The following is a 144,179-nucleotide window of genomic DNA, read 5'->3' on the forward strand; positions in this document are numbered from 1 at the left end:
GCAAGATGAGATTATTTCTATAGCTCCACTCCACCCTGTTATTGGACAGTTGAATGCAACAACTGGACATTCATTTTAATAGTGATTTTTGCCATGCTGCATAACCTTTTTTTCCATCTACAGGTTACAGAAGCACTTTTTAAAACAGTGCATGAAATATCAAAAACTTGTAGTGTTTAGGTCTTCCTGGCATGTTACATGTTAGGTGGGGCTCAAATAAAGAGTATTGAAAACCAGAGGAAAGGAATTTATTAATAAAAATAGGCTGATTTAGGCAACCACAGTTAATTCACTCCCATTTATTGCAGTGATCCCTCCCCAATACAGAGTAGTAACTGCAATACTCAAGTTGTTAAAACATTAGAAAACCCATTGTGTGTGACAGTTACAGTACAATATTATCAAAATATGACATGACATTTTCAAACTGTGGAATAGTACCAACCAAGCTCAATCCTTAAATTAAGACCATAGTTCATTTTTAAATAAACAGAAAAGCATATAAAACAAATTATGTAAAAAGGAAAGCCTAATACAAATGTAACAAATAAATAATTGATTTTTTTCAGCTACTTTCTAAACACTTCCTAATTTCATAAAATAAAGTTTCTGCTACAGAAATGGTATTGCTGAGTGTCAATGGAAAACAATTATTTCAAGTCATTACTGATTGGAACTTAAGAAAACATGGCGCCAAAAAGAAAAGATCAATTCATACTAACTAGAAATTGGAATGGCTATGTATCATAAAATTGCCTCTTGCTAACAAGGTGCAATTATGTTTATTGGAGTGTTAGAATAAATTGTACAATTGTTGTCTTGGTGTCTAGTGTGGTATGTGTGTGTGAAGTACTGAGAATTCTCATGTATGAAGTAACCTTTATTAATTTACAGACTACATTTTGCTCCCATCCATATATGCATATTTAGATAAATTTGATTTTTTTACACAGCACACAGAGAGACTTTTCATTTGGTTCCTTTTACAGATAACAAGCAATGGTTTTCCTGAATAGCAAAATTTTGAATAAGTGTACCAGTGCACTTTTTCACGATAGCAGCACTAAGTTCATGCCCTACTGTCTGTACATAAACAATGGGAACAAAAGTTCAGATTAAATGAATAATTTTATGCCCCTCATCACACCAATAAGCACTGCAAACTTGTAATTATCAATGCTATTACACATTGGGAATGCTTTTTAGGAAAAAAAAATCCTGTTCTTATTATAAGACTTTAAATTTTCTTTGAAAACTAGGTACTGGCATTGATTTACTCTACCTGGCTGCCAACTTGTATTGCACTTCTGAAAAGGGGAGAACACAAACAACATTGGTAAGACAATGAGAGTCGTAATTTACTAGAATGCTAATCACTATCTGCAAGAATCACCTTGTCTCAGTAACTGGGACTACCAAAATAAATTTGTTCGTTTATTCTGATCTTACACAGTAAAAAATATTGTGTATTCATATTCTCTATCTTCAATATCCAAATTACAGGTGTTCATTCTAGCCCACATTACCCCGTATTAATGCCAAGAGACTGGGAAAGGGTTTGAGGCAACTCTTAACAGATAATAGGCATAAGCACTATTACAAACTAGTGAATAAAACCTCAAGTGATTCTTCAGTAAGCAATTCATCGAGTAAAAAAATATAAAGCAGTCAAACCACACACACACACAAATTGAGGGCACACAAATTGGCAGTTCTTGAATACACAAGGTCATCACATACAAATTAAAACATAAGGTCAAGAGGATCAAACCTGAGTATTTAACAAGACTAAACATAGATTCTGACAACTGAATAAATTGCCCTTGGGACACCTCTAATAAAAATGTGGTCCATTTAAGCAGGTGAACAAACTGTTAACTTTATTTAGATGGTCCTTGAAAAATTGAAGTATCCTATTAGATGGCATATCATAAACGCGCCTGACATTTACATCATCATGTAACATAACTGCAGCTTCACAGTGGAGCTACAGAGTGAGGACTGGTCCACTAACCTTCAGCCAAAGTAGCCCAATAGGATATATATATATATGATGAAATCTAAGAGGACCCTCTGTCAATACACTTTAGCTTTATTCAGTGGTACAAATTGAAAAGTACAAAGTCCTAGATATCAATGTAACAAATTTGGTTGTTGTTGTTTTTTTTATTACAGCCAACTTGCTCCACTTTTTAGCTTTGTCTCAGATCCAACAGAGATCTTTAAAAACAAAACACACCATTCCAAACAATAGGAAACATACAACAATAAAACTAATACCTTTATGGAAGACCAGAACGCAGCATTTTTATTAAAATGGAAGTCTAAACTAAAAGAAGTTTGATCTAAAGTTTTAGCCAATGGCAGACTGACATTCTTTATAAATTTACAAAATAGAGTATATGGATGAAATTTGGTTAACTTCAGAAGGCACCTCAAGGCTAAAAGGCTTTTATAAATCTATAATCCTTTCACTGATCAAAAATAAACACTTTTATTGCTGCCGCTCAAGTAGCAAAGAAAAACCTGTTTATTCATTCTTCAGTCCAGCAAGAAATCTTCCCCATTAAGCAAGATTAAATTACAGAAGAATTAGAAGAAAACTGAAGCTTTCACAACTTTAGGAGTATAGTGACTTTCCTTGTGTGCTTTCAAGTCAGTGGAACAGTGAAAAAGAGTAGTCACTTTTTGCCTGTGTGTGATGTTAATATTTTAATCAAACATCTCAGTCTCTCCCACTTTAGGCACTAAAGTACCATTTCTTCACAGCTACATGCTGCGCAGTAGTGCTTAGGAATAGAAGGTAAGAACACTCTGATGATTCCCACGGACAAGGAGAATTGGTGGCAGGTCCTTTGAAAGAGCTTCGATCCACGCCATGTATAGTGCACTTGATACTGCACTTTTCCGTGCTACTGGCAAGCTCCTATAACCAAAAGAGGAATTAAACGGGGCATTTTGTCAGGTAAACAGCACAACCGGATCAGTTAATGCAAAATGTCTCAAAATTACCGAGATTGACAGCCAGCATTTGTATTTTATTACAGAAGATAATTTTAAAACGATCTGTTACCCAAAAGATTTTTGCTGCTAAATGATGCTTATTAGAAGCAGAAGTAGTATTAACAAACAGTACTCGTCGTTTGGAGAATTATCTTCCAAATTTGTCAGATATGCTACTTTGCTACCATTGAAGGCAAGGCTGTAATCCTGGATGGAGTTATCTGAGAGTAAGACACACGCGTACAGACAAACATGCACAGAATTAGATCGTTTCATTATTATTTTAAGAATTCTATCCCACCATTCAGTGCTACTAACCCCAAGGTAGGTTACAAGCATGTCAAAATCCTAAATACCATAACCCCCAAAAACTACCATGATTCTATTATCTACTACTGTAGCTGAAGCAATATGCTATCTCTTTCCAATGCTTGTTTCCCTCTCCCTCTTTCCAGCCTACTCTGCCTCCAAAAATATATTCCAGAGGTTTGGGCACCTTCTGGAACAGTGTAGATCAGGCATAGCCAAACATGGCCCTCCAGATGTTTTGGGACTACAATTCCCATCATCCCTGGCCACCGGTCCTATTAGCTAGGGATGATGGGAGTTGTAGTCCCAAAACATCTGGAGAGCCAGGTTTGGCCATGCCTGGTACAGATGGTTACTCTGTAAACTGCAGGGGGAAAGGAAATAAAAACATCTAGGTTTGCAGAACAGGAGTCTCTGCTCAATCCAACATTATGCTCTCAAACACAACAGGTGACATCCAACTAAGTCATACTCAATCCACTACTGATGAGTCCATCAGTTTCAATGGGTCTGCGCTAAGGTTAACAATGGTTATCACTGGCTACATCAGCATGGCTGCCACTTATTTCTGCTGCACCAACGACCCTTTAACTCCAAAGTCAGAGGCATTCATAAATGTTTTCAAGCATCTCTTGTTTATCTACCATGTAACTACTTTTTAGGGGGAAACCTAGAGATTCAGGGTCTTCATATGTATGTTTATTGAGAGAACTTTGTGGTGTCTAACTTATCATGATTACAGCAGAATTACTGTCACGGGGACATTTTTGTGAAAACCTAGCTAGGTATTTGCCTCACAGAAAGTCTGTTGCTATGCTCTAATCAGGCAGCACAACCACTGCATCATAACTTGGAGAATTGTCCCGTTTGTGAAATTCCATTCTGCGCAATCCTCAAGCCAACCCAATTATCTTTCCGTAGCCACCAAAATTATTAACAACCTTTCCCAAATAGTGGTGTTGATGCCAAGAACCACAGAAAGCAGTACTTACATAACAATTAGATTAGCTGTGCTTGAATGTTCTTTCAGTAATTCGTTTAACCTAATCTGGCGTTGGCTCTGCAATTAAAATGAGAACATTTTAAACAGCCCAAACAGCAATTTTTAAAGATCAGCAAGTAGTAGATTTACCAATGTAGCAACTCAAAATCAATACTATAGGAATGAATACTCAAAATGAATACTATAGGCCGTTTAAATATTCCTATGTGGAAAGAGAGTTACAAAAAATACCTTTGTTTTGTATAGCTCAATTTCATTATCCGTGATTCTCCAAGGTTCATCTTCTTTCATTTTATCTGCAACATCTTGCTCTTTATCATCTTCATGAAGTCGGAATGGCTCAATCATTTCTTCAAAAGCTGCAATGCTAAAGATTATTTTAACATACAGCTGGAGTTAATCAGTCCTCAGACTCCTAACTGAAATATTTGTACAATGAGACTTGCAACTAAGATGCTACATTAATTGAACAAGATAAATGTGACTTCTCTATTCCAAGCTAGACTGCACAATACAGACTTAAAGGCTGCACAACAGAACCACCGACTGGGATCCACGTTTGCTTTATGCAAACACCAAGGCTGCTTGCGCATTCCAATGGATTTTAAATTTTTGATAAACTCTCCCCACCTTTGGACAGCAGGTCCCCCTCTGGTATCATAAAATGCTGTGACAACTCCGCTCAGTTTCAAGAGAATGAATTTTCCCATGCAGAACAGGTGACTGTTTGAAAAACAAAAACTTAAGCCTGTGTAAGGCGACAAAATTGCCATACACACAATTAACAAGGATAATAGCTTTTTTGCTTTTAATGAGAAAGCGGCCAAAATCCTCCAGTTATTTGGGAAGGACGACACAACAAGGGGGAAAAAATGCCCTCCCTCCTCTTCCATTACTAGGTGATGCCACTGAATCCAAAGCCATCTCACTTATGCAACAGCCATATTATGCCTTTATGTTAGCAAAGCAATCTCCTAGATAGTGAAAGATTCCTTTGTGAATTTTTAAAAAACCAATACAATGAGTTCCTACGAAGCTGCATTTTTACCACCACAACTCAATTCATATGAGTAGGATAGACAGACCAGCATATTGCAAAACTTTCATTCACTTTTTCGCTCCATCGTAAATGCAAGCTGCTTTTTAAATTCTCGAGTTTCCAGCTGAATAAAAGCAGTCTGAGTTGCGGTGTGGTGAGGCGCTATTTGAAAAGAGGAATAGGAACATTTTCTTCAGATTTATAAAATGGGTACTTTATTGGGGCTTTCATAAATTGTAGAGTTGGAAGGGACCCTTTCCAATCCCATGCGGGAATCTTTTGCCCAGCCTGTGACTTGAACCCACAACCCAAAGATTAAGAGTCTCATGCTCAGTAAAACTGCAGAGAATGGATGCTGAATTGGGAAGTGCTGAAAGGCTGCTTTATCAACTCTTACAAAGAAGGTAGGAATATCAATATGTCAGCCCCAAGGTTGGTATCCCTTTTTTGCTGTTCTAGGGACACGTACAGGCAACCAAGACATGCTGCTTTGCTTCTCCACTGCACCAATAATGCTGAAGAAGGAACTGCAACAAGGAGGCTGCTCCTGTAGAGGGGGAAATCCGCAAAATTCTGTGGCCCCTGGGACAATCACTTCACACTAATGAATGGAATGAATAAATGTTCTGCTTGTGCAGAAACCTGCACTTCACACTTCACACTAATGAATGGAATGAATAAATGTTCTGCTTGTGCAGAAACATTTTAACTATTGCTCAAGCCATTTAATTTGCAAAAGAAAAATCTTAGTATTTATATTGCTGTGGGTTTGAGGAAAGGAGAGTATCAGGCAAGAGTTCCATCTGAATCTTAAAAAGTCTGGTGAGCATGAATGCTGTACAACTCTTAATTATGCTCATTATTTATAAAGGCTTCTTCATTTCTATTTCATCACCTGCATTTTTGCTTTCTTTACTATTTATGTTTCTTTCTGCAAATTACAGCACAAGAAAAACGCAGCTCTTTAAACCAAACATCTGAATACATGTTTAAATATTATAAAACTTTTCATGGCAACACATAAAATCACATACAGAGATCAGAAAAGATGCACAGACAAAAAAAAAAGGGCCCCGGAAAAAAAAAAACTGGAGGCAAAAAACAAGGGTAGAACTCCAAGCTCAAAGGAAACATGCCACTTAAATCGTCAAAAGTTAATGTGTTGTGTTTTTTTAATGATAAGCTATCCTAGTGCATAAACAATAGAAGGGTAGGGTGGAAATACCTAAGAATACAATAAATGAGTGAACAAAGTGTTGTGGCTTTTACTTTTATAAACTTAATTATGTTTCACACACTAGCTGCTGGTGGCAGCTAACTGCTAGTGTAAATTGTCAATAATATTTTGTGAAAAATATAGGAAATGAATGCGCTCTCTCTCACACACACATACAGAGAGAGAGAAACTTACTTTTCTTTCTTTGGCTTTGTATTGATATCACCAAGAACCATGATATCCGAGAAATCTATCCGAAATTTGCTGAGCAGTGTAGCCATTCTAAAAGCAATTTTTAAAACACAGTTAAATGTATATATTAAAACTGTACAGTCAAGATAGCTAAAATGGTTTGCATGCTTACAGAGGTTATCAGCTGGTTCTAAATTCTGACCACCAGATTATTTAAAAAGTTTGGATGCAATCCTACGGTTAGGAGTAAATGCCACTCTCTAAGTAGAGAGGCATATGACTGCACAGTAAACTTTTATAAACAAGTAGAAAATATTTGCCTCAAGAACCTTTAGTATTTAATAAGTTTCACAACAGAAACACAGGAGGAAAAAAGAAAAAAAACCCTAATATTTTAAAGTGGAATAATAAAATAAGCTGTATAGCTAAATATAAGACTGAGTTTTTGTATCAATGCTAATTATTAGGTCTGGTAAGTAAGAGTACTGATTTCTCCTAACTAACAATCAACAAATCCAAATGATTTGTTGCCAAATGATAAAAGAATTGTACTTAATGAAACTCACGCTCTTCTGTCGTGATCTATTCTGTTTATTTTTCCACCAATGAACACTCTGATCCTGCAGTCTTTCCACTTTTTTTTGGTTGTCAGAAGATACGGAATCAACAGCGTCAAGCCTACATGAATAAAGAATTCTCACTTTTGGTACTGTGTTAAGATTTGGCAGTATCAGAAATTATACACTACTTAGTTGCAGTATTATTATTTTTTAAAAAAGAACTTCCATCTTACCCCCATCATCAAAAAGCCACCATACGTCAATATTATTTTTCCCTTGTTTCTTCTGAAACTGAGAACTTGCATCAAGCAATTTTTGATCAGCCATGTTCAAGGCCAGACCTTTGGGATCTGTAGAATAGAGAAGTGGCATTTAAAAGGAAGCAAAGAAAGGCAAAACTTTATTCCTGTCTCAAATGCAGAATATGGGTTACTTCTGCTTCCAATGTTGTGGGAGCGTCATTCTGCTTGTGCAACAGGACACCCCTTTCTTCTCCCCTCCGGCCCTCGCAACCTTTTGGAGCAAGTTTTGAAGAGGCATGTGAGGCTGCAAAGGAGAAGAGAGGCGGGGAAGATCCACTATGCAAGCAATGCTAGCGTATGAGAAAACAACTATGAATTTGTAGAGCCATCAAGTAACACAACTGGAGATGGGATAGGACGCTCCCTACCTTTAACCAAGGGTGGCTAAGCTGGGGCATTTCAGATGTTAGTACATCAACTCCTACCAGTCCCAGCCAGCATGGCCAACAGGCAGGGAAGATTAGAAAAGTCCAGCAACACCTGGAAGGCCACAGGTTAGCCACGCCTGCCTTAAATCAAACCTCATGAAACCTGACGCAGGAGCTGTCCTAGGAAGGGCAGAAAACACATGGCATCCCTGCCTAAACACCCAAATAAAAGTTATCACAGCTTTGCTCCTGTACATTGATTTGTCTCCTTTTAGAAAAAGTCTAGAGTGACAGATTTTCCATCCGCACCAGCTTAACTCCCAAACCGCTATATTCAGCAGTGAATATAATCATTTCTCTCAATAGTGGTTCATTGTCAAAGGGGCTGGAGCCACTGAGAAACAAGGAGGTGTCACCATGCTCGTTATACCGGAGGTATAAAGAAGTACAAACTGGTTTTTTTAAAAATAAAAAAAAATTAAGAGGTACCTGCCTACCAAAAATTAAAATAGCCCAATGAACATGCTCAGTAGCTTCCAAGAATCACACAATATTATGTGTCGGTTGGGAAAATAGGGAAGGAAGATTAAGGTGGTCTTGGAGAGTAGTTTGGCCTTTTTCAGCCCCTCCAAACTATTGGTATCCCAGGAGGAAGACACTATTGTCTGGCAGGAACCTTGAAAAGGAGCTCTCCATTAAGAGAGTGAGGATACCTTGCAATATTTAACTGAAGGTATCACATTATATATATGCACCAGAAGTCATCTATGGGCACTCTCTCACCTGGCTGTAGCTGAAGACAACTCTAATATTTAAGACAGCATTACGTTCCAATTCTTTCCCCATCCCAAAAACTTATCTTGTCCAAGAAACCCACCCACCCAACCAGCAAGGTTCCCATGAGCCCAGCAAGTACAAACTATTATCTTCTTCCGAAGACATGTAAAATGTTATGATACATGAAACAAAGAGAAATTATAAACTGATGTTTACAGCATGAAAAAAAAATTGATTGAAAACAAAATATGGAAAAATGGCCTGCCTTTTTTCAAAAGTGGCTGCGTTGGAGTCTTGCCATCGTCGTCGTCTTCTGGATAAGGTTTAAAAGGGGGGAGGATTAAAAGGTTATTTTGCAGTATTAATAAAAATGTGGACTTTTCTTTCTTTTTAGGATGCAGCATGAAAAGCCAAACGATGAATGAATTCAAAGCAACTGTGTTCATGAATGTAAGTGATTAGCATGTTAACATACCACTTTATTTAAGACACACACAAAGTTCTACCACATATTAAAAGTAGCTACACTATTAGCATTTTTTTCCATTTAAGATCCCTTTTCACTCTCAAAAGGGTTTGGGCTAGAAAATAGAGATGCTTGCTGCAATTGAAACATTATTTTCCTAGCAAATATTTGGGGTGGGGGAAGAGATGGGAATGATATCAATAGTTAGTCCCATAGTTTCTCCTCAAGACAAGATGCACGACTTGTGAACTGCTTAAAGCATCTATAAGAGCAATTATTTAACAAAAGCTTTGCAACACTTGATGGTAAAAAGAAGTTCTAAGAAGTTTAGAAAAATAAAAGTCAAACACATAACATTGTTCAAATACCATGACCAAAATTTCTGTACACGTTTACTACTAAAGGACTAATCTCTGATCCTGTGGCTATCAGCTTAGTAAAGACATGTATGCTGTTGTGCCTCAATGCTCCAAGATGCTGTCTTACACACTGGGGTTCAAAAAATGGCTTGCCTAAAAGATGTAGTAGTAAGATAGTCTTTCAATGGGCCATCCTTGTTGTGTGGCAATATTCTTGCTAGTGACCGAAACACCAAAAAAAAGTTGGACCCCTAAAGTAAGGCTCCCACAAGCTTAAAATATCTTGCGGTGACACATGATGAAGACTTTGGATTGCAAATCTGACTTTGAAGTTTATAAAGGAGGACTATTATGATTTTTGCACTGATGCCAACAAAAATTCATTAAGTAAAATGTTACCTTTATGAATAGGAGCTTTTTCACTCACAGGCTTGGACGTTACTGTCTCAGTCTTCTTGCTATAGTCCACATTTACTATAATGTCTTTGGTTACTGGTGATTTCTCTTGGGACGACAATAATTCTTCTGTGAATATGAAAAAGATACTATTCAGTATTTTTGCAAATTAGTTTACAAGCTGGGAGACAACTCATAAGGAGAAATGGTCGGGAATAAGTTCAAGCAAGGACAAGGGAAAATATACTATAGTTTTGCAAAACTTTAGACACCATATGTCACAAGACCTCCACCACGTTGACAAACCTAAAGCTGTGCTTTGGCTCAGCCAAGTTCATGTAACAGGATTTAAGTATATTTTGTTCTTGCATGTAAATGGGGAAAAGAATGATGTTCACCCGGCGACTAGAAATTATTTAATAACACCTCCCCCCAGACACTTTAATGGAGCATTTACTGAAGTAATCAGTTGTTACTTCATCAGGCACTTAACACAAAACTAGGCTGGAATCAGAAGGAATGGGACACTCAATATACTTTTGTCCCAGGTATAATTTGCTAATTTCTCCCAAAGACCATAGATTAATTCATGATGGACAGTGTTAAGTAAGGGTTACCTTGCCCTTGAAGGTGAGAAATATCCAGACCTTCCCTCAGACGGATAACTACTACTCCATACTGAATGTCAAAGGCATCGCTGTAATAGAATAAACACATTTTGGGGAAATATATAAGCTTCCAAATATCAAGTGATTAACTTCAGCTGTAAGGACAAGTACTCTGATCAGCAAAACCAGGCAGAAAGAGTCTCAAAAGGTAATTCCAGCTCCTGAAATGACCACGCTGTTCCTACAAAGTGATTAATGAACCAATTTAAGCTAAGGTGCCATGTGAATAATTCTGGCAGGCATGCAGCCCTTTTAGAGTAACCCCCCAACTTCCGTCTCTTCCTTTATTCATGGGCTGCCCATTGCCAAAATCAACATCTCTTTTGGCACCATTTTGCTTTGATGGCAATGTGATCCCAGCTGGAATAAGAATGTTACGGTATTGTAACATATCCAGATTTGGGCTGTAAAAGGTGGTCATGAAAATGGGTGCATGCTTCTGTCCTTGCTGAAATGGAATAGCTGCTTACAATTTTTCCTGAAAATAGTGCTAAACTGGGCACTATCAAGTGGTGGGTCAGGACTCACTAGTGAGTAGTGGCCTGATTCAACCTGGGTTGCAACAAGAGCACTACTACCAGGCAAATATATATTAAAAGATTAAAGAAATGAGTCCCCAAATGCATGTTTGGGTTAAAAGTGGGTTCTGGGTCTGAAAAGGTTGATGATACATGAATCAGGACAACTGGTATATGCACTGGACTATGAAAGCTGCATCTTCGCAGTCGGGCATATCGTTAACCTTCTTCTACTCACTGTAATAAGTTGATGTAGGTTTCAACATCGTTCATGTCAGCCGATTGCCAATCTTTCTTAAATCCAAGAACAAGCGTGTTTGGTTTCATTCGTCCCAAACCTGCAGCCTAACAACAAAAAAACTCTACTTAAATCTTAGGGAGGTTATATCTATATGTCTGTAAAAAAAAAAAAAGTAGGCTACATGAAAAATGGGAATTTCCTTTCTAGTCTAGTGATGAAAGTGGTGGGGGGAGATGAGTAGGAGAGAACATCATTTTCCTGCCCTATCTAGTAATATAAATAATATAGTAATAATCTAGACCTGTTGGAGATCCTATGACATGCTGTGGCAACATCTGAATGTAGTCTTTACCATTAGATAAATGGCTCAGGATGGGGTAAGAAAACTGGCCTTGCGAGCGAATATAGTCCTCTTCTTTTCTTCGGGTGACAGTTCCCTTCTTCCCTATAGGGCACTAACTCAAAACCTGCGTGCCTTCGTGAATATTACAAACCCTCACTGTTGGCGATTTTTCCTGACTGGCAGCACCCACACCATAAGGATCTGGGCCATCAAACTGTCTAGCTATCAACCCAGTATTCCCATCTCCTTGGACAGGACATGTGCCTGCTACTGATGTGAAAGCCATCATGTTGCTTTCCAATAGAGAACTGCATTTATGTTGCAAACCAACAGCAAGGAGTGGGGAATTGAAGGTGGTTTAACCGCTTTACCCGAAGCCCTGCTGAACTCATTAGCCAGGAGGAAGTAAAGTGAGAGCAGCATTCTCCCCCAATCAATTTCTTTTAAAAAAGAAGTTCCCCTCTCATTTTTTCCCAACGGGGAAGAAATGAATGCCAACAATTAATATGTCTTCTTGGTCCCCAAGGCAGTGGGAGGATGAAAGACCTCTACCCCATGAACTGTGAGGGTCAGAAACCTTTAGAATTATCTCCAATGAAACATGAATAAGGTTAACAGAGAACTGGGTTGCAAGAGCCCTGCTTTTCTATGGGGATTAGAGAGGGCAGGGTCTCCACTTTTTTAAAAAAACAACAACTTCCCAATGCCTGGAATGTTATAGCCTTGCTTTCAAACCTAGAATCCCAGGACCTGATCAATTTCTGACCACCTTTCTCCACTGGACAAGTTTGTTACTTTGCAAAACTGAAATATATATTTATAAAATTGCGGTGTGTACAATGCAGCTAAAAATACAGTGCTCAGAGCAGATCACGAAGCAGCACAGAACTCCACACTTTATATGACCACTTACCTGCATTAGGTATTGCGCACCATCTCTCAAATCTTCTGCATGTACTGGAGCATAAAAGGCTTTCATTTTATTTTTAATAAGCCACCGCTGGTACCTGGCCAGGTCTGTTGACAATTCCTTCATGGCCTGCCTGCGAGGGCCCTATGAAAAAAGGGGGGGGGGGAGCACACAATTACAAAGACACAGAAGCACGTTTTGGATGACATCTTTAAGTGAGGATTTCTTACAGAGAAAAATAATGGGCTCTTTTAGTGTGGCCAATTCAAATGAAATGTTATTGCTTAGACCAGTTGCCAGATAACGTATCAGAATCAGTACCCTGACAATGAACCAAAACTTTTAAAATATTCAATTCTGCTACTTTCAAATTAGAGGGTACACTTTTATTTTAAATCTTCATGCTGCTTGCTGCAGAAAAGACCCCATTTAGCACTTTAAAGTTTTGGTATTTGTAGGGCACTACCAATTTACTTCTTATCAATTATTTGTGCAATTCACCCACCACTTTCCACAGATACATATATACATTTACATACCGTATTGGCCCAACTATAAGCTGCACCCGCAAATAAGCCGCACCTTTAAAATTCAAGGCTTATTTGCAGGTGTGGCCTGTCTTCCGGCACTACCGCCCTGAATGGGGAGCGCTTGCCACCCCACTCCCCAAGCCGGTGCCTGGCTCCGAGCACACTGTGCGCCCATCTCCTGACCCTACTGCGCTGAACAGGGGGCACCGGCGCTCGGCTCTGAATATAAGCCACACTTGAACTTTTCCGTCAGAATTATTTTTGGGAGGGGGAGTGTGGCTTATATTCGAGCCAATACAGTACATGCAGGCAATACATTATCAACAACATCCCAACCTAATACTTCTACGTTTCAAGTATTTTCTTGTATTATGGTATTTTTATGAATCCAGCGCTCTTCTATAGGCACAGCTTTCCCCAAAGCGTACCCCAATAACCTAGCAAATCTCAGCTTTTCCTCTTGACACATCATTTTATCTGTATGCTTGCATACTACTTATTACACAGATATAGATTGTTTTCCAAGTGCTATGGTGTAAGAGGAAAATAATTATTCACAGACTTACCATATGTATGTGACCGCAGATCATCAATCCTACATTCTTGGTGAAGGCATGTACTAGATGAAGCAAAGCCGGACGTGAGCTTGGAGCACCACTCATTACAAGGCATTGTGGCCTAGTTTTAGATGAAAGAGAAAAATTGGTGCGTACATTCATTTCTCACAGGAACCCAATCACAAATGTTAATAAGCTAGATACTTAAATACCAATGTTGTTTCTTTTGTTTCTGTTTCTATCATATGTGGGCTTTTTGCATTTTTTTGTCGTAAATTGCCTTGTGATCCTTGGATGAAGGGCGGTAGACAAATGAAATGGGGGGGGGGGGGAGAGATAAATGTTGGCTGCATAGAATATCGGGGAATTAGCTCATGATGCCATGATGTTGATGCTGAATAACATTAGCTCAAAGGAACAAACATTACAGACAAGCTTCTTTCTGCCCTATTACTACTCCAAAGAATGCCTCCAGAAAAGTTGTTGCAACAGTGCAAGCACATTAAAGGTAAAGGGACCCCTGACCATTAGGTCCAGTCATGGCCGACTCTGGGGTTGTGGCGCTCATCTTGCTTTATTGGCCGAGGGAGCCAGTGTACAGCTTCCGAGTCATGTGGCCAGCATGACTAAGCTGCTTCTGGCAAACCAGAGCAGCACACAGGAACACTGTTTACCTCCCTGCCGGAGCAGTACCTATTTAACTACTTGCACTTTGAGGTGCTTTCGAACTGCTAGGTTGGCAGGAGCAGGGACTGAGCAACAGGAGCTCACCCCGTTGTGGGGATTCGAACTGCCGACCTTCTGATCGGCAAGTCCTAGGCTCTGTGGTTTAACCCACAGCGCCACCCACGTCACTTTGCAAGCAGATTAGAATACACTAAATGCTGTGTGAAACCACTTTCTGTGCTTACTAGACAAGAGCTATAAATTGGTCCTCACTTTCAGAACATTCTATTTCAACAGTCTGCACTGATTCACTGATAGTTATACTCTATCTCAAAAGTTCAGCCATATTGTCAAACATATATTGATTTTACCTGAAGTTTTTCACGTGGTCTTCCACACCAGTAAGGCGAACAGCATGCTGCAATGCATTTAGGTAAGTCAAGGCTTGAGTTGAAGACCCCCAATTTACATCTGTAAAAAGAATGGTTTTTCGTTAAGACAGAAGAGGTCTTATTTCAGAATGAACACAAAATGTGATATTTTAGTCACACTATTTGTACTGCTACCTTGGCAACTGAGCTAAAATCACAAGCAGTTTGGAAGGGAGCATCCAAGTTATCTAGATTAAGTCTAGTTGTTTCAGTGTTGGGAGTGTTTAGGAGGAAATATTATTCCCTAAAATGGGAGAGGGTAGCTAAAGCCCCCTAAAGTATTTTGTTAGCAATTAGTGACAATGTGTTTTTAGAGTCAAATATAATGTATTATGAACATTTGGCAAACTTCATTAGGCTTGCTTGAAGTCACCAAATTTAAGACCCAAGATCTTAATATAGAACCTTTTGAGATCATGAAAATTATCAATCAATTTTGTACACTCTCTCACACTACTTCTGGTCACAGCTGTGTCTCTTGCCTTAGAAAAGGGAACGGATTAATAACCTGACAAATGTTAATTATTACTGAAGCACTTGTTGGTATCCGTCTGTCTTGGGAGACAATGGAGCAGTGCACCTTCGGGGGGTAAAGTCAAAACGTTGTACAGTTACAGCAAAGCCCTGAGATTCATAATGTAAGAGCTTTCATAAAATCCATACATAATTAACTTTTAACACTGAAGTTCGCTGTTCCTATATATGTTTGAGATGTACAATAATTTTTGTGCCCCCCCATAGAAGCAATGGCAGGTCACCATCCAATTATAAAAGTTTTTAAAAAACTGCAATTAAGTTTATGAAGTCACACAAAGACATCAAGCAATATTTGAAAATAAACCCTATTGAGGAAATTTGTTAGCCTTGGGAAATATGGGCTACTTTAAAGGAACTGTTTGTATTCTGAATTTGTAATAAGCCTTCAACTTATTCAAGTTGTCTATTTTTTATTACTTGCCTGGGGGCCAATTCAGATGTAATATTCAGCATTCACATGACAACTTTTTGAAGTGACCCTATAGCTTTAACCATATAAAATGTTTATCTCAGAATGGGCTAACCACCTTTTTTGTGGTCAAATTCTGAGAGCAACACTAATTCATCTAAAAACCCCTAGACATGCAGAGTTGCCTATGGGGGGTTGCATAAGAAGTACAGACTTGTAATTCCAGAAACCTCCAATATTGTCTAGCGCTTCATGTTAGCTTCTTCTCTTATTTTAATGATGAGAATAACCTTTGGAAAGATCTTATTCCTTTTTTAATTTTAAAGATGCAAGCCAATTGGGGAAATAAAACTTTTTTCTTTTCTTTTTGTAAAGCACTCAATGTATCTCTTGTTCTAGAGATAGCCATCATTGGTGGACACATGCAATAGCACTGTGGATTTGTCTGCCCCTCCCTTGCTCCCAGTGTTCCCATTACACATGAAAACCTCCCCTTACAAACAGAGACAGACACACAGCGAAGAACACCACACACTCCTTGGACAGAGCGGTGCACTTTAAGGGCTAAATTCATCATAAGCTGAACTTGGAAAGCGCATTCTATGCGCTGTAACTTCAGAACAACCCTAAATAAACTGTTAAATGAATATAGTGGGATTCATATGAGGGTGGTTTTTTCCTCTTTTGTTCCATACCTCCCTTGCTGACATGCAATGGCAATGAAAAAGTAGGTGAGTTGGTAGAGTCCTGACTGCTCACTTCAGAGAAGGCCTTCTCACCAGCTCAATCCTAACCACCAATACTGTCTTTCATGTCAGAATCCACAGATCAAAGACTAAGCTATCAAAATAGGTTTCTTAATACTATTCCTTTTCTAGTTTGTCAAAGTGTTTCTTTCAAGGACACTGCACTTTCCCACTTTTGCCACACAAATATTTAGGGTTTCCTAAGGAAAATGGCCACCAAGCTCAAACACTTTCTGAATATCTACCACTTTCCCTGTCACCTTTTAAACATGGTTAATACAATTTACAGAGCCTAGTCAATTTTATTTTGCTAAATAGCACTGAAGGGAAACAGAGGGGAATCATGTACTGTATATGAAGTAGACTGAATATGTTTAAAAACAGCATTGAATCAAACCATAAATCCAGTCATTGGCCTAATGTCTCCTAGACATGCACCCACCTGGCTTCTTGTAAGTTACATAAATGTAGAGTCCTAGAACGATGACATATGTGAGGAGTGCTGCCCACCAGTTAATGACAAACATCACTATACAGCAAAGTATTGCTCCAACTAGAGACACCCACATGTTGTAGTACTTAAAAGCAGGACGCCAGCCTATTCAAAAAGCAAACACAGAAATTAAGAGTACAAACAGAAAGCTTCCCCTTCAGTGTGGGTCCACAACCCCCACGTCCCCCAGCATTTTAATAGCAAAAACACATGTAAGTTCCCAACATTCTGGTTATGTGTATGATATGCACATGATTAAATACCAACAAAATAGAGCAACGGATGAAAAGGGGTACATTGCCTTGGTCTGCACATTACACTAAGCTAAACCATGGCTTAAATCTGTGTCTTCGAAGAGGAGATCACAGCTGCTGAGCTCCACCTCTGGGTCTTCCCACTGCTACACTTTCAGGACAGCATTCAAAACTCCCTTTGTTCCAGGCAGATTTTGCAACAGGGAATTTCATTAGAGCAGTGTGCCTAACATTTAATATTAAAACTGCAGTGTGGAAGGAAGGGAGGACCTTTTTCTGCCTCCCCACTTCCAGCCACTCTCTTAAGACCCTCTTAAAAATATTAGCGGGGCAGACAGGGAAAGCGTGGCTTTGTTTGTTTTTTCAGTCTTCAGATGAGGCCTAGACCATGTGAAAAAAGATTTTTGCTGAAGTTCATTTTCAGCTTTATATTTTTGTTATAAAAAAAGCGTGCCTAGACATTCCATTGCTGCGGCCATAACCTAGCTTGAAGGTGCCATTTAGCTCCTAGCTTTCATATCTCAGTTTCTAGCACTGTTTCATGAGCTAAGTGATAGCTTGACAGCATATTGTCTGAACCTGACCTCATAGTTTGTCTTGCTCCAGACAAACCATGAGCAGCTACCAAAATTTGTCCTGGGGCTTACCGCTTGTGGTTTGTCTGCAGGGAACAACCAAAGGAAAAGTTTCACTACCCTTAGCAAAAACACAAGTTGAAAGGAACAGAGTTAAGGGAAAACACTCAATTATAGATGGTATAAATACAGATAATATTCCGTAAGAGAAAATGAACAGTTCAAAGGAATGTAAGGAAAGCACTTCTTTATCCGGTATAGGCCACTGCCAATGAAAACATAACTAAATTCAATTGAATTAAAACTAAAAATGTACACTAATTGTATTCAACTACAGTAATTGAATTAAAACTAAAATGTAATGGTCAGATATGGTTCAATATTTAGTCTTCTTCAGTGGCCTGCTACTATCCTTATTCTCCTATTATTTACCTGGAACATGCAATCACTTTCAAAGATCAGTTAATTTCAGTTCAGACATCCACTTTGAATCAGACAAACCACAGACCCAGGGACACAGCAGTGGAAGGAGGATCAGAGGAGGAGCACAGCAGCCACAATCTCCTCTCCAGGAACCTTCGTTCTCATGTCTTTGCACTAAGCAATAGTTTGGCTTAGCATTGCAGGTAAACCAACCCAGAGTGCATATCGTAAAATTTCAAGTTGCTTTCATGCAGATTTGCTATCCACAATCTAGTTAGTTGAACAGTTACACTTTTAAAAAAAAAATCAAGTTCAACATGTTGTGCAATTACTTAAATTATAAATTAAAGGCATTTTAAAAAGATGCCTTTGCCGTCACTGATTTCAAATGATCAAGAGAAGCAATATAAAATTCATACCTGGAGACTTTGCAAGAGAAGCATGGAATACAGAGAAATTAATTAAGGCATAGGAAGCCAAGAAGAAATTGGAAATAATGGGAGCGATTACATTCAGTTCAGCTGTAAAAAAAAAAGAAAGAAAAGAAATGGAGAATTATATTAAATTTTACAATAAATAGCTGTGATAAGAACAGAATTGCTGCTTGGAGTGTGGGCTCTCTGCAGTCCCTCTCCAAGATTATGCGATGACTTAAACGATGGAAATTCATTTCCAGAAAATATGGCAATGGCCGCTATTGGGAGGGATTAGAAAATATTCATTTAAGATAAGGCTACTAATGGCTACTATTAATGATGCCTATATATTACTTGCAGAATCAGAGGCACCTATGCCTCTGATCACCAGTTGCTGGGGAAGAACAGCAGGACAGGGCTAACTGCCTTCATGCTTTACTTGTAGCCTTTCATAGCAGCTTGTTGGCCACTCTAGGAAACAATGGTGGACAATAGGGATAATTCAGCAGGGCTCCTATGTTCTTAGTTTCCCCAAACAGAAGCCACCAACATTAGTGGTTTGGGGTACATTCCCTCTCCATGAAACAGGCTATGTATCCTCTATTCATACTGAACCAGATAATTATTACATGGGATTAGACAACAGAGACTGTATTAGATGCTCCAGATAAACTTATACCACAGAGAAATATCCCTCTTTTTAAAATGGTGTAATAACCAACCAATTAATATGAATCCAAGAGCAATCAAGAAGGTCAGCAGATATCCTCGTAAAGGCTCGTTATTCTTCCCATAGCCTTTAGCAAACATCAGGAAACCCGGATAAATATTGTCTTTACACAAAGCCTAGAAGAAGAAGAAAAAGAAGATGATGTTAATTAAACTATGGTCACATAGATATAAATCGATGCATCAAATCTGAATAATGCAATGGCATGTGAAGAATGTAATTACCAAAAACTGTAGTAACTGCAGACATCACTAACTCAGTGAGGTCTTGGGTACCATGGGAAAAGTTAGATGGTGAACAGCGGAAGTCAGCTTTACTACAATTTAGTTACCTTTATGCAAGCCTAAATCAAATTGGTTTCAATATGGAAACTGAGTGCCTACACATCTTAAGATCCGAAAAACAGTCAGCGATTTGGGGGAAATAACTGAAAAAGTGTGTTAATAGAATACATTTGAAAGCCTTGATTTCTTAGTTTAGCTATGGGACCAATCCAACAGTATATTGAGAAACAGTGAATAAACATCACGTCCTTAGGATTTAGAAAAGTAATGTTTGAAAATATATCCAAAATTCAAGTTTGATCAGGCTTGCCACAAACAACTCAAGATTCTTACCTGGAAGATTTTAGGTGCGCTGACGAGAGATGCTAATGCTGAAGAAAGGGTGGCGGAAAATATACCAGCTGATATCAGAGGTGCAAATCCTGATACCATGCTCATTACCTGGAATAAGAATGTAACTTTAACAAGGGCAGTTTAAAAAAAAAACCAAAAACCAAAAACAAGGCCAGTTCAAACACTTTAACACATTTGTTGCAACGTTGTGTTAATATGAAACAGCATGCACAATTTTCAAACGCTATGACAACTATTAGAGCATTCAGAGAAAGAAAGACTCTCCTCCCTGAAAGAGAGGGGAGTGGTTGTGGGCGGGAGCCCGAGCACCGCCCAGCAGGGGGGCATTTGCCCCCTGCCTCCAGCTCACCTGGCTGGTGCTCACGCCCCCTCCTGTGGCCATCCAACCAGGTGCCACAGAGGGGGCGTGTTCAGCAGCCTTTTGCTGCAGCACTAGCCTCTCCCTGGCCTCATTCCTCATCGTCGTCCCGTGGCGAGTCATCTCATCAGGATCTCCTCTTCCACGTGCCCAGCTGAGCGACCACGTGGAGCCTGTACTTTGAAGAGGACTTTTTTAAAAGGGAGTTTTCGCCATGTGGTTGCTGTTGTCCAAGCTAACCCCCCTTGCCTGTACCTTGCATTTCCCTAATGCTTCCCCCTCATTCTTCCTTATTTTCTCATTTAGATTTCCAAAGCCTATTCTCATTGTTTCCGTCTGCTGAGCTTATTTAGTTCCGGAAATTCTACGTTACCCTTTAAGACTTTACTTCTAGTGTTCTCTGCCTCCCGACTATACTGCCTAAAGTCCTCCTTTTCTTTTGGGTTTCGGCTCGGGTGGCAGTTAGGCATTGGAATAATGTGTTGTGGTGTGTCGAAGTGCTAGGTGTGGCCATCGCCTATGCCTTCAATGTTTAGGGGTATTCCGTTAAAGGAATCTGGCGGTCGTGTATTCTGTCCGATGCCTGCTTGGCGGGAGGCCATGGCACGACCCTCGGTGACAGCAGGAGGTGAGCCTATAGTTGGATCAGCATCAACTGGCTCCACCTACCGGTGAATAAACCCACTTGTTTCGATCCAATGCCTAAGCCAATACCTTTTCATTGCTGTAATCAATAAAGTTGTGGCCTTTTCTAGCCCATTAACCTTATATCACGTGTCCTTGTGTCTTCATTTCACTTCGCGGGGTCGGGTCCTCGAACCACAAAGACTCTCCTCCCTGAAAGAGAGGGGAGTGGTTGTGGGCGGGAGCCCGAGCACCGCCCAGCAGGGGGGCATTTGCCCCCTGCCTCCAGCTCACCTGGCTGGTGCTCACGCCCCCTTCCTGTGGCCATCCAACCAGGTGCCACAGAGGGGGCGTGTTCAGCAGCCTTTTGCTGCAGCACTAGCCTCTCCCTGGCCTCATTCCTCATCGTCGTCCCGTGGCGAGTCACCCACCCTCCACTCCCTTTTAGTTAGGGCCTAGGTCATTGGCCTTGCTATGGACCTTAGGTTGGTCGCCCTGGTTGTCCGGGGGGCCTGGTAGGAGTTTTTCCATTTGGCATTAGGCTTTTTGGTTTTTTCGCCTACCTCGTAGCAATCGTCACAACTTTTTGTGGTATTGGTGGGTAGGTTAGGCATTGGAATAATGTGTTGTGGTGTGTCGAAGTGCTAGGTGTGGCCATCGCCTATGCCTTCAATGTTTAGGGGTATTCCGTTAAAGGAATCTGGCGGTTGTGTATTCTGTCCGATGCCTGCTTGGCGGGAGGCCATGGCACGACCCTCGGTGACAGCAGGAGGTGAGCCTATAGTTGGATCAGCATCAACTGGCTCCACCTACTGGTGAATAAACCCACTGTTTCGATCCAATGCCTAAGCCAATACCTTTTCATTGCTGTAATCAATAAAGTTGTGGCCTTTTCTAGCCCATTAACCTTATATCACGTGTCCTTGTGTCTTCATTTCACTTCGCGGGGTCGGGTCCTCGAACCACAACTAATATTGCTTTACGAATAGTTAAGTGTCTGAATTTCCTCATTTCTTGTTCCTTTCTCATCTTTTATTGTTCTATATTCTAATCCTTAAGGCAGGGACCATGTTGCTTTTAAATCTTTGGACAGCAACCAGAAACCATAGATGCTTTAAAATAAAAGCAAGCAACAATGATTTGAATGATTTGGCTTTGAAGAATAAATCTCTTCTGCCAATGAGTTATTTGGGGGGAAATATGATCAATAATCAGAGCAACTGCATAACTTCCTCCCTTTCAAAGAAGTTTCTGCACAAGCCTCACATTAAAGGGGTGGGTGGAACTGCATAGCAGCCATGCTTTGTAGGTTATGTACATTACTCTGAACTGGAGTGCTTTTACAGAACTATCATGCTGCAAGTTTGGGGGTTATTTTCCAACGAAACTCTGTATTTTCAAGATACTGATAATACCAGTACTGCTGTTCTGCACACAACTGACAACTTTGAAGAAAGCCAACTTCTGTTTTAAAAATACTGAAAATCTGATTGGCACGTTCCAGCTATGCAGCTAACCCAGATTTGTGACTTTTAAACAAATACCAGTTTTTAAATAAAGTCTGGCAGGACTACTCCTGAATAAATTGCCTCTTTCTTTGCAGTATCTTTCTGTCAAAGCACCCACTAATGTTTTAGAGTAGTCACTGATAACTGCTTCAGCTGCTTTTGATTTAAAGTGACATAATCTCAGAAGGTAAACTCGTTACCTAATTCAGCCAAGTAAGTAGATGAAAGCCCTTTAAGGCCTAAGTACTTTATCTTAACTGAGCTATTATACTTAAGTATATGAAAGACTATCATGGCTATGACTTTCACTGATCTTAGGAGAAGTCAAATTCAGACTATCTAGAACAGAGGTGAAGTAGTCAATATGACCAGATGCAATCTGACAACAAAGTAAATTAAAGGGAATTTAAAAGAGTGATTATCTCTCCTACTTTTGCCTTTGTCAAACTTATTTTTGCAATTTTTAATATGTTTCAAAAGCCTGCATCTCTGGTCTCTGTTTGACCAGAAATGACAGTGGGAACATGTGCTTACACTAAGTGTTTACACTAAGCATTCTAAAATATTCCAAAAGCCTGTTGTCCAGCCACAATGGTTCTAAATATACAAAATAGTTTGCACTTTGAAAAAAGAAGGAGGAATCCTAGAGTTGTAGAGCAAGGATCATCTAGTCCAACCCCAGCAATGGAGGAATCTCAACCCACTCCATTTTGAAACCATACTAGACCCTACTTAGCAGTTTTATCTAGAGATTATGAACTTTACACATGTGAAATTCATATTCTTGTAGACAGATTGCAACTTCAGACTTCTATTTAGAGGGGGGAAATGCGCTATTTCAAACTTTTGACCACTAGTCACACATTCTCTTTCTCATATGCACATAAACACAAAGTGGAGTGAGGGAGAATCACTATTTTTAATCTATTTCATGTGCTCTGCAAATGATTTAGTTTGCACACCTTGAACTAATTCACAGACTGGAATGTAATTATCTTGATATTGCACTTCTCCAGTTGTTGTGATGCCGTTATCAGCTCAAAATGCATGAAAATACCTATTTTAAGATTAAATGTACTCCAATAAAATATGTACTTAAATACCAATCTTTATACAGGTGCTTTGGAAAAACCCTCACAGTTTAATGTGAACAGGATGGAAAAGGGTATTATGAACATGGTTGGCACCAACTAGAAATAAAACTGATACATCCCTCCCTAATTTACAGTATATTAAGATTTATCTACATGTATTTTGTAAGTCATGCACAAAGTGCATAAAACATTTTAAGCAATTGCAGTTGAACATCTCAGGGTTAGAAATCACCGCTCACCTGGAAGTTGTTCATTAGCCCATAAGGACACGCTTCTTTTTCACATGAGGAGAAATCAAAGTTAAGCTTACAAGCTGCAGTGGTACAGTTTGTCAGCTCACCGACAAATGTGTCATTAAGGCTCCCAGTGGCATCTCGAACAACACAAGCACCTAGAGCAGAGGGAAACAGAAGCAGTGACTTTCCAAGCAATTAAAGCAAACTGCATTATATTTCTCCTTGGTATATTCCAATGGAAATTGAAATTTCAATCAAGTTACTTCTTCCCTCCAAAGTTATTGCAAAAATAAGTATGGCTAGTCACAAAATGAATTTTAGAGCTATAGCACTGTTGACAAAGAGGTGAACAATAAAGGCATTAATTCTTTTTGGATTATAAATGTTGGTGCTGCAGTCCTGTATCTACTTTCCCTCAAAGTAAGCCTACAAGGGGACTTTTTGCCATGCGTTCACCTATAGTGTTGTGTTGTTAGAGAAGAGCCGAAAAGCACAGGGGTAATAAATATCTGACTCAGCCCACAAACTCTTGAGAATCACAACTTTCATCATAATTTGAGTCCCCATAAGTTTATACCAAAAGACACGACAGAAATATGTACACAAGATAGCTCCTATTGCTTGAAATGTAACAAATTCAAAGCCAGTCTCAGGAATTTAAGCTGATTCTCTCTTTTTCTTTCAGATCTTAAGATTGTCATCTTTGCTTGCTGAAGACTTCCCACACTTTGTAAAATGCTAGAAGTTGTATTCTCAAAATAGATTCTCCCATACTAAGAAACCCTGGAACACAAGTCCTCTTTACATTTGAAGGCAGACAATATATACATTTGCCATGATGCCATGAGTAGAAAGAATTAATTGGACTTTTACAATGTTTTAAGTCCATTGATATACCACTTTTCGAAAAAGCTTTAGGTAGCCTGCACCAACAAGATGACAGCAAAAGAAGTTAAAAGTGAAAATGCTGGAATTCAACCAGTCTTTGGGTATAGTAATCTCTGAACTCTGAACGTCTGTCTATGCTCAATTTGCAGTTATTGTTGATCACTTCAAGTAACAAAAGAACAACACTACTGGATAAAATGACATTCCACATTTTCCTCACTGCCTCACCTTTGGACTGGCTTTCTTATACTTTCAATATTTCATTTTAAAAATCTAAAATCCATTTTTATAATGCTGTCACTAAATGCCTGGTTGCTGGTTTACCTGCCCAGTCACCGGAATTCTGGTTAGCTCTTGTTCCCCTTTTCAGGTGTGAGTGAATGCACAGGCAACAGATCTTGCCAAGCCCTCTTTCCCCTTCCCCATCCATATTTATACACAAACACTTATGCTCACCAATCTGTGATGCCAACTGCACTCTGGGTAAGAAACAATAATTGATGATGGATTGACCTGAACATACAGGCACTGTAAATTAACTGTATTGCTAAGTGGTTGTTTCTGTAACATGGTAGAAGAGAAGAGCTCAAACCATTGCGATTTTGGCATGTTTTGATGTTGCTTTAATATGAAAATGCTATAAAATCATTAATCCAGCCCCCTGTAACAATTCAAAGAATAAAAGCCAAACAATGGAAGGTGCTATTAAATCAGCTCTAAAGCTCTAAACATCAATTCCAACATAGAACTACAGCAGTATACAAAACATCAAGTTGTCTACAAAGAATGAATGAGTAAAAATTAGTTATTTACCTACAGATACTGCAATTCCCATGTATACCACTGTAGTAATTAAGATGGCCAACAAGGTCCCTTTAGGAATGGCTAATTGAGGATCCTGGGAGGGGGAAAAACATCAACATTATGAATCTATGGAACAGTTCAAATTAGCTGAACAAGCAACAAAACTAAAAACCACTCACCGCAAGATCACCTGAGATATTTGCACCCGCTAGAATGCCTGTTGCAGCTGGGAAAAATATAGCAAATACTGAAAAGAAAGTTTCTTCTTCTCGGAAATCTGGTCCAAAATTCTCATAAAAGATTTCAGCTGTTAGGGAGGAACGTTACAAAAAGTTTATTATAGTAACCTGTGTTTGTATAATGTCCATAATATTTAGTCTTCCACCTAATCAGCTGCAAGTAAAATGACAAGAAGTCACCTCAGATTAGAGGTGTTACATGTAAACTGAACTCTGAGAATTTGTTTCATTAGCTGTTTGTGGAAATGTTTGTTTTCCAAGCACACGCAAATTTGCTACACGGCAATGTAAAAACTGAAATATAGGCACCCCTATATCCAACAAACAAACAAATAAAGTGCCTAAACTTGTCCTTCCCCACAACATGAAGGCTGGGCCTTATTTAATTTACCTTCCTTCACACCATTAAGAGATATTACATTATCCAATTCAATAAAATTATATAGCAAGCAGCATTATCCAAAAATAATCATAACATTATATTCTTATAAAAGGTAGATATTTACACAACCACTAAAAAAATCTGCTATGAAATCTTAAGAATCAGGGCACAATCTCTCAAATGTTTAGAGAAGGCCTAAGAGAGATGACTGACTTTCTAGTTTAAATGATGGAAGAAAATTGTACTTATTTTATACAGTAGCTACCACTAGGGGGCTCAGCAGGTGCCACTCTTAACTTCCTTAGGCTAACTCCACAAATCCTGCAACCTCTTTCCAATACTCCAGTATCTCACAATTTATTTTTTAAAATAGCTTTTAAATTAATAAATGTCCAGCTTCCAGCAGCTAGCTACTGCCAGCCCTTGCATGTTGTGCTGTTTGGCTTCACCTGTTTTTCAGCTTACGGGAAAGTCAGGCTCAACTTTAAACACACAGTGCAGCAGGCTGCTCTCCTCAGTTCTTACTAAAATTGGCTGCCTGTCAGGGGCATGGAAGATTTGGTGGAAACACTAGGAACAAGCAAAGAAAGATCTCCGTGCATGAACTCATAGTCTCTATGATGTGTTTACTGCTTAAGCAGCATGTACCAGTTAAGGCAGAGGTCTTAACTTCCTCTTAAATCCCCAAAGGAGGAAATCTGTAAAAAACAACAACTTTAGCTCTTCTTGTAAGCCAAAACATTTTGTTTTATTAACCACATTTCTGTTCCATTTTTCCTCCTAGAAGGTCAGAGCGACAAAGAACGTTTTCTTTTGTGTTATTCCTCACAAATAAATATTTGAGGTAAATTAGGCCGAGAGGCAGTGAGTGGACCAGGTGAGTTTGATTCTAGAATACAGGAAAAAGTACATAGAGAAAGTACATAGGTGTTGTGTTGACTTAAATAGCTCAGTCTTCTTGGAAAATATAAAATAGAAGTTAATGCTTTTGGGTGTGATTCCTTTAGCCAGGGGTGGCTAACCCACAGCTCAGATCCAGTTACCACAAAAGGTTTTTTCTTACCAAATATTATCCTAGTACACACACACACACCCCCCAGACCCCCCAAAATTCAGTTTTCTTTTTTGAAATTTCTGCTGATGTATCCCTTGCTGCAGAGGGCTTGCCAGCCATCCAAAAACCAGGCACCTCTGCCTCTACTTACCTTACAAAGGAAGCCCTTGTCTCTGTGGTGCAACATCACTGCATGAACGTCTTAGGAAACAGGAAGGAATGTTCCTTCCTGTTTCGTAAGCCTTAAGACCTTCTTGCAATGGTGTTAACCAGAGGGAGAGCAGTCTCCTTTGCAAGGTAAGTGGGTAGATTTCTTCCTCATTGCAGATCCTCTCCTCCTAAGCTCAGCACTGCCATGGGGGAGAAAGCCCACCCCTCTTCAGCTACTTAACTGAGTTTTGGGGGTAGGCAGCAGTCTGAATGAATTTGAACATGTGTTTGGCTCTGTAACATGTGTGCATTATCTGTGGTGGTGAGTGTGCACCTACAAGGGAGTGTGCATTGGCCACATCCAATGCTGCAAGTGGCCCTTGGAGGATCAGCCAATCCTCAGAGCAGCCCTCAGGCCAAGAAAGGTAATTGCCGCTTGCTTGCCTAAGCACTATTGATGTGCAGCCTTTATTGAGTCCAACACAATCCAACAAGAGGAAATTGTGCATCAACTGTTATGAGCATGTTGAGTTGCATGATGAAATATCACAGGGAACCCAAATCCCTGCTCTCTCAATAGACCAGGCATAGGCAACCTTGGCCCTCCAGATGTTTTGGAACTACAATTCCCATCATCCCTGACCACTGGTCCTGTTAGCTAGGAATCATGGGAGTTGTAGTTCCAAAACATCTGGAGGGCAGAGGTTGCCTATGCCTGCAACAGACGTACGAACCAAGGCATTCTTTTTTCAGATAGAGTATAGTCTTATAGCTTTGGCTAAAGCAAACATTTCCACTAGCAACATAATTGAAATATCAATGTGTTTCAGATATCCATTGCAGCTACGTTTCCAGCAAATTAATATTTGGTCATTCTCCCTTACCTTGGTAGCCAAAAAATCCTTTAGGCTTCTTGCTTTCAAATGAAATAAATGTTCCTATGATGAAGTCAACAATAGCAACTAGCAGGATCACAAGCAGAACAATTTGTGCCTGTAATTTTAGAAGTCATCAACATAATTAAAATACATTTTTATCCAAGCTAAATCCATGTGCAACTGGACGTAAACAGTAGGCTTGGGCAATTAACTGGTCAACTAAGATCACATGTTCCAAGAAGACCATGGAGTAGATGGCAGCTTACATTACAGCCCCATTTGTTAAGCAATGGCAGCAGTGAAATCACCTTGCCTCCTAGTCCTGTAGTGTATAGCCTGGCGCAGACTGGGCAGCACAGCAAACCTTCTCAGGTTAGGACTGGGAATGCTCTGATTCAAATCCTCAGCCAGCCATGAAGCTGGGCCAGTCATACACACTAAATCTAACATACCCCCACAGAGTTGTTAAGGTAAAATAGAGAATGAGAATGCCTTCCCAGGTTTTTTGGGGAAAGGAGAGAATCAAAATGTAACTTTCAGTACATCTACAACATAGGCAATACTTACCTCTTTATAGAATGTAACCCAGGCATAGGCAAACTTGGCCATCCAGATCTTTTGGGACACTACAACTCCCATCATCCCTAGCTAACAGGACCAGTGGTCAGGGATGATGGGAATTGTAGTCTCAAAAAAGATTTGGAGGGCCGAGTTTGCCTATGCCTGATGTAACCATTAAAGTATTTACAGAATGTGACTTTTATGTGGAGTCTGAGTATTAAATGTTATGTTTCAATATGTGTATTAAGTATTTTTTTCTAAAATGGTAATGAATTTATTTAAGATAATGTGATAACAGTTGTAAAGATATCTAACTTGTTTTTGTAATTAGATGAAGTATCAAACTGATTGGTGATTAGCTTGTTTCATGTCAATGCTTTAAAAATACGTGACCATGATTTGATTCAAGGAGGTGGAATCCTCAGTCCACAATCAAATACTCATTTACTTGTAAGATTCTTCAACTTAAGTGAGGTTCATGAATATGCATATAGGACCTCTGTTGTTGTTTTTAAACACCTCTCCCTCACTTCACAATCCCAATTATATTTTTCTTATGCAACTAGAATGATAATACATTAAAACTTTTCATTAAGCTTCACTTGAAGCTTGCTTTTCATATTCCCAATTTATGTATCATCTAAAGTATTGAAACGCAGGTTAGGGGTGCTTTTACCAATGCAGACACCACATTGGGGCCACTTAAAAACTGTCTCTGCATGAGTACTTTGATCTGTTTGAATGCATCACCTATACAAGCAGAGTAACCTTTCAGTATTGTACTAAGTTTTTGGGTGGTCTCTCTATTTTGCAGTATACTTGTTGCTTTCCCCTTCTGATGCCGCAAAGGGAACACTTGACTGCATGAGGGAAACCCACATAATGGGACTAATGCACATCATGAACCAGACTGACCAAGGATAAGTCCACCTCCTTGAACAATATACTTAATCTGCAAAATTCTACTAATATAAGATTTCAGTTTCTAAATAGTTACTGTGCATGTAGCACTAAAGTCTCACACAACTGGCTCAACTATATGCATTCAACAGCACCAGCCTGCCTTCATTCATGCCCAAGTGCAAAATTTATGAACTGGTTTATTTTCCTGGTTTGTTAATCAACAATATAATGAACATAAATAAGTTCATTTCCTGCAACAATATTCTGCAGCCAGAAATCTGATTCCAAATTCTAATTCCAATGTAAGTTCAAGTCAAGGTTTACTTCCCTTGCTTTGCAGATTTCAAAAGGTGTTCAGCTTTTCAGGGCAGTAGATGTTTCAAATCACTGTTACTTACTTTAGCTTCCCACTCCATTCCTGCCACAGAGATGCCCAATAAAATAACAATTGTGATGGCTCCTATTATTCTGATGTCATTCATTTGATCCAACATAATTAAATTATGTTCCTACAGAAAGAAAAGAGAGACAATTATGACAAGGTTGACACCATATGTTCGCTTTCCTCTTATGAAATAATTCTGCCCTAACAGTGATCAAATATGATTTTGAGTCCTAGCAAATATGGTATTAAGTGCTAGCAGTTTTTCTTAAGAATTTATTATATTCTTTTTGTAGGGTTCGTTTTTCATACAAATCAAGTCAAACATTCACGACTTCAAAAAAAAAATACAGATTTTTTAAAACAGAAATACTAATAAACATGAACCAGAACTAAACACCACGTTTTAATGGTTCAACTCTGTTAATGGCCCTATGTTTTACCTTACTAACTTAAGTCAATTTATTTTAAAAATCAAACACCTTAGATGAAGGTGCAGACCAGGATCTAAACATGTTCATAGGCTCTTGCAGGCATAATAGACACCCCCCAATAAACTCCAATTCCTTTCAAACAACTGAACATGTTTCCTCTAAGTTTTATACTTTGCTCTGCATTAGAGGGGGGGGAAAGAACGCTATTAAGCTTAGCGATAGGACTAAACCCTCCATAGGCTTACAGAAGTATTTTCAAGTGTTGAATCCTGCATATATTTTTACTGCAACTAAGTCACAATCATTTGGTCTAAGGCTGATCCCAACAAGTATTTTGCCTGTCATCCAGAACTCTGGGGGCACCAAATCCAAGGTTGTTTACATGTCTGTGTAAAAACGAGTCATTCAATATTATAGATTTTACGTCACATGTGTAGTGGATTTGACAACGATTACAGATCAATCCGATCCATAGTTATATTGTAGGAAAGGGATGGTAAAATTCAGACTGTTTCTATCATTGTGAAAAACAAAACTGGGGAAAAATTGTTTACCTTAAGCAGTTCTACAACGGTCTCTGCGAAACCAACAACATACATGGCTACAGCAACAGCATTAGCAAATGCAAATATCAAGCCTATTGCACCACCAAATTCTGGACCCAGGCTTCTGGAAATTAGATAATATGCTCCCCCTGCAGAGAGAATAAAGAAGAATTAGAGCAAGATTCAAGGCTATGTGAAACCAAGCTCTGGTATGTACTATGTTTTTATACACACACAGCTAAAAGCTCTACGTTTGTAGAATGTAGATATGCCCCTAGCTACTACTTCAGCTGGTAATCAGGTTGCCCTCAGCTACATGTGTAACAGCTTTCAGTAAGATAACAGAATTAAAGTTATCCAACTGTCAGAAAATTCTTCCTGATGTTTAGTCAGAATCTCCTTTCTTGTAATTTGAATCAATTGGTTTGGGTCCTACACTCCAGAAAATTACTCCATCCATGACACAGCCCTTTAGATATTTGAAGATGGCTATCATATCCATCTCCTCTTTACCAGGCTTAACATACCCATTTCGCTCAACCATTCCTCATAAGACTTGGTTTCCAGACCCTCCTCTGCACATGTTCTAGCTTGTCAATATCCTTCTTATATTGTGGTGCCCAGAACCCAGTACTCCAGGTGGTGTCTGACTAAGTCAGAATAGAATGGTACTTGACTGAGATATTATACTTCTGTTGATGCAGCCTAGAACAGCATTAGTTTATTACTTTGTTTTGCTGCTGCATCACATTGTTGACTCATGTAAAGCTTGTGCTCAACTAAGACCCCTAAATTCTTTTCACATTTACTACTGGCAAACCAGGTGTCCCCCCTGTCTTATATTTGTGCAGCTTATCATTCCTGCCTAAGTGTAGAACTGTACATTTGCCCCTATCGAAATTCATTTTGTTAATTTTGGCCCCAGTTCTTCAATATGTTCAGATCATCTTGAATCCAGATTCTGTCTTCTGCGGCATTAGCTACCCCTTCCAGTTTGCTGTCATCTGAAAATTTGATGAGGATTCCCTGATTCCCTCAATTCCTTCATCCAAGTCATTATAAAGATAATATAAAGATGTTGGGCAACAATGGGCCCAGGACAGAACCCTGCAGCATGGCACCCCACTTGTCACTGTTTTTCAATCAGTTACAAAACCACCTAACAGTTACCTGGTCCAGCCCACATTTTAGCAGCTTCTCTGTAAGACTATTTGTTATTATCAAAAACATTACTGAAATTGAGATACACTACATCCACAGCATTCCTCTTATCCACCAAGCTTGTAAGTCTATCAAAGTGTATTATTTATTTCTTGCAGAGTCATTAAAAAGATAGAAAACCTGTTTTTAAAAAATCAGATTATGCAGCTGAAGATTGCTAACATTCACTTTGAAGTAGAGAAAAAGGAAGAGAAGAAACACAAATAGCAACCCCCCAAAAAATAAGACCAGTGAAGAAAATTCACTTCAGAATTACTCATGAATTGTATTTTCTGTTCCACTGGACACTCTATACAAGAAGCAAGCTTCTCAAATAAAGCCATCATATTTCTACCTTTATGCTGCATAAATTATTCTTATATGACTGGTGAAGTTAAGCTATGGCCCTCCAGAAATGGTGGGACTCTAATTCCCATCATCCCTACCACTGGGTCATGCTGGTTGCAATTAATGGGAGTCACTTGAGAATCCAACAAGATCTGGAGGGCCACAAGTTAACCACTCCTGCCACAGGAGATATAAAGAGCAATGCTAAAGCTGTCAAAGGCTAGCCAAGGAGTTGTTAAAAGCACCACTTTGCCAGGGGAAAAGGCCCACTGATATGAAAGCACTCAAACCCCATTAGAAGTCCCTCAGTATATCTATAGAAAGCTCCACTACTGCCTTAAGACTGCACTGTTCATATGCCCAATTGTGTGGAAAAGCACGCCCAGGTGAAAATTGTCCAATTGTGTAAGTCATGATTAACATGTTGCATCAACAGAGCATCCGACTGCAGACAGTAACAAACATATAAACCAGACTTGCTGTACCTAAGACAATCACATTTCCATAGCATCACTGAAATTGCTCAGCATCCGGGAAGAAGGCCAAGCTGATTTTCAAGATACAAATCTGCAATTAGCCTCTTAAGAAAGGCAAGCTCAGTGTTTAAGTTTTCTTAACATCTTTTAATTACTTGGACTACAACCCTTAATGTAATTAGCTGGAAGTAAATCTCACTACAATAAATGGTACCTCTTTCTCAAAACAAAGCTTGGATCGCATTGTTTGCCTCTTAACTTGTGAATGCGTAGCTGGTTCTAGGTCAGGGAAGAGGAACCTGTAGCCCACCAAACGTTGGATTATAATTGTCATTATCTCCAGACCATGTTGGGTGGGGCAATGGGAGTACAAATATGTTTGGAGGGCCACAGGTTACACATTACTGATCTAGTTACTCTCCATTTCTAATGCATTACTCACCATTTGTCTGATTTCAAATTATTTTATCTAAGTCTTAACAGCTGTACTCTCCATCCCTACTTGTGACCTACCTATCTCTCCTCACCTTCATGACCCCAAGTCACTTTTTCAAAGTTCACTATTGCGAGCTGACAGTTTAAAAAGACAGTAGCACAATCACATTGTTTTTTGAAGAAAACCTTGCCACTTATGATGTACTTCCACAACTATATAATATATTTGATGCATATATGCAAAGTAAATATCACATGATTTGGCTCCCTTTGAAGAAAACTAAACAGGAAAGTACATGTATAACATTGTTTTACCTCCTCTCACAAAGCCGTTGGTAGCTATTGCTGATGTAGACAAGCCTGTGATTGTAGTTACCACAGTCGCCATTGCAATGACCAAGACTGCAAGTCCTGTAAGAAGATTCCTAAGATTATTTACCGGAAATTATCATTTTCCCCAAAACAAATGTACAATATTGTTTAACAAACACTGGCTGTTGGTTTCAATAAATCAATACAACAAAAAATGTCTTAAACCTAAGGCATGCATGAGCTGGTTTTAAACAAGCTTGTTTTAACATGTGCCTACAATATGCAAGACATCACCTGTTCACATCAAGAACAAGCATGTCTACCACCTCTCCTGCCCTCAGGAGTACCTTTTCAGGTAGAGTATGCTTCACCTTTTGAAGACACACAGAAACTAGCAACTACTAACGAGGAATATGAAAAACTATTTGTTGCCTACGTAATGCTCTGAGCAGGACTAATCCTTCAAATATGTATTACCTCCTAATCAGTGTATTGTACTGTAATAACAAAGAAAAGAACATTGCTCTGGAGACACACTGAGCCTCTTAGTGAAACTGATAAGAAGCATATATTTCATGTTAAGAATATCACAATGGTAATCAGCAGCATTCCATCAATCATATTCTCATCCAATGCTGTAAGTTACAAGTCACCGATCTTTAACAGTTGATCAAGATTAACACAGTACACAGAGATGTTTTATTTGGTGGGCACACTTACCTATGCCAGCCTGTCCTACAATCCAGGACAGTCGAATGAACAGCATCACACCCCAGATATTCAACATGCATCGTACCTAGAACACCGTAAAAGCAAAGAATTTTCATGCTATGCTGTCCCAATATTTATTATAGAGGTATCATTTTGAATAAGCTACAACAGAGTTTTAAGAATCGAGTTCACAGGGTCAACTTCAAAAGTCTGCTGTCATGCAGGCAACCAAGCACCTCAACTTTTCAAGAATTCTTTCCAGGAGGCACACACAACTTGTGATTCAAGCCGAACAGCACACCAAACATGCTTTGTGGCAATTTATTATCTTCAATTCTTCCAGTCCTGGATCAGTAGCAGTAGTAGGGGTTTATCAATCTCTTCTCTGGGCCATCATATGGTGGGCCCATTTGACTTGTGATGTCTTGCAAGTTGTGCTTTAACAGACCATTTTTAAAAGCGAAGTGACTGAAGTCACTACATTATGAAAATTATACTTCTCCTTAACATAAAACAAATATTATTAATGTTTAAGCAGAAGTGTTTATGACCCAAACCCTGCAGCAGCAGCAGAATCTGAGGCCCTTCTTCAAGTGCTCCCTTCCACAAGAGGTTTGGAGGGTGGAAACACAAGAATTGGACTTTTCGATGGCGATTGTGGAGTCCTCTCCCCAGGAAGGCACACATGGTGCCATCTTTATATTTAGGCACCAGGCAAATACTTTTCTCTTTTGGCCCTTAGTTTGAAAGGCAGTGTTGTGGCATCTTTTGGTGGAGTGGGATCCATTAGTCCTCCCTTCTACTTGTATAGCTGTGTTTTTAGGAATTTTACTTGGTTGTTTTTAAAAAGTTTTTAAAGTAAGTGGTTTTGGGTTACTCAGTGACAAAAGTGACTAACAATTATAATAACCAACAATAATAAAGAAATAGGTAATTAATACTCTGTATAATTGTAAACTGGAAAACAATACAAAAACTCCAATTCTTTAAAGTAAATACTTTTTTTTGCCATGTCAAGATAAAATATACTACAGACATGCCAAGATTCCTCCAGAAGACAGGGGATTTTGTCCATGTAAGGTTGCTTTGTTTATACAAACTGAACTGTGTTCATTTCCACCATCCAGTCACAGTTATAACAAGAGAGCTGGAATCATGTCATTTGCAGTTTTATAACACTAAGTTAAGAAGGATAGAAATTCTTCTAGTATTCACTGTGTCCTTAGCAGACTAGCAGAACTTTGAAACAACTAAATTAAAGTTAAAATTTGCAATTTGCTTGAACCACCATAGTAAGAGAAATCGTGATCTTACAAATCTTATTGTTTCTCCATTGAGTTATTTTCAAACAACTATAACGTCTGATAAACCTGTGAATGATATTTTTTTTATTGGAAAAGGTTGGGTTCAGTTAATTCACTGACTTCTTACAAAAAACAAAAACACACTTAAAATTCTAGGGACAGGATTCAACTAATAAGCCCTGTCAGTGGAAGTCCTAAAGAAGGGATTCGGCTTTCATGGGAAATTGGGCTTCTATACCTTGCAATATAAACCTGCAGGTATAGGGTGGTATACAAATTTAATAAATAACAATAATAACAATAACAATAGGCTGGGGGAGCAGGGAGCAGGAGGAAGATCAGAGTAGCATGGGGAGGAAGGAACAGGAATCCCTCTGTCGGGCAAGCCAAAATGCTCAACCTGCCCAAATCACCTTAGCACAACACTAAATTCCTTCCTAGACTTCCAATAAGTCAAAGAAAAATTACTAGCTGAGATGAATGTCTCGTTAAGTGAACACTGCAGGGAAGCCAATTTATAGATGAAATCCTTTTGTTTACTTATTTTAGCCAGGATACTGCTCTCTCCTCACCCATATTTGGGCCAAAGGACTGCTCTCCCCAGGCACTCCACCAGAAGAAACAAAATCTAAGTTAATGTTATAAGCTGTGCAAGTTACTGTATCCTTATGACATCATGGCATTGGTCCAATAGTTATCGGACGGAGGATGAAATTTGAGCCACCATGTTCCCTCCCTTGTGTTTCCTGCGTTAACTGTGCAAAGTGACTTGTGTCTGCATTTCCATGCTGGCTACAGATGGAGGAGAGTCATCCCTCCCCTGCTAGTCCATTTGCAATAAAGTTACCAGGCAAACTGTATACACACAGGTCCTGCTATCCGCCCACTTATTATGCAAAAATTCACTTATCCAAACACAAAGAAATAAGCCCAAACCTCACTATGCACACAGCTAATTCAGATAAGCCAGAGTTTGCCCACTTCCGTTCATGTTTGTGGTTTGCTGGACAGCGCCAGCCATTTTCAGGCAGAAACCATGGAGGGGGCAGAGGAGAGATATAAGACAAGTCACGGATTAGAAAGGTTCCCATGGGAAATGATAGAAATCTTCGGTTCCTTATGCAAACGCCCATTTAACAAACAATTTCCTGGGAATGCATTGTGTTTGGTAAGTGGGACCTGCATGCAATACAAGGCTGCCTTAAGTAACATGAATGCCTTTTCATTATTCTTCACCTTACAGCCAGTCCTAATAAGATTTTCTCAGAAGCAAGATCCACCAAGTTAAATGGGATTTGCCTCTTAGTAAAGTGTCTGAAGGAATGAAATTTAATTTGGTAGACACTCAAAGATGAACCAGAGTTTATCTTTGAGTTAAGGAACAGCAGGAAGAGAGAAAGTGTTTGGCCATTCATGAATGTCCTAAATCATTTTAGGGCACAGTAATAAAAAGAGTTGGGGGAGACAAAGGCAAATGTACCTTGATACATATTTCTTTTTTAAAAACAACAAGAGTAGCAGATACAGAAAACAGAAACTACTACACGTTAATCAATTATTTTGTTCTTTCTTTTTTAAAAAATCTGCAATATAATAATCTTGAAAGTAGACATATTCAATTGTTGCTTCATCAGTTGCTAAGAAAATAGAACAGATGGGTTTATCATTACCAAAGTTATACTTACCAATACACCTTTAATCCAACCAAACTTGACAATCCCTTTACTTTCAGCAGTATAAGTAGCAGTGGCATCTCCTGTAGGAGTTCCTTCTTCTCCATTTGCATATCCATCCTCAAATGGTTCCTGTAGTAAAGCAACAATCAGAAGGAGTGGGTTGGATGAAACGGAAACCTATTGAGCCTCTGTTTAAAGTTGCAATCCTAAGTACATTTAGATCCTACTGATCTAAATATTACCTATGTTTCAGAATTGCATTTGCATGCAAGCTGAAGGAACAAGTTAATGAAAAAGGCTATTTTCATCCACAATCTTGGTAACTGTCAAGTTGGTTAATTAAACGTAAAGGTTTGAAGTACATACAAGATGAATTAAGATGCCTTCATACCATCACATTTTTCAAAAGCACTGGCATATAAAAACCTAGCTGTGCTTGTGTATTTTGTGGACTTTATCAGATTCTAGATTTGGAGGAATAACACTTCAACAAGAGGGTAAAAGTGAAGTGAACCAGAAGCAATGTCTGCTTTTGAGGATCATTGGATCCCACGGGAGAGTTGCTCAGGGAATACTGTGTAATTTTCCTCCACATAAGGTTAAATTTAAAGCTTGGCCAGCAAAAAGTAATACCAAACATGGCATAAAGCTAATTAATATGTATTAATGGAAAAAAATGAAAGCAACTGATCAGCCAAACATAATTTCTATCCAGTATGGAAAGTTACTGCATTAATACAACAGCATACCATAATGTTAAAATGGCTGAATTCCCCCTCATTAGGCTATGTTCCATAAGTGTAGAAAAAGGCATCTGTTCTGGACTCAGATACTTCAGCAAGATACCAAAGAAAAAAATTCCAATTGATGCTATCATTCAAAAAGGCAGAAAATGATCTTTATACCCTCACTGCAAGGGCTTGTAAGTCTAGGAAAAAATCTTTGTAAGTCTTGAAAGAACTGGCCTAGGATAGAAAATTCCTCTTCCCCAAATTTTAACTAGTTGTGCAGTCAGTTAAAATTGATGGCATGACATTTAAAAAGAACTATTTATGACAATACACAAAATCAGGATGTCATAGGTCACTCACTAGTGCCACAGCACAGATGATATAATACTTACTAGCTTCTAACAGAGCAAAATGGAATCTAGATAGAACAAATTAAAATTTAGGAGCGATGGGAAGATTTGGACTACTTGGTGAAATGAAATTATGCAAAAATAAAATGCCAGAACATTTTAATTTTATAGAACTAGAAAATATTCAGGCTTTTAGCAAAAAAAAAAAAAACTGCTTATGTTTGGCAACATGTGTTCTAATCATTCTAGTATCAGACCTGGTTAGCACATAACACTAAACCATTGTTTAGTAAACCATGACTTAGTGCTCTAAGTAGACTCTACCATGATATTAACCATGGTTTGTTGTTGGCTTACAACGCTTGGGTTTCAAACCTGTGGCTTGCTCTTCTTTGTGAGTCCAACATCTTTCCTTAACCATGATTTTTTTTACCCCTCCACCACAGATGCTTACCAAACTACAAAGGCATGGTGCAAGAGCAACTAGAAAACAAAACAAATCAGTTTGTTGATCATCTACAGGGCAACTCATGCTTAACTCATGGTTTGAGGGGGGGGACCCATGGCTTACCATTTTGTGAAACTAGATATGCATAGGATTGTGCTGTAATTTAGTAAACTCTTGATATGTTAACATAAAAAAAAATTCTTGTTGTAACTGATGTACAATTATGCACAGTACCCTGACCCAAGTATTAGACTTTCATGGAACAATTATATAGACATAGTAAAAGAATTATCACCTATAAAATCAGCATAGTATTATTGTTATATGAATAAAAGACAACATTGCATTATGTATGTGTTACCTATGTAAATATAAATCCATAGAATACTGAAGTAAGTGGATACCTTTTAATAGAACAGTACTCAGAATGAAAACACTGAGGCATTATGCACGTATGTGGCGGTGTGACAAATACCTTGTATGATGTATTACCGACAATGGTTGGCATTCAACTATGTTTTACTTAAGGTTAGAGTCATTATTTTTAATCGGCCTACTCTGAGTAAAATTTAATTTAATACCACCCCTAGTTTCTGCATTATTATCTTGTAAATGGAATATTTTTCTTGGTTATTATATGTTCAGAACTTTTTTAGCAGGTTCTTCATGTTATTTACTGCCAGAGTGCTCTTTTTGGGGGGAGATGGAGGGGAGGGTTGCCTCCCACAGATCAAGTGACATTTAAAAACAACAACACCTTAAGTGTTAAAATTACGAAATGCAACCACTTACTTTTCTGTCCTATTTATGTATAATACAAACACAGTGAATCAAAACATATTGCTGTGCTGGTGACGTGTAAGAGGGGGCCCAAAATAGTGGCTAAGTGAGTTAAGTTGCAGAGGCTCTTATCACTTAGCCTCCTCCATACCTGTCCTATAATAGTAATAATTTTTGACTAATTTAGAGTATTGTAAGAATGCATGCGAGGGACGCAGGTGGCGCTGTGGGTTAAACCACAGAGCCTAGGACTTGCCAATCAGAAGGTTGGCGGTACGAATCCCTGCGATGGGGTGAGCTCCTGTTGCTCAGTCCCTGCTTCTGCCAACCTAGCAGTTCGAAAGCACGTCAAAGCGCAAGTAGATAAATAGGTACCACTCTGGCAGAAAGGTAAACGGTGTTTCCGTACACTGCTCTGGTTCGCCAGAAGTAGCTTAGTCATTCTGGCCACATGAACCCGGAAGCTGTACGCCAGCTCCCTCGGCCAATAAAGCGAGATGAACGCCACAACCCCAGAGTCGGCCACGACTGGACCTAATGGTCAGGGGTCCCTTTACCTTTAAGAATGCATGCATTGAACATAAAAATGCTATTTGGTTGCTCATTATTTAAGGCAAAGAGATAAGAGGATGAGTAGCCACATCCAAGTTCTGTTCCTCTAAATGCAGCTCTTCTATGCACGAGTATTTCTAATAAAACGTCAAGTAAGCACCACAATAGAATCTTCTCTGCTGCCACACAATGGTTAGAGCCCCATTCAATACAGGAAAACAGAAAATTCAAGTCTACTGATGGATCTCCTGCCGCCAGGAACAAAAGGCTGCTAAGTATAGTAAAGGTAAAGGTACCCCTGCCCGTACGGGCCAGTCTTGACAGACTCTGGGGTTGTGCGCCCCTCTCACTTAAGAGGCCAGGGGCCAGCGCTGTCCGGAGACACTTCCGGGTCACGTGGCCAGCGTGACATCGCTGCTCTGGCGAGCCAGAGCCGCACACGGAAACACCGTTTACCTTCCCGCTGGTAAGCGGTCCCTATTTATCTACTTGCACCCGGAGGTGCTTTCGAACTGCTAGGTTGGCAGGCGCTGGGACCGAGCAACGGGAGCGCACCCCGCCGCAGGGATTCGAACCGCCGACCTTTCGATCGGCAAGTCCTAGGCGCTGAGGCTAAGTATAGTACTGTGAGAGAAAAAGCTGCAGATAAGTTTATCCACCAACTGAGCTATCCAGCACTCAGGACCTTTGAAAATGCTCCTTACGAAGTATCCTGGGCATAAGTCAGTTTCCAAGGATCATGGTCAATCACACTGGAATATATTTATTTCTGAAAGAGTTGTTAAGTTCTGTTCACACTTTTAGCCATAGGTGTAGAAAGGGCTCTTGTTCTAATTTATGGCACTACATAGGTAAAGGTACCCCTGCCCGTACGGGCCAGTTGTGTCCGACTCTAGGGTTGTGCGCCCATCTCACTTAAGAGGCCGGGGGCCAGCGCTGTCCGGAGACACTTCCGGGTCATGTGGCCAGCGTGGCGAAGCTGCTCTGGCAAGCCAGCACCAGCGCAGCACATGGAAACGCCGTTTACCTTCCCGCTATAAAGCAGTACCTATTTATCTACTTGCACTTAAGGGTGCTGTCGAACTGCTAGGTGGGCAGGAGCTGGGACCGAACGACGGGAGCTCACCCCGCCGCGGGGATTCGAACCTCTGACCATGCGATCGGCAAGTCCTAGGCGCTGAGGTTTTACCCACAGCGCCACCCGTGTCCCTCCTATGGCACTACATGCCCCCCCCCCCAGTTCTAGTTCAAACTTGAACTCTATCTCACGCAAGAATAGTACTTTTACAGACTTTCCTCCCTGAGCAAGCAGCTTGACAAATCAAACTGTGCCGTTTACTGTACTCAGGGCTTCATTAGCTATAATTTGCTAAGTAATACAGCCCCTTAAACAGATTTCCCACTTGTTAATTCTAGGACATTAGTTACTGGAAAACTTTGTAGTCAGTTGTAAGACTTTATGAGCCATCAAGTTAATATTTCAGTTCTTGGCCTTGCATTAATCCTCAACACCTCCTCATTTGCACATAGTTCTGCAGGCCAATCTTCCTCTTCTCAACCAGGTTATCATGACAACATTCGCCCTAAGTGCAGATCAAACATTTTTCTCCTATCCTCAAACTGAAAGTTTTTCTCTGCATTCCCAGACAGAAGGACAGATTTCATGTTGTTCCTATTATTCCACTTTCCACCTCCACCCTAATCTTCTCTTTTATCATGTAAAGCAGCTGAGGAAGAAAAAGCAGCATGTGATGAAAAGTATCTGGAAGGAGGGGTTACTCTGAGCAGACAAAACAGCAATGAAGGAATGGGTTAAACAGCCAGTTACATTTACACACAACACACCATTCAAAGTCATTTAATATGATAAGAGGTGCAGGGTGGGAAGAGAAGAGAATCATATAACTAAAGAGAACACACATAAATTCCTATGAGTGTGGTTGGAATATGCCACCTTTGTGATTGTTTTACTCCATTTGTTTTATGACCTAGCTGCTTTAGGAGCATCTATTGCAGTACTTTTGAAAAGTCTGTTGTGCTTAGACACTCACATTGTACAAATTTGAAGATACATCTAGGATCTTCTTTACACAAGGATTGTTGCCATACATCTGCTCTACAAACACCACTCAAGAATACACTGGGAGACAGCCTGTGAATGTCTCAACAGAATGAAAGTTTAAAGGATCCTAATGGCAACTACTTTTAGCCATAACAGTTAAGGTTTGATGTCTTATGGTGCTTTCCAACTTTTCATTCAAAAGCATTACTTCAAACGCACCAATACAGAAAACCTACAATATGGTACATATCCTCCATACAAATAAATAATTTTCAGACATGGGAATAGCTACTCATAAAACCAATTCTATTCATCCAGAGCTTAATTCCAAACTGTGCCTGGGGAATAAATCTCCATTCCCAAGTTGGATTTTTTTTTGGTAGCACTATTGACCACCTCCTCTGTCTCATCACATAGGTTATGAATAAATTTCAAAAATATCAGCCAACTTCACCCAGCAATTCATTTTTATATCAATAAAAGATCCATTCTCCTCCACCATCTCCCTTGCCATAAGAACACAGCGCCTTAAAACCAGTAGAGAAGTTTATTTGAAAATGACCCCCATGGCCCAAAGATTCTTACTCTAAGATTTGAATCTTAAGGTCAAGGAGATCTCACATTCATAAACATTAAAAGGTAAAATGAATAAATAGTGGGGGAAAGTAAAGTAAACATTGCTCCTAATCTGGCTGTTTGTAAAGGGTGGGTGGGAGGGAGATTAAGAGTCCCCTGAAAAGGCCATTATTAGATAAGATCCACAGAATTATATAGTTTGGCTGTTTATCATGCAGTTAAAGATGCCTCTCTCTCAATCAATTTATTGAAAATGCTTTTGAAGGCATTTACATGCCCAGCTCAATCCTACACATGCCTACCCAGTGGTAAGGCCACCAGAGTTCAATGGGACTTACTTCCATGTCAGTGCATACTGGGCTGCAGCCTCAAGAGACAGCAGACAACACTAATGAAATATAGGTCTCATACCACAACTTGACATAATTGCCTTTTATGTCTCTAGCTGAACAGTGAAATTACTTCTACCATGTTCTAGCATTATAATGGAGCCAACAGCAACGTTAGCAAAATACTGTAAGTACATTTTGTTACACTTTCCATCCATCTAATCAATCAACTTTAGGATTAAGTGTGGAACTTTTGTGTCCAAAAGACTGTGATAATATGTGTTTTACTTACTATCCCAAACTCAACAATATGAAAATATACGATCATAAAGTGTTTATTAGTTAGGGGATCAATGCAAATGTATATTATATGTACTGAATGTTACTATCAACATTCAGCCCAACTATGATTGCACAAGTTGATTGGAATTAACTATGGAACTACATAAAGCCCCATTTGCACCATTATGGCAGCCATGCAGTTTGCGATATATTCACTAAGAAGCAGTTACCCCCAGGTGAGCAGCCAAAGTGTCAAATTGTGCCTCTTAATTTGCAGTCATCCAGCATCTTTGTCCTCACCTGCAAGAGCTGGGAATGGTAGGCAAAGCATTACCAGAATAAGAACATTAAAATCTGCCACATTCACAATCAGACCATTGGTCCATATACCCTCAGTATTATCTACACATTGACTGGCACCAGGGATCTTTCCCAGTCCTACACAACTGATTGAACTTAGGAACTTCTACAAGCAAAGCTTGCCATTCTGCCATTGAGCTTAGTCCCTCCCCTCGTGACAACTGAAGGCACAGCAATCATTCACTGTAGAGCTGCAGCATCTCTTCTAACCACGGTAGGAATGTGCTGTTGGTACTAACTAGATTGGGCAGGCACATTCCCTACACTACTTTCCACTGCTTTAAAAGGTACGAACAAGATTCTAGCAGGGTTAAACACATTAGAAGTGGGATCAGTTCTCAGTGTTTCCCACTGAATTCAATTGAAGCAATTAAATAGGGTGCAATATGGGACAAGAGGGGGGGAGGCAAAAACTCCTTCCTGTCCTAGATGGTTAAGTGTTCAACATAGCAGTGAACAGCAGTCATAACATAACATTGCACTTCCAATGCAAGTTCCAATAATTTGCAGGGGATTATATATATATTAAGTAATTAAGGAACAAAAGAAGAAAAGGCACACTAGCCTGGGAACTTCCTCTCTGCCCAGAACATTGGAGGCTAGACACCACACCCCCTCTACAGTATTTATAGGAACTCAAACATTGAGATCCCGCTCTGTTCCAGTAACAAGAAGCCGAAAGCACCAGCCTGAAGATGACGAGTGAGACCTCGTCGAAACGTCGCCTAGACACCCCAACTTTTACACGGGAAGACACCCGAGGACACCAAAACCTGCATTCCTGTACCCGTGAAAATCTACGAAAGCAAATATATATATATATATATATATATATGTGTGTGTGTGTGTGTGTGAGAGAGAGAGAGAGAGAGAGAGAGAGAGAGAGAGAGAGAATTTTCTGACGCCCTAGAGAGTGATCTAATTTAGCATGCTTGTTTGTTGGTCAACAAAGGGTAAAATACTTGAACTGTCAAACATGTCTATTAGTTATTTGCAGTTGACATCCATTCACTGTTATTAATGAACTTATAAAACAGAAAATTTTCCACATTAGAAAGCATTTTTTTTAATTATTTTTTTGTAAAATATAAATTTTCCCACGCATATCATGGATGACACTATCATTGTGATGAGTCAAGCCAGCCTCTTTCATCAGCACTGTGAATTAATGTTTTACTTTCTGGTGTCTTACTACTGCTCCATTTTAATGATGGTAAGGCACTTTATTCCCATATTAGAAAATTGAGATAAAAATGAACTATGCCCCTATGGAAGGAATGCATAGGTACAGGCCAAGGTCTTTGTTTTCATGAAAGCCCCCAAGTTATTCCAAACTGCCAAAATTATACTGGCACATATAGTTAGTGGCTCCTCAGGATTGCTATATCTTCTTGCTCACCTTCCACCCCTTGAAATGATGGAAAAGGAAGCAAAGACTAGCCTGGTTCACATATAAGAGTAAGTCACAGAACAAGCAAGTACGCTGGTGCACGCTACTCAACTAAAACCCATCCCCTTACTCCCGGAGTTCTTGGCTTGTTTTCATGGCTTGGAGAGAAATAATCCACAAGACCTACTTTACACCTATCCCTGGTTTCCTCTGGGTGTGGCAAAAGCAGGGAGGGGGTTGGTGCACCAGCTCCCAGTAAGCCATCATTTCTTTTGACCCTGATTTACTGTTACAGGTGAACCAGGCCACAATGGGAAAGGTTACAATGGCTATTGCCTCAAGAGGTCTCCAACATGTGCCATGCAGCTTCCTTTTGCAAATACCTCATTTGCGGCACAGAAAAATACCTCATTTGCGGCACAGAAAAAACTCAATATGGAGGCCAAATGGCCGAAATATTGGGAAATTTTGGAACAAGTAAAACTGCAGAGCTTTGAAAAATTAAAAAATAAAGTGCGAGATTGGCTCCATTATTATCAAATAATGGAGGTATATAATTTGGACAAAAAAGTTGGCTTCCAGGTGGAAAAATCAAAATTGGAAACAGAATTGTTAGATCCCAAAATTAAGAATTTGTCAAGAATGTATAACTTGCTGTTGAAATGGAACACTCAAGATGAAACGGTGAAATCTGCTATGATTAAATGGGCACAAGATGTTGGACATAACATTATGATGGCTGACTGGGAACAGTTATGGACTACAGGTATGAAATTTACGGCATGTAATGCTTTAAGAGAAAATTTAATGAAAATGATTTACAGGTGGTACATGACACCAGTCAAGCTTGCAAAAATTTACCATTTGCCCGAAAATAAATGCTGGAAATGTAATGAGACTGAAGGTACATTCTTTCACCTTTGGTGGACATGCCCAAGGATTAAGACATTCTGGGAGATGATTTACAATGAAATGAAAAAGGTATTTAAATATACCTTTCTGAAGAAACCAGAGGCCTATCTCCTGGGCATGGTCGGCCAATTGGTGCCAAAGAAAGATAGAACTTTCTTTATGTACACAATAACAGCAGCAAGAATACTCATCGCGAAATATTGGAAGACACAAGATTTACCCACCCGGGAAGAATGGCAGATGAACTATATGGAACTGGCAGAAATGACTGGCAGAATCCGAGATCAGGGAGAAGAGTCGGTGGAAGAAGATTGGAAAAAAATTAAAGATTATTTACAGAAATATTGTAAAATTAATGAATGTTAGAAAAATGATGGAATGAAGTTATATGGCTTTAGCAGAAATGTTATAAGGAAATAGGTACAGATAGATTGTTAATGTATTAAAGGGGGAAAAAAACAAGGTTAGAATATGTTAAGACAAATTACAGGACAGAAGATAGAGAAAGATGGAAAGGAATTGCTGAAATAGGTAATTGAAGTGGAATACAAAAAGGGAGGTGAGAGGAGGTCGCTGAAACAAGTGATTGAAAGACAAGATTTTGAAATTATTGGATGTATTTTAATTGTCTTGTTTTGTTTTGTTAATTTAATGTTTTACGTAGTGTTTTTGTTTTTGTAATGTATTGTATTGTTTAATTCTTTTCCTTTTCTATTTTTTCTTTTTGTAACTTTTAAACTGTAAATAAATATTTTAAAAAAGCAAATACCTCATTTGCCAGTTTTCAGAGTCATCACAGGGTGTTTGTGGGTTAGATACAAACTGACCACCAACTATACTTAAGGTATGCTATAATGAACCTACATTTCTGAACTTCCTCAAAGTTGTGAAAGGATGTACAGTGGTACCTCGGGTTAAGTACTTAATTTGTTCCGGAGGTCCGTACTTACGGTAACTTGAAACTGTTCTTAACCTGAAGCACCACTTTAGCTAATGGGGCCTCTCACTGCTGCCGCGCCGCCGGAGCACAATTTCTGTTCTCCTCCTGAAGCAAAGTTCTTAACCCGAGGTACTATTTCTGGGTTAGCGGAGTCTGTAACCTGAAGCGTATGTAACCCAAGGTACCACTGTATTTGCTAAGGGTCCTGCCTCGTTGTGCTTTGCAAAGACTCTTCTACTTACACACAACACTAATTCTTTTCATTCTTCACAACCTAGTCAATGGTTACCTACTATACATGGGGCCATATGCCAGGTTGAATATGGCTTCAGGTACTTCAATCACTACTGAAAACATAACTGAGGCAGCTGCTAGGTCTTGCAGCATGCAGCATTTTAAACTGGTTTTAAACAAGCCATCCAAATTTTTAAAAAACATTTCAATTATTTTTTTTAATCTACATACACTAAACATACAACATATTGTAAACAGTCAGGAGTAAATACCTGGTATTTACAATATATTGCTAAGTTACTGCACTATTGTTTATTCACTGAAATTTAAAGGAGTGAATTGGATGTATCAGAAACATCTTCCCATCTTTAAATTATTGTTGTTTAAAATTTTCAATAAGTGGTCAAGTCAGGTAGTGAATGGTTGAAGCCCATACTTTAGCATGCTTTCATATGTTTATAATTCATCCTATTAGTCAGTGAAGGTTTCCAACAGAACATTTGAATATGCAACTTACTCTACTGGGAAAAGTGAACACATTACTGGGGTTAAAAATATCACAATCTTCTCTTTGTGGGATTTTCATCATAATATAGGAAACTTCTTGCAGATAAGTGACAGATGAAGGTATGTATGCCTCTAAGAAATAGAAGTCCCATTTTAAAGAGTGTTGTCACCATGTACCTGCAGGTAGGTATAGGTATATGTAGTACATAACAGATGTACCATTTAAAATGAAACATGTGATAGGGATTTAGTTAATTATATTCAAATGTTTATTTGTTTATTTATGTAAGATGCTTCTTTAAAATGTACTAACCATTTCTACCATGTGAGAAAATTGGGTTGTTTTCTATCTAAAGGACATAGGTCTGAAGAAATCAAAACAAAAACAAAAATCTTATTGTTGGATTTCCTAATAAATGTATTTCACACTTAAGAAAACTTTTTAAAAAAAGTTTCTCATGTTAAGTTACCTTTTCCCACAGCATGACAAAAAAAAATGAAGAGGGTATTTAATTCTGATCTACTATTAAAAGTCAGGAAATTAACATGGCACCTTCAGTTGTCTTGTGTGAGAATCAGTAACAAATACCCTTTAAAACAAAGCCTAGTCCCTACTTTTAAAAACCAGGTTGTGAACACCACAGGGAGCATTAGGGTTCTAGGAACAGTTAATAAAGCACTAATACTAAACGGATGAAGACAGTTAAAAAGAAGCTGAAATCATTCCTGAGGATACCGAGGAGGCAATCACACATGCAAGTGTATGCAGAATGCAACAGCCCATAAAGAGAAGCATGATGTAAACAAGTGCCTTTACAAGAGAACAAAAAATAAAGTTGAATTATTTTAAGCCTAATCTATGCAATATGGCAAACAGTTTGTGTCACTGAATAATTCCAGTACTTAGATAAGGGGTGATGGTGGTACCCAGATGCTATGTTTATAAAAGCAGAGACAAATTAATTTCCTTTGGCCTATCTCAAGGTGACCTTTGATTGATCCCTAGTTGGGGCTTGCTTCACGTTCTCCCCAGCTGACCCTGTGCAAGAAACTTCTGCTGAAAATAAACAGGAAAGAAAGAGGGATGGCATTCACAAGAGGTAAATACTCATCTTCGTTGGTGTTATCACCGCTTAGGAAATTAACAGCAAGTAGTTTGCCATGTTTTTTCATTTGCAGTTATTCAGCTGCAAATGCTCCAGTTACTTTTGTAGATATATACGCACATGTTGTTTCATGCTCCCATGTGCACTTGGGACAGCAGACAACACATACACAAAAGCAGATGGAAGAATTAGATAAAGTACAGTATTTTCCACGTGTACCTGAGAAGGCCAAGTTCATGTGCAAAGAATTAACGAAGGACAATGACATAAGGTTAGCACTCCTTACTTAAGCTCAGCTAGTTTTGGCAGCCCATAGGGGTGTTTAGTCTATACCAGCACCAGAGCATTGCACCAGCCTGTATGTAGCCCCTTTACCCTATGCATAGCAAGGTCTACCAGACGTCTCTTGCTTTAAAGAAATATAAAAATAAAGCACGTGTGCCTAATCGCAGCAGGCTGCAACTCCAGAGCGTGTAGCATAGCAAAATAGCAAACTGGTAAAGCGCAAGGCAGTTTCTTCCTCCCACATGCTCTTTAACTACAGCTCCCATCCTCCCCAACCACCGGCTATGCTGGCTGGGGATGATGGGAACTGTAGTCCAACAACATCTCAGGAACCAAAGGCTGGCATAGACCGAAACCCGCCTGTCAAATATCTTTTCGACCCGGGGATAAAGTTAGCCCGCGGGTTACTGTCGCATCTACGACTCCTGAAAGTGATGATGCCTCTGCTCACTGTCAAAACCCTGTTTATGGAAGACAATCTTACTCGGCTACGAAGGATCGCCAAAGAAGGAGGAGGTGATGCCTCTGCAGTTCTGCACGGCGCCGCAACCCAGGCTTGCGAGACCTGCTTTTGGCGTTTCTGCAAAAAGCACCCTCTTGCCCCCACCCCTCTTGCGCCTGCCCCGCGATCCTCTGCCAAACGCAGCCGCGCACGGAGCTCGCCCGCTGGCTGCGCATCCCTCTCACCTTGTCCAGCTCGTCGTGCAGCTCCGCCAGGCTGGGCCGGATGAGCTTCTCCCCGAGTCCGGAGGCCGTGTGGCGGTAATAGTCTATCCTGGGCACGGCGTCGATGGTGTTGTGTCCGAAGGTGCGCAGGTAGTAGGTGTTGGTGTGGGTGTCGTAGTAGTAGTGGTGGTGGCCCCCGGAGCCGCCGCCGGAATGCAGGCTCCCCTCGCTCAGCACCGTGTCCCCCCCGTTCTGGAAGCTCACGTTGCAGCCTTCGCCGCCGGGCTCCCCCGAGCTGTCGTCGCCGGCCGAAGGGTCCACGAAGTTCACCCGGAACCGGCCTTTGGCTTCCTCGCCGCCTTTCCCGTCTCCGGGGGGTTTGGGGGCCGCCGCCGCCTCTTCTTCCCCCACGGCGGCCGCTCGCCCCGCATTCTCGGCCACCAGGTCCACCTGGAAGCGGCTCTGGCTCGGCGTCGGACCCAGCGGTCGGAGAGCCAGCCCGTCGCCGGCAGCCGAAGCGGGAACCGGCGCGGTGCCGGGCTCCGCAGGGGCGCTCGTTCCGCCGGCATCCCCGTCGCTGGCCGGGAAGCGAGGCTCTTCGTCGGCGTCGTCTTTCAGTAGAGGAGAGCCGGCGCTGGGCGGCGGAGGCGGCGTGTGAGGCGGCTGCTGCTTCCCTTTCATGGCTGCTGCTGCGGCGGCTGCTGCTCCTCCTCACGCGGAGCCGGGAAGCGAGGAGCGGCTTGGAAGGCGGCTGGTTCTGCTGCTACTCCTGAGGGCGCTTTAAACTACCGAGCGGCGCCGCGCCGCTGCTGGGCGACACTATATGCCGCACTCCGGAGGCAACGCCACACGCCGCGCCTCCTCGGCGAGGCAACCGCCCCGCGGCCCCTCCCCGCCCGCGCACCGCCCTCCGCGCCAGGTGATGATGAGGCCGGTGATGCTCTTGGCCGGCAGCGGCTCCCGCCTGCCTCACGCTTCCCCCGACAAGATGCGGCCCCTCGAGCCGAGGCTTCCACACAGCCTCGCTTCAGCCTTCCGGGAAGAAGAAGCGCCAGCCAGCGCCGCCGCCGCCGCCGCCGTCCCCTCACGACTCCTCCCTCCCGCCCGCCGCTGCCTGAGGGAGCCGCCGACGTCACAAGCCTCGAAAACGGGCGGCCGCTGAGGGGGAAAGGCGGGAGGGGGCGCCGCCGCCCTCGTTTCCCACACGCAGGTTCGCGCGGCGTCTGAAGGGGCGAGCGCGGGGGCGCTCCGTGTAGAGGTAGGCGGGTGTCGCCTCCTCCGAGGTGCTCCGAGGCGCAGCCCAGCCGCCAGGCGACACCAACGGGCCCCTCGGCCGCCGCCGCGCGAGAGGAAAGAGCGGGCCGCGCTCAGCCAATCGCCTCGCGGCTCTGAGGGCGGTGGTGGGGGAACTCGGCTTTTAAAGGAGCCGCCGGCGGCCGCCTCGAGGCTGCCGGGGCCGCGCGCTCTTCTCCCCGGCTGTCACTGACAGGCGCCGCCGCCGCTCGGAGGACGAGGGGAGGCGCCGCCCTCCTTTCGCACTGCAGCGGCCGCCGCCGCCGCCTCACTGCATTGCAGGGGGTTGGACTAGATGACCCTCGGGTCCCCTTCGAGCTCTAGGGTTTACAACGCGAGGCCCGCCGCGCCGGAGGCTGACTGGAGCGGCGTCTGGGTACTCTTGCCGCGCAATGAGAGGCTATGACAGTTTTTCGGACCCGGGAGGGTTTCCCTTTAGCGCGCGGGGAAAGGCCGGCCAAAATCTCGCGAGGAGATGTGAAGGCGGCGGCGGCTGCAGTCGCGGAGCAGGGCGGGTTCGTGTGTCGAGGAAGCGCGCGTAGCATCCGGCTGCAGTGGAGTCTTGCAAGTGCTGCGCTGCCCGGCAAGGGGTTCTCACGTTGCAGCGAGCCCAAAGGGCTGCCGACGTGGTTCCAGAGAATAGCTGGTTTAGAAGGTTTACGCTTTGCATCTGTTTAAAATTATATCTGCTTTCTGAAGTTCTCACACACACAAAAGTTTATTTAAGGTATTATTTATATTCCGCTTAGTTACACAAGTCAAGTTAATAATAATAATTATTCTACGAGGCTACTATCCTCAATTTAAGGCCTATTGACCGCATTGAGATTGACATATTCCATAGAATTTATATACCAAATGATTGTAGAAAAACTTCTTAAGTAAACATGGGTTGGAATTATTATTATTATTATTATTATTATTATTATTATTATACAAGGCTGCTATCCTCATCTTAAGGCCCATTGACCACTTTGAGATTTACTTATTCTATAGAATGTATATACCAGTTGAATGTAGAAAACCTCAAAGTAAATGTGAGTTGGATTAATAATGATGATAATAATAATAATAATTTTATTTGCACCCCCTTATCTGGCTGGGTTGCCCCAGACACTGAACAAGGCAGATACTATTTTTCGCCAAAACAAATGAAAGAGCATCAGCACTTCTAATTCTCATCAGCCAAATAGCTTGCCTTTTGCTTCTGATCATCACCCAGCAATAAAGCAGCCTCTGGATAGTTGGATCTGTTTTTAGGGTGAATTCCCTGACAGGGCAGCGGTGTAGTCAAACAGGCCTGGGCAGTGCCGCCTTTGTACTGAAAGTGCATCATAGAACATGTCCTAGAATCCCTACAATGTGCAGGGATTGCTTGGCAGACAAATAGGATGTGGAAAATGCTCCCTGAAGGCACAAAATTTGGCCTACAGCAAAATTTGCTCCTTCAAGAAAAGGCAAGAGGTATTTTCTTGGCTGGATGAGCTTACCAGTAGACTTCGCCACTTTATATATAATGTCTATATTTAGGTCCGTTTCTCATGTTGGTTTTCATTTGTCCAACCATTTCCTTAGGTTCAATTCTGACTCCTGTCCCACTCCACCCTCTCAATTTTAGAGCATATCTATGCAGGGATTCTTATCTATTTAACTAAGGCTCCAGTGTGCTTATTTAAAGTGCATTGTCTCTGCAAGCTTTATGACCTCATGCCCATTCCCTTCTTCTCTAATACAGTGGTGCCTCGCAAGACGAACGCCTTGCAAAACAAAAAACCTGCAAGACGAAAGAGTTTTCCGTTTTTGAGTCGTTCCGCAAGACGAATTTCCCTATGGGCTTGCTTCGCAAGAAGGAAGCCCATAGGGAAATCTCCGGGGACCTCTTTTAAAATGCTGGCCGTCGGGATCAAAGACTTTCGCCCACCGCCGGCCTTCAGAAGAGGTCCTTTGCTCCCCCCCCCCGCCTGCCTTCCCGGACGGCTTTTGAAGGCAGGCGGGGGGGGGGAGCAAAGACTTTTGCCCACCGCCTGCCTTCAGAAGACCTCCGCTGTCCCAGGGGATTTTAAAATGCTGGGGGTCGGCAGCGAAGCCCTCCTGTCCCCGGAGCTTGCGGGGCGGGAGGTGGCTTAGTAGCACCTGCAAAGCGCGCCATTAAAGACAGGAAATTCAGCATGGGAAGAATCTGTCTTGTAAAGGGCATGATCTGACGATCGTTTTTCAAAATAAGTTCTGAGGAAAGATGATTAATAGTTAAAAAGTTGAACAGAGGTACATGTATAAATTACTAATGGGGGTAAAGCAGAGGGGTGGTTTTGCCATGCCGAACCTCAAGTTGTACTTTGAAGCTGCATGTCTGTGCTGGATTAAAGAATGGATGGTACTAAATTATACAGATATACTTGATCTTGAAGGATGGGACAACTGTTACAGTTGGCACTTGTATCTATGTTATAATAAGGTAAAAGTCCACAGAAGATTCTTAAATCATATAATCTGAAAACCCTTATACAAGGTATGGGAAAGATATAAAAGCCTCTTGGAACCCGAAACACCGTGGTCGTTCTCACCATTAGAGGCCATCCTGGTAAAGAAAAAGAACATAGAGGGGAAATGGGCAACCTATAAAGAGTTATTGAAAGAAGAACAGGGTCCACTTAAATCTAAAAAGGTTTGAGGACATAGGTAAAAAGTTGAACAGAGGTACATGTGCCCGACGCCAGCAACCATTTTTGTGTCTCTCCTACCCACCCTAGCATATCTTATGCTTTGTCCTATTGGTGGTTCAGATTCGGTCAGCGTTTAAAGGAGTTTACACGGGTGTCCCTTCAGCTTGTTTTATGAAGACCTGTTATTTTGTGCGGCATTTCAGACTTCCCATTTAAAACAAGCCATTTGATTGAAGTTGTGGAAACCGTGTCTAGTTTGGCAGGCTGCGGCTTCTGAGGTGGAGCTTGTTTCCCCAAATTAAAATGGCCACCCCCAGAGCGAGGAGATGTCTTGCTGCATGCTTTCATATCATTTCTTTGCCCATTGCGTGCTCCTGGGGTTTCCTTTGTGATGTGGTGTTGCATATCTCCACCCCCATCGTTCTGCCCGGACGCTGAGGTCCAGCGCGAAGGGCCTTCTGGCGGTTCCCTCATTGCGAGAAGCAAAGCTATAGGGAATCAGGCAGAGGGCCTTCCCGGTAGTGGCGTCTGCCCTGTGGAACGCCCTCCCATCAGATGTCAAAGAGATAAACAACTACCTGACATTCAGAAGACATCTGAAGGCAGCCCTGTTCAGGGAAGTTTTTAATGTGTGACATCTTAGTGTATTTTTGGTCTTTGTGGAAGCTGCCCAGAGTGGCTGGGGAAACCCAGCCAGATGGGCAGGGTACAAATAATAAATTATTATTATTATTATTATTATTATTAGCGCAGTTTTGTGTGACATGCCTCTGCATTTGTTTGCACGTGTCGTGCTGCTGTGGGTGTTTGCGTATATTGTTCTGGCTTCATGGGTTGCTGCACTTATTTTTTTTATGTCGTGGACAAACTGGCTTGAGTTAATTATTCATCTGGTAATTATTCAGCCAGGTAATATAAATAACAATCACATATAATATTCTATTAGTAGTTATTCTCGTGTCAAAGCTTTTCAATAGCTTTCTCCGACTCCATTACCAAATAAAGCTTGGTAATGTATGGGGATCTCTTTTCAGCCTGGCAGCCCTGAGCAATCTGCTGTGGCCCGCAGGCCAGGGCCAGAGGCGAAAGCAGATGTGGTCATGCAAAATGAGCAGAACAGTGGGTAGGACTCTTACCTCTGTACAGTAGATTGCATTCCAGCTGCGCAACGCCAGATGTTTCTGCCCAAATGCACTCCACACTTTTCTTCCCTTCATCCAGGCAAGCGAGAGGCATTGTCACAGTTTGACTCTTAATCTCTGGGTTCTGGGTTCGAGTCCCATGTTGGAGGGAAAGATTCCTGCGTTGCAGGTGGTTGGACTAGATGACCCTCCTGGTCACTTCCAACTCTACAATTCTATGAGCAATGATTTCAATTTACAAGAAAGGAGATTCGGAGAAACCTTCTGACAGTAAGAGCTGTTTGGGAGTGGAACAGACTCCCACGAGAGGAGGTGGACTCTCCTTCCTTGGAGGTTTTTAAGCAGAGGTTGGATGGCCATCTGACATAGATGTTTTAGCTGAGATTCCTGCATTGCAGGGGGTTGGACTAGATGACCCTTAGGTCCCTTCCAACTCTCTATGATTCATTCAAGGAGGGTGTAAAGCCTAGGGATGTGTGATGCCTAGGGAGAATCCCAGGGACCAGACAGAGAGTTATGGAGGGCTGCATTTGGCCCCTACGCCTGAGGTCTCCCCTTCCTAGTTTAGGTTTTAATGTAGACGGTAAGGTTCAATCATACATAAGGACTAGGCTGCTGCCTGGGGTATCATAATTGAAATAATTACTGCCACTCCAAAAGCAGCAAGACTCAGCCAGCGCTCAAAATCAGCCAGGCACACTTTATGACTAGGAATTGTCTGATTTGAGAAATCTTGGTGCCATCACGGTGACTTGAGATTCAGGATTAAAATTTCCACAGAGGGCACAGGAGGAGAACCAACTCTAAAGTAAGATAGCTGTGATATTTGTTTTATTATGTAAAACCTTAATAAACATTTTTTAAAAAATAAAAATAAAGTAAGATCGCTGGCTGCTGCCTTCCAACTCCTAAGTGCTACTTTGCCTCCCCTCCCCACCCCAAACATGTAAGTTTAAATCTAGTCAAATATTTTACATAACACACACACACACATACAGGTATTTGAAAATATTACTTATTCATATGACTTGCGGTTTGGGCCACTATTGCAGGGGCTGTGCCTCATTTATGTTTGTGGTGTCTAATTAAGAATTGCTATTAAAAATGTGACGTTAACACTGTGTCACTGGTGTGAATTGTGTATTAGTTCATGTGTTAAAATAATTAATAATAATAATAATAATAATAGAAAGTGCCGCTAAACTGAGGGGGAGATAACTAGCCATTCTCTTTTAGTGCTCATAACCTCGGTTCCAGGAGCCATGTAGCTGATAGCTTTTCTATCCCTGTTTCTAACATTGGAGTTGTTTGACTGATTCTTGCACAGCTATGCTCCCTATAGAAACTGTGAATGTGCCCAAATCCTTTCTGCCATCATGGCTTCCCAACCACTCCCATTATCTTTCAGCACAATAGCCCAAACCGTTATGCTGTTGTTTTAGTTTTAGTAAGATTTAGCTCTTAACACTGCAGGGTGATCAAATTACTATCTTCATGCTATGTGTAATCAGGCACATTGTGTTGGGGAAAGGTATCCCTGAAAGTGAAATGGAGCATTCATTTAGCTGTACATAAAAAATAGCCTGTAACAATTAGTCATAATATTTTGATGCATAATGTATCTAACTGAAACTGTTTATTAAATACTTTTCCTAATAGAGCACGGGTGATATTTTATGGTAATAAATTATGGATTTCATCGTGTAAATAAAGAATAACACAAGTAATGACATGCAATATAAATATAAATGGGAATGGAACAATGGAGAATTGTAGAAGGTGGAACATATTATTTTATAGGGTCTGAAATATAAAGCAGTCTTATCTTCTCCTGCCCAAGAGATACACTAAATAATTCTATTCAGAGTTAGGAACTGCTTTGCAGTAAAGCCAGAGGGTGATATCCAACATTAGTCAAGCTCAGATTTGATCTAGTGATTTCATAGGGTATCCTTTTAAGTAGGACTTAGTTGGATAGCTCCCAGAGCGTTTGGCCTCGATCCAAAAAGGGACATGTGCGAATGTGCGTGAACTGCACATATAGCCAGAGTTTCACATGGCAGTTTTTATGGGTGCCACTTCAGGTTTTGGTAAAAAGATGCCAAAAAGCACTCACAACAAGGGTATGCTCACAACAAGATTCAATGGCCTTTCTGTTATCCCCCAACTCCTTATTTCCTTTAATATGCTCTTTTGGAAGAAACCGGAAATTCAACATCTCCCACCACCCCAAACTAAAGTTGATTAAATAAGGGACAAGTAAAGAAGAATTTATTTCTAAACCCTCAAGTAGGAAAGCAGTAATCTTGACTGGACCTGCAATCAGGAAGGTTTTCCTTACCATTAAGAAGGGGCTTGTGAATAGACATTGGAGACATCCTTGGCATAGGAAGGGAATTGCTGGATAACCTTGTGCTTTAGTAATTGCTTGCCTGCTGATTGAGGAGAAATTCAGCATCACTAGACAACCTAGCTAGAGAGTATTTGTGATAAGAATGAGAGACTGAGGTGTAAAGAATGTCTCAACTGATAGCCTGTTTCTATGCGGGAATAATACTTAATACAGATAATGGATTAATGAGATAATGTCTCAGAATGGTGTCATTTATACCAGTCCTTTGTAAAACCATAAAATTTAGTAGCAGGAATGCTATTAACGCCACATAAGTGATGCAATTAGGAGAAGGTAAATATCAGGAAAGCAAAGAAATGCAGAATTCCTGCTGCTGTCATTAAGCGGCATAGAAGTCTTACCTCTGCTGCAACATGAGACAGTAAAACAATGAATTATAAAATTTACAACACCTGTATAATGGCCATGAGAATGGTGGAAGCAAGACATGATTTAGCCTAAATTTATGCATTTAATATTTTGTAGAGAGGAAATGGCAAAGAACTGGAAGACCTGTACACTATAATTTTGAATAACCACTTTAGAACTGTAGGTGTGGTGTCTAATGAATGGTTTAAGGAAATGACTGGTGTTTTCTGATTTATTTGATTATCTTATGTCATACTGAAGATATAGGACTTGTCTGCTTGTCACAGGGTAGGTAGGTGGGTAACTATACAATTATTATAAAGCTAGGTGTGTCTATATCTTGGTTATTTTAATTATTGCTTATGTACAGCTTAAACATAATTGAAGCACTGAATATCCAACACACACACACATACACACACATATGCATACATAAAACTCTGTGTGTGTGTGTGTGTGTGTGTGTGTGTGTGTGTAACACACAATTGTATAAGTTATAGGTTTAATTCAGATGACTATTCGAATCATAGTTTGGAGGATTGGGAATGTATTGCAGACTTGCCCTACTCTCCCTCTTCCGCCAACCTCACTTCCATTTTCAGCTTTTTACAAATTCACAGCATGTCGGTGGGCCCTGATGTGGATCATAACTCCAGGTTGAGTGGGGTGTTTGGGGTTGTAGAAGGTTTTAAGCCTTTGCTCTCTGCTGTGGTCCCATATGACTCAGGACCTGCATTCTGCAGCTTGCATTGGGGGAGGGGACAGGCCCCTTTTTATTGGGCAGAATTGGACTCCCTGATCTGGACTTGGACCACAGTGAGAGTTTAAAAACTCCTACCCCTGTGCCAGGCTCCTGATCCAAATTGCCCCACCAACACCCTGCTGGCAATTTGTGAAAGAAAAAATCTGTGCTCAAGGGCAAGCTGTAGGATTGAAATCAGCATGGCCATGAACCTGGCGGTTTTCGTTAGCACTCTTCTCTGAAGCATGACTTGCATGCTTTCAGATAAAGGTTTTTAAGTTTATGTTAAGCATAATTTGCAGACATCATGGTAACGTGGGTAAAAGAAACCTGGAGATGAAGAATAAGGCAGACAATGAAAGGTATCCCAAGCTAGGATTGCAATGTGACATCTGAACTGTGCCATAGGATAAAACATTTTTCATTCACAGGATTGTAGTCATAATCCAGTTCACTTATGAGCACTTAGTTCTAATTGAAATCAATGACTCTGCCAGATTGTGATCTTTATATCTTGAAATCAGTGAGCACTTTTCAGTCTGATGTATGTCAGTGGAGCAGTTAAGCATGTACAGTACTTAAATCGCCCTCATTTAAATAAGTTGTACTGACAGTCAAACTGTGTGTATGATTACTTTGAGCTAAGTTTCATGTGACTCCCCCTTGTACAGTGGTACCTCAGGTTACATATGCTTCAGGTTACATACACTTCAGGTTACATACTCCGCTAATCCAAAAATATTGCTTCAGGTTAAGAACTTTGCTTCAGGATGAGAACAGAAATTGTGCGCCGGCGGCGTGGCAGCAGCAAGAGGCCCCATTAGCTAAAGTGGTGCTTCAGGTTAAGAACAGTTTCAGGTTAAGTACGGACCTCCGGAACGAATTAAGTACTTAACCTGAGGTACCACTTCATTGTGCCATTTTATTTATTTATTTTTTGCTTTATGCATACATCGCTACTCCAGATAACACTGATCTTTTTTGAGGGCTCATTTGAAATTCAGATTTCCCTGCATGGATTTTTTCTATTAACTCCAGGAAGGTTGCTATTGAGCACAATTATTCCCTCTATTTCCAATGGTCAGAGTGCGAGCGCCATTTTTTATGTAACCAAACTGCCACTGGCCACATGCAAGAAGGAGATATCGGCAGGTTTAGGAAGAATCTAAAGGTTTGCAGATGGAAGAAACAATGTTTCTTGGGGGGGGGAGACCCTAAGGGAGGTTTTTTTAAAAAAAACAAAAACAAAACCCACCAATCTCCAAACAAGCAAATGAGTACAGAGTGACTTATTAGGGATATGGGGAAGAGAAAGTCAAGTTTGATGGGAAATGGAATGGAATATTTTGGCAAAGGGTATGGCTCAGTGAATGGAATGATGAACAGGAGCATCTTGTTTCAGGCCTACCCTTCTATAATTATTTTATAAGGAATAATTCGCAGACTCATTTCCATTCGAAATGTTTGCTCTCTTTTGATGTCTTATTTTTCATTTTTGTGCACCATAAATATACATAGGCACTGTATTGTGATGGTGTGAAGGAAAGGCTTATCTTATAACCTGTTACTGGTGTTACCTTTCCCCCTGGATATTGGACAAATTGCTAAACAAATATTGTATAACCATGAGGCATCTTATGTATATTTGTGTATTAAAACAGACCAACACTTGCTTTTCTTTTTCTTGTTTAATGGTACCATATTTCTGAAAGTTTGCCAGGCACATTCCATAATTAAGCTCTTCTGGCTGAAACACTTCTAAGCGATTTTCATTGCTGGCCGGATGCAGGGATGAGAAAGCTCATTTCAGCAAGTTAGTATGATTTTTATACTTGCTACTAGGGATTCTGCCTTCCAGCTCGGGTTACCGTTGGTTTTTCCTTACATGCAGCAGTCTAAAATCAAGACCACCATTAACAGTAAGAAAAAGTTAATCTTCAAAAAGGGCTACGTTTTTAGAACTTGATGTTTGCAGCTGACATTTTCACAATCTTCATTGTATCTTTTGAATGCTTAGTTAAACATGCTTAGATGGATCCACGAAGTACCATTTGTCTTGAATCAGAAAACCTAAATAGTAGTACTGGCTTTCTTCTCCCTGTTCTGGTCTTGGCTAGAGAAGGGACCGACGGGCATATCAAGTTAGATTTCTCCCACTGCAGTCTAGAATCCAGTCCTGGGGTATCAGGTAACTTTCAGCAACCAAGGATTCTAAGCTGCTGATGGATGCAAAATTCACTCTCTCCTTGTGGGCAACTTGTTCCCTAGAAAGGTCACCTCTGCGCTGTATCCCCCAGACTAGTTGTCAGTCCTTGGCCAGATCACCCAACAAAACGAGATTCATAAGTGTGTTGGCTGAGCTTAAGAAAAGGGTATAAACGAGACGCCAAAAGCCCCCGAGACAATAGGATCAGCTTGACTAAATCTATGTGAGGATGGCACAAAATACTAGTGATAGCCTCCCAAGTGTTCTCTGAACAAGGAGGAAGCGTAACATACCTATCTTAGACTGCGTTGCTCTGCCGAGGGTAAAATACAGTCCAAATTGTGGGTGGAACAGCTGCTGCTAACAGTCCCGGTTGATGCCACATGGTTATTACTCCTGCTTTGTTCAGTATGTCTGAAGAAGGGCGTACCAACATTCCCCATGTCAATATTTATATCAGATGGGATATGCTATCCCTCTGCAAATGCTACTGTTGTCTTAAGCTCCAGTTACAGAATTAGTCTTGTCAAGTCCATTTATGTCCTGCCTCAAGTACTTAGCCATTGATTCAGTGAATGTGTGGAATCTTTCTGCAGCCATCATTGGTATGAGAACCATGGCATCCCTGATGAACAGTGTGGCTTCTTCATTGCATGCTTTGAACCCCATGGATTCTTTCAGTTCTTTGTGCTGGTTTTCCTACCTTATCTTCAGATGGCAAGGAGGCAGCTTATAGGCAGGGCTTTTTTTTCCATCTGGAACTCACCGGAACTCGGTTCCAGAACGTCTCAGGTGGGGGCCATTGCCATTATAAGAGAACAAGGGAGTTGTTCATGGTCCATTCTGGCACCTCTTTTTCTAGAAAAATAGCACTGGTTATAGATACAGATGTGTCAGCCGAGAACAGCTAAGCCACACAATAACTTCTGCACATTCCTTCAAAAGAACTCTGTAATTAAAAAATATATATCTTGACCAAAATTTCTGGAATTAATGCCAAAATTTGATTTGGTTTTAGTCATAGCACCAAATGCTACGCCAGGATTTTTGACTGAGCAAAAGGTTCCATCTTAATCAAGTTTGCTTTGCTGGCCACAAATCTTTTTATTTGTCGTACATTAGCATTCATTTCGCCAGATGCTGTTGACATCTGGTGTTACATGCTGCCCAGGAAATATGTTAAGCATTTTATATGTGATATAAGACTAAACGTGCTTGTGATATCCCCATGAGAAATGAGCATGTTCGCCTAACACAAGGGTTGTCAACCCGGTCCCTACTGCTCACTAGTGGGCGTTTCACAATTCTAGGTGGGTGGTAGGGGGTTCTACGGCACAAGTAGAATCCTCCTTCCATCAAGCACTGGTGGGTGGTAAGGAAATTTTACCAGCAAGAAAGATGCATTAGTGGGCGGTAGGTATAAAAGGGTTGACTACCCCTGACCTAACATCTAGCAGTAAGACTCCTATCAGGAGCGAATCGTAAATATGACACAACACGTGTCTTGAAGGAAGTGAGTGTTTTATAAGCCCGATCTGATGTCTTTATATTGACCCTTAAAGCTCTAAAATTCTTAGGCCATGGATACCTAAAACAGCAACTTTCTCCATATATCCCCCATTGTTTTCAGAAGAGTAATTGTCCCCTGTGAGATCTATAGGGCTTGTCCAGCCAAACACAGAGTGGGGAGGCTATACTGTGTCATTCCCTAGTGGCAGGTGTGCTGTTGTCACCTGCCTTATGTGCCAGTTCATGCAGCCTCCCTGTCCCCCCTGCTGTGCATCATTCTCATCCCCAGCCATCGATACGCTCCTGTGTGAATTGTAGCTCAGGTTGGTGACTGGATTGCATTGCACTGGTGATGTGGGCCAGGCTTGAGTTGTCCTTTTACCATTTTTGTTCCTCTCTGGCTTCCCGTCTCTCTGCCAGTTGGGAGATGGAGCATGCATCGCCTTCACAGCTCTGGCCGACACGAGCTGTCCTTAAGACTTTTATATATCCTTCCCACTTCTGGCTTCCGGTCTCCTCCCCCCATTGGTTATGGGATAATTCATTCCGTAGAATTCCCAGTCCACTAGGCACTTAGTGAAGATGCTTCCGTTTGATGGCTGTGCTCTTAATCCATTTCTCTTGCACACACCTGCTCCCCACCCACCTGATACTTTCATGGCAATATCAGGCATTTTCTTCTCGATGGCATTTGTGCCAATTGCAACAGTGTGAGCATTCATTTGTGTGTCCCTCCGACTCTGCTAGCCATTCTCCAGTCTTGCTTACGCCCTTGCAGGCTTTTGAGTGAACAATGGCTGATGTGGACCAGGAGGGTGTTCTCCCTGTGTAGATTTGAAAGATGGGATTTTGTGAACGTGTGTGTTTATGCTTTTTTGCATTAGAGTAGGAGGTAAACTTCTGTCTTGTCTGGGGGAGGGGGGGGGAAATCAAACCAGCCACCCTAGGGGTGAATGCTTGCTTGTGCTTTGTTATAGCACACTAAGGAGTTTGCTTGGCTGTGGCCACAGTTTCTTTTGGGCCTCATGAAAGGCTTAATAAATCTGCCAGCGGGTGTGTGTGTGTGTGTGTGTGTGTGTGGAGTTTGCTGTCTGCCTAACTCTGCAAAAGTGGAAAAATCTAAAGCATTTTACAAACCATAGAACATGGCTGGTGCTTTATAAGCCTTTTGAAAACGAGGTATTTGGTCTTTGTGTTTTTCGGCCCTCCTACAAGTTGCTTTGAGGAGTTTTCTCCCGGTCTTCATTCAGGTATTGGATCTTGACTGACAGCTAACTTTCAGAATATCCTCCGATAAAAAGTCTCTCATGCTTTCACTTTTCCCACTCTCAGTCTACTGTCTCAAGGGAATCTGTGGCATTTTTATCAGATTTTATTTATTTAGCAAGCCTTTTGTCCCATTTAATCAACAAAAACTTCTAAGTGGTTTGCACAGAACATTATAAAATCATAATTAAAAATACAGATGATTACCTCCCCAGCTTGTTGGTTTCAGCAATGCTCTGGTTAAGTGTCTGGTTCTTCCCAGATCTTTTCGGAAGTCCACGGCCAGGGGTTAAGCTTCAGCTCTACAGCAACGAAGCTACGCTGTTGTTCTGCAGAGTGGGAACGCTTACCCATTGCACAAGCTTTTCTTTCTTTTCTTTTTTTAAGGTTCTTGTTGCTAGTTTGATCTCGCCTTCATTTGTTACCTTTTCCAGCATCACTCCCACTAATGGTGAACTCAGGCGATGAGTTCCAGCAGGACTCTAGCCAAAACAACAGAAACTGGAAAATAGGGAGGAAGGGATTGGCATGCTCAGAGGAGACCCAAGGTTCGCAGGAACACCTGTGCACACTTTCTAAGGGGGCAACCTCCCCGCTAAAAAAGGACTGAGCCTCCTCAGTGGCCACATAATATTGAGTGTCTGTTGTGTAAAACATAATATTAGTAAATAAAGGGAGAATGTAGTGTCCTGGCGGATGATGGAACTTTGCCCAGGCACATCACACTGCAATATTGTGTTGTAAGTCCTATGCGTTCTTTCCTAATGAGTTACCAGGCAGTCTCAGGGCTGCCTCATGTGTGCTTGAAGCTGTTGTGTGCAAAAGCTCCCTCCTCCATTTGTTGAGTGCAGTGATACTAGCACTGCATATAAGGAATCATTGGCCCCCTAAAAACTGTTGAGCCTTTCTGGGTAAAGAAGGCTTTCTTTCACTTGTGGGTTCTACTTGCAAACATCTCCCCATCCACTGGTAAAAAGAAAAAAAGGTAAAGGACCCCTGGATGGTTAAGTCCAGTCAAAGGCGACTATAGGGCACGGGTGGCGCTCTGGTCTAAACCACTGAGCCTCTTGGGTTTGCCAATCAGAAGGTCAGTGGTTCGAATCCCTGCAACGGGGTGAGCTCCTGTTGCTCGGTCCCAGCTCCTGCCAACCTAGCAGTTCGAAAGCATGCCAAAAGTGCAAGTAGATAAATAGGTACCACTGTGGCGGGAAGGTAAATGGTGTTTCCGTGCACTCTGGTTTCTGTTATGGTGTTCCGTTGCGCAAGAATTGGTTTAGTTATTCTGGCCACATGACCCGGAAAGCTGTCTGTGGACTAACACCAACTCCCTCAGCCTGAAATCTATTTCTGCTTGGGATGCTGTGGGATTTGAACCAGTGGCTCAGGAAAGCCCTTTTCCTGTTGCTATCAGGGTCAGTTTTCTGTCCTCCAAACTGCTTCGGTTGTGGCATTAAGTGCGAGATGAGATGCTATGTACTGTATCACCATCTGTCTATTGGAGAGACACAGCACCTTGGGAGATTCGGAGAAGTCATAATACTATTGTCTCAATGTCCAAGTCTTGATGTTACAGAAATGACATTTAGGGCTACATAGGGATTTTTCTTCCTTCATGCTTGGGAGTTTCTGTGCAAATAAGAAAAATGTCAACAACACCAAGTTATTATCATTTGAGAGGAAAACATTTCAGCACCACTGCAGTATATTTTCAGTGTTTTCCTTGAAATCTAATGTTTGTTTGTTTTAAGAAACAGGTATTTACTAAAGCCAGCTTCTTAGCTGACTCAGCTGGAACGCTCCAGCATTCCCTAAAATTGCTTGACTAGGAAGTGGGAACAGAGTGTTCTCAGTTTTAGGTCACCAAGGCTGTGGATCTCTTTTCATTTCAGCACAACAGTCAAAAGGTTTTTCACATCCAGGTACAACACAGAGAATCTATCTGGAGTTGAAATGAGGTTTATTTGTTTGGTAAATGGGGCTTTTTCATAACCATCAGCTAATAAAAGATTTCTTTTGCAGCATTGTGGAATTTTTTTTTTTGGTAAAATAAATTGTACTTGCCTCTGCCAGAGGGACAAAGTCTGTGCTCCTCAAATCGTTCCTTCAGCAGCAATCCCATTGACACAAGAGTTTGTAGTATGACCCATTATTTTATTCTTAAAGAGACCCAGTTTGTTACACAACTGGATGATAAAAAATAAGACTAGAATTTGTTTTTCATCAGTGGAGGCCTTCTCCTAATAACAGACTGCTTTATTTTTGTTGTTGGACCATTTTACATCTCTAAAGAACGGGGGCAATTACAGCCTTCAGGCCCTTTGGTTTGCTGCTACACATAGCTATTGTATTCATTACACAAATCGTACCTTCTTAAATTAAATTAAGCCAGCAACTGTTGTGCACTTATTAGGTACCTATTATAAGTGCTCCCGTTGCTTTTTAAATATTTGGCTGCCACCGTAGCCAGCTTTTGAAAACCCTTAACGCATAATGAGATCTAAGGAACACCAGCTGTTTCTTGAAAATGAGAACATCATAGCTGCCATTACAGGTCAAATATCTTGCTTCGTATCCAGCAATCTGCAGTGACCAGTCTCATAAGCTTTATAGGCAGCAGGGTTTGTGATGATTTGTGCTCATAGTGCTATTGGGCCACCCACATGCGATCCCACTTTCAATAATGCTTGTTCCTTCAAAGATTTTGAGGTGGTTGCACTGTTACATTTCCAATCGGTGAATATCCCTGCCAAAATCCTATAACTTTCTGCACCAGTAATGTTCTGGTTGGTTTTTGTCCCACTTTTGTTGTGCTGTAGCCCCTCCCGACAGCAGCAATGTGATAGCTCTGAGGAAGCATTGCAGAATGAACTAAAGCAGAATAAAGCTAGCGCTGACCATAAAATTGTAGAGTTGGAAGGGACCATGATGATTATTTAGTCCAACCCCCTGCAATGCAGGAATATACAGTTGCCCCATATAGGGATCAAACTTGCAACCTTCACATTATCAGCACCACACTCTAACCAATTGAGCTATCCAGGCTTTAATGGACTGTTATTGTATAAAAAGTGCATTTCAGAATACACCCATAATAAAATAATAGTGTGGATGGGCCCAAAGGATAAACACACGTAGGGCTTATCCACATTTACCTTTCCTTTGCATTTTCCAGCCCGAAACTGCCTCGGCCCAGTATACCTGAAGGAGCGTCTCCACCCCCATCGTTCAGCCCGTACACTGAGGTCCAGCTCCAAGGGCCTTCTGGCAATTCCCTCACTGTGAGAAGTGAGGTTACAGGGAACCAGGCAAAGGGCCTTCTCTGTAGTGGCACCCGCCCTGTGGAATACCCTCCCATCAGATGTCAAGGAAATAAACTCTCTGACTTTTAGAAGACATCTGATGGCAACCTTGTTTAGGAAAGTTTTTATTGTTTGATGTTTTATCACATTTTTAATATTCTGTTGGGAGCTGTCTACAGTGGCTGGGGAAACCCAGCTAGATGGGTGGGGTATAAATAAATTTATTATTATTATTATTATTATTATCCATGTCCGAATACCACTGCTTTTGTTTCTGTTTGCTCTGGAGCTTTCCCCATGAAAACCTGCTCTTTAAAGCTGCATCAGAGCAAATGGCAGTCCACAGAAATCCCCAAATTGCCATTTGCTCCAATTGAGTGCTGAAGAGTAGGTTTTTGCTCAGAAAGCTCAGGACACGGGGGTTTAAAGTATGGACCTGTGTATGTGGATAAGCCCATAGTGCAGAACCAGTTTAAGAGAAGTTAACATAATTCATGTATAAGATTCTGGTTTGCCCTTGAGTCCAAAATCAAATTTCTGTTGAGTGTCCAGGCGCTACCTTTTATTTAGTTGGTTGCTGGTGACTTGCTTTGAGAAGGCCCACTTCTTACCTTTGTTTTCACGTTTGTAAACAGACTGTCCACACACCAGAGACCTTTTCATCCCATCTTTGCTTTGTGTTCTCTAGCATCCTACCCGTAGCATCACCAAGAATCAGAATCCAGGGCAGGGCTGCACATGCTGGAGTAGACCCGATTCACAAAGGTTCTCATTATGTTTTATGGGGCGATGTTGTAAACAGGTTTCAATCAGCAAGACTACTGGGAGAGTGGTGAAAACCTCCACCCCCCCCCAAAGATGAGGTCATCAGGAGCTGGAGGCAAACATAGCATTCACCTCCCTGAGTTTGGTAAAACACTGAACCTAGAGATATCATTGCACCGGATGATGGCCTCCTCTGAGAAGCTAGAGACTCATTTTAGGTATAAGGAATACTGTAATATAATACCTTGGTGCACAGTGTGGCCTTTTGCACCAAGATATTCATTCAACTATGATGTCCTGAATTTTTTTCCAAAGTGTGCATGATACTTATATTTTGTATGACATGTATAGTGGTACCTCAGGTTATATATGCTTCAGGTTATAGACTCTGCTAACCCAGAAATAATACCTCGGGTTAAGAACTTTGCTTCAGGATGAGAACAGAAATCGTGCTCCAGCATTGCAGCGGCAGCAGGAGGCCCCATTAGCTAAAGTGGTGCTTCAGGTTAAGAACAGTTTCAGATTAAGAACGGACCTCCGGAACGAATTAAGTAGATAACCCGAGGTACCACTGTAGAGGTTCAAATGACAAAGAAAATGTTGGTGATTTTTAAAAAAAGTTTTGAAACTTTGCTGCAAGTAACATCTATGTTTATGCAATATTCATGTATATCGAAAAGTTTTCTTGAATTTTCTGTTTTACAATTTAAAGTACAGTGGTACCTCTAGATGCGAACAGGGTGTGTTCCGGAGCCCCGTTCGCATCTAGAAGCGAACGTAACAGCGACGGCACGTCTGTGCACACACGCGTTGCGTTTCGCCGCTTCTGCGCGCGACATCATTTTGAGCATCTGCGCATGCGCAAGCGGCGAAACCCAGAAGTAACACGCTCCATTACTTCCGGGTTGCCGCGGAGCGCAACTCGAACGCGCTCATCCCGAAGCACATTCAACCCGAGGTGTAACTGTACTCATTTTTTACATCCTTAAGATATCAGTGATTTCCCTTCTCTTTCCATGGTTCATTTTACATATTATAAATCCCAGCATATTTTACCAAAACTATACCATTCAGTGTTCCATTATTACATCCACCCTAACTTATTTACATTGTTGAATTTATCTTAACGCTGCAAGCTATTTCCCATATATTCAATAAACATTTTCCATTCTTCTCTAAACGTATGTTTTTCTTGTTCTCTTATTCTTATGTTAAGTCTGCAAGCTGCACATATTCTGTCAACTTAAGTTGTCACTCTTTGGTTGGGACCTTGGTTTATGCAATATTCAGATGAACAAGATAGTGTGTGTTTTTAGTCTGCCACATGTCAAGTTTTTCATTAAACGTGTCTTGATTTCATCACCTCTTTTCTTGGCTTGTCAATGAGTCACTCTTCTGGGCTGTGTTTATTAACCCAGCCATGCTCTAGCTATTAGGAACAGCACAGTACTGAGAAAATAGTTCCAGCCTCCAGGTTTTTCTACCTTTAGTGTTCGCAGTGAGAGTTGTAGAATGTGCAGCACTTCTGACCAGTTTTACATGTTGGCACTGGGCTGCCTTATTTTTCTTGAAGATGTAAATTGGCCAATACTTATGTGTATAAAAAGTCCTCAGTACCAAATGTTCCAGTTTTAAAAAAATAAAAAATCCAGCATTTAAAAAATGATTTATGTGAAATATACTATTAATATTCAAAAAGCATTCACACTATAAGAAAGGGGAATGTTGATTGCCTTCATATTCTGCTTATGAGCTCCTAGACCTATCTGGCACACTGTTCTAAACAGAATAGTACATAGACCTTGTTCACCAAGGTTATTAAAATATATATCTTACATTGATTAATGTTTTTCTTTTATTGAGGTTCACCATGCAGTTATGTATGCAAATGGTGCTTCAGAGGCATTTCAGATATTTCATTCCACATTCTGCTCATGTGGACTTTTCATCTCATGAATTTCAGGATGCCAGTTTTAATTTTGTTTTTAAAAATTGAGCCCATCGTGTTCATCAAGCCTGAAGCTGTGCGTGATACATGTCAGTGGAGGAGGAGGAACTAGCCTCTGGGGGCACGCCAAATTTGTCTCTATGCTTTGGGGACATCAGGTGGCCCCAGCCCCTACCCAAAAATATATGGTGGCCAAAAGGGCTTGGCTCCTGCTACATATTAGGAAGTACCTCTTCCTCAACTTCCTACAACAACTGGAAAAAGCTGTCATCTCTGGGTCCACATTTAAGATTAACTTCAAACAGATTAGTTACTTATAAAACTTTTTAACCACCCTTTTTATATTTACACTCGAGACAAAAAAAGGGGATTTTATTTTTGTCCCCACCTTCTAATGTTTTATTACAGCTGAAGTGGAAGTTCCAGTTTCCATTAGGGACTTTTATGAGATCATTAACAAACAAAGGGTAGAATAATTAACATGGAGCATAAAGGGGAAAGTTTTGTATGTGGGACTGAAATCGAGACCCAAGCTTGCCAGCTACTTTGGAATGAAGCGCCGAGATTATAAACAGAAACAATGATTGCTCACTCTCATCAAAAGAGTTTGCTTACCCTTCCCCCTGAGCTACTTCCCTGACCAAGTGTTATTTCTCCCAGTAAAATAGAGTTTTAGAGTCTCAGACAAGATGAAACTAGAATACTTCTGTTCAGTCACACAATGGCTACAAGGAGGTGAAAGACCCATTTAACCTTTGCACTTGCTTCTCTCATTCTCCTACATCAATGGACCGTAAACATGCTGAAAGTTGGCTAGGTAGCACCCTAGCAAACGTCTTGTAAGAAATCCCATTCTTACGTTATTTGCAGCCTAATCTTTTAATCTTAGGAAGTGTAGGTAGTTGAGATAAGCATGTATCAGATTATATGGGATTGTTATTTATAAATCCAGCCTCCTTTCGTTCTAAATCACAATTTCCTCAATTAAATCCTGATCCTGCTTCTTAGTTATGCTACTGAACTCTCCACAAATTACCAAGATGTTTTTTAAGGTTGGCACATGCAAAAATTAATCTTCTCACACTTCCTTGAAGGGTGTTCGATTTTTTTATTTATTTGCCAACCTTCTCAGGCTCTGCTGTGTGACAGACGTTTGCAAGGAAATCAGAAGTACAGTGGTACCTCAGGTTAAGTACTTAATTCGTTCCAGAGGTCCGTACTTAACCTGAAACCGTTCTCAAACTGAAGCACCACTTTAGCTAATGGGGCCTCCTGCTGCCACCGCGCCACCGGAGCATAATTTCTGTTCTCATCCTGAAACAAAGTTCTTAACCTGAAGCACTATTTCTGGGTTAGCGGAGTCTGTATCCTGAAGCGTATGTAACCTGAAGCGTATGTAACCTGAGGTACCACTGTACACCACAAGGAGCCTTTTGGGTGTTTTTTGAATAATAACCACCCTTCCTCCTTGTACATTCCCAACTTCTCTCTCGCTTTATTCTATTAGAGGTACCATAACTTAGTAGCAGAGGGGCTGCTTTGTATGATAGGCCCCACAATCTCCCCTTAGCATGTCCAGTTCAGGTAACATAAGGCTGGGAAGGATACTGGCCAGGAGACTTGCTGTCAATCACATGCACATATACATTTCCTTTTGTCTCTAAAATGTATGTCCTCCATTCAAAGATTTTTAAAGCATTCTACCACATGTGGATGTGCAAAAAGGCAAAGGCATTCTGGGAAATGATATATAACGAATTGAAAAAAATGTTTAAGATAACTTTTGTTAAAAAAACCGGAAGACTTTTTAATAGGTATAATAGAATTACCAAAGGATATGAAAAGACTGTTTATGTATATGACGACAGTTGAGAGAATGCTTTATGCCCAGGGATGGAAGGAAGAGAAAACATCAACTAAAGAAGAGAGGATTATGAAAACGATGGAATACACTGGAATGACAAAGACGGTGGAAGAATCAGATGCCAAGAGGACAACAAGTTTAACACAGAATGGAAAAAATACATTATTAAAGAACATTATAAACACTTAAAGATGTTAACACCTTAATTTGCAAAAACCAAAAGATTTTTAAAAAGGATTACATTAAAGTTAGATAAATGTAATTAAATGTGGTAAGGATAAAAAATGCACATTTTGAAAACCGGGGGGGGGGGAATCCGGGGGTTCAGAGAACCCCAAGTTTATATCAGTGTTATTTTGTTTGAATGGATATTTGTAATGTTAAAAAAATATGGAAAAAAATAACACCACAAATATTCAAAACAAAAAAAATTCCTTCCAGTAGCACCTTAAAGACCAACTAAGTCAGTTCTTGGTATGAGCTTTCGTGTGTATCTGAAGAAGTGTGCATGCACACGAAAGCTCATACCAAGAACTGACTTAGTTGGTCTTTAAGGTGCTACTGGAAGGAATTTTTTTTGTTTTGACTATGGCAGACCAACACGGCTACCTATCTGTAACCACAAATATTGTTAAAGCATGTGAGGCTTGTAGCATGTTCATTTGCATTCCTGGTTGCTGCTAGTAGAAATTAGGGTTGCGTGTCTGCTTCAGATGAAGTCCTGATTCCAGAAGCCAAGCAAGCTGCTTCAGGCTCTGTATGAGGTGAGATGCATTGGGCTTCTCCCAGAGCCTCAGGCAAGGCTGGCCAAAGAACTTTTGGCACCTGAGGCAAACCACAAAATAGTGCACCTCCCGCGGCCAGGGAAGAAGGGGCGAGTGATGATGTACTTCAGAAACAAGGGGGAAAATAAATATCTAAATTGGGAACAAGGGTGGGCTTGCTGTTGAGGAAAAATTTGGGGTGGGGGAGCTGCCAAGGAAGGTGCGGATCTGGCCTCCGAGGAGCACACTGCAGCTACAAAGGCAGCAACGGCAGGTGATTCATTCCTTGAAGGCCTGATCTGCTGTCCCCATGGAATCTGCAGCCTGAGGCGGTTGCCTCACCTTGCCTCCTGGTTGGGCCGGCCCTGTCTTCAGGTCTGCCTTGAAGAGTCAGAGGATGCCAGTAGAGTCAGGCAGTCTGAAGGAGCAATCCTACCCTCCCATTTACTTGCGGGGAGTGGGTTGGGGGGGGTGAAGAAGAAGAAGAGTTTGGATTTGATATCCCGCTTTATCACTACCCGAAGGAGTCTCAAAGCAGCTAACATTCTCCTTTTCCTTCCTCCCCCACAACAAACACTCTGTGAGGTGAGTGGGGCTGAGAAACTTCAGAGAAGTGTGACTGGCCCAAGGTCACCCAGCAGCTGCATGTGGAGGAGCAGAGACGTGAACCTGGTTCCCCAAATTACGAATCTACCACTCTTAACCACTACACCACACTTGCTCTCTGGACACCTCTTCTATTTCCACCCACTCCCACAAAAATCGGGTGAATTCCTTCTCTGCAAAATGTTAAAGACAAACTCCCCTTGCATTTAGCCTTCTGAAAGGATACTTAACATAGGTACACCTCTACACCTCATGCCATTTTAATACAAATCCCCTCCAAACTCATGGGAGATTAGCGAATCAATTTCTCTCAGACTTTTAAGACTCCTTTTGCATAAAATCACCTGTACCTATCTGTCTGAAATTTGGCAGGCACCATCCTCTCAGAAAGGTCCGCTATGTCTGCAAATTTCATCCAGTTCTGTCAGAAAGAAAGAAAGTTGTTGCCGATTTACGATTTCCTCATAGAAGGCAGGCATAGAAAGTCTTGGATTTTCTGAAACAAGGCTTGGTATCGGACCAAGGCAAAGCATATTTGAAGTGGAATCAGCCAGATGTGAAAAAGTGAGGTCTGAATATAACAATAAGCATAACACTTGTGGAAATCCCCTCTTCCACTTTCCTGAGTCTAAGGTGGGGAGTATGTCCTTTCAGCAATTGTGCTGGATTCTTCTGTTGATTCCAATTGTTTAACTAGAAATAAAATGTGTTGCGAATGTCTTCTCCACTTGCAATCTACGTGCTGGAATACTTTGGCTCACACAACCCACCATTTGAGAGTCATTGACATGATCTTTACACCCAGGCAGTTATAGATACATCCTGCCTCTGTTCTCCATTGCCAAATATCTAGAAAGGTACTGAAAACTGTGTATTGGTGGGTAACCTTCGAAAATTTGGGGGTGCCAGATCAGTTAAAAAACCACAGAAACTACTCCATTGACTGCTGCTGTTCAGTTTCCCTTGAGTTTCCTTCCAAGGCATTGACATTCACTTGTTGGTTATGTTTAGAACAAATTTAGCCATCAGCCACCTAAAGCAGCAGCAATAGTGACTGATTTAGACATGAAATACTGAGTGGAGGCCTAGGATTAATAGAAGGCAGTTTAAGCCTGAGATGACAAAACAGTCTGCTATTAGAAAATAGTAGCAAGAATTCATCAGTCATGGGTGAGTAATACTTTGTTTTCTATTGCAGGATTCTCAAAAATGTCTGTTACTTGTGGACTCGACTGAAGAGCCGGTGGTATATTATTGCTGCTTTCTGCTTACCAGCTATTTTAGTTCAACCTCAGTATGGATGACTCAGGTTGATAAAATAAGGCCAGTTTAAACCCATTTGTTTTGCTCAGGTGTCCATTCCCTTGTTTCAGCAAATTAGAAAATCACCAGGGATCTTTCAAGAATAAAGGGTACCAAACATTTCATTGGGGAGTGAGTTCCCCAGGAAAAATATATAAAGAATAAAGGAATATTCATGACATGTATAGTGAATATCAGTATTAATATTACAGAATGGTAGTGCCAAGGCATGTTGTTCCGTTTATTCAGTGTCACTTCTGATATTGTATCTCCAGCTTCAAAAGACTTCGGCAAATATAAAGACATTTGGGTCTCGATGAGAGCAATGTGAAATTTCTTAATCTACACCCATAATAGAGAATTGGAGGCATTACAGTGGTACCTTGGGTTACATACGCTTCAGGTTACATACGCTTCAGGTTACACACTCCACTAAGCCAGATATAGTGCTTCAGGTTAAGAACAGAAATTGGGCTCCGGTGGTGTGGCGGCAGCAGGAGGCTAAAGTGGTGCTTCAGGTTAAGAACAGTTTCAGGTTCGAATTAAGTACTTAACCCGAGGTACCACTGTACAGTGGTGCCCCGCAAGATGAATGCCTCACAAGACGAAAAACCCGCTAGACGAAAGGGTTTTCCGTTTTTTGATGTGCTTCGCAAGACAAATTTCCCTATGAGCTTGCGAGTCTTGCGATTTTTTTCGCTCCCCCCCTTTTTCTAAGCCGCTTAGCCGCTAATAGCCTTTTAGCCACTAAGCCGCTAAGCCTTTAATAGCCGCTAAGCCGCTAATAGGGTTACTTTGCAAGACGAAAAAACTGCTAGACGAAGAGACCTGCGGAACAGATTATTTTCGTCTTGCGAGGCACCACTGTATGTCTCTGAATGCCGGATGCTGGAATTCACAACAGGAGAGTACTGTTGTGCTCAGTTCTTGCTTGCAGCCTTCCCGTGGGCATCTAGTTGGCCACCGTGAGAAGAAGATGCTAGACCACAAAGGAGAAACAGACAGAAAGAAGAAACATTATTATTTATTATTTATTTATACCCCACCCATCTGACTGGGTGGTTCCCAACAGAATATTCAAAACACAATAAAACATCAGACATTAAAAACGTCCCTAAACAGGGTTGCCTTCAGATGTCTTCTAAAAGTCCGATAGTTGTTTATTTCCTTGACATCTGATGGGAGGGCGTTCCACAGGGCGGGCGCCACTACCAAGAAGGCCCTCTGCCTGGCTCCCTGTAACTTTACTTTTCAGTGTTCGGGCTGAACGATGGGGGTGGAGATGCTCCTTCAGGTATGTTGGGCCAAGGCCATTTAGGGCTTTAAAGGTCAAGGCCAAGCACTTTGAATTGTGCTCAGAAACATACTGGGAGCCAATATAGGTCTTATGTGGTCTCGGCAGCCACTCCCCGTCACCAGTCTAGGCGCCGCATTCTGGATTAGATGTAATTTCCAGGTCACCTTCAAAGGTAGCCCCACGTAGAGCGCAGTACAGTAGTCCAATGTAGATCAGCACTCCCCGAATACTAGAAGAGGGTGTAAACAGGACATTGTTTGGCCTCTCATCTAGTTCAAGCACAAGATATGAAGCTTGCCTCATAAGAGCTGCCAGCATTCTTGCAGAGGCCAAGCCAAACCACACACACAGCAAAACACAACTCCTACATGCTCTTTCTTCACACATTGGAAGAACCAGCCTTTCATTGTGGGAGGAGAGATTTGCCAGTGGCCTTCAAAAGCATTCTCAAAACAGGACAAGCCAGAATGGAGGATGGCGGGAGATGCTTGACAAGCCTTAATAATCCTCAGAGTGGGGAAGTGAGGCTTTTCATTGCCAACCAAAAGGATTCCTGGAAAATACCAGTCATGTGGAAGCCTGCAGAGGAGCAGCTGCTTACACTGAGACTTCAAATGCCAAGGCCAACTTGTAGGTGGCTGGAGGTGCAGCCCTGCTCCCCAGTGCTCAATTGATGTGCCTTCTATATGATTGATACTCGAATGAATGAATGAATGAATGAATGAATGAAGTTGGCTATACAAACCTTTAACATAAAATCTATACGCCACCTCTTCCATGAAAGGAAATTTGTGCCCCACTAATTCACCGACTAGGGGACACGGGTGGCGCTGTGGGTTAAACCACAGAGCCTAGGGCTTGCCGATCCGAAGGTCGGCAGTTTGAATCCCCACGATGGGGTGAGCTCCCGTTGCTTGGCCCCAGCTCCTGCCAACCTAGCAGTTTGAAAGCACAAAGTGCAAGTAGATAAATAGGTACCGCTCCAGCGGGAAGGTAAATGGCGTTTCCGTGTGCTGCTCTGGTTTGCCAGAAGCGGCTTAGTCATGCTGGCCACATGACCCGGAAGCTGTCTGCAGACAAACGCCAGCTCCTTCGGCCAATAAAGCGAGATGAGCACCGCAACCCCAGAGTCGGTCACGACTGGACCTAATGGTCAGGGGTCTCTTTACCTTTAATTCACTGACTATCGGGTCAGGTGTGTACAAATTGTTACTTCCACAACGAAGAGAACACTATGAAAATGGCTAGTATACAGTACTTGTAATGGCAGTCTTTCCTTTCCTAGGCCAGGGTTTTTGGACTATAACTCCCATCATTCTTAGCTAGCAGGACTAGTGGTCAGGGATGGTGGGAACTGTAGTCCAAAAACAGCTGGAGACCCCTGTTTGGGAAACTCTGTTCTAGGCATTTCCCTATCAAATAGCTGTTTATCAGCTGCTGGTGGTTTTTCTGGACTGCCTAGGGATTCAGGCCCCTGACAATTTACAGTACTTTTGTAAACTGTAAAACATGAGATGTCAAAAAAATTCCAATACAGGGTTGCCTTCAGATGTCTTCTAAAAGTCAGATAGTTGTTTCTTTCCTTGGCATCTGATGTTAGGGCATTCCACAGGGAGGTTGCCACTACTGAGGAGGCCTTCAACCTGCTCAAACTTTGCGGCCAATGTCGCCAATTTCTGCCCTCTACCATGGCGCTATGGGGAGCCTCTAACAGGACAACCACTGCGAAGGCTTCTTTAAAGCTTATTGTTAGCACTGCGCGTGGAACCCTGTGGGTTGACTGTGATGACCTCATGGTGTTTCCTGCTACTCTGTGCATTGATTGGTGCGCCTTCAGTTCATAGGTATTGCAGACAGAGCATCTCAACCGATCGACAGCGGCAGTGTTTACAGGGGCAATGAAGGAATGCCAGTTGGTTAGACAGCTACCTTAGCTTTTCTCAATAATGTTTTGCTTTGTTGGTGTGAGTTCACAGGACTGTGATTACATTATGTGCCTGCTATCTATGGCATAGCAGCTGCTAGCATGGTGGGACTGAGGATCAGCCTATGATTTATTATTATTATTATTTTATTTATATGCTCACATATGAATGAGATCATTGTTAAATGCTCCGAGAGCCCCAGGCTGAAGAACAGCACAGGAATTGTCCATATAACTAAATAAATGAAACTGAAGCTTGATATGCCAAAATGTTCATATTTGGGTCACGGCCATGTGAGAAACTGACTCATAGCTCACTCGTTCAGAAACCAGCAGAGCAAGTTTATCATAAATAAAGGGCCTGTGGATCAGAGGCTGACAGAAGTATTTGTAAGCGGCCTTTTCCAAAAAGGAAAAAGAAAGAATTAGGTCCCTGCATAAAGAGACATGTATGTTGGTTGGTTTAAATATTTCAACACTTAGGTTTTGTTTCGGAGGAGAATGTATACTACGTGCATTATTTCATTAGATTGTAGCTGTTCTGGCAGCACGGCAAAATGAGACAAAGTGGTGATAGTCTGTTGGTCTTGGACAGCCTTCTGTTTGCAAGAGCATGGAATCTTCCTACCTTCGCCGAGCTTTTAAAATGGAGCGAAACCAGATGTTAAGTGTGGTTTCGTATATCACATTCTTTTAAGTGCTTTGTTGAATCTGTGCCCTGAGTCCGTTTTGACATACCTGAATAGGAACTAAATAATTTAGCTGGAGGAAATGTGACTGTAAATTATACAAATTACATCTCAATGCAGAAAAAGTTGCATTTTGTAATACGTGAGGTTGGCCAGCCAGCATCACACATGACTAAATTTGTTGTATTGCAACAGTTTGCTGATGCTTGCATGACAATATGGGGGGCAAGGAGCTTGCCCTATAGATATATTCTTGGATCTATATGGCACTGTTGACCAAAAAAAGCTGCTTTTGAGTTTGCCTGAAGTTGATGGAAGGTCCTTACAAAGGAACTATGTTCAGATAAAGCAGTAAGGCAACCGAGCCACCTATTTTAGGAAGAGGCAAAATAAAATATAATTCATACACAAAATGTCACCCAGTAACACTTTGTTGTACTGTTGCAATAAACAATGCAATAAAAATTACTACCAAAAAATATCAGCCAGGCTCTAGATTATTTGACAGATTTGAGGAGCATGTCTTCCTTTTGCCCACTATGAATAATCCTGAATAATCAGTTCAGGAAAATTAATAAAGTCCAAAAAGGACTACTACTTCACATAGAAAGTCCAGCCTGCAGCCATAACAAGGCCCACCCGGCCTCTGAATTTGCATCAGTTTGCATATTTATTTTAAGTCCTTATGAAAATTCATCAGTGTTTTAGAGCAGATTTCTCCTAATAGGCATATTTTCCTAAGCAATTTCCCTTAATACTGCGTCTTTGTATTTTATTTTCACTAATATTTGCATTTTAATGCACACTTTATCCCAGTATATGTGCTTTTGTATACGTTACTTAGCTGGAAAACTGAGTTGCAAAATCTAAAGAAGTGTGAATTTTGAAGAAAGGATGTGTTTTGGTTCACACACAGTTTGGGAAAGTGAATTAGATAGATTTGCTTTTAAATGCAGACTGAATCCAATTTCTCTTCCATCCCTAACTGTGTCCATGCTGGTTGTAACACTGCGCCTATTTAGGACTGTTGACATTCTACTGCCTGTACTACTATGCTGCCCTAAACCAAGCTGCATGTGCTCCTCAGCTCTTTGTCATTGCTCAGCAGGGTCAGTTGAGCAATGTGTGGCATCACTTTTGCACACTATGTGAATCAGTGTAAGCCTTCGAAAACAGAGGGAGAAACAGACCAATTCCATGCTACTTGGTTGTGGCAGGCTCTGATGCAACAAAGAGAGAGAGAAAAAAACATGCATTTGTGGAAGTGACACCCTTTCTGACTCAAATAAGACATAACCCAGACACTGTTCAGCTTGGACACTGAGGTCCAGCTCTGAGGGCCTTCAGGATACAGACGCTTCAAGTTATAGACTCCGCTAACCCAGAAATAGTACCTCGGGTTAAGAACTTTGCTTCAGGATGAGAACAGAAATCGCACGGCAGCAGCGGGAGGCCCCATTAGCTAAAGTGGTACCTCAGGTTAAGAACAGTTTCAGGTTAAGAACGGACCTCCAGAACGAATTAAGTTCTTAACCTGAGGTACCACTGTATACCTGAAGGAGCATCTCCACCCCCATCATTCAGCCCAGACACTGAGGTCCAGCTCCGAGGGACTTCTGGCGGTTCCCTCATGGCGAGAAGTGAGGTTACAGGGAACCAGGCAGAGGGCCTTGTCGGTAGTGACACCCGCCCTGTAGAACGCCCTCCCTTCAGATGTCAAGAAAATAAACAACTGTCTGAATTCTAAAAGACATCTGAAGGCAGCCCTGTTTAGGGAAGTTTTTAATGTCTGGTGTTTTATTGTGTTTTGAATATTCTGTTGGGCGCCACCCAGCCTGATGGGTGGGGTATAAATAAATTGTTGTTGTTGTTGTTGTTACAGCTAAGAAGCCAGTAGAGGAATCACAAGATGTACTTCATAAATCCACCCAGCTTTGTACTGAACACAGCTGCTTCCACAGATGTTCCAGGTAGTGTGCCCGAGAAGCTCAATATAGCAAATATTGATAAATGGCCCGTCCGTTAACCTTGATGTGGTTTCTGAGTCCATCATTTAAGTTGTGGTGCTAAACACACTTTTAAATATGTTCCAGTGGGTTTGCTTCCAAGAAAACAGGCTCAGAATCAGAGCATCTGCTGAACCCTTCCAGTTAAGTGTGGAGACAGAGAGACTGGAGCAAATGAAGTGAAAGTGAAGTGTAAAGGAATTCTGCAAAGATTTCTAAGGATTTCTTTCCTGCCTCTTGGATAAAATGAGGTGAAAACACCCAATTTTGAATACACTGCTTTCAATCTAGAATCTGGATGTCGGTGGAACATTTTAACAATGAAGCCCTGTTGTAAAATGTTCCTCATTGTGCCTAAAATTCTAATAAAGAAAATACTTCATTGCCAGAGGAGTATTCTTTCAGCTGCATTAACATTTAAAGTAAATGGCACTCACTGCCTACTTAACTTAATTATAGTTCAGAAATGCCTGTTACTGAGTTAGGGAACGTAGTCTAACCTCTGGATTCCTTTTGTGGAAGGTAAGCTTGGAGAACACAAATAGGCTATTCACTAAAGAACCTTAAATATTTCATAAATTAAGCTGGGTTCCGTAAGAAACAGGAGCTTCGTTCAGAACACCGTCGCAGCAAATTGCTTCACTCCATTTCTGCCTACGGGAGCCCCAAAGCAATGTCGTCGCCCACCTTTTGCAAAGTCAAATCAGATTGTGAAACGAGTGGGCAGATTCTGACAAGTCAGGCCAGCTTTTTAAGTGGCTTCCCATTCCTCATCTCTACACGGCCAGCATTAAATCACCTTTTAGAATGGCTTCCAGATTTGCAGACACAACGTTGTACATCCTAATTGAAAGGGCATAATTACATAAATCCTCAACTGCTCTACGGTTACCATGTTCCTAAAATTTAAGAAAATAAATTACTACAGTACTGTATTGCCAGTTCTGGAAATGTTTATGGTTTACACTCCGGAAACTTATCCTATGAGCCAATCCCATGATTTAACATGCCAGCAAATAAAATGTTTGCTTGGATGGGATGTGTCTATTGGGGTGCCAATGAAATGTCATGTTTAAACAATATTTTGTTGCATCAGGCAGATACTCAGGCAATAATAATAAGTATCAGGATGATAAATTATCACATTTATTGCATAAACCTGCACATGTCTTCACACAAGTAACTCATTGAGTAAATCTTATCTGCAGACCTTATTATGCATCAGTTTTTTAAATGTAAAAAATAATAATATTAAAACAAATTGTAATACATTTCCCACAAAATTAAGAGTTACATTACAGCTTTGTCCACTGCCATAACACCATACTAAACAATCACAAAAATCCTCAATCTCCTATCACTCTCATGTTAGCTTGCAAAATACCCTCAATAGACACCTAACTACCTATTTGGTTTTGGTTTTCAGTCAATATATCCCATCCACAGACACATCTGCGATGATCACATTAAAATATCCTTCAATAAAACAGAAAAAAGAGACGAAATTGCGTCAAGTGTGTGTGTGTGTGTGTGTGTGTGTATGATTCCTTTGATTATTCGCCAATGGTATGTGAGGTGTTTTGATAGAGCTATGCTCAACATGTTGTTAACCCAAGCCTCTATTGGTATATTCCTTCCTTCCTTCCTTCCTTCCTTCCTTCCTTCCTTCCTTCCTTCCTTCCTTCCTTCCTTATTATGCACCAGTGAGATCCAGCAGAGTGATCAACAGGCCAGTGTAACAAACTGATTTGCTCAGCTTCTCCCAGTTGGGTTATCATTTCAACGTCAGCCTCAAACTGTCGACCGAGCAGGATGAGTTTGCAAATGTATGCAAATCAGATCCTCCTAACTGAGGGTCCACGTTGCGTGTGGGCCCAAGGCACCCCCACCCCACTAACCTTAAGGGGGTGGTGGATTGAGCCCAGCCCACGCGATGGCCCCACGATCACACCACAGCCTATTGGCCAATCAGATTGGTGGTGTGATCGTGGGGGCATATAAAAGGTGGTGGCGCTTGACTGGGGCCTCACCTAGTTTCGCGCTGCCGAATACCCACCCTCCCGCCCTGTATTTTATGTGCTTGCTTTGGCCTTGCTCTGGACTTTGGTTGGTTGCCTGTTTTGGAACAGGGGCCAGGTAGGATTTTTTTTCCATTTGGCAAATTGGCACTGGCCATTTGGTTTTCGCCTACCTCTTAGCAATCGCCACAACTTTTGTAAGGTTAGGCGGTTAGGCATTGGCTTATTGTGGTGTGGGGGTGGTGAGGTGCGGCCATCACCTGCCCCTCCAGGTACAAGGGTATTTCAGTAAGGGAATCCGCGGGTCTGGATCTTGTCTGAAGTCCGCTTGAGTGCCTAGGGCCATGCCAGGATCCAGCGGGAACCCCGGGGTGAGCTTCAGTTGGTTGCCATCAATGGAGTTCCCTCCTCATTTGGTTGTTTACCCCTCCAGACTTCCTGCAAGGCGGGCAGGAGTCAGATATAGTTATTGCCAATGCCTAAGCCAATACCACTCACATTGCTGTAATCAATAAAGTTGTGGCCTAAATTTTTGCCCTTTAAACTAAATTTCTGTGTCAGTGTGTATTTATTTATCCTCAGGGGTGCGCTGGGGTCTTGACAGCAAGTATTCTTTAATTGGAAAGCAGGAAAGAATACTTCATTTTAAATGTCTTTCAAACTAGTTTTGTGTTTCTGGTGTGAAGGAATCCTAGATGTGGCACTCAGCTCATAGCCATGTACAGCCCGTAAGTTTCCTGGTGATTCTGCTTCCAGGGGAGGGTGGATCATATAATAAAAAGTGTTCAATCAAACGTCTGAGCTGCTGCTACTAAGCCCCACATTTTCCAGTTGAACCTTTTCATGAAGGCAATGATACAGTTTTGTAATACTTCCAACTATGCCCAATTGAAGTTGGTGAGATTTACTTCTGAATAAGCGTTGTGTTCGCATTTATATATTTATTTTTGAGGCAATTTTCTGCTGAAAAATCTCCAATAAAATAAACAATATACATAGGAATATGTGTATTAAAACAGAGATACTAAAGCGGGGGGGGGGGGGAATCCACACTAAAAAACAAAAACCCACATGAAATCAAAGGAATAATTAAAACTGCAAACCAGGAGAACATAAGAAAACAGAACTAATCCAAACCAAAGACGCAATAAAACAACTGATTGTCAGAAAGTCAATAAAGGGGGGGTGGTCAGACTGGTCTCTCAGGTAAGAGACTCCAGAGCAGGGCTCAGCAAACTTTTTCAGCAGGGGGCCAGTCCACTATCCCTCAGACCTTGTTGGGGGCCGGACTATATTTTGAAAAAATGATAATGAGTGAATTCCTATGCCCCACAAATAACCCAGAGATGCATTTTAAATAAAAGGACACATTCTACTCATGTAAAAACATGCTGATTCCCAGACCGTCCATGAGATTGAGAAGGCTATTGGGCTGGATCCGGCCCCCGGGCCTTAGTTTGCCTACCCATGTTCTAGAGTCTACTAACCACAACTGAAAAGGCTCCATCTTGTGTCCTCACCAAGCACAAATATAATAGACTGGATCCAGGGCTGGTCTTCTGATAGGATTAGTTTGTGTATGTGCTAAATACCGTATCAAATGTTTTGTGGCTAATGTTATGTATAATAGAAACAACAGATGACAGGCTTTTCATGGTGGTATTGTTGAAGGTTCATTTCTTTTAATCTCTGTTTATTTGTTCAGCTGCATAAATATGGATTTGGGAGGTTGGATTTCATCATCTTCTTTGTCCATATGTTTATATGGCTCAGAGATCAAAGCTAACTAAGATGGTCCATTAAATCCTTGTCTGGGTCACAACAATCTGAAATTAATATGCTGCATTAATTAAAAATAACAATGTAACTGAAAACCTTCACAAATTTAGCATTTTATAGATGGTACTACTGGACCAGTTCATTCATTATATTTTTATGTGAAATACCATGAACCTATTTTTTTTAAAGTCCATGTATTTTGTACATTTTCAGAAGCAGTAACAAGAATGTAGTTAATCCCTAAAAATATGTTACATTTTACCCACTTATAGCCTTGTATAGAAAAAAAAAAGTTGTGGAGTAATAGTCAAAGCATAGTGCAATTTCAAATTAGTGTGAATTTAATATAATAAGGTACCATTGCTGAAAGGTACAGACACCTTCCATTTCCAGGACATAGAGATGCTATTGAAAAAATGTGTGAGTGGGGCGGGGGGTATATATATTAAAATATAATCTGTGCTGCAAGAAAGAGCCAAAATCATTCCTATCATATTTTTTTTAGATGATACTTTATTTCTGTTCTGTATTATGATATATCCTTTGTTTGGGGGGGGGGATTATTTGATGCTAAGTAACTGCTAATCTTCACACTTGATGTGGGTAAAGGCCTCAGCGCCTAGGGCTTGCCGATCGAAAGGTCGGCGGTTCGAATCCCCACGGCGGGGTGCGTTCCCGCTGCTCAGTCCCAGCGCCTGCCAACCTAGCAGTTCGAAAGCACCCCCGGGTGCAAGTAGATAAATAGGGACCGCTTACTGGCGGGAAGGTAAACGGCGTTTCCGTGTGCTGCGCTGGCTTGCCAGATGCAGCTTGTCACGCTGGCCACGTGACCCGGAAGTGTCTCCGGACAGCGCTGGCCCCCGGCCTCTTGAGTGAGATGGGCGCACCAACCCCAGAGTCTGTCAAGACTGGCCCGTACGGGCAGGGGTACCTTTACCTTTACCTTAAATGCTAATCTTTAAAGTTTTTACTCTCTTGGCTTGCATTCAGGGTCATTTCACGTGTCAGCCCTTTCCATTTCCACGCTACCCTGTTCCAACCTCTTCTGGGACTGAAAGTCACGCAAGTGTCAGTTGCGTGTCAATTGGATATGTACAAAATGGTCTCCACCGTGTGTGTGTGTGTGTGTGTGTTATATAACACACACAAAAAGAAATATGAATGTTTGCAGAAATGTCTCAGAATATTCTCTACCGGGAATGATGCTAGTTCTATAGCACTGAGGAAGAAATGGTGGCCAGGCTGTCAACACAACTGCAGTTGCTGTGGTTGCAGTGGAAGGAAGGAAGGAAGGAAGGAAGGAAGGAAGGAAGGAAAGAAAGAAAGAAAGAAAGAAAGAAAGAAAGAAAGAAAGAAAGAAAGAAAGAGAAAGCTGTGCTACTCTCACTATTAACAATAAGCTCATCTCAAGAAACTGCAGGAGAATTTCTCCTGTCTCTGGAGAAATTCACTGAAATGGCCTCCTTAGTTTCACTGTTCAAGAATAGGGTGAAGAATTTCAAGAAGTCATTTCTGCACAGCTGTAGTCCCCAAAGCTGAAACGAATCAGGTTTGCCAAGATGCTGCCCAGCACCAGAAGCATGGAGACCACCATGCTTATTGCTCACGGCTCCTAGAGAGACATAAGATTTGTCAAGGCCCAGGAAATGCAGAGGAATGACTTGAGCAGAGAGCATGGTTTTAGCACAATGACATCAGTGTCAAATCAGGTCCTGTATGTGTGTGTGTGTATATATTGATATATGTATTCATATCTCAACAAACATCAACCAACCAACCAACCAACCAATTAATGCCTACTAATGAATCAGGTTTTAGAGAATGTGCATAGGTTGAGGAATGATAAGAAAATTATTTTTTCGGGAAATCAGGTGCTACCACTGGAATGCAAGGTGGGTGTCTGTTTGAATGAGAGATTGCCCCTCTTTCCCTCCATATTACCTTGCCAATATTTTGTTGTGATCTTGTAGCCTTTTCCCCACAAGCCCAGTTTCTTGCCACCAAGAGTTGGCCTTCCAGAAAGGACATTAGTCCGGGCTGGACTTGGGACTTTATGCTTTGTTTACTGAGATGGAGACATCTGAGTAAGTTTGGGAAAACCTGTTTTATAACAGGACTTTCATTTGCCAGGATGTTTTGTAGAACTTGGAAACGGTGTGGACTTCTGTGGGAAAGAAGAAATAGTCCTTTTTGTAGTTTGTTTTGAATGTATACAGCACACAGTGCTCTGCAGTGTTTGTTTGCTTCTTCCTCACTATTCAGAAAGGAAGAAAGTGAGCATTAATGTTTCATGTTGGAGTGTTTCCTTCTATTTTATTTTTGAGCTGCCACCTAATTGCATCTAAAGGGCCTTGTCTTCCAGAACGAGAGTTCCAGAACTGGTTACCATCACAGAGAAGACCTTGTCCTATGTCCTAATCCTCTGAATCTTACAAGACAGGAGAAAACTGAGTAGGACATCCTCCTCTGATGTCCACCTTCTGTAGTCAGGGTCCCTCAGATATCTTAGTTCCTACTGTCTATACACACACATACATGCATGTGTGAGTGTCTGTATACTCCAACTAAGGTCAACATTGATGAAGTAGTCTCTAGTCCTCAAGAGTGTATGCCAGAATGAATACATTAAAGATGCCATAAGATTCTGTTTTCTTTTGCTGTGGTAAACTAACATGACCCCCTTCTTGCACTGAAATAGCTTTCCAGAACCACTTGTATTTACTTCTCAGGAAATGGAACTTATTTGCACAGGCAAAGTCCTGATTTTTACAGAAACAAGGAGGTGTACTACAGTGTCAGAAGAAAAGGCTAACCTGGGTGAAATAGACTCTTGCCCTTCATAAGCTCAATTATTGTTAAGTCTTCCTTCCCATTTTGTTTTCCTCTGTTCCTGGACCTGGAAAGATATTTCAACTTTGGTGCTTGAGCAGAAGATCTGTACAAAGGAAAACAATTCATACTTCACATTCAAGGTTGTATTGACCCTTACGGAACACACACCAGATAAGATGACTGCACAATGCCATTTAAGTGCCAATCCTAAGGCTGTAGAAAACCTACCGGTAATTGGCAGGTCTCTGTATTTCACTCCCTTCTGCTATGCATCACTTTTATCTTCATCTGCATACAGCTGTTAAGAAAAGATTTCCCAGCGTTCTGTTTAGGTATTAACATATGAAAGGGCTGACATACATTCTGTTCTCACAAACCTCGCCTCCCCTACAGAGATACTATGGTTTTATAATTTTTAGCTATTCCAACTGAAAGGATTCAGGCACTAAAACAAAAACTTCAGTACATAACAAAAACAAGTAAAGCCATCGTCCTGTACTGAAAACAAATGCAATTTTAAAACACCCAACCAAGCTGGTACTTAACTTCAGTAAACTGGGAAAATTGCAATAACTTGCCTGCTCCACCGTATTGGAATGTTATTATGTACTATGTGGATCATCAAAATAAATGCATCATCCGTAGGCACTCTCTATATAATGCATACCTAAAAGAAGCAAAAAAGCTTTTGCAGAGCGTTATTGTAAACAAGCATTTAAGCAAACTGGTAAATCCATAATTGCAGAAATTTTTTTAGATGCTTGAAATGTGAAAGAAAATTTGAATCTCTCATTCACTGAATGGCAGTGACAGGGGAGGGAATGCCTTTATAATTTTTCTGTTCCTTCCTTGCCCAACACTGATATTTTTCTTGTAATGGTATTCAGTGAGTGGCCAGTTTAGGAGTGTTTTGCCATGGGGTAGTCTGCTTATTCTCCCTGAAACCAGCACATGGGACAGAAATCCATGGGAACTGTTATGTACTGAAGTTCTCACCCTGGGCCAGCAGGGGGATACTGTAGATAGTTTTCACTCAGGTCCACATATGCAAATAAGGGATTGAAAGTGACATTCAGTGATTGGATAGTTACAGAAAGTTGTTACAGTTGTGTGGTTCTGGAGCTCTATATAAGCAGGCTGGCTGAACCCTTCAGTTCAGTTCTGTTCTGGCCTGTGAATAAACAAGAGCTGTTTGAAGAATCGCTGTGTCGTCTGATATGTTCACCCACAACTTAACAGGAACATTTTTAGCGATGGGACATCAGCTCCACCCAAGGCATGACAGATAACAGCAACAACTGGGGGAAAGAAAAACATAACATCTTACAAGGGCAGGAAGAAACACCACAGACAGAATAATTGCCACACACAGGAAGAACAAGGATATAGTTTGAGTTCCTCACTTGTAGCTTTAGAAATCATTTCATGTGTCAACACGAATAAAAGTTATTAATATTGCAGTTGTTGTATAAGGGATTATTATTATGACTGGATTGTAATGGAAATTAATAAGATTTTGGAATGCAGAAATAAAGAAAATATCCAATCTCGCATGCAGGGGCAACTTTATCTATATTATATAATTTGGTATTTGAACGATTGGTATTAATAACTGTATTATAAATTGGTATTGTTATAATGAGCCTATTATTGGATTGTAATTGAAAACTGAAAAAAATTATTATATATATATATAAAAGAATTCCCTGGGAACATTTAAAACCCTTTCAGTCCAACTTTAGCTGTCATGCCAACGGGCAGGGAAGAATTCATTTGTAAACAATCTTTTTGATACCATTTACTCTGAATTATTCCTAATTATGTGGTTTAGACTGCAGCCCTATATTCCTGTAGTAAATTGCCGTCTCTTGCCAACAATTTTGGCCAACTGAACTCAGTGGTATTTCTGAGTAGATATTATAGGATTGTACTGTTGAAGTCCTAAATGCATTTATCTAGATTCTAGAAGTAGGTTCCAGGGCTGCTTCCAGGTAATTATATTTAAGATCACAGTGTGAGGCACATTTAACAGTTTCTAGCTGCTAATAAATAAACTATGTGAGCTATACTTTTCTGTCAGTAGATTTCTACTGGACTTTTGTATTGACATTCTTACTTTGCTCAGTAGACTGCTTGTAATTATATTAAATGTTAAAATAATTGATGGGAGTTCATTGTATGTTGTCTATTAGTTAAAGGAGCAGAAGGCTTTTTTGACTTCTCTAATTACCGTTACCCAAAATGCCATGTATTCTAACAGCAGTGCAAATCTATGGCTACATTAGGGCTGACATAGGACTGCCAGAAATAACTGGGATTCGGCCGCTGAAAACAGTGTCCTTGGTAGAAAACGCTCCAATGTAGCAACCCATGTCGGAAGATTTTGGTAGCTCAAAAACTTCCCCCTTTTTAGATGTAGCAAAAAGAAGGGAAAAATAGCAAGCCTTATAACTTTGGGCAACCAACAAGAAAGCTCTTTGCCAAAAAAAGCTCAACAACTTTTGTGTCCAGATTTTCACTTTGCATTTCAAGGTGTATTTGCACATTGTTGTAAACACCAAAGAAAGGGTGGGGGTTTCTTAACCTGATGCATATTCCTCTTTGATTTCTCTGCACTTGCAACCCCCCCCCCCGAGCCCCTACTCATGAAGTTGTAGTCTGCACAGCACTGTCATCTGTGTACTCACAATAGCTCAAAGGTTCACACCTCAGCTCAATTCTGAAGCAAATGTGGCTTATGTTTTCAATTTGCATAGAAGCTGGTTTCAGAGAACACAAATCAAACAGAAGTAGTTCTCAAGAAACTACAGCGTTGGTATGGATTGTGGCTACCGTCATGTGTCCATGGCTTCAAACACCAGCAGTGGGAGTACACTGAAGCCAGAGTAAATAGGAATGTGGGCACAGCCTAAATCGCTTTGAATCAGATTCACACAACTGAAAATATACTACATATGGAATACCAAACTTTATTGTTCCAAAGATGTGTCATTCTAATGCTTTGTCTACCCTACCAGTGAATATTAGTTTTTTTCTACTTTAAACATCAGGCTCCCCCAAAGAATGCTGGGAACTGTAATTTGGAGAAATGCTGAGGGATTTCTCTGTTACTTGTTCCTAGCAGGCAATCCCACCTATCACAATCATTCCCAGATCTTCCTGCGAAGATGGAAAGACTATTAAAGGTAAAGAGACCCCTGACCATTAGGTCCAGTCGTGGCCGACTCTGGGGTTGTGGCGCTCATCTCGCTTTATTGGCCAAGGGAGCCGGCGTACAGCTTCCAGGTCATGTGGCCAGCATGACTAAGCCGCTTCTGGCGAACCAGAGCAGCGCACGGAAACACCGTTTACCTTCCCGCCAGAGTGGTACCTATTTATCTACTTGAACTTTGACATGTTTTCGAACTGCTAGGTTGGCAGGAGCAGGGACCGAGCAAAGGGAGCTCACCCCGTCGCGGGGATTCGAACCACCAACCTTCTGATCAGCAAGTCCTAGGCTCTGTGGTTTAACCCACAGCGCCACCCACATCCCATGGAAAGACTATTAAACGCACTTTAATCTATAGTGTGACTATTAAGTTTGCTTAGAAAGAAGCACAGTGTCTTCTTACACAGTAAAATGTGCAGAAGCTTGTCCCAGCAGTGACATATGCAAAGAAGGCACTATGGAAAATTTAATTCTCCAGTGTAAAAGGTGAAATTACCGTCACCATTTTCTCACCTTAATTTGACTGCCAAAAAGAGGTACAAGGGCTGGAGGCTTTTGCAATTCTAGGAGGAAATCTGGTAAATATACAGTAATTAAAAAAGAGATTATGGTATTTTAGAAACTTGCTTGCCAAGCTGTTAATGAAAAGTCACGCTTCCCACACCTAAGGCATCTGCCAGTATAATCAGTGTAAGAATGCAGTTCCTGATTGCAATGCTTCCATATTGGTTAGACCTAGTAATATCTAGCTGGATCTGAACTTTAGGCTAGAAACACAATGCAGAAAACCATACCAGTGGTGGTAAAATAAGGAAATGGATGTTGTGCTCAAGAGACAAACATCTTTTAAATCCTACTAAGCTGGATTTTAAAATGATGTACTCCCTGTAATTACCGGCACTTTCAAAAAGAATTCATCACTTCTTATTGCATTTTATCTCGAAAATTGTCAATAAAAATATTTTAAAAAGAACTCATCACTTTAAGCACAAGGTCATGTTTCAAAATTGACATCGTTTGGCTCATTTCCCTTTTGCTTGCTAACAAGAAGGGATGTTTTGTTAAAGGCTTTTCTGTCTCTACAAAGCAGCCAGCTTCCAAAATATTCTTGCAAGTGCCTCTTGTTTTTGTTGTTGCATATTTTCACAAGAAGAAGTTGAGTCATAGGCAGGTTATACAACTGTGTCCAGTAGGGGAAAGCTGGTGACTTCTTCAAGGGTATTCAAGAAGGAAGTGGTAGAATTTGCTTTAGATCCCATGCCTTTGGCTGGCTCCCAGTTTCATGCTAAGTCAAAACTCCGACACTGCCCTTCTGGCAAACACAACAGTGCCTTGTTCAACCTATAGGTGTTTCCTTTTACTTGTCAAGAGAACAAATACAGTATTCAATGTAAGAGAGACATGAAGTATTTGGAAAGGGTAATATTTCACTAACAAAAGCCGGTACAATTACATAGAACATCTTCTATAAATCAACCAGCATTGCAACAGTTTTGTAGCTGTGCATTGCAAAGATAATGGGACTTTTTAGGTTTCTTCAGTTATATCACTGTAACCTGTGCTTATATACAGTAAGCTGGAGTTAATTCTTTATTAGCAAACGCAGGATCTGCACAGGAGTGTCAGGCCTAATGAGCTCAGCAACTCATCTCTGGTAGGTCTTGCCTCCATGAAGTAGCTGCTGAGACTGAAGACCCTGAGGTCCAGCTCTGAGGGCCTTCTGGTGGTTCCCTCACTGTGAGAAGTGAAGTTACAGGGAACCAGGCATAGGGCCTTCTCAGTAGTGGCACCCGCCCTGTGGAACACCTTCCCACCAGATGTCAAAGAGAGCAACAACTACCAGACTTTTAGAAGACATCTGAAGGCAGCCCTGTTTAGGGAAGCTTTTAATGTTTGACGGACTACTGTATTTTAATATTTTGTTGGAAGCTGCCCAGTGTGGCTGGGGAAACCCAGCCACATGGGCAGGGTATAAATAATAAATTATTATTATTATTATTGGTTCCCATCTCTCTACAGCTGCCTAAGTCTTCTCTTTTCCAGGGTTTTCCCCAAGCAATACAAGACTGTTTCTGTGCGGGTATCCTTCTGGTCTCATAAAGCAACTTAAGGGATACTGGTGGCACTGTGGTCTAAACCACTGAGACTCTTGGGCTTGCCAATCAGAAGGTCGGCGGTTTGAATCCCCACTACGGAATGAGCTCCCATTGCTCTGTCCCAGCTCCTACCAACCTAGCAGTTCAAAAGCATGCCAATGCAAGTAGATAAATGGATACCACTGCGGTGGGAAGATAAACAGTGTTTCCGTGAGCTCTGGTTTCCATCATGGTATCCCGTTGCCAGAAGTGCTTCAGTCATACTGGCCACATGACCTGGAAAGCTGTCTGTGGGGAAATGCCGGCTCCCTTAGTCTGAAAGCGAGATGAGCGCTGCAACCCCATAGTTGCCTTTGACTGGACTTAGCCATCCAGGGGTCCTTTACCTTTACCTTTTCCTTTACCTGAAAGCAACTTACTTAGGCTGACTCCTCTCAATATGAGCAACTTGCGCAGTTATGGACTAAGTTGCCCTTGAACCAAACCTGCTTAACTCCTCTAGACTACCAGCCTTGATGGTGATATTGCAAACCAATCCTTAAAAACATTACACAAATTAACGCTATATGTAGTAAAGAATGAATTGAATTCCTCTTGTTAAATTCTGTGGTTTCACTCTTCCCCATGTTCCATTGCCTTTCCTTTTTGTGCTGTGTGTCATCATCAATATGTACACACGCTTGTGTGCACCAGGAAAAGACACAAATGAACAGAAGGAACTGAACACTGCAGCAAAATGAGAATACACCAACTGAAAATAATTTTAGCTTTTCCCAGTCTTAGCCAGAACCATGATAGACCCATTGAAATTAATGGACATAATTTAGTTGAATTCATTCATTTACTCTGAGTTGTACTTAGTTAGCTATTAGTTATTAATGGGAAAATGTAGAACACCAATGTCTATTAAATTAATGGTGCACGGGGGAGTTACTATCATCTGATCAATTTGTGTAAATTTATCATCCGATTGATAAATCATTGCATGCAAATTGTGCAATGAAGTTGGGGAATGAGCTGCATAGGTATTTAAAAACAACGTATGAAGCTGAGCAAACAGAAAGGGGCTACCATTTGATCCAGTGCTGGGCCTGGAAAAGCATTTAAATAGAAGCTCGGTGCATCTTATTGAAGTGACATGACTGAAGATCTCTGCCCTGAAAAAAGCTCATTTGGAGTGTGGTGGTGAAAAGTTAAAAAGGAAGCAGCAGAACAAACTAGAGAGCCAGTGTGGTATAGTGGTTAAGATTCGTAATCTGGTGAACCAGGTTTGATTCCCCGCTCCTCCACATGCAGCTGCTGGGTGACCTTGGGCCAGTCACACTTCTTTGAAGTCTCTCAGCCCCACTCACCTCACAGAGTGTTTGTTGTGGGGGAGGAAGGGAAAGGAGAATGTTAGCTGCTTTGAGACTCCTTTGGGTAGTGATAAAGCAGGATATCAAATCCAAACTCTTCTTCTTCTAATCTGCAAACATTAATATTTGCCTTCACGCTATTCCTCTCACTAAAATGGGGCTCATCTCTTTTGTGTGTGTGCTTCTGCTGAGCTTAACAAACCTTTTATTTTATAATGTGAACCATTTAAAAGGAGAACATTATATCAAATTCAGTCATACCTCGGGTTGAATGTGCTTCGAGATGAGCACATTCGAGTTGCACTCCACAGCAACCTGGAAGTAACAGAGTGCATTACTTCCAGGTTTTGCCGCTTGCGCATGTGCAGACACTCAAAATGACATCGCGCGCATGTGCAGAAGTGCCGAATGGTGACCCATGCACGCACAGACGCACGGACACGAGTTACGTTTGCTTCTAGATGCGAAAGGGGCTCCAGAACGGATCCCGTTCGCATCTAGAGGTACGACTGTAACAATTTTATTAGGTGTGTTGTCAGCGCCTGGTCTTTAATGGAGAGAAAGGCAGTACTACCCTTGACTTCTTTAAGATGACGCCGTTGGAATAAAAGATGGCACAACTTGTTCTCTGTCCACCCTCAAAAATGGGGGAATCATTTGAACAGTTAATCCTGCTACAACTGATTATACTTTCATCAGAGGAACCCAAAGTATAGTCGTACCTTGGTTCTTGAAATTAATTCGTTCCAGGAGTCCATTCGACTCCCGAAATGGTTTGAAAACCAAGGCGTGGCTTCCGATTGGTTGCAGGAGCTTCCTGCAGCCAATCGGAAGCCACATTGGACGTTCAGCTTCCAAAAAATGTTCTTAAGCCAGAACACCCACTTCCGGGTTTGTGACGTTTGGGAGCCGATTTGTTTGACAACTAAGGCATTTGACTACCAAGGTTCGACTTTATAGGAAGCCAGCTGAATTTACACTGACTTAAATACAACTTAAGTTGGTGTAAGTTACATTTTCCCTGCTTCCCCCCGCCCCCCATGAGCAGGGCTGCTGTCAGCTAAGACTGCCTAAGCTTGACAGAGGCAAAATAAGCTTTTCAAATAGAGTTTGATTTACACCATCCTTTTTTGCTGGTGTATTTTCCACTGGGTTGCCAGGTCACGTGACATGACTGAGCCGAAACAGATTTGGAATAGGTATAAGTCTCAGCTTGTCCCACCACTGCCACACCCTTTTGGGGGACTTAAGATTCCACCAGCTGAGTCAGTTCAGTCCCATTTGGACCCCATTATGTTTGTTTTAAAAAAGGGCTCTCCAAGGTATCTAACTGTTGGAGGTGCAATAGGGATAATGCTTCTCTAAAACATGTTTTTTCATTGTCCTGTATTGAAAGATTTTTGGCAGAAGGTAACTGAAACTATCAACAGAACTGTATGGAACAACCTTACAGTTATAGAGCAAAATATCCTCTTGAACTATATACCCAGCACATGGAACCTTACAAAAGGACAATATGAGTGGACTCTCTGTGCCCTTACTACAGCAAAAAGACTGATACTGATGAATGGGAATAATTAAAATGCAGCTCCTTCTACAATTGGATTGAAGACTTATACAAACTCACAACAAATGAACAACTTTCATGTAAACACAGACTTGCCATGGACAAATTCAAGAATAGTTGGAATCCATTCTTACAAATACTGTAATAGGTTAAGATGTGGTGAAGTACAATAATAACCTTGTAAAATAAACAGTGTTGGGTCCCCCCCCTTTTATTTCCCCTTCTACATGCGTTCTTTATCTCTTTTTCTTTCTCTCTCTTTTATACAGATAATGACCACACTGTAAGAAAGGTAGTTTTATTTTTTAAAAAATCCTTGTTGAAAATACTCTAGTAAACCAAGCAAAAATGATGGCTCTGTATTATAACCTAAAAATATGGCATTGCAAACACCAGAACAATTTCAGATTATACAGCTAATGCAAAGTCAGAAACAGTAACTCATGGGACAATACATGAAAGGTGCTGGGAGGTCAGTGCAGATGTGCATCCTTCGAAATGGGTTAATTTTTCACACTGTGCATGGGAGAATCTGGATAATAGCCAGGATGATTCAGCCTTCGTCTGGCTTCGGCAAGCTAGCGACAACTCAAGTGACATAAATGTGAATGATAATTGGGACAAACAAAACAGTTCTTCACTCATCCAGTACTCCTCTCAGCTACTGCAAATAAAAGCCATATAAACAATTTGCAGAGATCTCCCCACGGACTCAGGTTTACATAACCTATTAGAATGACTCTGTTAAATGTGGTCTTTTGCACTGAATAATTAGAGATGGTGGTCCTATGTAAGCAAATCTATCTTGTTCTACTTCCACAATTTCTCCCAAACCTCCCCAGCATTGTGTTTTGCCTTGCTATAAATTAACATTTTCTCAGAATTGTTATGAGTACTGGTTTAAATTTTGTCTTCATCTTGTATAGATTTTTAACAATGAAAAATGTACTGCTAATGAGCTTTTCTTGTATTTTAATATTTGCCGTAATCATTACAGTGGTACCTTGGGTTACAAACACTTCGGGTTACAGACTCCGCTAACCCGGGAGTAGTACCTTGGGTTAAGAACTTTACCTCAGAATGAGAACAGAAATCGTGCAGCGGCGGCACTGGGAGGTCCCATTAGCAAAATTGGTACCTCAGGTTAAGAATGGTTTCAGGTTAAGAACCGATCTCCGGAAAGAATTAAGTTCATAACCAGAGGTACCACTGTATGTGGAATCAAATATTTGTTTTCGGAATTCAAAGTTCTGTGAGCTAATAGCAAACATGAACTGGAGTTTTCTCACATGCTATGCTACAGAGGTAGAATGAATCACCTGATCTGGGCCTTTAGCTGCTGGACTGAGCTGGAACAGTTTAAGGAGATGACTTTCCTTAATGTTGCATTGAGGGCAAAGTCACACTTCATCCATCTATGCCTTACCAGAGATGCAATAGCACTGAACTAGCAGCCAGCTCCAGAGTAGTCCCATTGGCAATGATAGAGCCTCTGTGTGGCTAAGAAGGGAAGCAAGATCTATGTGATGTCAGGGGCGTGGGTTGCGCTTTGGTCTAAACCACTGAGCCTCTTGGGCTTGCCAATTGGAAGGTCGGCAGTTTGAATCCCTGTGATGGAGTGAGCTCCCATTGCTCTGTCCCTGCTCCTGCCAACCTAGCAGTTCGAAAGCATATCAAAGTGCAAGTAGATAAATAGGTACCGCTCCGGCGGGAAGGTAAACGTCGTTTCCGTGCGCTGCTTTGGTTCGCCAGAAGTGGCTTAGTCATGCTGGCCACATGACCCGGAAGCTGTACGCTGGCTCCCTCAGCCAATAAAGCGAGATGAGCGCTGCAACCCCAGAGTCGGTCACGACTGGACCTAATGGTCAGGGGTCCCTTTACCCTTTACCTTTAAAGTAACAACTATTGCCTTAAGTTTTAAGCAGCTGGGGCACCTTCCTTCTCAGTGCTATTTTTCGAGAAAAAGAGCAGCCAGAACTCACCCTTGGTCTCTTATAATGGCAATGCACCCACCTGTGTGGTGCCAGAACTGCACATAAACACTGGAACTGCAATCAGGATTTTATGACATATGTTCATAAAATTTTATGACATAGGATTTTATGTTGACTTTCCACTGTTCAACCCATGCTCAAGGTGTGAAAAATACATAACTGCAACATAACAAAAGTAGTCATAAACAAACAATAAAACATTTAAAAGATAGAAAAACAAACAAAATCATAATTCACAGAAAAATCTAAAACGAAAAATTCAAAAAAACCTAAAGATAGAACAGCCCCCAATAATCACCCCCAAACAACAAGAGTCTGTTCAGCAGTCTCAGTTTGTGTAGCTTGAGTCAATCAGGGCCCCACTCTCCCAGCCAGGTGGAAAAAGCCCAAAAAGAGGAGAACAGGTCTTCCAGGACTCACAGCCAGGTGGTCTCTGGCTTCTAGGGTTGCCATATTTTGAAGAGTAAAAAAGAGGACACATTTGCTGAGTCTTAACTATGAACCGCTATGTCGACTTCACCCATGAAAAAGAGGACTTGTCCTGGAAAAAGAGGACATATGGCAACCCTAATTAAGCATCTCCCTTTGAATGGCCCTAATTGTTTATCTGGAAAAGACCCTGATGTTGGGAAAGATGGAGGGCACAAAGAGAAGGGGACGACAGAGGACGAGATGGTTGGATAGTGTTCTGGAAGCTACCATCATGAGTTTGACCAAGCTGCGGGAAGCAGTGGAAGACAGGAGTGCCTGGCGTGCTCTGGTCCATGGGGTCACGAAGAGTCGGACACAACTAAACGACTAAACAACAACAACAACAACACAATTGTTTATCAGATCTGCAATGGTTCCAGATGGCACAAATGCTAAGGGCAAATCTATCCTGTAGGCTGTGTACAGGGCAAGCTTGACCCTTACACTGGAAGTTCACTGTAAGAACCAGAGCTTTTCATTGATTATTTTGAAAGAGGTCACTAGCACCGTGTCTCAGAAGTGCTGAGGACAACCATCAACAAGACATTTTGAAAGGATGTTTCCATGAACAGGCAAAGATGCTCATCTAAAGTTCCTTGATTGAGAGTTCCCATTAGAGCTGGTCACCTGATAAAATAAGGGTGAAGTTTACCTGCAAACATTCGCACATGCAGTTGGCATCCCCGTGACCCCAAAAAACAGGTTTGAAAGTTTGGCACAAACTGATAGCTGTAATGAAAGAAAACAGGTTTTTTGGGTGGGGGAGGGATCACAAGGAAAGTTCCAATTCAGGGAAAGTGTTTTTAAACTTCAGGTTTGTAAAAGTGGGTTGTAAACCTGTTGATCCTTGATACTGTTTGTGATGATGTTAAGAGTGTCTATTATGAAAACAGATTTTTCTTTAAAAAAAATACTCTCTACACTCCTTTCTCACATGAAATGGAGAGAAAGGGTTTTGGGCTAAGCTTCTGTTGACATGATGAGTAGCTACAAACTTCAAATACTACTCTTTAACTTTTACTTAGTGTCAGATTACCCATATAGGTGAACACCAGGTCTAAGGCATGTCCGCAACTATGAGTTGGGCCAAACTTATTCAGGGACAGCCCCATGGAGGCCACGCTTTCCATGACGTCCCGAGCAGCCCCTTGTAAGGCCGTGTCGGTGTGGATGTTAAAATCCCCAGGACGACCAAACTAGGTGTCTCCAGGAGAACATCCGCCATGACCTGAAGCACCTCAGGCAGGAAATCCTTGGTGCAGCAGGGAGGTCGGTACACCAAAAGGAATTCCTGCCCCTATTGCCCAACTTCCAGAACATGCACTCAGAGAACTGGGTCTTCTCAATAGGACGCCTGGTGTAAGCTAATGACTTCCTAAAAACCACTGCAACCCCCACTCACCACTCACATGACCTGGGTTGCTGTGCGTAAGAGAAACCTGGTGGACACGCAGCAGCAAGAACAAGCCCATCTGTTTCATCCAACCAAGTCTCTGTTACACATCCCAAGTCAAGACCTCCATCCACGATCAAGTCGTGGATCACCTTATGTACATGACTTTCTGGTTTTCTCAGTCATTGCAATAGGGCAGATGTGGGGAGCTGGAAGTCCTCCACAGGCCTCATTAGGTGAGTAGTGTCACTCACCTGCCAATCACCTGACACAAACATGATGTCAGGTGAAGCATTTTCCTTTACTGGGCACCTGCAAGTCAAGCCAGTCCCTAAAGGAAAAATGCTCCTTTGTTCACTTGGTTGAGCTCTATTTTTATTACGCCCACAATCCACAAAATTTTGACAAGGACTATTTATAGCTTAGAAAGTTGTCAGGCACACTCAGTTTTCATGCAAGGTGTGTATGGGGACTTTGTTGGAAAGCTTCAGGTTTCATTAGATAGATAGGCTTGCCATATTTCAAAAAGTAAAAACCAGGACACTCTGAAAGTTGTTGAGCTTCTTTTAGGAAACCCCCAAAAATGTTGAGCTTGACTCACCTAAGATCCAGGACAAAGCGCCAACTTTCGGAAATTCCCCCCGGCTGTCAATTCCACCTTTGAAATCCCAGTAATGTCCAGGAAAATCCAGATGATTGGCAGCCCTAAGATAGATGTACATCTTGGAGTGGATAAAGTGACAAGAAAAAGTTGGAGGAATAGTCATATGGTGCCATGCTTACTGTCCTTGTATTCTGTTAACACTTGCCTTCATTCTTAGTTACCGGTACTTATTTACGTTCTTACTTCTTTTACTGTCATTCTTCATTTAATCTACAGTGGTACCTCAGGTTAAGTACTTAATTTGTTCTGGAGGTCCGTTCTTAACCTGAAACTGTTCTTAACCTGAAGCACCACTTTAGCTAATGGGGCCTCCTGCTGCCGCTGCACCGCCAGAGCACAATTTCTGTTCTCATCCATTAAGCAAAGTTCTTAACCTGAAGCACTATTTCTGGGTTAGCGGAGTCTGTAACCTGAAGTGTATGTAACCTGAAGCGTAGTAACCTGAGGTACCACTGTATTTCCAAGTTTACCGTTAGTTATTTTCGGACACGGGCTTGGTTAAATGTGTGGGACTTGGTGTGTATGTGCCTACTTCCTTGTTATATCCACCAGATCTGAGATGAAAAGCCCCCCACCCCACCCCTCGGTGTGTATTTAATCTGAGTGAACAGCTGCCTGGGTGAATTTCACTCAGCAACATTCAATCCATTGTGCGCCCTGTAATAAAATCACGGTGCTGATATTTGGAAAGTTGATATGGCAGAATAGTGAAGCCATTGATTCTCATCCAAGAAGTAAATTAACAGGACAACATTTTCTTCAAAGATTCATGAATTAATTAATGCAACTCAAGAATTTTTTGGCACCGGAGACATCTCTTGTTATTCTCTGAGCTGGACACAAACATCTCTAAACCCAAGGAGATGATTTGCTCTGCTAACTTAAGGCAGGTTAAACTCGTGGAGAAGGACGGAAGCAGCCACATTTCTTACTCGGTTGCTTTGTAGGGGGTCAAAAGGAACGAAGCACTTTCTCTTTCAAGTTGAGAACATCTTAATTTCAAAAGAACAATGGCTCCTGTCTGTGCAGATTCTCTGTTCCCAGGATAAGATGACGGGCCAACAAAGCATGAGGCGGGCTGTTGTTTGTAAATCATGGGGGCGACTAATTTATTCCCTTCAACTGTGGGAAATTCATGTTACAGGTTTAGATGGATGTACACCCCCCTCCCATAAAGGAACAGCATAGACCAGGGGTTGGCAACCTAAGGCCCATGGGCCAGTAGCGGCCCACGAGGCTTGTCTAACCGGCCCATGGTGACCCCTGCCTCCCTCGCTCTTACTGGTGCTGTGCTGCATGGGGACCAACTTCCGGGTTGATGGTGCCTGTGCAGATGCGCATGGGTGTTCCTCTGACCCGGATGTGCGCCGGAAATAGCATGTGCACACGTGTGCAGGACGGAGAATTGTGCATGCGCACACACTATTTCTGGCACACTTCTGGGTCGGAGGAGCGCCAGAAATAGCATGTGCATTGAGACCCTAAGAGCAGTGGAGCTTTTACAGAATTGGGATTTAAAGTTCATGGCATGTTATATGTTGAAAGAAAATTATATGAAAATAATGGCATTTAACTCCTAGTAAATTAGCAAAAATGTATAAAACATGCTCAAATGTATGTGTAATGGTTCTAGGGGTTGCTTGTGCGTAAGTTGCCGCCACTCTTGGCTTGGTTGTCTGGTTGAACCCTTTCTGTCTGGACAGCCCTTCACTTCGTGGCTGTCTCAGTCGCTGGCAGAATCCGTCAGTGGGCGTTGTTTGAATCTCTTCCAGCAAAGAAGTTCTTTGACGCCAAGTCTCCTCCTACTCTCCCTGCGCGGAAGTCTTCTGCGCAGGGAGGGAGTGGGCAGCGAAGTACCCATGCTCTCCCCGCTGGTTTCTGGTGAAGAGTCTTGGAGCCTCCTCTCCAAATCCCCTCTCTGCCCCCCTTCTCCACTGGTGTTACGCTGATTTCCTTCCCCAGCAGATGGGCTGCCTCTCTCCCTACTGGGACCCTCTCCGGCATCCCTCTGGAGCCTTCCCTCTGCCTCCAGCTCGGATGGCAGTTCCCTGACAGTATGCTGGAAATGTAAAGAAAAAGAAGGCACATTTTCTCATATGTGGTGGAATTGTAAGGAAGTAAAAGGATTTTTGGAAATGATATATAATGAGTTGAAAAAAAATGTTTAAAATAACCTTTGTCAAAAAGCCTAAAGCCCTCCTTTTAGGAATTCTAGGTGCCGAAATCCCAAAGGAGCAGAAAATACTATTTCTGTATGTGACCACGGCTGCACAGATGTTACTGGCTCAGAGATAGAAAGAAGATAAAGTCCCAAACAGAGAATAATGGCAGATGAAGTTAATGGACTATGCTGAAATGGCTAAAATGACCAGAAGAGTCAGAAATCACAAAGACCAAAATTTTAATAAGGAATGGGGAAAGTTTATAACTTTTCTTAATGACCATTGTAAACAGCTAAAATTGTTAGGATTGGAATACCACTTGTAGTTTAATGGTGAATTTTGGACATAATGGAAGAGGTAAAGGGTTTGGATTATCATAAAAGATGTGGGAAGAATTGATTAATAATAGGATCCACAAAGGGAAGGATGGAAGTCCAGGAGATTCCTTGGAATCTTGTTTATATTATTTATGTTTGGTATATCTCTGTAAAGTTTTAAGTTAAAAAACGAGAGAGAGAGAGAGAGAGAGAGAACAGTGGAGTTTCTCATATCAACCCAAATGTTTACATCGTGGTATCTATAGATGTGTGAAGGGGAATGTGTGAAAATGGATTTTTTTTGGGGGGGGGGATCATTTACTTAGAAACATTTAACTCCAAAGCATATTGCAGGCACAATGCTTCCCATCCAAATTGTAAGTGCAACAGGTAGCAAAGGGTTAACATTATTTCTCAAGCTTTGGTACCCAGCTGTTGTTGGACTACAACTCCCATCCCCCCCGACCACTGGCCCTAGCTAGGGATGATGGGAGTTGTAGTCCAAAAACAGCTAGGGACCCAGGTTTGAGAAACGCTAAGCTTTCTCTCCCCATCCCTTCTGCCCAGGTCAGTATTTTGATCCAGACTGGGTGCCCCGGGTGGGCAATTTGCGAAAGAAAAAGCTTGCACTCAACTGCAAACATTGTGATAAGTCTCACACATATTTTAGCCCTTAGAAGCAGCTACTGATCGATTGTATCGAAAGCTGATGACAGATCAAAGAGAGTAAGAATAGAAAGAGCTTTTTCCTTGGGAAAAAAGCACCTTTAGTTGTAATATGTAAATGCAGATGGAATGCTTCATCAGAAGGAAAGACCAGTCTATGACGCACAATGTTGCTCAGTTCTTGGGCAAATCATTCCTGCTGCTTTTAAGAAAGTATAAGCAAATACTCTATCATATCTTGTCATGACAAGACACTGTGGCTTGTTAGAGCTTAATGGATACACGTTTGCTTTGTTTCAGTCTGTCAGATGTCTCTGCAGTTTTATTTTGATTTTTTTTTAATGGCTAGTCACCAGTAAAAAAAAACAAAAAAGACAAATGGTGCAGATTTATTCATTAGTTAAAAGACACCTAATCAATTTTTTTAAAAAAAACCTGCAAAACTTTAAGTGCCTCACGGCACAAATGCTCAGACATGGAAGTGATCTGTTGGAGTGCTGGCATGGACCCCATCCAACATAAAAGATTAATGTGTGCCTAATTCTGGGTTGGATTGTGGCCTGGGCCCATGCTGTAATGTGGAGGGAAGCCTTCAATAGCTCCCTCGGATTAGTTCAAATGATTTCTAGGGTAAAAGCATAAAAAGGAAAGGATCAATAGGAACTGCAGGCAAAGCCATTAGTGTCAGAGATAATTTTTGTTTGCCTTCTCCACAAAACCCATGACATCATTCAAAGGGGGGTGGGAAAATCTGTGCGGGACAATAAAACAACGCTGGAATAATGTAAATCTAAGCAAGGAGCATTTACGTCTGTGTGTGATTGTGCTGCTGCTGGTTTTGTTTCCCAAGCATGGTATCCAATAAAATCTTAGTACAAAAGGTTAAAGTACAAAGTTGCCTGTGTCACCAAGTGTCTTATTTAGGAGCTCTCATGGCAGTGTTATTTTAGTGCAGAGAAATGCATTGTTCTCTCAACCCAGGAATGCCCTTTGTGCTGAGTGCTCCGGCGACTGACATGTATGCACTGCAGAATTTCAATGGACACGAATTATCAGAGCACAGGGGCAGAAAGGGCCCTACAAATATGAAACCTTCGCAGCAACATCCTCTTTCAGATCATCACCTGCCTCACACCGTAGTCACCCAAGCACCTTTGCCTCCACCTGTCATGGGTGGTATTGCGTTTCAGAAGAACAATTAATATTTCAAAGTGCCGTGTCAAGGACAGGGCTTAGGAACCAGTGGGTGGGTGACTGTGTTTTTTTTTAAGTGCTTGAAAAAAGCAGGGAACACAGAGTTTAGATTGATCTCGCTCCCTCTCTCTAAATCCCCTCATACCCTCTGAAATAATCTTTCGTTTGAAACATTCAGCAGCCAGCCATTTCAAAGATGGGAAGATGAACTCTTCATTTCTTTGTGTTTTCTTCGTCTTTTCAAATTAAGGAGTCCTTGAAACATAGAATGCTATTCTGGTGGATGCCATTGGAGAGGCCGTTTCTTGTTCACATTCCCTCCTTCTCTCTGTGACTACTGCAGCAGTCAGGCCTTTTGTATACAAACATACTTTCATCCATTACTCCATTCTTTCTTCCATCACCAACAGTGTCACCAACAGCTTTTTAATCCACTAATAGCCCTGTCAGCCATTTCATGTGCCCCAGAAGACAAATGTGAAGGGTGTTATGAGAAAATCCTTGGGCTCGCTTGGTGAAATATACTCAGAGTCAAGTAGTAATTTCATGCTCTTTATTTCAGCTCATAGGAACAGTGATTTAATTTCCCCCCAAACCTCAGGCTTTATATACATTATTTACACAATGAGTACCGTCTGATTGGTTGATTATGTTTCCCTCCTGGAGCCTGATTGGGCTGCTGCTGCAGGCCAATCAGTTGTTGCATACTAGTCTCCTACTGGCCTAATAGGTTGATTAACTTCCTCCTAGGGGTCTGATTGGGCTGCTCCTGTAAGCCAATCAGGTTGTTGCATTCTAGGATCCTACCTGCCTATTGCTTTAGGATCCAAGCTTAGTACATAACACCTGGATTGCCAAAGACACCAGCCAGGAGTATAGGAGCAAAACAGCAGCCTGTAGGCCTGATCTTTATTCAAAGACTGCAGCAACAGGACTTCCACCCACCACATGGAAGAAGCAGAAAAAAGCCCAGAACAAGAGGATGTTCTTACTTTTATAAGTTTCCCCTTTTCCCCACAACACCTTTGGTGAAGCATCATGCATACATCATAGATACATCATACGCATGTCACAAACAGGGAGGGGTTTTCTGGCAGAAACCTGTTCATCAGGTTTGCCCCCAACCCTCCCTTACACCCATCAAGTGTTACAGTAGAAATATTTACAAGTTCCTGGTTTTCTGGTCAGGTAAACACACTTCTTTGTCCTGACCAGGAGTACAATCCATTCCTGGAGGGTCTGCTATTGTCTGTGGGATGGCTACCTGTCTGACACCCATCTGTCAGGATGCCAGTGATTATCTCTTGTGCAAGAGTGTACATGATCTCAGGTTTCAGGGATTATGGCTGCCCACATCCCAGACTCCACACCTTGGTAGCCATTCCTTTCCTGAGCTGAACAATGCTGGAATGATGCAAATCCATACTGGAGTGATTTTATATCACTTTTGAAAATTGTGGGGACATTTGCAGGAATGATTGTGTTGATTTTGGTGGTGGTGGTGGTGGGGTTATGCTGTCTGCTGGAGGGGCACCCCCCAATCTTTACATAAATTCTGATAACAAGGGGAAACTGAGCGGACACTCCAAGTGTCCTTATTTTCCAGGGACACCCCCAATTTAGAGAAGCCATCCCAGTTTCTGATTTGATCCTGGAATGTCCCACTTTTCCTTTGCTGTTGTTGTTGTTTAGTCGTGTCCGACTCTTCATGACCCCATGGACCAGAGAACGCCAGGCACCTCTGTCCTCCACTGCCTCCCGCAGTTTGGTCAAACTCATGCTGGTAACCTCGAAAACACTATCCAACCATCTCGTCCTCTGCCGTCCCCTTCTCCTTGTGCCCTCCATCTTTCCCAACATCAGGGTCTTCTCCAGGGACTCTTCTCTTCTCATGAGGTGGCCAAAGTACTGGAGCCTCAGCTTCACAATCTGTCCTTCCAGTGAGCACCCAGGGTTGATTTCCTTCAGTATGGAGAGGTTTGATCTTCTTGCAGTCCATGGGACTCTCAAGAGTCTCCTCCAGCACCATAATTCAAAAGCATCAATTCTTCGGCAATCTGCCTTCTTTATGGTCCAGCTCTCACTTCCATACATCACTACTGGGAAAACCATAGCTTTAACTATACGAACCTTTGTTGGCAAGGTGATGTCTCTACTTCTCAAGATGCTGTCTAGGCCTGTCATTGCCCTTCTCCCAAGAAGCAGGCGTCTTTTAATTTCGTGGCTGCTGTCACCATCTGCAGTGATCATTGAGCCCAAGAAAGTAAAATCTCTCACTACCTCCATTTCTTCCCCTTCTATTTGCCAGGAGGTGATGGGACCAGTGGCCATGATCTTCGTTTTTTTGATGTTGAGCTTCAGACCATATTTTGCGCTCTCCTCTTTCACCCTCATTAAAAGGTTCTTTAATTCCTCCTCACTTTCTGCCATCAAGGTTGTGTCATCTGCATATCTGAGGTTGTTGATATTTCTTCTAGCAATCTTAATTCCGGCTAGGGATTCATCCAGCCCAGCCTTTCGCATGATGAATTCTGCATATAAGTTAAATAAGCAGGGAGACAAAATACAGCCTTGTCGTACTCCTTTCCCAATTTTGAACCAATCAGTTGTTCCATATCCAGTTGTAACTGTAGCTTCTTGTCCCACATAGAGATTTCTCAGGAGACAGATGAGGTGATCTGGCACTCCCATTTCTTTAAGAACTTGCCATAGTTTGCTGTGGTCGACACAGTCAAAGGCTTTTGCATAGTCAATGAAGCAGAAGTAGATGTCTTTCTGGAACTCTCTAGCTTTCTCCATAATCCAGCGCATGTTTGCAATTTGGTCTCTGGTTCCTCTGCCTCTTCTAAATCCAGCTTGCACTTCTGGGAGTTCTCGGTCCACATACTGCTTGAGCCTTCCTTGTAGAATTTTAAGCATAACCTTGCTAGCGTGTGAAATGAGTTCAATTGTGTGGTAGTTGGAGCATTCTTTGGCATTGCCCTTCTTTGGGATTGGGATGTAGACTGATCTTCTCCAATCTTCTGGCCACTGCTGAGTTTTCCAAACTTGCTGGCATATTGAGTGTAGCACCTTAACAGCATCATCTTTTAAAATTCTTCTCATTATAGGGGATTGGAATGCTAAAGTAGGGAGTCAAGAGATAAAAGGAACAACTGGCAAGTTTGGCCTTGGAGATCAAAACGAAGCAGGGCAAAGGCTAATAGAGTTCTGTCAAGAGAACAAGCTGGTCATCACAAACACGCTTTTCCAACAACACAAGAGACGACTCTACACATGGACATCACCAGATGGGCAGCATCGAAATCAGATTGATTATATTCTCTGCAGCCAAAGATGGAGAAGCTCTATACAGTCAGCAAAAACAAGACCTGGAGCTGACTGTGGCTCAGATCATCAGCTTCTTATAGCAAAATTCAAGCTTAAACTGAAGAAAGTAGGAAAAACCACTGGGCCGGTAAGATACAATCTAAGTCAAATCCCTTATGAATACACAGTGGAAGTGAGGAACAGGTTTAAGGATTTAGATTTGGTGGACAGAATGCCTGAAGAACTATGGATGGAGGCTCGTAACATTATACAGGAGGCAGCAATGAAAACCATCCCAATGAAAAGGAAATGCAAGAAAGCAAAGTGGCTGTCCAATGAGGCCTTACAAATAGCGGGGGAGAGAAGGCAAGCAAAATGCGAGGGAGATGGTGAAAGATACAGGAAATTGAATGCAGATTTCCAAAGAATAGCAAGGAGAGACAAGAAGACCTTCTTAAACGAGCAATGCAAAGAAATAGAGGAAAGCAATAGAATGGGAAGAACCAGAGATCTGTTCAAGAAAATTGGAGATATGAAAGGAACATTTCGTACAAAGATTTCCATAATAAAGGACAAAAGTGGAAAGGACCTAACAGAAGCAGAAGACATCAAGAAGAGGTGGCAAGAATACACAGAGGAATTATACCAGAAAGAAATGGATGTCTCGTATACCCCAGGTAGTGTGGTTGCTGACCTTGAGCCAGACATCCTGGAAAGTGAAGTCAAATGGGCCTTAGAAAGCACTGCAAATAACAAGGCCAGTGGAAGTGATGGTATTCCAGCTGAACTATTTAAAATTTTAAAAGATGATGCTGTTAAGGTGCCACTTTTCCTTAGGTAAAGGTAAAAGGACCCTGACCATTAGGTCCAGTCATAACCGACTCTGAGGTTGTGGCGCTCATCTCGCTTTATTGGCCGAGGGAGCCGGCGTACAGCTTCCGGGTCATGTGGCCAGCATGACTAAGCCACTTCTGGTGAACCAGAGCAGCGCATGGAAATGCCGTTTACCTTCCCGCCAGAACGGTACCTATTTATCTACTTGCACTTTGACGTGCTCTTGAACTGCTAGGTTGGCAGGAGCAGAGACCGAACAATGCGAGCTCACCCCGTCGCTGGGATTCGAACCGCCGACCTTCTGATCGGCAAGTCCTAGGCTCTGTGGTTTCCACAGTGCCACCTGCATCCCACTTTTCCTTAGGATGTCTTTATTTTCATTGGAGAAGTGTCGGAGGGTATGGAGTTATCCGACCCCCAAGCCATCTGAAGGCAGTCCTGTATAGGGAAGTTTTTTAAATGCTTAATGCTTTATTATGGTTTTTATATGTTGGAAGCTGCCCAGAGTGGCTGGGGCAACCCAATAAGACATGTGGGCTATAATTAGTTCAATTATCATGATGGAATGGGACGTCGGAGAAATGTTGGAGCGTATGAAGAAAGCAGTTCACTGATTTTAAAAACATGTATGCCTGAGAGCCCTTTTCTTCCCCCATACCCTCTGATCTTTAAGATAAAACATATGTAGCTAATGGGATTATTTCCCAACCTGTCTCTATGTGATACAAAAATACAGTTGCCCCTTATTTTTTACAAGCCGGTGCTGTTTTTCTTCACAAGTCCTTGCCACAGAATCTAGTTCTCAGGTTCTTGTCCTAAAGGATTACTGAAGCACGGCAAAGCGGCCAGTTGAAAATCTGACAGAATATTTACTGCACCAAGAAAAACTCGAGCCAATCAACCCCTCCCTTCGCACTTCCCTCCATTTTAAGTACTTTCCTCGTCTTTCCCCCTCAGCAATACCTGACATAGCTTAGAGAGAATGCCAGAAAGAATGACTATATGAAGAAGGAATTCTTGGTGCCTTGCAGCTCCCACCAACATATTTCCTGTTTCTTTGTCTGACTAGATTTTTTTTTTTTTTTAAAAAAAGGGGGGGCACAATGCCTTAAATGTCAAGAGGAGGTTTGCCTGTGATTTTCTGACTCATTTCCTAGTTTCCTGTCCTCACATTCTTCCAGAGAATGTGAGTTGTCACCTTAAGCACACAGAGCCTTGACGCTTAACAGATCAATATTTTTTAATGTAAAATAGCAGTGCAGAGAGACTCCAGGCCCTTTCAATGACTGGCTCATGCCCAGACGGTCATTGGATATTCAGCGACTCATTCTTTGCAGAACTCTGAAATCTAAAAATAGTCCCCAAACAAAATGATGCACTCATTAGAGCTTTACACCATGGTAGGAATTTTCTCTCGGCTTGTGTAGTTCCCTACCAACAAAGTGAGGAAAGGAATCGGGGAGGGGAGAGATAGCAGCTAAACTAAAGGTTTACTTTCAAAGGTTTCAGTAAGGTCAGAGCCTCATTTGAGAACACGTATCAAGTGATTTTCCATGTAGCAAGATGACTACTGACTGACACTTTCCCTTCTATGTGGGTTCATTGCTTGCAAACATTAAAAATACACACATTTGTAGCCAAATATGTTTGTGTTTGATAAAGTGATATGTACATGTGTGAGAGATGAGCGGTGCTAATTTTCTATGAACCCTTGTTCTCCATTGAGTTCCCACTGGAGCCCTGGAGATTAGATGTGTATGAATGGTACAAGTGTGTGTAATAATAATAATCATTTTATTATTATTTGTACCCCGCCCATCTGACTGGGTGGCCCCAGTCAATCTGGGTGACTTCCAACAAATATAAAAGCATGATAAAACATCAAACATTAAAAACTACCCTATACAGGGCTGCCTTCAGATGTCTTCTGAACGTTGTATAGTTATTTATCTCATTGACATCTGATGAGAGGGCGTTCCACAGGGTGGGTGCCACTACTGAGAAGGCCCTCTGCCTGATGGATGTCTTTTGGCCTCACCTACATGCATCCCCTGACCACTTTCCACCACGGGAATGCATTCCAGACCCTCCATTTCCCAGAGCCTTAAAAGTAGGAGAGCTAAGAGCTCAAATACAGAGGGCACTTAACGGCACCCGTAGAAGTGATGAATGAGGAATTGGGAGAGACGGAGTGTGTGTGGAGATTCACTTGGAACAATGCCATTATCCATGAAGAAGAAGAAGAAGAGGAGTTTGGATTTGATATCCCCGCTTTATCACTACCCGAAGGAGTCTCAAAGCGCCTAACATTCTCCTTTCCTTTCCTCTCCCACAACAAACACTCTGTGAGGTGAGTGAGGCTGAGAGACTTCAAAGAAGTGTGACTGGCCCAAGGTCACCCAGCAGCTGCATGTGGAGGAGTAGGGGAGCGAACCCGGTTCACCAGATTACGAGACTACCACACTTAACCACTACACCACACTGGCTCTCAGTGTGGCTGGGTTCTATAGCCTCTCTCTATAAAGACTGAAATAAAAAAAATATGGTAAGAAACTTTCCCTTGTCTTTATAATTTCCTGGGCAACTAGCTGGGAGCTGAGGACAGCATCCTGACACACAATAGACAAGGTGGTAAGGACCCCTTGCACTCAGACACACCTGAACTAATTAGGATCGGCCCCTGTGTGGACCAAAAAGCTCTTTTGACCTCCCCACAGTAGTCCCTCTGACCATATAGAACCCATCAGTTCTATTTTGCCTGATAGCCAGTGGCGTAGCGTGGGGGGTGCAGGGGGGGCCGGCCGCACCGGGCGCAACATCTGGGGGTTAGGGTTAGGGGGCACAAATCCATGGGTTAGGGGGCGCAAATCCATGGGTTAGGGGGTGCAAATTACTTGCCTTGCCCCAGGTGCTGACAACCCATGCTACGCCACTGCTGATAGCCCAGCTCTCCTGGGTAGCATCACAGCATCCCTTGTTACTGCTCTCCCTCCTGCCCCCAGCTGAGTGCCTGGTACCCCTTGGCAACCGTATCCATGCCTCACAGCCCAGAAAAGCGGAGTGAGCAGGGAGAGGAAGGGCCATTGCCCCCAAGCCTGGCAAGCTCTCTGTCCCCTGCCACATCCTGTCTCCAGTCAAAGCCACATCATACTAGGATGTGAGAAAGCGATTCCTACCTGCCACTCCCTAGCAACAAAGAAGCAATGCAAGTGTAAATATCAAAGATTTTGTTGAGCATCGTCCAGAATGAAACAGCTTCCTAAATGGAAATATATATGTGTGGGGCTGACAGCCAGTCATTCTAGCAGGGTCTTACTGCGTAGCTACACAGAACTTGCCAGGATTGAACAGCCTGTCTGAAACAAGAGTGTTTTCAATTCCATGAAGGAGCAGCCAGGTCACTGTGGGTGGTTATGGGATGGGCATCCCTCCCGGCTGTACAGAACAGGGTGTGGAATGCATCCTATAGCTGCCTGAAATCAGCCCATTGAGAACAAGGGGAGATGTACAGAAAGAATAATGTTCAATAGTCAGCAGCTGGAACACATTGTTTGTGAACCTGTAGGTACAGCAAGCATTTGTGAGGGAGGAGAGGGACTGGTTCCACCTGAATGCTTGGCCAGTGATCCCAACAGAACTTTTCTGGGGGACGGGTGGGGAGGAAAGGAGCACTTGAATTTGCTTTCAAGTGTTTTGATATGTAATGTATGACATTCAGTGCAAGTTGATCAATAGGTAACACGGTGGCAGGAAGGCAAACAGCATTTCCATGCGCTCTGGTTTCCATCACAGTGTTCCGTTGCACCAGAAGTCATGCTGACCACACGACCTGGAAAGCTGTCTGTGGACAAACGCCGGCTCCCTTGGCCTGAAAGCGAGATGAGTGCCACAACCCCATAGTCGCCTTTGACTGGACTTAACTGTCCAGGGGTCCTTTACCTTTTTCCTTTACCTTATCATCTTTCTAAGCAAAGCTATCCCTAGTTGGAGTATGCTTCTTAATAGAAAACAGGTATCCAAACACCATTCCTACATTCCCTAGCCTCACCTCCATGTTTAGGAGGTATAAAGCAGGGTTCCACACCAGATCTGGGTTGAAAAACCTTGATGACACATACAGTTGTTGTGCCAGAACTCACCACGAACGTCTCCCTTGTTCTCTTATAATGGCAATGGTGCCCAACTGAGAGGTGCTGGAACTGAGTTCTGATGAGTTCCAGCTGGAAAAAAAGCCCTGGTCGTGAGGGGTGGGGAGAATTAGAGGCATAAATCCTTCTGCTCCACCTCCCCCCATTTGTGCAATCTTGAATTGGTTCAGGGCCCAATCCGGGTCAACCCTGGATCATCCAGGGGTGCTCCAAAGTGCTGGATTAAGCCTCAAATCAGATTGGAATGGGCATGCACAGCCACAGTATAAAGGCTGAGTGCAAATTCAGATCCCCGCTGAGGTGGGCAGGTTACTTTGTACTTCATTCATAAAGAGCAACTGGCTGTGTATCACAAAACCCCCACAACTGGCTTTGCACTTTAGCTCTTCCTTCCTAGATAGTGGAGGAGCTCAAGCCATACATAGAATCTTTGCATACAGACCTTGTTACATCTGCATGGCAAGTGGGACAGTAATCTATAGAGATGTTCTAGAACAGGGATAAGGGGCGCGGGTGGCACTGTGGTCTAAACCACAGAGCCTAGGGCTTGCCGATCGGAAGATCAACAGTTCGAATCCCCGCGATGGGGGTGAGCTCCCGTTGCTCGGTCCCAGCTCCTGCCCACCTAGCAGTTCAAAAGCATGGCAAATGCAAGTAGATAAATAGGTACCACTTTGGCGGGAAGGTAAACAGTGTTTCCGTGTGCTGCTCTGGTTCGCCAGAAGCAGCTTAGTCATGCTGGCCACATGACCTGGAAGCTGTCTGTGGACAAACGCCAGCAACCTCGGCCTACAGAGCAAGATGAGCACACAACCCCAGAGTTCTCTGCGACTGGATCTAATGGTCAGGGGTACCTTTACCTAGAACAGGGATATGGAATCTGGGGACCTCCAGATGTTGTTTGACACCAACTTCCCTCGGCCCCAGTCAGCATAGCCAATGTTCTGGCATGATGGATGTTGTAATCTTGCCATTTTAGGAAAAAAGAGGGTTCTCAGACAGCTAATGTGGTTTAGAAGAGAAACGGGCAGAGATCTGCAAGCTACTAGAATAGATACTTGTGTAGCTACTTCAATAAAGTTACATTTCAATTTGAAGAAACTAAAGATGCCCGAATATAGCATAAACAACAGGTTCAGCTGTTGATGGATGATCTATGGTGTGATTGTACTGAAATGGTGCTGTCCTGGTCAACATTTTACTTTCTTTTTGTCCAATTGTTTCTTCCTAATTGTTCCAATTTGCTGGTAACACACCTGTGAAGGTCTCCTGCCCTCACATGTATGTAAAATTAGCCTCAGCACACCCCAAATTCCTTGATCATCAGGCTCCCAAAACGTGTCAGTGACTCTGAGTTGAAACTAAGGAAAAGATCTTTACTCAGGTTAATAGCAGTACAGGCTCAGCATCTAGCACAAGATTCAGAAGTCAATATTCCAAGTCATATACAAGTCTGCTGCCTGGACACACATGAGCACTCCATATCTGAACCCAACTACAAAGACAGCAATGGGTTCTAGGTGTCCTGTCCCTTGCCTCCAGCTCCATTGCTACCTCCTCCTGCTAAGTCCATCCCTCTGGCTGGTTAAGGTCCTCTTCCCTCCTTGATGAGCCTCAGTGCTCTGCAGGAAAGGCAGGAGAGAGGACCAGCAAATCAGCTTCCTCCTCTGTAACATCTGGAGACAGAAGGAAAGGACCTCTCCTCTCCATCTCTGGTTGTCTGCCTTCCATCTGCTTCTCCTCCTCCTCCTCGTCTTGTATCTGGGGCCACCAAAGAATGCCAGGTTCTGACAGAGTCAAGCAGACCATGTTTGGGGTAGAAATATTTGGGATGGAAAATAGGTTATTCAGTTAAATTGCATATTCCTTTTATGCTCCCAACCTCAAGGCTTCGTTGACGCCACGCTGTTGATTCTCCTCGTGACATGTCACTGCTGAATGTGAAGGAAGTTCACATATGAAACCATATCCCTTGACTGAGAAAGCCACACTTTGAAATACATCTCTGTCACACATCCCAGATTATAGTGGCTGCAGAGTTCTCCCTCTGTCTGAGATTTAGGAGGATAAAAATTAGCCAGATTTTCCAAGTAGCTCAGGAAGGGGGCTTATTTATGCCATCGACTTTGGAAAATGACTTCTGATGTCTTACACCAAACCTGCTTAATTCACCAACGAAACCTAATTACATAAATTACAAATCCACATATCTTGGCAATGGTGCCCCTTAACAAAGAAATATGCAGGGCTCATTTCTCTAATGAATTAGCCATTGCACAAGCACATTAATCCTGTATATGTCAGCCCGTTCCAAATTAGCCACATTCATCCATAGCCGGCTGTCAGGAATTTTCAAAGACAGGGCAATGCCCTAATCTCCCTCACTCCCTCTCTGTGTAATAATAATGTAAAGGAAGTAAAGCTGGGACCCTGAATGTGCTCTGACCCAGCCCAGGGTGGCTTCTGTCCTGTGGAAGAGGTACAATTTCATCAGGAAGAAAGAGATGCAATCCTCTTTGGGCTTGTTTATTCCTGAATTAGTTTTAAGCCTGCGCTTCATTTATGTTCCAAACACGATTTAATTTTACGCATGCGCAACAGCTGTCAGTTTCAAAAGCAGAGGATGGGCTTAGTGCTTCAGCATCATAAGAAATAATGACCTTGGTTTCCATCCAGTAGCTATGGCAGCAACGAAAAGGACATTTCGTGCATCGAGATAGGGGTGGGGCTTAGCCTCGCTCTCCTGTGATTGGGTAATGCAACAATCTTACGCATGAGGGCAGTGAGGAAGGAATATTCCTAGGAGATCAGTTTCTGTTATTGTGATGGGATATCCACAAACTATAGGCTTTCCCAGATGATAACAACACATGCTATCCCCCCTTCCTATATCGCTAGGGCACAACACACAGCGCAATGACAGTTGAGCATTAGGAAGTGTCTGGCAGTGCAAGCTTATGCATGTCTACGCAGAAGTAAAGCCCACTGAGGTCAGTGGGACAAATTTCTAAGTAAGCCTGCAGCACAAACTGCAGCTTGAATTCTGAACAAACAGCCAATTCTCCCTTCATAGCAGTGGGGCTTTATACAGCAGAGAAGCAATCGCTAGGGGAAATTGCTTTTCAAATCTGTGTATATAAGGCAGAGTTGCACAGATACGTGTAAATGAGGAGAACTTTACAAAAGATGCTGATAATTTTTCATTTTAAAAAAGACGAGGTGGAAATAGTTTCATCGCTATCCATTTCAGAACATTCAAAATATTTTATGAGATGGAACTGCAACTCTACAAGTCTCATATTTTGACATCTTTATGGTTGTTCTGGCATTTATTTTGAAGTACGAGTAATTTATTAGGGGTGTCAGTTGTTTGAACGGTATTAATTATTGGCATTGTTGATTTGAATTCCAGCTTTCTGAACTTTTTTGTTTTTTTAAAAAGTTTTTATTTATACTTTTCAAGTTTATACATTTCATTAGTTTTACAATCAATTTAACATTTCAAAATATAACTTACCCTTTTTTCTGTGGTTCCTTATAATTATTATTTTAATATCTTCTGCATATCCAAATTCATTTCATTTGCTCATTTAATTATCTACTGTAAATATATGCTCTTGTGAAAGTGCAGGTTATTACAATAGTCCTGCTAATGTTTTTATCTGTTTACAATTTATCTGTAAATATTCAATAAACCATTTCCATTCTTTTATTAAAAGTTTGTTAACTTGATTTCTTATTCTGTTAAAAAACAACCCAAAAAAACCTGTAAGATATATATCATCTTGTGTCTCAGACAATAAAATGGTGTAGGATTTTAGCCATTGTGCAAAGAAAACATAATTTGAATTTATGGTGTTTCCTGTGAACATGGCTGTTCCACATATAGAAATCAGGATTTGACATTGAAGTCACAGCAGTCATATAAAATATTCTAGCCAAAAGCAAGTCCACTGAATTCAATGGAATTTACTCCCAGGTATGTGCATATTGGACTGCAGTGTAAATGATAAATGTCCATGTACGAACTCACTTCCAATTAACCTAACTGGCTGGGATACATTTTTTATGTATGGTGCCTCCTGATCTTCAATTAAAATATAATAATAAATTATATAAATGCCAGTTTGACACCGTTTGATGGCAGCCGAAGTCTGCTAGGTGAGATTTCCACTTTGATGTAAAATATAGGAAGTGGCCTTTAATCAGGTCAGACTGTTTCTCCATCTGATATTGTTACCCTGATTAACAACAACTCTCCAACATTTCAACATATCCTTTAGTCTTTTTCATCATCTGCTATGAGGGATGGAACGATCTGTCAAATTCTGTTCTTCCAGTTTCTCATTTCCCCCATCTTAAATTAAGTTTTCCAGCATCCATTTAGTGTGAATTTTCCATATAAACACATTTTTGTATGTACTTTTGATTAATGTACATGTTTTTGCAAGCAATTTATCTTAGCACAATGCATTTTATGTTGTTTTCATTAGTAACACATATTTCCTATAGCATTATTTAATATATTTAATATAATATATGCTATATTTAATACAGAATAATATAGCATCAATATATATATATTAATGTACATTTTCCCCTAATATATGGATTTTTTGTTAACATTGGTGGGTTCGAGAACAGAATCATAAAATTCAGACAAGTACGAATTTTGAAGACGGCCTCTATTTTTCTTCTTACATTGTTTCCAAAGTGTGAATTTGACAAATTCAGCTTATAATGTGAATTGAACTGAATTCCTGCACTGTCCCTACCTGCTATTAGATTCCTTTAATTGGAAATGTTTTGGATTGACCTGGGCCTTTTTGCTCTATAATCAATACAAGAGTATTCAGATTTCAAAAAAATTCAAGATGATTTGGGGCAATTCTTTGTTATTAATGTGGAAACTACCAGGGTATGAAGACACATGCCTTTTTATTGTCCCTGGTTAAATAAATCTTCAGCAATTTGTTAATTGTGTGAGTTTTAGGTGTTTAATAAATGGATCAAAAGATTTCTGCTGATAGTCCTTTTCATAACACCATTGGATGAAAAGACCATGTGGCTGTGTAGAGTAACAGTAACATTTTGGTCAGCTCAGCTACGCTGGGATTTATGCCACATGGATACATGAAGAGAGTTCCACAGTTTAACTACGGACTGCATGAAGACATTCTTTCTTTTCCTTGTTCTGAAAATAAGGGCATGGGAAGAGCCTGGCTGCTCTTTCTTTCTTTCTTTCTTTCTTTCTTTCTTTCTTTCTTTCTTTCTTTCTTTCTTTCTTTCTTTCTTTAAATTTGCAATTAAACAAACAATTCCCCCCCCCAAAAAAAATACCATGATGTTGATGATGATTTCAATTCTTATATCATTGCTACTCGTGCACGTGGATATCATAACAATATTTGAAAGTCAGAATCTCGAACTGAATGGTCAGTGGGCCTCTAAAGGTGAATGGCTATTTTGAGCAAGCTAAATCTTAAAATGGGACGCGGGTGGTTCTGTGGGTTAAACCACAGAGCCTAGGACTTGCCGATCAAAAGGTCGGTGGTTTGAATCCCCGCGACGGGGTGAGCTCCCGTTGCTCGGTCCCTGCTCCTGCCAACCTAGCAGTATGAAAGCACGTCAAAGTGCAAGTAGATAAATAGGTACCACTCCAGCGGGAAGGTAAACGGCGTTTCCATGTGCTGTTCTGGTTCGCCAGAAGTGGCTTAGTCATGCTGGCCACATGACCCTGAAGCTGTACGCCGGCTCCCTCGGCCAATAAAGCAAGATGAGCGCCGCAACCCCAGAGTCGGCCATGTCTGGACCTAATGGTCAGGGGTCCCTTTACCTTTACCTTTTAAATCTTAAAAGAGTGACCCCCAAGAAGGGCTTTTTTGGGTTATTTTAATGTAGATTGCATTTTAAACAGAGGATCCATTCATCTGTGTTTCAAGAGGGATTTTGCCCTCCTTGCAATAACCTCTGGGCTACCAGCAATTTATTGGCTGGAGAAAGACACCCAATGAATTTAACAAAATATAACAACAACAATTATGCCCTTTTAAAATGTGTGGGGGTTTTTTGGGTGGGTGGGGTTACTGGGTTGTTGTTTTCATTTTGATTATATATTTTGTGGTTTCATATTCTGATTTTATTCTGTGAACCGCCCTGAGACTTTCGGGTATAGGGCGATATATAAATTCAATAAATAAAGAAAATAAATGGAGTAGATGTTGTTATGAAGGCTATAGCCGAGCTTGGATACATGCAGCCAAACATCCAAACAATTATTCCCCCGCCTTCAGGACAACACTGAAGTACTAATTGTTGTCATCCTTTATGGGGTGGGCAAATGGGAGCTATATGGGAAATCCTATCTTTGAGACAAAGGAGGGAAACGAAAGGGAGAGGCTTTAGTGCCTCCTCATGGTCCTAGCCAATTGGGTGTGTACTCCAAATATAGTTTATGATTCATGTAATTCTAAAACACGGTCTTTCCTTGGGCTATTTACGATTTATTTGGTTGGTTGGTTAATAGATTTCTAGTTCACTTTTTGGGGTAAACGCATAGAATGGATTACAAACCAAAAACGTGATTCAATACATGATTTTACTGCTCCCCCCCCTATAAACTACACTCCCAGAAACAATATTTAAAACAGGCTGTATTCCTGACCCTCTCGTGTTTTTGCTGGGGGGGGGGCAGCTAGAATGGTGCACCCTCCAGTGGAAAGAAGCACCCCTGGTGGTGCTAGAAGGCTTCATCATCACCAAGACTGTAGTTGCACCTAGCAGATGTTAACCCTTCACTGGCACAAAGCAGTGCAAAGGCTGAAAACATGATCTTTTTTCATTTATTTTTTCATTTGCATTTTTCAAAAACAGGAACAGAGGGCATATTTAACCCCCCTCCTCCTGTCCCACTTAGAGCTTCATACCAAATACAGCATGTATACATATACCATATGACTACTCTTACACCCTTTTCTGGTTCCTTTGCTTTTCTACTACTCCACGTAATCCACAACTTTCTAATCATCCAGTTTGTTATCTATTAAAAACTTGTACCTATTTCGACTTGCTCGAGACCTGCTAAGCTATGTATTTGTTTATACTGATTCTTAAAATATTCAATGAACATTATCCTTTCCTCCTTGTATTCCTTATCTTTGCTTTCTCTTATCCTGCTGGTCAGACCAGCCAGTTCAGCATATTCAAACATTATACATTGCCATTCTTCCTTGGTGGGTACTATACTGGTTCTCCACCTTTGTGCCAATGAAGTTCTAGCTGTGGCGATGGTGTACAGCAGGCACATCCAATTCCCAAGAGACTGTGATCTACTCACAGTATAAAAAGACTGGCTGTGATCTATCCATTTTTTAGGGCAGGGTTGACCAAAGTTGTTGAACTTTTTTTAGGGCAGGTGAAACTTTTTTTTGGGGGGGGGAGGAATGATTAACATCGCTCACACAATAGTCTGCTCCTCTCCGCTCTCTACTTTCTCCGCAGTGCCGCTATAAACAATGCTATAAAACAAGCGACGGCCATTGGACAGAGCACAATGATCAGTCAGGAGCACCAAGGTGATAACTTATTATCAGTAGATTGCGATCGATCGTGATCAATCAGTTGGACATCTCTGGTGTACAGTAATAAACTCTTTGGGTTTTTGGGGACCTTCATTGTTTCCATCCCCAAGAGGAAAATCTCAGGTGTTGGAGGGTGGGTTTAAAAAATATCTTTTAAAATTCATTATACGGTGGTACCCCAGGTTACAGACACTTCAGGATACAGACACTTCAGGTTACAGACTCTGCTAACCCAGAAATAGTACCTCAGGTTAAGAACTTTGCTTCAAGAAGAGAACAGAAATCGTGCTCCGGCAGCGCGGCAGCAGCAGGAGGCTCCATTAGCTAAAGTGGTGCTTCAGGTTAAGAACAGTTTCAGGTTAAGAACAGACCTTCAGAATGAATTAAGTTCTTAACCCGAGGTACCACTGTATATAGTTTCCCAATATTCCTCAATTACTTTACAGGGCCACCACATGTGGAAAAAGGATCCCTCATTTTCATTACACTTCCAACATACGTATACCTTGAAAACAAGATGTTTTGAGGTGGGGTTCCACAAATTTCAGAACTGGTGTTCTAAACATTCCTGTGACTAAAAAAACACCAAAATGAAACATAGCTGCCCAAACAAAGGTGATTTAAAAGTGTAGATGGGTTGCTTGTGCTATTGGTTTCTCTTGTTGAGTGGGGAGATTGTCTACAATTGTTTTATTGTGTTTTTAATATTCTGCTGGAAGTTGCCCAGAGTGGCTGGGGAGACCCGGCTAGATGAACACGGTATAAGTAATAAATGATGCTGATGCTGATGACTGATACAATCACGTCCCTGCCCTGAAGCCTGGCTCTCGCCCCAACATTCAGCCCCGCAAAAAGGAGCAAAAAATTTTGAGTAACCAGAGACACTCTTAGAACATTGCAAGTAACGCTTTGAGCAATTAGAAAGTATGCAAAGCAGAAATGCCATGGAGATGTCTGCCCTTTATTTCAAGCAGGGTTAATATGCACAGAGAAGGTGAATCATCTCACAAAGAACTATTATTTAGAAGTACAAATTCCTGAAATGAAAGATTACCTCAAAGGAATGAGGATTCCTTATCCCACGCAAAGCATTCCAGAATTAGGTACTCCATAATCTTAAATTATTAACATAAGATCACTGGCAAAGGTGAAGAATGAAAAAGTATTATTTCATGTCCATTGGGTGAGTAGTAGGCAGTCCCAGGGTCAGTCAGACAGCAGACTTGAATATTTTGGGGTTGTTGTATGTGCAGTATGTTGGTTTACAGATATATAGGATTTGCTCTGCTGGTGTGTTTGCACTGCGCCAGAATCCTCGCTGCTCCTCCCCTTCCCCTCTCCCCTCCAGTAAGGAATAGTTACCTACCTGCTGTGAAGCTTAGCACAGCAGCACCTCCTGATGCAGCAAGCCACTTCTGGACAGAGTGACCCCCCCAAGCAAACACAGTTGAATCCCCCCCCATGAAAACACCACCTATCCTGTATTATTATTATCCAGATGTGGGTGGCGCTGTGGTCTAAACCACTAAGCCTCTTGGGCTTGCCGATCAGAAGGTTGGCGGTTCGAATCCCCATGACGGGGTGAGCTCCTGTTGCTCTGTCCCAGCTCCTGCCAACCTAGCAGTTCGAAAGCATACCACTGCAAGTAGATAAGTAGGTACTGTTGCTGTGGGAAGGTAAATAGCGATTCTGTGCGCTCTGGTTTCTGTCACGGTGTTCCATTGTGCCAAAAGAGGTTTAGCCATGCTGGCCACATGACCAGGAAAGCTGTCAGTGGACAGACGCTGGCTCCCTCGGCCTGAAAGCAAGTTGAGCGGCGCAAACCTATAGTCACCTTTGACTGGCCCTTACCGTCCAGGGGTCCTTTACCTTTTTTTTCTTTTACCTGTTATTATTTAAATACTACACAAACAATTTGTCCAAGCGTACAAGCAACTGTTTGTACAACTGTTTGTCCTTGGCAAACGGTCTAGCCTGAATATCCATTAAAAACTATTAAGGAAGCATCTCTTGTAGACGATCAGGTGCCGGGCTACACAGAGATCTGGAGTGAAGGGAGAGTATTTTGTAGAAAAGAAAAATGAGGTCCATAACCTTTTAGTCTTCTCAGGTCGAATAAAAGTCCATTTTACAAAAGGTTACAAAATTAAAAATGCCTATGTTGCCTTTTAAAAACGTTAAGAGGTTGGCACCAATCCAAAGGGTTGATTAATTGCAAAAGTTGAAGTAGTAAGTCTCTGACTAGCACTGTCAGCTCCCGATACCACCCACACCATTAAAGATGCAGTAACATATCCATGCATTAATTTGGAGCTGGGTTAGCTCTGCCTACACTACTGCTTGGTCTGCCAACTCTTCCACGGCCAAGCCAGCAACTTTCAGAAGCACTAAATTAACTTTTAAAAACAACAACAGAAAATAATCCTAGATAGTGTGTCTTCCCTCTCCTCACCCACTTGCCCTTCTTGTAGTAATGTTTTTGTTCTCATCCAGGCCAAGGCAAACAAGCAAGATCAATGATTCACTCTGTTTTACAGCTACAATTTTGTATTTGCCTCTAACGATAGAGTAGCAAAAGAAAAATGCATTGATGTAAGCAATGAAATGCATTGAAAATCATCACTGGGATGCTGTGAAACAGCATAGAGAAATTCAGGCCTGGGTAAATTTACCTCTGCAGCAAATACAGATGAGATTCTGGATTAAGTAATAGATAGAAGCCTGGCTAGAAAAGTACATTTTTCATGCAAACCCTGAGGGAAAATCTGAAAGTCTCTGGATTTAAAGTTCTCTCTGGGGCATGTGTTGAAAGAATCAGTGTAGTCACAAGTAGGAATGAGTGAATGTCTCAGCTTAATTTTCTCTCAGTTTCTCATTTCCCCCTAATTTTCACTACTTCACATCAGTTTGTGGTTTTTTAAAGGGGGGAAACAGTTCTCATGAAAATTCTTCAGCATTTTGATGTGACCCCCCCAATTTACACATTTTTGTGCTCAATTTTGCCTAATGAATTTTTTGTATGTTATTTCCATTAGAAAGAAATAATTGAAAACACCAACTAAAAGGAAGTTTCTCATCCAAAAATATGCATATCTCAATGCATTTACTAGGTTGCCAAGTGGTTCTTACATTACAATGTTTCTAGTTGTTTGCACAACTTAAACTGGTATCCAAACTGGTATTAATGATCAGTATGGTTAATATTTTATCCAATGATGAAGAGACATCCTTTGTTCCCATTTTACAAGAAGGGAAGTGAGGCACAGACACCACAGTCCAAAACTCATTACAGTGGTACCTCGGGTTAAGTACTTAATTCGCTCCGGAGGCCCGTACTTAAACTGAAACTGTTCTTAACCTGAAGCACCGCTTTAGCTAATGGGGCCTCCCGCTGCTGCTGCGCCGCCAGAGCACAATTTCTGTTCTCATCCTGAAGCAAAGTTCTTAACCTGAGGTAATATTTCTGGGTTAGCAGAGTCTGTACCTGAAGTGTATGTAACCCAAGGTACAACTGTATTGGGAAGTTAAGAAACAATCATTCATCTGGAACTTACATCCAAAGGAAATGAATGCAAATGTTCTTGGACTACAAGTACCACAATTCCATGCTGGCTGGGGACTTGTAGTTGGACATCTAGGGCGCTAGATTGCGCAGCTCTGCTTGAGCATATTAAATACAGAACAGAAATCGTGCTCCGGTGGCACGGCAGCAGCAGGAGGCCCCATTAGCTAAAGTAGTGCTTCAGGTTAAGCACAGTTTCGGGTTAAGTATGGACCTCCGGAACAAATTAAGTACTTAACCCGAGGTACCACCGTACTTGTAAATAAAATATGTTTCTGGATAAACGAGGTACAGGAGGTAACTCATTCACTCTGTCAAAGTCATGGGCCATTTTATAATTCATTCCACAAATACTGATACTAATCTTCCTTATCTCTGAGAAGACTTTCTATTCATCTCTCATTTTATAGCTTCTATATACGCCACTTCTTTATGAAGAACAAAAGATGTGCTCATAAAAAAAGTTGTTGTGATGGGCTGTCATTAGTTTCCTTGAGTGTTTTTTTTCTTTTGGTTTTCCAAAAGAGTGATTTATTTAAGGTTGAGTAAAAGTTTAATCATTTACTTTCTCTACAGTCTTTACGTACATCTGGAAAGCTGTTATTCTCACGATTGTGCACCTGCAGTTGTCCTGAGTCATGTCTCCTAGCATTTGGATGTTCCACTGTGATAACAATTTCACATTGTTAGTACTGTGAGATGAAACTCCATTCCTTGCCTGCCATACTTGTCCTAGTGACTTTCCTACCACTGTGTGTTGTTTACCTACCTGGTCTTGTGAGAAATGGCTTTCATTATCTTCCAGAAACCCGAAATATTCAGCAGGTGTGCTCTAATTTATTTCCCAAGTCCCTGTTAAAACTAATGTCCTAGTTTCCAGCCCTGTATGAAAAATAAAGGTGAACTTTTCCCCCCTGAAAAGAAAGAGTGCTAATCTTCATCCAAATGCTGAAGTCAAGCCAATCATTTCAAAATTTCCATTCTAGTTCTATTACTGTAATTAACTACCAAGTGAATAAACTTTAGAAAGAAGTGAGATAACTCTATTGTATTTGGGCACAGAGTTCACCTATGATTCGCCTTCCTCCACCCAAGAAACCACTTATTAGCAAGTCTGCACGTATTGTGTGACCTCATGTCCCATTGCACATTTCAGAAGCAATGAGACGTTGCCCGAAAAAGTAAATTGCTGATATAGCTCTGAGGCTGAATCAGAACCGTTGCTTATCCTAGAGAAAGTTAGAATTAACACACCTTACGGAATAGTTTACGTATGTGAAATAACACAGGAAGTGTTGCATTTTGGGTTGAATGAAAGTGTAACTAAAGTCTGTAGCTATCCCAACAATAAGCCATTTCTCTAAACAATGCACAGGGATGGGAGTGACCAGAGGGGCCTTTGCAGACATAACAGGATCCCACCCAATACAAGAACAATATACTGGTCTCAAAGTAGGACTGTCCTTAATGGTGATGGTCTGAAAACAAAATGAATGTTACCTTGGTCCACCCGGGTTTTGAGCTACTCACAGTTGTAATGCCACTTTTAAAGGTTACTACTGAATACCAGCCATGCAAGATGCTGTGCATGAGGATCAGAAGATAAAAAGCAGCTTGAAAGTTGTTGGTGTGTGGGCTGTTTTTTCCAGACAAAAATATAAAAGCTACTGCTACTGATCTGTGGTGTAGTGGTTAAGAGTGGTAGATTCGTAATCTGGGGAACCGGGTTCGCTTTCCCGCTCCTCCACATGCAGCTGCTGGGTGACCTTGGGCCAGTCACACTTCTCTGAAGTCTCTCAGCCTCACTCACCTCACAGAGTGTTTGTTGTGGGGGAGGAAGGGAAAGGAGAATGTTAGTCACTTTGAGACTCCTTCAAGTAGTGATAAAGCGGGATATCAAATCCAAACTCCTCCTCCTCCTCCTCCTCCTCCTCCTCCTCCTCCTCCTCCTCCTCCTCCTCTTCTTCTTCTTCTTCTTCTTCTTCTTCTTCTTCTTCTTCTTCTTCTTCTTCTTCTTCTGTTGCCTTCTTCTCTGGATTGTGTTTTGGGTGCAAGGCCACCCAAGGGATTCTTGGATGATAATTTTCTGTTAGCAGCTTTCTCTCCGTGTGACCACTTCCTACAACCCAGTGCTGTCCTTGCCCATTCAGCTGTCCTTGCCCGCAGGGTCAAGACCTACAACTGCTCAGAGGAACCATGCAAGACAGTTGGAAGATGTGGTTCCATCACCCTTACTTTTATTTATAATCTTACAGTGGTACCTTCATTTTCGAACATCTCCGTTGACAAACGTTTTGGTTTTCAAACGCCGTAAACCCAGAAGTAAATGCTTCAGTTTATGAATGCTGAGTGCAAGATCCTGTAAGCTGTTGAGTCCTGTCAGCTGGGAAACCGCACCTCGGTTTTCAAACGTTTCAGAACTTGAGCAGTCTTCTGGAACTGATTACATTCCAAAACCGAGGTACCACTGTATTTTTAATATTTTTTAGGCTGCCTTTCAAAGTAAACCCTCTCAAGCGGCTTAAGAAGTAAAATAAAGCACACCGGCCACTACAGTTAATTGACAAAAGCCGGCAATCATAACAAGATAAAGTATCTGGCTCAAAAATATTAAAAGCTGCCAGCAGTCCTGCTCATGAAATGAAGCAACAATGCATGAAAAAGCCAAAGGAAACAAATGGAAGGACTCTCCTCAAGACCGGCAATGACTGACCCCAGATAGTAATCTGTTCCAGAGGTGAGGGACTGCTTCAGAAAAGGCCTTCTCCCTACAGGTGGCATCTGATTCCTAGTAAGTTAGCAAAAATGTAGAAGACAAGTACAAATACCTGCTGGAAATGTAAAAAAAAAGAAGGTACCTTTTATCATACGTGGTGGTCATGTAAAGTAATAAAACCATTATGGGAAGTGATATATAATGAAATGAAAAAAACCTTTAAAAATAACTCTTATTCAAAAACCAGAAGCTTCGTTATTAGGAATTGTAGGTAATGATATTCCAAAGGATCAGAAAAGGCTTTTTATGTATGCAACAACAACCGCGTGGATGTTACTAGGCCAGAGATGGAAAGAAGATAAAGTCCCATCCAGAGAGGAATGGCAAACTAAGCTGATAGACTACGCCGAAATGGCAAAACTGACCGGAAAGCTCAGGAACCAAGAAGACAACAACAACAACAACAACAACAACAACAACAACAACAACAATACCTGGAGGTCTCCGCCTACCCCAGTCAGTTGTCCAATCCCACCTGGGGGAAGCGTTGCCAAGGAGACCAGGCCAGGTAGGGGAGGGATTACCTGCCCACACAATAGAGGGAGGATCTTACCTGGGAATCCTCACTTGGCTCCAGAGCTTCTCCCACCCTACCCACCCTCAGTTAATGTCTTATTTTGCAGGTTAACTTTTCTTCACAGGTTTTGCAGGTTAACTTTTCTTCACAGGTAGGCGGGTGCTGCTACGTTAAAGTCGCTGTTAAAGGGCCGGAAAGGAATTTCCCTGCATTGGCAGGTTTTGCCTTTCCCGTAGCAAAACGTCACAACTTTGGCGGTATCAGGCCTTGGGCGGAATCCTTTAGTCCATCTTCCTCTTTGCAGCGGCGATACCAGGGTTCCCCGTTAAAGGGGTTTCTGAAGGGAGGCTTTGACCGTACGCCGAAAGGTCGTCATTGCTCTGCCCTGCGGCTGCGGCGTAACAGGGGCGGCTATCTCTGCTTGAACATATGTTCTCCAGAGCCGGCCCATCCCCCCCCCATGGGATAACCCTGATGCTCCCTAGGTCCCCAGCTGGGGACTGGGGAGGGATAACGCCCAATGCCTGAGCCAAGGTCTACCCACATTTGAAATTTAATAAAGTTGTGGCCAATTTAATCCCATAGTACGTTGCCTTGAGTCGTTATTCCACACGACGGGGGGGACCGCTCGGGATCTGGGGACTCCGCCTGTCCACGCAATGCAAACCCTCTGTTCCGTTGCATTGGTTAAAACCAGGGGTCAGCAAGCTTTTTCAGCAGGGGGCCAGGCCACTGTCCCTCAGACCTTGTGGGGGGCCGGACTATATTTCGAAGAAGAAAAGAGAACAAATTCCTATGCCCCATAAATAACCAAGAGATGCATTTCAAATAAAAGGACACAGTATACTCATGTAAAAACACACTACTCCTGGACCGTCCGCAGGCCCCATTTAGAAGGCGATTCTGCCGGATCCAGCCCCCGGGCCTTAGTTCGCCTACCCATGGTTAAAACAGTCCAAACTACATCAGTCGCACAAAGGGATTGCCTCGCACAACCATGTCCACATGTTTGTGTTTGAAGTGGTAATCCAGGCAAGTGTCTGCCACATGAGCAGAGCTTTGGAGTGATGGCAATATGGTTCTAATAACACCAAACCATGTGGCAGCCTCAACATATGCTCCTGCTTCGTTTATGAAGTTTAGCTGATGAAGCAGCTGTTACACCCTCTAAGAAATGCATCTTTGATGAACGCAGCCTCAGTCGACTTGGCTGTTAGGCAGGGATGACTAACCTGTATCCCACTGAGGATCTGTTTGGTATTTATATGTGAGGGCAATATATTTTTATTTCTGTTTTCCACAAAACAACAGATGTACAATTCCCCATTCTCTTAGGGGCCCCCTGATCCATTCAAGTTCAGAATGTACCATGCTAGTTTTTAGTCGACAGCCACAAACTTCCGTTCCTTGCATTTCATTGGAAGGATTCTTAATTTTTTGATATTGGGGTGTTTTATGGCTCATTAAGTGGAACACCATTTAGTTCTACTGCTGCACCCCATTGAAATAATGGAGCTAAACGTAGCGGGTGGGAAGCCAGCTTTTGGTGACTAGTTACATTGACAAGGGACACGGGTGGCGCTGTGGGTTAAACCACAGAGCCTAGGACTTGCCAATCAGAAGGTCGGCAGTTCGAATCCCCATGACGGGGTGAGCTCCTGTTGCTCGGTCCCTGCTCCTGCCCACCTAGCAGTTCAAAAGCACATCAAAGTGCATGTAGGTAAATAGGTACTGCTCCGACGGTAAGGTAAACGTTGTTTCCGTGCGCTGCTCTGGTTCACCAAAAGCGGCTTAGTCATGCTGGCCACATGACCCGGAAGCTGTACGCCGGCTCCCTCAGCCAATAAAGCCGCAACCCCAGAGTCGGCCACGACTGGACCTTACGGTCAGGGGTCCCTTTACTTACATTGACAAATCTCTACAAATGAGAGAGGAATGGAACTCCCTGCAAGAGACTGCCTTATCAGATTGATGGTGACCTTTAGAATAGTGCTTTTTGGGGCAGTTTTTGCCAAAAGTTCCAGGAGCTGGGTATTTTGATTTAACACCATTAGGTCTCTGCCCTGTGCCCTGAAGACTTTTAAAAAAAGATTATTATTTTTCTGTAGATCTCAGGGCAGTTCACAACATAAAATTACAATATAAAAACCACAAAATACATAATAATAATAATAACACCCCCCCCAAAAAAACCCTCTCTTATTTAGACCTAGTCGCATGTGCATGTCCTTCACTTGATGACTGCAATATCAGTTGGGGAAATGCATGTGTGAATGAACCAAAAGAGTTCACATTTTTAGTGCATTGCCAGACTGAGAACTGAGTCACAAGAATCAAACAATGTATAGGAGTTGGCCGTAAGAATCAGGCTGCCTGTTGGGTTTGGAGGGACTGTGGAAAAATTGGAATATGATGTTTTAGAATTGCTGCACTTAAGTTTCTCAACATTTCCAGAACAGAGCCAGCCCGTTTTAGAAAGCACCAGAAGCACTTGAACATCTGTACTGCTGTGGGCTTTGCTGAAATGTCCTTCCAGCTCAGAATATAGTGCCTGTTTTGTCATCAGAGGGATTACATATCACATGGATATGCAAATGGCTAACATCATGTTGCACGAGTACCATGGGAGATTTCAGAGGCAAAAGAGCCATGTTGGACGAGAGAATGTGAGGGGCACTTTGTACATATACTTGCACTTAATCTCTCTCGCTGAAATCAATGGGGCTTAAAAGTTCTTAACTTTGGCTGGATTTCTCACTGATGAGGAAAGGGTTTGGCCCAAAGCCTGCTGAAATCTACAAAGCCACGCATTGTCCTTAAGTTTACACTTGCATCTTAAGTGCTTTAATGGAACCATGCCAAGGTAATAAATCATTACACTGGGATTAAAAAAATAACCATTCATAACTCACATTGTCCTAGTTTTATTTTGTATATATATATGTGCAGTATATAAAATCTAGATGGAGAACCATCTCGCTTGACCTTTATTCCTGCCATTATTGGTTTCTTAGTTATTTCTGTTTCTGATCTTGCCTGTGACTTAGGTAGGATGTGTACACAACAGTATTCTCATTTCCTTTTTCTTTCCGTTTCACCCTCCAATCCATTTCATTTTATTTCTGCCATCTTGTCTGGAAATAACCTCTGCACACTTCCATTCAAATGTTCCCTCCCTCCCAAAATTGGACCTGTAATTTCAACTATTAAAAAATATGCTGAATTTTGAACTTAGTTTAAAAAGTTCAAAATAATAGTAGTAGTCATAGTAATTAGGATTGTACAACTGATTTTGTCAAATCCCAAACTAAATCAGAGTTATTTAAACATAATCCAAATCAAATTGAAATGCCTCCAAAGTGACCTGAATTGAACTGGATCAATTTGGACTGATCCAGAGCTAAAGTCACACACTAAGAAAGTCAGAAAGACTGTCTCCAAGGTATTGCAGAAGTGCAAAACAACACCGTATAAGGAGAACACCAGGGAGGGAGATGAGGGAAGGTGGAATTTGCTTATTGACACCTCTAGTTTCCAATCAGGGCCAAAATCTCGCCCAACATTATCCAATCATAGTGCCTTTCATTGTTTTGTAAGTTCTCTGAAGGTTAGAAAGAGTTTGATGACATTTGTTCAGGTTTTTTTTCCCCTCGGGTTCTGTTTGTTTTCCAATCTTTCCCATCATTTCCCAATCAATCCCAGTCCCATCCTTAACCTAAAATGAAATTGTTTGCTTTCTGTATCTTAGTCTTGAATTACTTAGGCAGTGTCACTTATTCTTCCACCACCCGAAACTCAGTTGTTTCTGGCCAACTCATTCTAAATGTTATGGGCGTGGTCAAGGTTGTGGTTGGAAACTTGGCCAAATCAAGTTTTACTAACTTGGAAAAGTGCTGTAGCATCTCTGGTTGGCAGGAAGTGGGCAGATGAAGACATGGAATGTTGGGTGTTTCAGTGTTTTCTATTTATATGAATATATTTTAACATCTTTGGTGAAATCCATTATATACACAATCCATCTTCAGGCCCTTAAAGAGAACCACAGCAGGATGGCCAAGGGAAATCAACGACAAGTACCCTTTTGTAAAAGCCTTCACATTTTTCCTTCTTTGAATAAGTTTTTATTTTAGATAGTTTTTGGAGTGTTAGGGTGATCTGGTCAGGTCTGGCGTAAGCACTTGGTATCCTTTTTGGGCAGTGACCAGGGCGCAAAGACCTTGGCAGGACCCACTATAGATGGCCTCCAATTGGCTGAATACAACTTTCAGGAGAAGCTGTGATAGTGCTCTGATGTTCGCTGATTGACTGTCAGCTCGGGGAGGTGGGGAATGGTGCTCCAATGAGCATTGAGCACCTACCGAAAGCAGTGTGGTGTTAATCAGAGCACTACTGCAGGCTCTACTGGCACGAAAGACGCCTGTATCTCTGGTAAACCTCTTGGGAATGGAACAACATGTCAGGCCCTTTGCCCAGGCATCCCTCAACCCTGGAGAAAATTCTGGATCTGGCTGTGTTTCCTCCCTCATCTTACATTCTCTTGCTACTATTGATAATTACTTATGAATATATGTATACTTTTAACTATGGGCTTTATTCTATAAGGTTCTGTCAGTGCAAGAATTTCCCCCCCTTGCATGAGAGAACCTTCTCTCCCTCTCCTCCCCCCGTGTGCCTCTCAAATCTCTTCTGCAGGTTCCCTCAGCTCTCAGGACCAGATCTGGGGATAATAATAATAATAATTTATTATTTGTACCCTGCCCATCTGGCTGGGCTTCCGCAGCCACTCTGGGTGGTTTCCAACAAAGATTAAAAATACAGTGCCACACATTAAAAACTTCCCTAAACAGGGCTGCCTTCAGATGTTTTCTAAATGTCAGTCGTTGATTATCTATTTGACATCTGATGGGAGGGCGTTCCACAGGGCAGGCACCACTACCGAGAAGGCCCTCTGCCTCGTTCCCTGTAACCTCACTTCTCACAGTGAGGGAACCGCCAGAAGGCCCTCGGAGCTGGACCTCAGTGTCCGGGCAGAACGATGGGGGTGGAGACGCTCCTTCAAGATGGTGCAAGATGCAGAAGGGGGGGGGGGGAAACCACATGTACTAGCACAATCCTCAAATGCTGCCCGATGTTTTAATCTTTCAGTGGAAGTTTATTGGACGTATCAGTTAAGGAGTAAGGCATTTGTTTTGTGCTGAGTAAGACCATTGGTCCATTCTGCTCAATTTTGTCTGCCCTGACTGATATGCTCTCCAGGGATTTTGCCATACTTGAAGCAGCCCAGGACCAGGCCTGGGACCTTCTGAAACCAAAGCTCTTCCTTCTAATGATCATGGGGAGCATTTTTCAAGGTGTTACGATGGAAAATAAGTACAAACAATATTAATTCGAAGAATGTGTTTTAGCCACAGTTAAGCATTTCTAAGTCCCACTGGTTTCAGCCAGAGCGATTCAGGCACATCCTTAATTCTCTCACTGAAATCAACGTGAACTGGAAGTGCTTAACTTTGGCTGAATAGTACCCATAAACTGCCATAAATTTACGTCAGTACGATGTGTACTCGTCATTCTCAGGCAGGTGGCAATGCATTCCTTTACAAATATTATGACAGTTGCCATAAAGACATATCCTTGCCTTTGGAGAGGATTATCTTTGGTCAGTCAGCCCTTTTTTTCTAATTTGCTGTAATTACTTTATTACATTCTGGCAAGAATTATTGGTCCTTAATCTGTGAGTCACAAAACCAAACATTTCCCTGGCTTACAAAACCTTAAAAATGCTTTGTTGGGTTAACCCAAGGTGCACAAATCCCCACGGGTGTGGTCTTGAAATGTGAGCAGCACATTCCTCTGCCTCTGAAACCGGCCGATGTCGGTCACTTTTGTCACAACAAAACTCATGTACAGTGGTACCTCGGGTTAAGAACTTAATTTGTTCTGGACATCCGTTCTTAACCTGAAACTGTTCTTAACCTGAGGTACCACTTTAGCTAATGGGGCCTCCCGCTGCCGCCGTGCCGCCATCGTGTGATTTCTGTTCTCATCCTGAAGCAAAGTTCTTAACCCGAGGTACTATTTCTGGGTTAGCAGAGACTGTAAGACTGTAAGACTGAAGCGTCTGTAACCTCAAGCATCTCTAACCTGAGGTGCCAGTGTACTGACATAACACAGCAAAGGAGGAAGTGAAGAGCTCCTTTTTCTCCCACTCTCACTGCAGATACTCTGAATGTCAGTTGCTAGAGGACCGCGGTGGAAGAGGTTATTGCGATCACACCTTGCTTCTGGGCTTCCCATCAGCATCTGGTTGTGGACAAGAGGATGCTGAAGTAGACAGGCCTTTAGTCAGATCCAGCCGGGCTAAGAGGATGTTGAAGTAGACAGGCCTTTAGTCAGATCCAGCCAGGTTTTTCTTATCATTTTCAAACATTTGTGTAACTGTTTGGTAGCCACATTTCCACAGTGCCTCATTACGCAGGTTTTCCACTTCAGTTTCATTTTGTGACTCCTAAAAGTCCTTGGCCCGGACCTAGCTGTTGCCTCACACAGCTAATCTTGAACAATTAGAGGCTCCATTCGGGAATATTCATTCATGTGACAATTCACATCTAGCCAATACAATGAGGGTCTGGTAAAAAGGTAAAGGTAAAGGACCCCTGGACAGTTAAGTCCAGTCAAAAGCGGCTATGGGGTTGCGGTGCTCATCTCGCTTTCAGGCCAAGGGAGCCGGCATTTGTCTGCAGGCAGCTTTCTGAGTCATGTGGCCAGCACGATGGAACCGCTTCTGGTGCAACAGAACACCGTGACGGAAGCCAGAGCGCATGGAAACGCTGTTTACCTTCCCGCCACAGCAATACCTATTTATCTACTTGCACTGGTGGGTGGCGCTGTGGTCTAAACCACTGAGTCTCTTGGGGTGGGGTGGGGGACTTAATTTCAAAATTGAGATCACATGCTAGTTTATTGATTAGCAATAGTGCAGCAGACTTTAGTACTAACTGTAAGAATTTCCTGTTAGGATTCCCACAGGGCCTGACATTTCTGCTTTCAAAAGGCAGCTGCCTAGTAACAGAGACTGTAATATTTCCTTTCCCCCTCCGGGTCCGTTTGAATTTGCAACACATTCTGTTGTGTGTGTTGGTCCTGTTCTGTGTCTCTCTCATCCAAGGTCATTTGTTTCCTTGTTGATTATACGTGCTTAAGTCTAGGATTGAACTTGGAATGATGTTTGTTAGCCCAAATGAAACACGAAGAACATAATGGGGGAACATATACCATAGATGCTTAAAAGGAGACTCTCCTAGTGCACAGTTTTGTTCTGAGCTTCGTTTTGCTAACTTTTAGCACATAATTTTGTTGATTTGTTGCATACTGGTTGCCTGTGGAACTCAGAACCTAGAACATTGCATTGTTGGTCAGAGAGACATACAAACCACTCACTGTAAAGGTAGGGAGAGTCAGTTGGATTCTATGTAGTCTCTTACATGAAACAGGTTTACTGGACTCTGTTGGGTCCGATGTTGACCCACTGTGATTGATTAAAGGCCTGTATAAAACTTCCTGGTGCGTTCAATCAATTGACCTAGACCACTTGTTTATGTCCTAAGTCATAGTGTCCCATATACCGAGACCTAGATGACTGCTACACCTCCTTCCTGCTAATGATTCTGTACCTACTGCTATATACTTCTTTCTCTTTAGCAATCACTCTTAGCCAAGTAAGATTGTCTTCCACAGACACGGTTTTAACAGTGGGTCCATCAGTGATGTGGAGGCCAATTCTGGATCCACACATCCTTCCACAGTGGGGACATAGGTTTCCGGGCAGGAGTTGATAACAGTGAGGGTTTGCCAAACTTGCCTTCCTCTTAGCACATTTCTCCCTTTCGTCCTGAGTTCAAGTGTCTTCAAAGCCCATGACACATTTGGTAAAGGCTGTTCTCCAATTGGAGCACTCCAATTGGAGCACTCGCAGGCCAGTGTTTCCCAGTTGTCGGTGTTCTCAGCCAGTGTGGTGTAGTGGTTAAGAGCGGTAGTCTCGTAATCTGGGGAACCGGGTTCGCGTCTCCACTCCTCCACATGCAGCTGCTGGGTGACCTTGGGCCAGTCACATTTCTTTGAAGTCTCTCAGTACCACTCACCTCACAGAGTGTTTGTTGTGGGGGAGGAAGGGAAAGGAGAATGTTAGCCGCTTTGAGACTCCTTAAAGGGAGTGAAAGGCGGGATATCAAATCCAAACTCTTCTTCTTCTTCTATACTACATTTTTTTCAGAATAGAGTAGTTGCTTTGGAAGATGATAATCAGACATACAAACAACATGACCAGTCCAACGACGTTGATGTTGAAGAATAATTGCTTCAACACTGGTGATCTTTGCTTCTTCCAGTACACTGGCATTAGTTTGCCTATCTTCCCAAGTGATGAGTAAAATTTTTCAGAGACATCGTTTATGGAATCTTTCAAGGAGTTGGAGATGGCATACTGCTAAATATATGGGCTGAATTCATGCTTGGCCCCAGATTGAACTCCAGATTCAAAATATAGGCTGAATTCATGCTTGGCCACCTATGTATACCAGACCAGGGAGCCTGACTTAAGCCATGTCTCCAGTTCTCAGCCAAACTCCTCCAGCCTTTATCTGTACAGCTCTTTCACCGGGTCCTTTTCATTATGTTTATTAGGACTATTAGTACCCAAAATAGTTCAAGACTGAAGTGCTGCTGCCAGCTGCATCATCTTCATTTCATGTCGTGTTATAGAGTTTTCCAGCTGCTTTATCTTCTTTCGCGGCATTGAAACTCGAGTCGACAACTCTCGAATCAAACAAAGCCTCTGTCTCTGTCCCCCACTGGTGCGAGACCTCGGCCGGTCTTCACCGCTGAGCGTTCCTCTAAAATAAGCAAACAGAAGAAAAAGGAGTCTGATCAATTTTAATTTGATTTGGCATTGCTGAAAAGTCTCCTTTATATTGCAATCTACTGTATATCCCACTTTCATATTTTTTACCTTTTGAAGAAAGTTCAAAGTGTCTCCAACGGACAGTGAACTGTGTCGTCTACAGGGATGCCAAGAAAGTAATATGAAGAGACACCAGTATGAAAACAAAGAAGTCCTCAGAAGGTGAATTGAGAGCAAAATATTTGGCTCAAGGTTTTTCAAGTCATAAGATTCTTCTTCAGGGATGACTTAATCCAAGGGTAGCTAATGTAGTATCCTCCAGATTTTGTTGGACTACAACTCCCATTATTCTGGACCATTGGCCATGCTGTCTGCAATTAATCTGAACAAACAAAGTATGGTTTATCCTTGCCCTTCAAGCCAATGTTTTTGAAGTGCTATGTGTATGTTGTATGGGCTTTGGGCTGGGAAGGAGAAATTGAAGGGCAGGAACCAGAAGGTTGGGAGAGAAAGAAACAGTAACTAGACATTGTTATAAGTATATTCCACAATGGGCACAGTTTGCTTCATAAAACTCTGAAGAAAATCAGCCTCTCTCTCTCTCTCTCTCACACACACACGGGTGGGTGGGTGGGTGGGGGTTATTTGGTTTCACAAAGATTATCAGGTAGATAAGAATCTCATAAAAAGTGTCAGCATTGTTTTTTGTACTGCTTGTGTAAAATATTCATAAAGGAATGGGCATAATGCAACATGCAGATCTATCACTGAGAATAAAATATGGGAAACATTTAAAAAAGTTATTTTAAGTGCTTTAAAAAAAGAGTAACCCAGAAGCTGTTTCTACTGCTGCTTTGCTATTTTTGCTGTGAAATAAACAGTTATGAATTTCTAAATCCAAAATGTGGCATTAGTTGGCAGCTACTTTGGGGAAGAGTTGTAGCTTCGTGGTGATGTTCATGCCTTGCTTCTGGGTGGTCCCTCTTCCATTCCAAGCTTCTCTAGGAGCTGAGAGAGGCTGCTAGAGAGCCATCGCTAAGTAGTGTCAACAATTTGAAGTATATGGTCCTATAGTCTGACTAAGTACAGTGGTACCTCGGGTTACAGACGCTTCAGGTTACAGACGCTTCACGTTACAGACTCCTCTAACCCAGAAATAGTACCTCGGGTTAAGAACTTTGCTTCAGGATGAGAACAGAAATCGCACGGTGGCGGCACAGCAGCAGTGGGAGGCCCCATTAGCTAAAGTGGTACCTCAGGTTAAGAACAGTTTCAGGTTAAGAACGGACTTCCAGAATGAATTAAGTTCGTAACCAGAGGTACCACTGTATAAGGCAGCTTCCTAAATAAGTAGATGGGGGGGGGGTTGAACCATTGGGTAGAAGACTGTTGACCCCAAGGAAGCATTCCTCAGAAATGCCTGCTAAAGTATTTGAGGATTCCAAGTGTATCATGTGAGACTATATATGAAGTCCATGGACAAGTCCCAAATGTAAACCAAATGTAAACCAAAGTCATTTTCCACATAGCATGTTGGTGCAATGTCGCCATTTTCCTGCAGCTTTAATACTCATACTCTATTTATTCATAAAGACGTCCCGCCACTTATGTGGGGGTTACATCCTGGGGCCCAGCATGCATAAGTGAAAATCACTTAAAGCGGGGAGCACCCCATTTTAACAGGCAGGGCATCTGGGTGTCAGGATGCTGTCATTGGCTCCCGGCTGGTTGCCCAGGAAAGTATAAAGACAAGGAAAGGTTTCTTACTGTCTTTTTTTTATTTCAAACTTTACAGAGAGAGGCTATCGAACCCAGCCCCTTGGATAGTGGCATTTCCCCGAGTGAATCTCCACTCCCTGTCTCTCCCACTTTCTCATTTGTCACTTCCACGGGTGCCACTAAGGGCCGTCTGTCTTTGAGCTCTTTGCTCTCCTACTTTTTTTTTATTTAAAAAAATAATATTTATTAAAGTTTTAAAGGTTACAAAAAGAGAAAACACCAAATTAAGCAAAAACAAGACAATACATCACAATAAGTAAAAAGAAAAGAAGAAGAAAAGAAACAGAAAAATACAAACAATTAAAAAACAAATCAAACCTTCCCATAACTTATCTTTCATTTGCTTGTTTCCTTCACCTCCTCACACCTCCCTTTTTTGTATTCTAGTTCAGTTACCGGTAGCTATTTCAGCAAATCCTTTCCATCTTTGTTTTTGTCCTAATAATTTATCTTAATATACTGTAACTTTACATTCTCTCCTTTCACCAATTAACAATCTATTTTTACTTAATCCTTTATAACATTTCTGCTAAAACCACATAACTTCATTCCAGCATCCTTCTAACATTCCTTAATTTTACAATGTTTCTGTAAATAAACTTTAAATTTCTTCCAATCTTCTTCCACCGACTCTTCTCCCTGGTCTCGGATTCTGCCAGTCATTTCCGCCAGTTCCATGTAGTCCATCACCTTCATCTGCTCTCCTACTTTTAAGGCTCGCCGGGTTCTGGGAGATGGAGGGTCGGGGATGCTTTCTAATGACAATGTGTCAATTGGCTGCTGCTCCATCTCTGCCTGCTCCTCCTGTCCCACAATTTCCCAACTTTCCCCCTCATGTGTGACCTCCTACAAACCGCTGTTGTAAATCTATACTGTCTTCCTCTTCCTCCTTCCTGGAAGGGTTGGGATAGGGAGGTGGTCTTCACCATTCCTCCTCTGCCCAGTTCCTGATAGTGGGGAGGAAAGAGAGAGAGACTCACCCTGGAAATTGTTCAGGGCCGCTGCCTAGCCTGTGGTGAGGCTGCCTGCCTGCCCCCTTGGGGGAGCCAGAGTATGTGGCTATGGCAGCTGACCACAGAGGACGAGGGCTGAGAAGGGCGCCCAGAAGAACAGATGGACATGGGCACCCAGTGGAGCAGCGGAGGCAGGGAGAAGGTGCCCCCCACCCTGTTGGTCTATCAAAGTCTGCCTTCCTTCGCTTAGGCAGCAGCCCCGAGGGACTTCTGGGCAGTAACCCCGAGTGAGGGAAGGCCTGTTTGTTTATTTTGTGGTGACCCTCATAAACATGGTTGCACACAAGTGGGAAGCATATAGGGTGTGTGCCTATATTCCTTATGGCCATTTCACTTTTAAAAGCAACCTTTAGCCAATTCAACTGTTATCATTTTCCCTCAAGGAATGCCAGGAACTGCAATTCTTTAAGGAGGCTATCCAACACTGATTTCGCAGTACTTTTGCAAACGGATAAGGTTCCAAAGTGCCAGACAAAATGAAGAAAATGCTAGGAGCTCTTTACATACTCCTGGCTAGCTGAACAAGTCTATTGTCTTCTGGGTAAAAATGCAAAACAAAATACCCCCCCCCACAAAAACTCCAAGGAGTTTTGTAGCACCTTAAAGATTTAACATATTTATTAGGACATTAGCTTTTGCAGACTACAGGTGCATTAAGTATAATCTTGAGTTGCAGGTATATATTATTAGAAATAAGCAATATTAGTAATACTCAAAGCAGGCTCATTGAAATTGGTCTATTTTGAATATGGCAAAAGTTGGGTATCACCTCATAGTAGTGAACTGTACGCAATGCAGAAATGTACAGTAATGATTACATTAGCATTGGTCATTCACAAATGTTGGGTTACTGTTTTTTTACAGCATCCCCAATAACCAAAAAAAAACATGTGCACATGTTCCTTGCACAATATCATTTCTTGCAAGTCTGCTGTGCAAGATGTATTTGGGGATATTATGCAAGGGCCTGTTGAATCTTTCATCACAGCCGGCTCGACAAGAGAAATAACAGGACATGTAGAGGTCGCTCTTATTTCTGGTAGTAGCACAAACTCTTTCTAATCTCCCTTCCAGCAGTCCAGTACTAAATTTATTTCTAATAAGCACATGAGGGAATTTTGTGACATTAGGCATTTCTAAAGTGTTGCTCAAATACACTCTTTACCTTCTTAAAATCAGATTAGCCTTAAGAGGCTCAGTCTTCCCGCTGGGCTCTTTTGCAAAAATGACTCATTTCTATGGTGCAAAATTACAAGCTTCTCAGAGCATTAAGCATTTTCTGCTATTCATACCATAAGGATTGCAGCCACACACTATTTAGGCACCTAGGAAACCACACTGAAGAGAGTGTGTGTATTAAATTAAACAGCATACTTTCCACTGCATTTTAAAAGCAAACATTCTGACTCACTGTTCCCCGGGGGCCTTTGTTTCATTAATGCAGAGCTTCTCACAGGCAGTTTTCATGTGTGAATAATATAGATAGAAAACTCTTTTTCTTGGTAATGAGGGGTTGCAACGTTCAAAGTATGCAAGGCATATTCAGATACATGACCTCCCTTAAACTGGAAGCGACTGCTTGAAAATATCCCTTTGTATCTGATTTTTTCCCCTCAATCAATGCGTCTATACAACCTTTATTACACCTTCAGTATCCTTAAATTACTCTGCACTAGACAAGGTCCTGCTTATATAAGAATCAGATTAGAAGCTGTGCTCAAATACTACAAAGCGCCTTTCAAAGATGACCTTTGCTGTATAATATACGCAGAGCTGCAGCCAGATTTATTTATTTCTTAAAGTTGATTGTTGACACCAGGCAGGCCCCACAAATAACCCAGAGATGCATTTTAAATAAAAGGACACATTCTACTCCTGTAAAAACACACTGATTCCTGGACTGTCCGCGAGCTGGATTTAGAAGGAGATTGGGCCGGATCCGGCCCCTGGGCCTTAGTTTGCCTACCCATGCTTTACACATACCTGAAGCTCTTTGTAAAGTGCCCAAACTCACCTGATTGTGAGTCTTTGCGTTTGGCTTCTGTTATATCACCTGGAGAATTATGGGGTCCTGCTTTCTATTTCTTCCCAAGATTATTGACCCTGTTGAGAGGCATTTTTCTCATGTATGCATTGATACACACTCTCTCTCATTTTTATTAATTTTTTTCTAATTTACATTACAAAATATTCATTTGAACAACCTTAAATCAATGACTTCCCTTCTTCTCTTTCCATGGTTCATTTTGCATACCATACATCCCAGCGTATTTTACATGAACTAAACCATTCGGTAATCCATTGTTACCTCCATCAAAACTTATGTACACTGTTGAATTTATCTTAATGCTACCTGTGTTTTTAAATGAACACAATTTTCACCCATATATTCAGTAAACCTTTTCTACTCTTCTTTAAACGTACGTTCTTCTTGTTCTTTTATTCTATATGTTAAATCTGCAAGCTGCGAATATTCCATCAGTTCAAGTTGCCATTCTTCTTTAGTTGGGACCTCGCTAACAAAACACGAGCCGCAGTAGTAGCATACACAAATAGTCTTTTTTAACACCTGATAATGTCCTTCTGAATTATCCCCAAGAAAAAGGACTCTGGTTTTTTTTTTTGGAAAGGTACTTTTATACATTTTAAAAATTCATTATACATCATCTCCCAGTACTCTTTTAGCCTTTTACAAGTCTACCACATACGACAAAACATACCCTCAATCTTGTTACATCTCCAGCATTTATCTGATTCGGACTTACCGTATTTTTTGCTCTATAAGACTCACTTTTTCCCTCCTAAAAAGTAAGGGGAGATGTGTGTGCGTCTTATGGAGCGAATGCAGGCTGCACAGCTATCCCAGAAGCCAGAATAGCAAGAGGGATTGCTGTTTTTGCTGTGCAGTGATCCCTCTTGTTGTTCTGGCTTCTGAGATTCAGAATATTTTTTTCTTGTTTTCCTCCACCAAAAACTAGGTGCGTCTTATGGTCTGGTGCGTCTTATAGAGCGAAAAATACGGTACACATTTGAGCAATTCTGAGTAGGTATGCATTGATACTCAGCCCTCAAAGCTCTGAGTAGGTTATTGTATTCTTAGAAAGGGAAAAAAGCTACTACATTAAATTAATAAATTAGATAAAAGAAGCACCAGCCTGACCAGCTTTAGCTCTTAAGTGCCCACCCCAAGAGACAAACTACATCTCCTGAAATCCCCTCTTCTGTCTATCAAAGGTGCATTCGACACAGCCTCTTTTGTACCTGATCACGCCACATGCAGAGTCGTGTAGGGACTACTCGTGGAGGCCCAATGCTACATCTCTACAAAGTGTGTGTAAATGCTTGGGAATGACCACCTCAGTCTTTGCAAAACTACCACCATCCTGCCCTGGCTGAGGACAACAGCAGAGTGAGCAAGACACATGCAGCCAGTGGAACAGAAAAAGTGAATGAAATAAAACTGCCAAACGGCGGAGTCTTTCAGAAAGAGGGAGGACAGGATGGAAAGTCATATTGCTATAATTTATTATTTTTCTGGAAGGGGAAAAGGAGTCGCAGGAAGGAGGAGTGTGAGAGTTTTGTCAACTGTAAACATCCTGAGTCGAGGAGATCTCTGGAGCCAGGGGCCATGCAGCTCATCAGAAGGCATGGCTTTCCTCCTTTTTAATCCCACTCGTTTTCTCTGAGAGTCGTCAGAGATTTTGGCCTCAGCTAATAAAAGCCTCTGTTTAATCAGATTAGTGGGAAACAGGGAATGTTGCTCCCAAATCTTGCCTGTTAAACTGTTTTGGGTTAGGAATCTATAATGCAAGCAGCTCTCATAGTAACTCGTCAAACACTCCCTGTTACAGCCAGGAAATAAACAAATCCCAGTTTTGCCAGATATAGCAACTCCTTGAGCCTTCCAGTTTGAGGCAGCTCAAGTTATTCCTTGCCACAAGTGAAATGCAAGTACTAAAGAACGGCTTGGCCCTCAGGCCTTTCTGTTTGCTTCCTGTGAAGAAGCTGTTGACAATGGATCTATTGTTATGAACTGGCCCCAGGGTCTACAATAGCTTTGAGAAAACATCTAGATTTGAGATAGTTGCAGTCATTGCAAAGTGCCTTCAAAACTTTATGTAAGCTTTGGCTGGGGATAAGTCCAGTATCCAGGACCACACAAAGATGGCAACGAATGCTGAGGGCTTAAGAAGCTACTGACAGGAATAGTGGTAATATTATGGAAAAAAAAATTGTGCATTTAGTAAGTGAAATTTAGTAACTGAAATTGCATTGACTCCATAACTGAACATTCTTGGTTGGTCTATCTAATGTTAGCTAAAATTCTGGTGAAAAGATTCTCATTGATAATAGAGGCCTGTTTCTTCTTCATCATCATTGTAATTATTTTATCCCACCTTTCCTCCAGGAAGCTCAAGCAGCACACAAGATGCCTCACATTTTATCTTCATGATAACCACCTGGGAGGATGATAGTGACTGTCCCAAAACCACCAAATGAGCTTCATGGCTGACTGGGGATTCGAATTTACGACTTCAAAAATTTAGTCCAACGCTCTAAGCACAACATCTCATTAGCTCTTGTTATCCTAGTAATATGATTGCTTCAAGGAACCTAAATCCCTCTCTAGGAACTTAGGTAACTGTGTAAACAGATGTTCAGAATAATTCTAACCATACTAAGGAAACCCCTCATTATGACTGGAGGACGTTTCTTGATGTGGTTGGAAAACTCGACTGACCATATCAGTGCCATCTCATACGTGGCGATAGTATTTTAGGCCCAAGCCAGACATTTGGAATAAAAGGTTGAAAACTGCAGGGTAAGTTCATTTGGTAACTATGGTAAACACACTGAAAGCTCCAAACTTGGGTGAAAGCCACATTATTGGGAAATGGCAAATTGGTTTCTCTTTGCATCAAGTATACAGTGGTACCTCGGGTTAAGAACTTAATTCGTTCTGGAGGTCCGTTCTTAACCTGAAACTGTTCTTAACCTGAAGCACCACTTTAGCTAATGGGGCCTCCTGTTGCCACTGCACAATTTCTGTTCTCATCCTGAAGCAAAGTTCTTAACCTGAGGTATTATTTCTGGGTTAGCAGAGTCTATAACCTGAAGCGTCTGTAACCTGAAGCATCTGTAACCCGAGGCACCACTGTATCTCTGAAACTAACAAACTGAATTGCATGATCTTACATTCAGAATGGTCATAAGTGCTCAGAGAACAATTTTGGATAGGATTTTAATTTTCAAGATATGGCAGCGGTGGGCGGGCGGGCTTGCTTTCTATGTTTTTCAAAGCTCTCAACATAAACACACCTCGCAGTTTCAAGCTTTTTCTTCTAAATTTCTGAGGCAAACACTTATTTCACTTGTGGCAAGGAATAACTTGTAAGATAACTATACAAAGAAGCAGAGATACTCACACAGTTTTTGTTCCTGTTACACTGCTTGGATACTGTATGAATTAGATCTCAGTCTGCAAGACTTAGTATCCATTTGTTTTCAGTCCTCCTAATAAGTTGTATGTGGGTTTTATCCAAAGTTACTCATTCTCAGAGTTAGACCCATTCAAATTAATGGACATGCCCAGTTTAGGTCCATTAATTTGAATGGGTCTAACCAGTGTTTTTTTTCTGGGAAGATGCAGGGGTACGCATACCCCTAAACATTTTGTGAATCTTTCTACTTTTGTCCATTTACTGTCTTTATTTCCCCCAATTTGAACTATAAAATGGTGATTTTCTTGAGTCAAAATGAGAGTACCCCTAAACATTTTTTTAAGAAAAAAAGCACTGGGTCTATCAGTAAAACTTAGTTGTGTTCAACCTCATATTTTCCAACTGACTACTGTATTTTTACTGATCAGTTCACAAGCTTTTAGTTCTGAGCTGGTATCTGACACAAATTCACGAG

General features: G+C 41.8%; 1 protein-coding gene and 1 long non-coding RNA gene across 3 annotated transcripts; one reads left to right on the top strand and one right to left on the bottom strand.

Annotated features, from left to right (window-relative positions):
* Positions 1 to 232: 232 nt before the first annotated feature.
* On the bottom strand, positions 233 to 53,106 carry SLC12A2 (solute carrier family 12 member 2). Of its 2 annotated transcripts, XM_083702220.1 has the most exons (27): positions 50,109 to 53,106; positions 37,587 to 37,706; positions 34,607 to 34,682; positions 33,890 to 33,985; positions 31,125 to 31,264; positions 30,153 to 30,263; positions 28,297 to 28,405; positions 25,767 to 25,894; positions 25,597 to 25,681; positions 23,899 to 24,050; positions 20,055 to 20,162; positions 19,430 to 19,553; positions 18,711 to 18,812; positions 16,989 to 17,144; positions 14,795 to 14,894; positions 13,767 to 13,878; positions 12,674 to 12,814; positions 11,415 to 11,521; positions 10,608 to 10,687; positions 9,994 to 10,119; positions 9,035 to 9,082; positions 7,556 to 7,672; positions 7,329 to 7,440; positions 6,766 to 6,852; positions 4,547 to 4,682; positions 4,305 to 4,372; positions 233 to 2,926 (listed from the first exon to the last, which is right to left on the bottom strand). In XM_083702220.1, exons 1-27 carry the CDS (start codon positions 50,766 to 50,768, stop codon positions 2,791 to 2,793), a joined length of 3,537 nt encoding a protein of 1,178 aa, XP_083558346.1. In that variant the 5' UTR covers positions 50,769 to 53,106; the 3' UTR covers positions 233 to 2,790. The 2 variants fall into 2 exon arrangements, with proteins under 2 accessions (XP_083558346.1, XP_083558347.1); XM_083702221.1 differs by lacking the exon at positions 9,035 to 9,082.
* Positions 53,107 to 104,978: 51,872 nt separating this feature from the next.
* Positions 104,979 to 109,070, top strand: LOC310827020. Its single transcript, XR_014556140.1, has 2 exons — positions 104,979 to 105,037; positions 108,750 to 109,070. It is a non-coding gene; the product is annotated as an uncharacterized lncRNA (long non-coding RNA).
* Positions 109,071 to 144,179: the final 35,109 nt, after the last annotated feature.

Source organism: Podarcis gaigeae, assembly GCF_964106915.1.
Source record: "Podarcis gaigeae genome assembly, chromosome: 11".
Classification (NCBI taxonomy): Eukaryota; Metazoa; Chordata; class Lepidosauria; order Squamata; family Lacertidae; genus Podarcis; species Podarcis gaigeae.

Bases quoted from the DNA above. Each gene is read 5' to 3' on its own strand.
- SLC12A2 (XM_083702220.1), bottom strand. From the start codon at position 50,768: ATGAAAGGGAAGCAGCAGCCGCCTCACACGCCGCCTCCGCCGCCCAGC. The intron at 25,895-28,296 runs GTAAGGGAGAAT...CCTCCCTAACAG, and splicing joins AGGATTTTTTGGCTACCAAG to CTGAAATCTTTTATGAGAAT. The intron at 4,373-4,546 runs GTATTTTTTGTA...TTTTAATTGCAG, and splicing joins TTGAGCTATACAAAACAAAG to AGCCAACGCCAGATTAGGTT.